The sequence below is a fragment of the Salvelinus namaycush genome, chromosome 25 (assembly GCF_016432855.1).
Source record: "Salvelinus namaycush isolate Seneca chromosome 25, SaNama_1.0, whole genome shotgun sequence".
Classification (NCBI taxonomy): Eukaryota; Metazoa; Chordata; class Actinopteri; order Salmoniformes; family Salmonidae; genus Salvelinus; species Salvelinus namaycush.
In genome coordinates this window covers 833,948-978,126 of record NC_052331.1, presented here as the reverse complement: position 1 = coordinate 978,126, position 144,179 = coordinate 833,948, and the positions used below count along the sequence as shown (strand labels likewise).

The 144,179-nt window shown below is 43.0% G+C and overlaps 3 protein-coding genes across 4 annotated transcripts in view; 1 reads left to right on the top strand and 2 right to left on the bottom strand.

The window, feature by feature from the left end:
- Positions 1-26,663: 26,663 nt before the first annotated feature.
- Positions 26,664-62,348, bottom strand: LOC120020102 (ski-like protein). Of its 2 annotated transcripts, none has more exons than XM_038963548.1 (8): positions 62,165-62,348; positions 58,559-59,908; positions 35,165-35,269; positions 34,598-34,683; positions 33,369-33,514; positions 32,576-32,874; positions 32,107-32,337; positions 26,664-31,697 (listed from the first exon to the last, which is right to left on the bottom strand). In XM_038963548.1, the coding sequence occupies exons 2-8, from the start codon at positions 59,816-59,818 to the stop codon at positions 31,422-31,424; spliced, it is 2,403 nt and encodes an 800-aa protein (XP_038819476.1). In that variant the 5' UTR covers positions 59,819-59,908; positions 62,165-62,348; the 3' UTR covers positions 26,664-31,421. The 2 variants fall into 2 exon arrangements, with proteins under 2 accessions (XP_038819476.1, XP_038819475.1); XM_038963547.1 differs by having other exon boundaries at positions 62,189-62,348.
- Positions 62,349-83,964: 21,616 nt separating this feature from the next.
- Positions 83,965-137,835, bottom strand: LOC120020101 (protein kinase C iota type). Its single transcript, XM_038963546.1, has 17 exons — positions 137,510-137,835; positions 116,844-116,965; positions 109,278-109,367; positions 108,598-108,648; positions 108,390-108,475; positions 97,561-97,698; positions 97,302-97,365; positions 94,816-94,871; positions 94,460-94,636; positions 93,926-94,110; positions 93,549-93,684; positions 92,327-92,414; positions 92,008-92,133; positions 91,188-91,267; positions 90,828-90,917; positions 87,922-88,037; positions 83,965-86,204 (listed from the first exon to the last, which is right to left on the bottom strand). Exons 1-17 carry the CDS (start codon positions 137,590-137,592, stop codon positions 86,117-86,119), a joined length of 1,776 nt encoding a protein of 591 aa, XP_038819474.1. The 5' UTR covers positions 137,593-137,835; the 3' UTR covers positions 83,965-86,116.
- Positions 137,836-143,669: 5,834 nt separating this feature from the next.
- Positions 143,670-144,179, top strand: part of phc3 (polyhomeotic homolog 3 (Drosophila)) — a 19,022-nt gene continuing 18,512 nt past the window's right edge. The window contains 1 exon segment of the mRNA XM_038964207.1: positions 143,670-143,906. Coding sequence (XP_038820135.1) covers positions 143,670-143,906 — 237 coding nt within the window.

Genomic DNA, 144,179 nt, shown 5'->3' with positions numbered 1-144,179 from the left:
CTCTTATCTCTCGAATCCTAATTGCATTGTTGGCCAAAACCATATTTATAATTGCAGTCTCTTGTACATCTGTAAACAAGCGTCCTCGTCCTCCATGATGTCTTTGCCTTTCCACTCTGTACAGAATTCAAACACAGTATGTGTTCAGCATAGGAACTGTAAACAATGTACAACAAAAAAGTAGTACAGCATGATAACCAACCTCATTCATTCAATGCAGTGCAGTAAATGGATGGCTTAGAGTTACAAATGTTTATGCAATACTATGCAGTCATACGTATTTTACAGTACATTACTGTAATGCTAAAATAGTCATTAGATAGTTGCATACCTGTTCTCATTTCTGAAGGTTCGAATTATGGATGCCACTGTAAATCGACTCAAGTTGGGCTGGACTCTCAGTCCAGCCTCTCTCATGGTCAAACCGTGGTTGATCACATGATCAACAAGTGTTGCCCTAATCTCATCAGAGATGGCTCTCCTTCCTTCTCTTCTTTGCCCTCGTCCTCTTCTTCCTCTTCCTCTCCCTTCTACTCATCTTGCTCTCTGTCCATTGTTGGCATCCATTGTTCAAAACAGGTAATCTGACCTTTGACCTATTTATAGGCCTATACTACAGTAAAGCAGTGATTGGTTAGTGATCAGTTAAGCTATTAGTGTTTGCACATGTGAGGAGTGTGTGACCTGGTGAATACAGTAAGTGTAGCATTTTTATTGGTTGTGTTTGGAAAAGGAAAGCAAGTCACTTCCTGTTAGATTTTTGTGTTTTAGGTAGAGAATTGTTTGTAGTGTTTTGAAAAAAGTGTTTTATGCAATTGACAACTGAGTCAAAGGCTGAGAAATAGCTTATGGTTTTGGATATTTGGTGTGTAGTTTTGCACTTTGAGTGAGAGGTTTCAAAAATCGTGTGACATGAAAAGATTTTGTGTGTAAGCAGTTGGAAAAAACTGTAAGAATTCCGTTGGCTTTTGCACATATTTTGGGGCAATCTCAAGAAACTACAAGATGAGAAAGCTTGAGCATTTTTATCCTCCACTCCAATGCGCACACATAATAATATAATTTTACTGCAGTGGGCTAAGCCAGGGACACACCGAGTGATTCTTAGTCTTAACCAAATCTAACTCACACGCATGTTTATGGGCTTAAAAAATAGAGAGTGGAAATGTATTCCATTTTGAGTTTGCATCCCAATATTACACTTTACTTACCTGAAATACAACAAAACTGTTTGACATAGATTTTGTTTAATTATTTTAAAATAAGCTTCATTGTGAAATTATGCAAATATGAATAATGATCCACCCATGGTCATTGACTGCAGGAAAAGGCTACTACACTAGAATAAAGGTTATTTTTAGGCTACTGATAACAGATGTAGAGTATATTCACATTTCAATGGACTTTTGGGTTTGCAGAAGTTTTTGGTGGTCTCTATACATACATTATTATATCCCATTCGTATGGAAGGTGATAAATGCCTCAATTAAAACGAAATGTGAAAAATTCAATGGAAAAAGTTGAAATCGTGGGAAACTGATTTCCCCCAATAATGAGCTTTGAGATTTCATCGTAATATGAATCATCTAATGAGAGAATGACCTTATCAATTTCTGATAAGCAATCTTAACATTCTATTTCATTTCATTTTGGTCTGATTCATACCTCCATAGAAACTCAAGTTTTCAAGTTTCTTCTATTGAAGTAGCTCTGGTCAAAAGTACTGCACTATAAAAGAGATAGGGTGCCATTTAGGGCACAACCTGTGTTGCTATGATTGTGGCCCCTGGCTGTTTGTTATTCCTGAGATGAGTCTTCCATTGGGATAATGGGATATCTTCTTATAATGGGATAGGTCCTTACAGGAAGGCTGCTGCTCACATATGAATAAGCCTGCATCCGAAATGGCACCCTATTGCCTAGTTAGTGCACTTCTTGTAACCAGAGCCCATAGGGTGTCTGTTATGGGTCGTGAATACGGATTAAGGTGGCTGTGTGGCAAATATCTCATAGAAATCCAACAGTACCATTGTCAGGTATAGAGAAAGTGATTTTTTCTCTCCCTGGCTCTCGCTCCCTTTCACTCTTATTTTCCTATTTTCCCTCTCTCCCTTTGATTTCCCGTCTCACAATCACTCTCTCTCTCTCTATTCCCCACTCCCCTCCCCTGCCTCTCTCCCCCTTCCCTTCCTCCCCAGTGTTGGGGCTCTAATAGGTCTGTCCATAGCAGCGGTGGTCCTACTGGCCTTCCTCATCACCGTATTTGTTCTCTGCTACCTCTTCATCGCCACAAAGCCCAGTCGCCTTGACAATAGCCTGCCGCTACGAGCACCAGGTAACATATCTGGCCAGGGGTGGCGACATTTTGTTATCATAGACTAGCTAGCGACATGTCATCATCATAGACTAGCCAGTGACATACCATGATGATGGGCTAGCTAGCGACATGTCATTATAATAATGAACCTTGAGCTTAGCGAAACGGGCCAGTAACTGAAGGGCTGGCGGGTTGAATCTTCTGGGCTGATGAGGAGAAACTGGTGGCATCTACTACCGTTCTGCCCTTGAACAAGGTTTTTCACCCCTAGCCTAATCTAGGGGTGTATATGTGGTGTCCGGGGGGTTGGGAATAAAAAAAGAAGACAGCAAGAAGACAAGTTTCTGTCCCACTATGAACAAGTAAAGCTGCTGTGTGTGTGTGTGTGTGTGTGTGCGTCCGTCCGTCCGTCCGTCCGTCCGTCCGTCCGTCCGTCCGTGCATGCGCCTGCATGTGTGTGCCTCTATTCCAGGGTTGGACCCCAGTGAGGACCCCAGTCACTCCGGCCCGGCCCAGCCCACTGGCCCCCAGGGCTTCAGGATGCACTTCCTCAGCAGGAAGCTGGACTGTGACAACCAGCCGCCCAACCCCGAGAGACTGTTCCAGAGGGGCTTCATGGCCACCGTCAATATGGAGGGCCCTTCATAGTGCACTTTTTAGGGAGCTTAGAAGGGCTTGGAGGTTTCGACTCAGATGTAAAAGGGCATGGAAAATCTTATTCAGACGCATTCCACACCCCCCTTCCCCAATACACATGTAAATATTGGACTGTAATTATACTTATGCAAAAATGTTTATTCGATTCCACTGCCATTCACTTTATGTTCATATTCTTTTCTTGTATTGTTTTTATTGTTGTTGTATTGTTGAGAAGGAGCCTGCAAGTAAGAGTTTAGTTAGATGATGTTTACCATGCGTATCCCATACATATGACTAATAAAACTTGAAACTTGAAATTAGATGTTGTGTGGGAGGTTGCCTAAGGCATTCAGATTCCACTGTGTCGCTCTCTCTCTCTTTTGATCATTCTGCAGCTTCTCTTTAGGAGCTCATTTCACACACTAGTTTTCCTCTAAGGGTGGGTGTTTGGTAAACGGTAAATGTACAAATACACTCCCCTGCGTATTTATTTGGACAGTGAAGCTAAATGTTCAATTTGGCTCTATACTCTGGCATTTTGGATTAGAAATCAAATGTTTCATATGAGGCGACAGTACAGAATGTCACCTTTTATGTGAGGGTATGTTCATCCGGGGTTGGAACCAGTTCAGGGACCAAAACCTAAACGGGAAAATAATGTTTTGATGAACAGAAAAATAACCGGGATCAAACGTGATCTATACTGTTCTGGTTATTTTACATGCCAGGCATTTTTTTCAAGTCCCACATAAAAATAAAAATAAGCACCTATTCAATGCCCTTACTTTGTCACTCAAAAACTTCTTCCAGGGTCTGCCTATCAGCTGAAAATCTTTGCCGGTGTGTGTGCACTGTGCATGTGTAGACTACCTGCCCCTCCCTCTCCAAGGCAAAGGCTACAGTAGGATTGCTGACATTCAGAAGATAAGGAGAGAGATTTTTAATTAGAGAAGAATGGATTCACTTGTTCAATGTTAGCTAGGGATACTATAGTTATCACGTTTCACATTGGATTTATTAACTACAAAAAGTTAAGACGTGTTTTTAATTCTGGTGCCGCTCTGCAAGTGGTGGAAAAAGTATTCAATTTTCAGTCTTGAGTAAAAGTAAAGATACCTTAATAGAAAAAGTAAAAGTGAAAGTCACCCAGTAGAATACTACTTGAGTAAAAGTCTAAAAGTATTTGTTTTAAATATACTTAAGTATCAAATGTAAATGGAATTGCTAAAATAAAATAAAATCCTTATATTAAGCAAACCAGACAGCACAATTGTTATTATTTTTTATTATTGATGGGTAGCCAGTGTTAGCAGTTGATGTTACTCTTCAATAACACAGACCCCAAATCAGGGGGGGGAAAAATAGGTTTATTCAAAGAGGACAAATCATAGATGTTATGCTGAGAGGAAGATGTTCATTCTCCCCTGTCCTCAATGATTCTCTCCACAGAACAAAGAGACAGGATGTAGTTTTATAACCCAACCCTAGCCTATGGTTGACCAATTAGAATTCCTGGCAATAAAACTGGGCCAATGGACAAATAACAAGTATCCTGTTTCAGGCGTAATGCCTAGACAAATTCCTCCCATGACTCTAACCCATTGGGTGTATTTCTATTGATTGTTAATTCCCTCGTGACCCTTAGTACTTTTAGTCCTCTGCGTTGTGTATTACCTTAAAATATTCTTACACTCCCCCCTAGACCATTTTAAAAGGAAACAATAGAAAACATGAAAAAAGACAGTATAAAAAACAGCAGTAAGCATAAAATCATTCACATTAAACACCTTGCATTTCCATAAAACACAAAGTGCATATTATACTTGCTGTTGCAATAAGAAATAGATTTCAAACAAAGTCATAGAAAATAAGTATTAACAGGTGTAATGATGATGTCCCTTACGATTCCTACCACATCCTGTATTAGGAGGAAACACCCAAAAGACAAATTGGCTGCAAGACAATAATAATCAATCATCCTATTGGCAAGGTAATCATTCACCAAGTCCTTTAAACGTGACCAGCTCTTCCACACTGGTATCAGTCCCACATAGATAACTATTAGAAATTATATTCTGACAGTCTGCCGGTAGTGAGGAATTCTTCCGTTCCACTGGTTGATAAGGACTGATAAGGGATATTGATGCAGCCTCAAATGATAGATTCTCATAACCTGTAAGGAAGGAAACAAAAAAGTGAAAGTAACATGCCCTGGTTTCAAGAGAAATTGGTATTTCACATAGATTTCCCAAAGTAAGCATCCCCCGATTTTCAGGGAAAAGTTGGACATTTCACCTAGATATCCCTAATAGGATGACTGCGGTGTACAACATAGAAGCTTATCAGATTCTGATCATTTTACTATGCTTCTTCACCCGAGATTGACCCCTGACTGCTAATCAATCAGTTCTTTATTCTCCAGGCTCCGCTTTGTCGTCAAAATGGACAACCTTGCAATGAGTGACATGTATCCATCGTGATTTTGGCCCTAATGTGTCTGTTACATGTTTTTTATGACCATCGCCCACTGTTCTGGCACTACGTCATGTCCCCCCTCTGGGGTTATTCCCCACGCCTCTTTTACTCGTCTGTCTATGATTTCTCCATGTGTTTTCATTTTCAAAATCGCAACTTGTCCAGGTAACTGGAGCGCAATCAGTAGAGCCATCGCCTCTGGTCCATTCTTCACAGGAGCTCCCAGTGATGTCATGAATCCTCAGTTTTTCCATATTCTTCCAAAAGCATGTGTAACACCAAAAGCATACCTTGAGTCTGTGTAGATATTAGCTGTTTTTCCTTCAGCCTGTTTGCGTGCTTCTATCAAAGCCACCAATTCCGCCACCTGTGCTGATGTTCCTGCAGGTAGCGTGCCTGTCACGATCACATTGTCCATTGTAGTAACTGCCAAGCCTGCCTTCCTCACACCCTCCTCCACAATGCTTGAACCATCTGTGTATAAGTCAAACTCAGGGTTTTCCAACGAATTACTCTTAATAAACCCATCAAGAGAGCTGATCCAAAACCGACTCACAGCAGTCGTGTTCAAGGAATGTGGTATCTGGAGGAAGCATCAGAGTAGCTGGATTCCATGGTGTGCCACGTTGTATGATGATGTTAGGAGCCTCCAACACAGTCAAACATTTGTTCCATGGAGCAGCTGTGACCTGTGCAGCTCAATTCATTGTCAAAAGAGTATGAACAGCATGTGGACACTTGATGGTAAGCTGTTGGTCGAGAACAAGCGATGCCACCATCAACACAGCGACGTAAGTAGCCTGCATAGCTCTGAGACAGGGACCCCATCCCAACGCCATATCATCCAATTTCTTCGAATAGTAGCCTACAGGTTTCTGACAATCACCATGGTCTTTATGATTTAGGCCCCACGGCTGGCCCACCCGTTAGGCACGATTAGGCAACTGCAACTGAACTGTGAGTAGCTAATAGTCACCGGGACAGAACATAATAGCGGCCCACGTCATAGGGAAATTAAACAAACAAAATCACACAGCGTAGGCTATTTAATCAGTTCTATGTCAATTGCATTCAATGTCAACAACACAATGTCAATAACATATCCTAATATTTTCGATCTGACTACACAGACAAAATCACCAATGTCTCTATTCAATTCGTTTTATATTTCTTTGTGCATTGTTTGGGGGGAAAACTGCTTGCAATCAAGAGAATGTCCTCTGAAAAAGTCTCAAAAGAAAGGTGAATAATAAGGCTCCACCGACACAGAACAATTTAAGCTTCAACAGCTGGCTACTCGTTGGTTACTACACCGCCTGCGGCACCCCAGCCACCGGGGGGGATGGTCGGATTCGCGTTTATCGTCGAAGGAATGAGCGTTACACCGAGGCCTGTACTCTGGAGCGGATCGTTTTGGAGGTGGAGGGTCCGTCATGGTCTGGGGCTGTGTGTCACAGCATCATCGGACTGAGCTTGGTGTCATTGCAGGCAATCTCAACGCTGTGCGTTACAGGGAAGACATCCTCCTCCCTCACGTGGTGCCCTTCCTGCAGGCTCATCCTGACATGACCCTCCAGCATGACAATGCCACCAGCCATACTGCTAGTTCTGTGCGTGATTTCCTGCAAGACAGGAATGTCAGTGTTCTGCCATGGCCAGCAAAGACTCCGGATCTCAATCCCATTGAGCACGTCTGGGACCTGTTGGATCGGAGGGTGAGGGCTAGGGCCATTCCCCCCAGAAATGTCCAGGAACCTGCAGGTGCCTTTGTTGGAAGAGTGGGGTAACATCTCACAGCAAGAACTGGCAAATCTGGTGCAGTCCATGAGGAGTCCACTGCAGTATTTAATGCAGCTGGTGGCCACACCAGATACTGACTGTTACTTTTGATTTTGACCCCCCCTTTGTTCAGGGACACATTATTCCATTTCTGTTAGTCACATGTCTGTGGAATTTGTTCAGTTTATGTCTCAGTTGTTGAATCTTGTTATGTTCATACAAATATTTACACATGTTAAGTTTGCTGAAAATAAACACAGTTGACAGTGAGAGGACGTTTCTTTTTTGCTGAGTTTATTTAGATCATCTTTAGAGTTTAAGTCGGGAGAGAGTAACATGGTAAACAACAATTAATGGGTTAATTGTTACATGATTCATTTAAACGTAGTAAGTAATTATTCGATAAATCGCAGTCATCCCATTAACGATAGTCACGTCACGACACCGTTTTATAAACATTTCCCTTTTCAAATACATTATCGGGCTACGTAGACAGGCTCCTGGATCTCCTTTTCAATGCGGTCACCCTTGATCCAGCACCGTATGTGAGGAACCTGTGTGAGATGTCCATCCCAGGATCCCTGTCTGCCCAGTGCGAGAGGCCTGACAAGGAGGCCATAGTTGGATTTGTCTCCCTCTTCAATCTTGTGGATGACTGAAGCCAAGTGGGTGACTGAAGCCTGCTTGAATTGAAGCGGGGAACATGGGTCCACCTCCTTTCCCGCTCCCCTACCCATCAATCTCTGTACCATTTCCTAAAGCCTGTAAGTAATGAACTTTTATGTGACATGATATCATTTTACCAAATAGGGCTATCTTCTGTATCCCCCCCACCTGGTCACAACACAACTGATTGCCTCAAACGCATTAAGAAGGAAAGAAATTCCACAAATGAACTTTTAAGAAGGCACACCTGTTAATTGAAATGCATTCCAGGTGACTACCTCATGAAGCTGGTTGAGAGAATACCATGAGTGTGCAAAGCTGTCATCAAGGCAAATGATGGCTACTTTGAAGAATCCAAAATATAAAATATAGTTAGAATTGTTTAACACTTTTTTGTTTACTACATTTTTCTACAATGTAGAAAATAGTAAAAATAAGAAATATCCTTGAATGAGTAGGTGTTCTAAAACTTTTGACCGGTAGTGTGTGTGTGTATATAGATATATATATATATAACCTGGGATCATGGCCCTAGTTGGTCTTTGTTTCCATGATAATGCTGTGTTACTTTTCTTATTTTAGTTTACTTAGTAAGTCTATTTTCGTAAAACTGCATTGTTGGTTAAGGACTTGTAAATAAGCATTTCACGGTAAGGTCTACACCTATTATATTCGGCGCATATTACAAATACAATTTGATTTGATTTGAACCAGCCGAATAAGGATTCCAAGTGGTGAAAGACATCCCCCTAGTGGATATGACAAGTAGTGTATTGTACTTACTTTACAAGCAACCCTGAGGGTGTATTCATAAGGGCACACCAAAGCAAAACGCTTTGCAACAGAAAAACAGACAAGCATTTCTTATTGGACAAAAAAAGCTAGGTCCGTCCCCTTTTGCTTCGATTGCTTACGTTTGGTTCCTAGGGATTACACCCCTGTATAAACCTGACTATCATTTCCCATTGTCAGCAAATAGAACAGATTGAGACAAAGTAACTGTGATACAAAGCCTTACTTCAGCACAGAATCAACCCTAAATAAGACAAATATGCGAAAAGATCAGAATTCTCGCCACCATCGTATCCTACCTATTTTAAATATTCAGTATATTGACCTCTTCATGTAAGATATAGAATACCACTAAACATACAAAGTTTAAACTAGAGGAGATATATGTGCAATAATAGATATAATTAATGTGGTGATTGAATATATTATCTATATACAGAATAAGTAAGAATAATTTAATAATACTTAATATATAAACACTTTTCTGTGTGGGGAGTGGTGAACTAGAGGAGGGAGAGACTATTGGAACTATCTGTCATGTACAGAGACTTAAAGACATGCTCTGGAACTTTGGCGACAAGTGTGTCTTTTTTAAACCTCCCGATTTGGGCTGGATGTGTCAATGTGTAGTTGCATAATATACAGTTGAAGTCGGAAGTTTACATACACCTTAGCCAAATACATTTCAACTCAGTTTGTCACAATTCCTGACATTTAATCCTAGTAAAATTACCTGTCTTAGGTCAGCTAGGATCACTACTTTATTTTAAGAATGTGAAATGTCAGAATAATAGGAGAGATTGATTTATTTCAGCTTTTATTTCTTTCATCACATTCCCAGTGGGTCAGAAGTTTACATACACTCAATTAGTATTTGGTAGCATTGCCTTTAAATTGTTTAACTTGGGTCAAGCGTTTCGGGAAGCCTTCCACAAGCTTCCCACAATACGTTGGGTGAATTTTGGCCCATTCCTCCTGACAGAGCTGGTGTAACTGAGTCAGGTTGTAGGCCTCCTTGCACGCACACGCTGTTTCAGTTCTGCCCACAAATTTTCGATAGGATTGAGGTCAGGGCTTTGTGATGGCCACTCCAACACCTTGCCTTTGTTATCCTTAACTTCTACTTCATCACAATCCCGGATCCGGGAGCACCCCCATCAGTAAAAAAGCTGACTAGCATAGCCTAGCATAGCGTCACAAGTAAATACTAGCATCTAAATATCATTAAATCACAAGTCCAAGACACCAGATGAAAGATACACATCTTGTGAATCCAGCCATCATTTCTGATTTTTAAAATGTTTTACAGGGAAGACACAATATGTATTTCTATTAGCTAACCACGATAGCAAAAGACACAACTTTTTTCCTGCATAGGTAGCTATCACAATTTCGACCAAATAAAGATATAAATAGTCACTAACCAAGAAACAACTTCATCAGATGACAGTCTGATAACATATTTATTGTATAGCATATGTTTTGTTAGAAAAATGTGCATATTTCAGGTATAAATCATAGTTTTACATTGCAGCCACCATCACAACTCTCACCAAAGCAACTAGAATAACTACAGAGACCAACGTGAATTACCTAAATACTCATCATAAAACATTTATGAAAAATACACAGCGTACAGCAAATGAAAGACAAAGATCTTGTGAATCCAGCCAATATTTCAGATTTTTTAAGTGTTTTACAGCCAAAACACAATATAGCATTATAATAGCTTACTACAATAGCCAACCACACAACAGCATTGATTCGAGCCAACAATAGCGATAACGAATAAACCAGCAAAATATATTAATTTTTTCACTAACCTTCTCAAACTTCTTCAGATCACAGTCCTATAACATCATATTACACAATACATATAGAGTTTGTTCGAAAATGTGCATATTTAGCGGCACAAATCGTGGTTATACAATGAGAATAGTAGCCAAGCTGCAAACAAAATGTCGGGAGAAATCTTGGGAGAGGCACCTAATCTAATCAATAACTAATCATAAACTTGACTAAAAAATACAGGTTGGACAGCAAATGAAAGATACATTAGTTCTTAATGCAACCGCTGTGTTAGATTTTTAAAATTAACGTTACTACGACATACAGCGTGCGTTAAAGCGAGACCGCACCGAAATTAATGGCGGAATATGAGTTTTACATTTTTCAACAGAACAACGAATTAACATCATAAATAGTTCTTACTTTTTGATGAGCTTTCATCAGAATCTTGGGCAAGTTGTCCTTTGTCCAAAAGAATCGTTGCTCGGTTGTAGATTGTCGCCTTCAACTTTGGAATTAGCAGTAAACATTAGCCATGTGGCCCAGATGTGCCCAACTCACTAGAACGCAGCACAAAGAAATATCCGAAAATCGCAATATACTGATATAAACTGATATAACTCGGTTTAAAATAACAACATTATGATGTCTTTAACACCTATATCGAATAAAATCAGAGCCGGATATATCTAAGGCCTATAACGGTAGCTTTCCAGAACGCCATCCTGAGGTCTGTCTTGCGTCATGGCGAATGTTGAAAAGACTGCACCCCACGTTCCAAAACCCTTTATATGGCCTCAGATCTGCCTAGCAACACCATTCCAATTCTCACTATTTGCTGACATCTAGGGGAAGGCGTATGCAGTGCATCTCGACCAATAGAAGACATGCAAATTAATAAACTGACCTCAGAACAGCCTGCCTGATTTCAGATTTCTCACTTCCTCACAGGAAAATTGCTCCAACTTGAGTTCTGTTTTACTCACAGATATAATTCAAACGGTTTTAGAAACTAGAGAGTGTTTTCTATCCAATAGTAATAATAATATGCATATTGTACGAGCAAGAATTGAGTACAAGGCAGTTTAATTTGGGAACGACATTTTTACAAAGTGAAAACAGCACCCCCTATTGAGAAAAGGTTTTAAGCCATTTTGCCACAACTTTGAAAGTATGCTTGGGGTCATTATCCATGTGGAAGACCCATTTGCGACCAAGCTTTAACTTCCTGACTGATGTCTTGAGATGTTGCTTCAATATATCCACATCATTTTACTCCCTCATGACACCATCTATTTTGTGAAGTGCACCAGTCCCTCCTGCAGCAAAGCACCCCCACAACATGATGCTGCCACCCCTGTGCTTCACAGTTGGGATGGTTTTCTTTGGCTTGCAAGCCTCCCCCTTTTTCCTCCAAACATAATGATGGTCATTATGGCCAAACAGTTCTATTTTTGACCAGAGGACAATTCTCAAAAAAGTACGATCTTTGTTCCCATGTGCAGTTGCAAACTGTAGTCTGGCTTTTTTTATGACGGTTTTGGAGCAGTGGCTTCTTTCTTGCTGAGCGGCCTTTCAGGTTATGTCGATAGAGGACTTGTTTTTACTGTGGGTATAGATACTTTTGTACCGGTTTCCTCCAGCATCTTCACAGGGTCCTTTGCTGTTTTTCTGGGATTGATTTGCACTTTTCGCACCAAAGTACGTTAATCTCTAGGAGACAGAACGCGTCTCCTATCTGAGCGGTATGATGGCTGCGTGGTCCCATGGTGTTTATACTTGCGTACTCTTTTTTGTACAGATGAACGTGGTACCTTCAGGCGTTTGGAAATTGCTCCCAAGGATGAACAAGACTTGTGGAGGTCTACATTTTTTTCCTTAGGTCTTGACTGATTTATTTTGATTTTCCCATGATGTCAAGCAAAGAGGCACTGAGTTTTAAGGTAGGCCTTGAAATACATCCACAGGTAGACTTCCAATTGCCTCAAATGTTGTCAATTAGCTTATCAGAAGCTTCTAAAGCCATGACATTATTTTCGGGAATTTTCCAAGCTGTTTAAAGGCTCAGTCAACTTAGTGTATGTGAACTTCTGACCCACTGGAATTGTGATTAAGTGAAATAATCTGTCTGTAAACAATTGTTGGAAAGATTACTTGTGTCATGCACAAAGTAGATGTCCTAACCGACTTGCCAAAACTATAGTTTATTAACAAGACGTGTGGAGTGGTTGAAAAACGAGTTTTAATGACTCCAACCTAAGTGTATGTAAACTACCGACTTCGACTGTATGAGCAGAATTACGGTCTTACCTCAACTAGCCAGGAAATCCCTACTTTGAATGCAACAGTTTTCTGGAAGTTGTGCGTGTCATTTTCCTTTACATTTACCCCCATGTGGGCCATCCCCCTAGATATTAGAGTTTCAGCCAATGAACTTCAGCCCCTCGCCATTTGAGTGGTAGCTAGCAAGATGCACACACAGTAGAGTGACAGAGAGCAATGACATGGCACACATACAGTATCTGCACATTTGTGGCGTAGTACCCATTCTTGGCTCGTAGGCACTACTTTCAAAACTACTGGCTGAAAAGTATACAAAAGTACCGTAGAATATCTTTAACATCAGGAAGTTAGATAAATACTATGCCAGGCTGCAATGTAATGTATAGAAGAATATGTGCACTGAGTGCACAAAAAATTAAGATCACCTTTTTAATATTGAGTTACATCCCCCTCCCCCTTTTGCCCTCAGAAAAAAACACAATTTGTCAGGGCATGGACTCTACAAGGTGGCAAAAGCGTTCCACAGGGATGCTGGCCCATGTTGACTCCAATGCTTCCCACAGTTGTGTCAAGTTGGCTGGATGTCATTTGGGTGGTGGATCATTCTTGATACACACAGGAAACTGTTGAGCGCGAAAAACCCAGCAGCGTTGCAGTTCTTGACACAAACCGGTGCGCTTGGCACCTACTACCATACCCCAAGTGAACTTATTCAATATTTTGTCTTGTTCATTCACCCTCTGAATGGCACACATACGCAAACCATGCCTCAAGGCTTAAAAATCCTTCTTTAACCCGTCTCCTCTCCTTCATCTGCACTGATTGAAGTGGATTTAACAAGTGACATAGCTTTGTGATGGAAAGTGCAGGTGTTCATAATGTTCTGTACACTCAGTGTATTTCTCTTTGCAGCATGGTCATCTAGTGGCCATTGGTGTTCAACCTAGAGTGAGAAACATGTACAGTATCATCCACAGAACTAGAATGGGTTCTATCTCATTCTATTTCTATGGCATCTCCCTCAACTTGTGTGGTCTGTACAGGTCAGTTTAATTAAAATATTTGGAATGTAACTAGATACTACAAAAGAGTGGAGATTATAACTACGCTAATACATATGCTGCATGTGAACTCAATCATCCATGGGCCCCATGAAAACCCCAGTCACTTAGCATCATAACCTGTTCAGCATGTGACTGTTCTGCTATACACTTCCCAGCCAAGACAGTGTCTGTGCTTGCGTGTTTTCAGTTGTTGTGTACATCTCTGTGTATGTCAGTGTGTTTGCATGCCTCTGTGTGTGTGTGTGTGTGTGTGTGTGTGTGTGTGTGTGTGTGTGTGTGTGTGTGTGTGTGTGTGTGTGTGTGTGTGTGTGTGTGTGTGTGTGTGTGTGTGTGTGTGTGTGTGTGTGTGTGTGTTCAGTTCTCTGTATCTGAGGAGTCAGAAACATCGTCGGCCAAACGAGCCTGTTTCTTCCACACATTCGGAAAGTATTCAGACCCATTGCCTTTTTCCACATTTTGTTACGTACAGCCTTATTCTAAAATGGGATGAAATTATTTTTTCCCTCATCAATCTACACACAATACCCCATAATGACAAAGCGAAAAACAGGTTTTTATAAATGTTATCAAATGTATTAAAAATAAATAACAGAAATTCCTTATTTACATAAGTATTCCGACCCTTTGCTATGAGACTCGAAATTGAACTCACGTGCATCTTGTTTCCATTGGTCATCCTTGAGATGTTTCTACAACTTGATTGGAGTCCACCTGTGGTAAATTCAATTGATTGGACATGATTGGGAAAGGCACACAGCTGTCTATATAAGGTCCCACAGTTAACAGTGCATGTCAGAGCAAAAAACAAGCCATGAGGTCGAAGGAATTGTCTGTAGAGCTCCGAGACAGGATTGTGTCGAGGCACAGATCTGGGGAAGGGTACCACATTTATTTTGCAGCATTGAAGGTCCCCAAGAACACAGTGGCCTCCATCATTCTTAAATGGAAGACGTTTGGAACCACCAAGACTCTTCCTAGAGCTGGCTGCCCGGCCAAACTGAGTAATCGGGGGAGAAGGGCCTTGGTCAGGAAGGTGACCAAGAACTCAATGGTCACTCTGACAGAGATCCAGAGATCCTCTGTGGAGATGGGAGAACCTTCCAGAAGTACAACCATCTCTGCAGCACTCCACCAATCAGGCCATTATGGTAGTGGCCAGACGGGAGCCACTCCTCAGTAAAAGGCACATGACTGCCTGCTTGGAGTTTGCCAAAGGGCACCTAAAGGACTCTCAGAACATGAGAAACAAGATTCTCTGGTCTGATGAAACCAAGATTGAACTATTTGGCCAAGCGTAATGTCTGGAGGAAACCTGGCACCATCCCTACGGTGAAGCATGGTGGTGGCAGCATCATGCTGTGGGGATATTTTTCAGCGGCAGGGACTGGGAGACTAGTCAGGATCAAGGGAAAGATGAACAGAGGAAAGTACAGCGAGATCCTTGATGAAAACCTGCTCCAGAGCGATCCTTAGACTGGGGGGCGAAGGTTCACCTTCCAATGGGACAATGACCCTAAGCACACAGCCACAACAATTAATCAATTTTAGAATAAGGCTGTAACGTAACAAAATGTGGAAAAAGTCAAGTGGTCTGAATACTTTCTGAATGCATTGTAAATACATCCAGTCACTACAAAGATAAAGGCGTCCTTCCTAATTCAGTTGCCCGGTAAGGAAGGAAACCACTCTGGGATTTCACCAGAAGGCCAATGGTAACTTTAAAACAGTTAGAGTTTAATGGGTGTGATAGGAGAACTGAGGATGGATCAATAACATTGTAGTTACTCCACAATACTAAACTAATTGACAGAGTGAATAGAAGGAAGCCTGTACAGAGTACAAATATTCCAAAACATGCATCCTGTTTGCAACAAGGCTCTAAAGTAATACGATATAAAGTGTTACGTTTGGGGCAAATCCAAACAAACACATTACAGAGAATCACTCTACATATTTTCAAGCATAGTGGTGGTTGCATCATGTTATGGGTATGCTTGTAATCTTTAAGGACTGGGGAGTTTTTCAGGATTTAAAAAAAAATGTAAAAGAGCAAAAAAATCATGTTTTTCTTAAAGGCACTGTATCCTTGCCATTCATAAATCACACAATGTAGTTATGTCTATTATATCGCATCGGGACAAGTAACCTAAAGATCTCCTTTGTATTTTCCATATGAAGTCCAATAGAAGTGAGTGACTCGTCAGTAGCCTACCAGATCGGTAAGAGAGCTGTTCATTTGGCTTTTTGGTGATTATCAGCAGATAAATGACTAGCAAAAAATGAAATGAAGATGGTGAATCTTCCTCACTGCAGGAAAAACAGGTAGGCTAGTGGAGAGAGAGCCTCACTGTGGTCCAAAATATGATAAAAGAAAACAGATTGAATTGTTTTAAAAGCTAATGATACTTATATATTTTCCAAGATATTGCTATAGGTCTACTGATTTAATCAAAGTGTTGACAATGGTGTAGTCAACTGCTGCTTTCTGTGTAGCATGGCCCACGTTCAACACCTGCTTCATTCTTCAATCATCCCTATATTGCAAATAACTGATCAAATGTATATTAAAAGGAAGCTCAAAGCCTGTGGAAGTCAGCAGAATCTCAATGGATTCTTTAAAGGCCCAGTGCAGTCAAAATGAAGTTTGTCTGTGTTTTATATCATATTGTACAACAGCTGATGAAACTAACACTGTAAAAGTGTGAAACATTTTGATTGGTAATTTTCTTATAGTTCCTGGTAGAAAATATAATCTACACAGGACCTTTTAATCAGATAGCTTGCATGGGCGGGAGTTTTGTTTTTCCATGGTGACATCACCATGCGGTAAATTGGTTAACAGACCAATAACAAAGGCAGTTCCAAACATCTCTGCCAATAACAGCTAGTTTTCTGTTTTTCTCCCATTTTTTAATATTACAGTAAGGTACTTAATTTTTACTGAGAAATTATTTGATATTGATAGAAAAATGGCTGCATTGGACCGTTAAGAAGAAATCTGTGGGTCATATTTTTTTTTATTCACAAAAGAGAGTTGCGACACTTAAATTCAGTCATTTAACTGATGTCGTTCTCTCTGTTCCCTTAACACGTTCTCTCTGTTCCCTTACTTTACCAAAACAGTGGTGGGGCCTATGCTTCGTTATTGTTTGAACTGCAGATTGCCCCTTGAAAAGATCATAAAGCTCATGATGGTTGATCTAGGACTTACTAGATATCCCCACCTTTCTGAAGAGGAGAAAATGCATCTGGAGAACAACGTTAAAGCAAAAGCTCAACTTCAGCTCCGTCTAAATAACTCGTAAATCAGCATTACATCAGTGTGAGAAAAATCACTCACGAGTGGCAGGAGAGGAAATGGTTTTGCAGGGGGGAAAAACACAATATAATGTCTCTCCGCTGTATGACAGACTGAGGCACGTTGTTCAACAGACTAGTGTGTGTGTGTGTCCGACGAAAAGCGTCAGAGCACATCAGGGTCCCCGGTCTGAATCAGTCTGTGTGACGCTGTCGTAACCACGGCAACTGTCTCAACAGGGCCGCTTACATCCGTTTTATTTTGACTGCTGCCATGGAGACTGGTGACGCTCCCAGACAGAATGGTTGGAGGAGGAGAGGAGGGAGAGAAGGGGAAGAGGGAATGCCTGGCAAGAACGTCACGAGGCTTGACACTTTCAGGATGCATCCCAAATGGCACTCTGTCCACTATAGTGAACTCCTTTTGACCAGAGCCCTATGGGCCATGATCAAAAGTAGTGCACTATTAAGGGAATAGTATTTATACCATGTCTGAAGGATGAATCCAGTTAGACTAAAGAAGCTTTCGGAGATTTGTCCACTGATAAAGTTCACCTGAATGTTTCACAGCTGTTGTCTGAAAGCCTATGAGTCTGTTTGGCTCTGGACACTAACCTGAATCCATTTAATACCAGGATATATTTTATAGGTCTGGAGGAGATTGTCTATGTCAATTTAGTACTCTGTTTAATCTAGATCTGATGTGTTGGATAACTTGTTAAATGTACCGCTAAGCTGTTTTATGTAGAAGTGTAGTTCATATTTTACCTGTTACGGGAAAGGAACAACAACTCAAAAGGAGTTTGAGAAAATGGCAATGAAATGTAAATGTTCACCACATTCACCATAACGGCTCTGTTCCATTCTCCCTCTGATGTAGCCAGATCAGAGGAGTAGGTTTACTAACTTGTACACGACCCCGTGAAAAGATCAGGAAGAACTACAGGCTTTATCTGCCCAGTCTAGCCCAGTCCTATTGCTTATACACCTATCCAATCCTCTCAGATCCACAATCATGCCTAGGGGTTAGGGGCTAGGAGAAGGGACTAGGATTAGGAGCTAGGGGCTAGGTGTAAGGACTAGGGGTTAGGGGTCAGAGGCTACAGGGAAGAGGAGTAGGAGCTAGAGGTTAGTGCCTAGTGAGTTAAGGTTAGGAGCTAGGGGTTAGGGATTAAGTCCTGTGCGGTCCGATCCTCCCCTGCATTTGCAGAGTAACTTTGCCGGCCTCGCTGTTGGTGTAACTGTGGGGCAGCATGGCGTTGTGCTCTGTGTCCGGCTGGCCCCCGATGTGGACCCCAGGTTGGCCCAGGCACCCATACTCCTGGCCTCCATAGGCCCTGGTACTGATGCTGGCCTGACTGGCTTGTCCTATGGAGCATGTCCTTCACCATCTTTACCTTCAGACGACTACGCAGCGTGATGGCTGCATTACCTGGTACAGACAGACAGACCGACAGACAGACAGATCACTGATGCACAGCACTATAACTTTTTCTTTGAAAAGAATCCTCAACCTTTAAATACTTTAGCCACCTCTGTTTTGTATGATTCAAACGTGAACGCGGTCAGAGAACCAAAATGGAACGCCATAAGTGGAGGAACACTGCAGAGAGAGAGAGAGAGAACATTGTATAACATACTGGAAATATGAAGGGGAAAAAATCTGGCCTCATTTCAAGAACATTACCTAATAGTATGTCTCATTCCAAGTCTGTGTCCCAAATGGCACCCTATGGGCTCTGGTAGTGAACTATGTAGTGAACTATGTAGGGAATAGGGTGCTTCCATTTTGGATGCAGCCAAGTCTGGCCAAGGACAACACAGCTCAACACCACGTTATGTTCCAAGTACAACAATGACTAACCCAAACACACTGCCTCAGATATTTACATCACCAAACACACACACACCCAGCCTGCCCTGAGCCACTCAAGTACAAGACCCTGGACAGATTAAGCAGGTGTGTTGGCGCAGGGCTGGATCAAAGACCTGCATAGACAGTAGCTCCCTTGGAGGTGTGTTGGCTAGCCTGTTGTACTGTATCTGTGTTAGTGGGTACCTTGAAGAGAAAGAAGGTGTAGAGCAGAGTCCCATCTCCTCCCAAACAGATGATCCGGTCAATACAGTTAGAGATGTCATCTTAACCTGGATAGGAAACAAACACAAACACACACAGGTCAGGGGGGCTGGCATTCAGTATAACTTTATTTATTATGTAACCTTATACACATGTTTACTGGAACTGTTTTGCTGGAAAGGAATGGATCTGACATACAGAGTAGCTTCTGTGTGTGTGTGTGTGTGTGTGTGTGTGTGTGTGTGTGTGTGTGTGTGTGTGTGTGTGTGTGTGTGTGTGTGTGTGTGTGTGTGTGTGTGTGTGTGTGTGTGTGTGTGTGTGTGTGTGTGTGTGTGGATTCTGAGCGGACTGGTTTCTCATCACATGTAGCTCTCTCAGAGTGTGCATGGAGTACAGCAGGCATGGTGGAGCAGACTGGAGGATAAGGAGTCATCTGTCCCTCAGGTCTCAATGTGAAGGCTTATATGAATGTGTGTGAGTGTGCGTGTCCGTTCAGACCCAGTCTAGCAGAAACGCAGACCCTCTGCAACTCTGAATCGTTGTCTCCTGTTCGTGAGGTACCAACCTATAGGACACTACTACCCAATCACAGCCCTGTCCTCAACTCTTATCTTACCTCCTGATACTCAGACAGTTATGTAAGGATTCAATGCCAAATGATGCAACTAAAATATCAACAAAGACAGAGGGGGAAACAGAGTCAGTGTGTACTGTACATGCAATGAACTTCCCACCAAGGACTTACATGACTGAGGTTGGGTTAGGAAGAATGCAGGCGTTTGGCTCCAAAGTGAGTGGCAGGATATGGTCCATGGAGAAAGTCAGCTCTCTTGAAGAAGATGGAAATTAAAATAGTCAGACAGACACAGAAAATCAATCAGTCAGTCAGTCAAACAGACAGTGTCGCTTACTCCTAATCACACCTCTAAAAGGCAGTAAGTACTGTGGCTATGGAATGACTGACTGGTTGCCTGCATCTAAGCAGTACTATGGGCTATATGGCAGCATTATTGTCCCAGTAGTGGTGTGCCAGACAGTAACTAAAATACTTCTGTCCCAGGCTACCTGCATCTCTCAGACCCATAATTATTAGGGGAGATCTCCGCCGTCGAAGACCCAGATGGCTCGGAGTGTTCCTGTTGGCCGGGAAACCTGCCTTGCTCTCAGTCGGGCAGCAGCAAGTGTGTGATGGCGTTGTGACCTCTTTCCCTCCTGCCGTCCCTTGGGTGACTTCCTGTGTTTGGAGGACCTGGATGGTTCTGGAGGGGTGGAGATTATCTCTGGTGTTGCTGAGGAACATGATAACTCCTGGCTTTCCTCCCTGTCCTCCATCCTAAAGGAACACACTTGAAATGACTCCCTGGGATTGAAACTATAGATATCATTGGTTGGTTAACCACATATAGTGCAGTAGAGTGACTTGTGTCACAATGTAGCTAGCTAACAACACCATGTAAATTGAGGCTACAGGGCAAACTAATCATAGTGGGCAAGCAATGAGGTGGGCAGAGCCATGCACAAATAGTGAGATCCTATTGGCGCGTTCTAGAGAACGCCTACCCGCCATCGCAGGATCCTTCTGAGCCTGTGTAGGGACCTGATTAAAACAGAAAGGCAGGCTGATTTAGTTTAATTAACATTTCATTACTGATAGTTTGTATGGATTTTTTTTTAATACTTTTTTTACCCCGCATTTTTTGGGGGGGGATCCTTATTATCCACCTGTACAATAGGTGGCGGAATGCAGATATAATTGTTGCGAACGCCATTATACCAAAGAAGAAGAAGCAGAAGAGACCGCCTATTCTCTGTGAGGTGCGTGTTCAATAACTAAATTCGCCATTGAACTCCTAAACAACAGATTTTTTGGAAACTTTGCCAAATGGTACCGCAGTCCACTCTGTTTGTTACTGATTCTAGTTCTGGAAACAGAAAACTGTATGGAGATCAAATGTTTCATCGATGAGAAAATTTGCAGAATGTCCGTCAAAATCTCCCTCCATCGACTGGGCTTCCTCTCATCACCATATTTGGTAGTGAGTAGAAACGACAACCAGATGATTCACATTTATACATCCGGTGAAATATCTGGCTCATTGTGCCATCTGTGGCTAGACAGCTAACCTAGTTAGGTAATTAGCCAGGTATGCTAGCTAGCTACCTTTAGTTGCTTAGCAGCTCTCCTTACGATAGTGTCAGCTTGATATCCAAGCAAAAAAAAATTACAATGCTAATTGTTTGTCTGTGGTTTTAGCAAGCTACTCGCTAAACATTAGAATATCAGTCATTGGATATCAGTTGACAGAATCAAAACAAAATTACGTGTGCATGCGCAATGGAAGCCAATCAGAAATGGCTGCTTCAGATTGACTGTTCAAGAGCGTCAAATATGCCATACCTCTGCGCAACATTAATCGTCTGGAGAGTAGACCTCAGGCTGCCCTCTCAATTCAATTCAAAGGGCTTTATTGGCATGGGAAACATATGTTAACATTGCCAAAGCAAGTGAAGTAATTAATATACAAAGTGAAATAAACAATAAAATTAACAGTAAACCTTACACTCACAGAAGTTCCAAAATAATAAAGACATTACAAATGTCATATTATGTGTTGTAACGATGTACAAATGGTTAAAGTACAAAAGGGAAAATAAATAAGCATAAATATGGGTTATATTTACAATGGTGTTTCTTCTTCATTGGTTGACCTTTTCTTGTGGCAACAGGTCACAAATCTTGCTGCAGTGATGGCACACTGTGGTATTTCACCCAGTAGATATGGGAGTTTATCAAAATCGGGTTTGTTTTCGAATTCTTTGCGGATCTGTGTAATCTGAGGGAAATATGTGTCTCTAATATGGTCATACATTGGGCAGGAGGTTAGGAAGTGCAGCTCAGTTTCCACCTCATTTTGTGGGCAGTGTGCACATAGGCAGACCTGGCTCTCAAGAGAAGACAGGCTACGGCGGCCTTTCTCAATAGCAAGGCTATGCTCACTGAGTCTGTACATAGTCAAAGCTTTCCTTATGTTTGGGTCAGTCACAGTGGTCAGGTATTCTGCCACTGTGTACTCTCTGTTTAGGGCCAAATAGCATTCTAGTTTGCTCTGTTTTTTTGTTGTTAATTCTTTCCAATGTGTCAAGTAATTATCTTTTTGTTTTCTCATGATTTGGTTGGGTCTAATTGTGTTGCTGTCCTGGGGCTCTGTGGGGTGTGTTTGTGAACAGAGCCCCAGGACCAGCTTGCTTAGGGGACTCTTCTCCAGGTTCATCTCTCTGTATGTGATGGCTTTGTTATGGAAGGTTTGGGAATTGCTTTCTTTTAGGTGGTTGTAGAATTTAACGGCTATTTTTTGGATTTTGATAATTAGCTGGTATCGGCCTAATTCTGCTCTGCATGCATTATTTGGTGTTCTACGTTGTACACGGAGGATATTTTTGCAGTATTCTGCATGCAGAGTCTCAATTTGGTGTTTGTCCCATTTTGTGAATTCTTGGTTGGTGAGCAGACCCCAAACCTCACAACCATAAAGGGCAATGGGTTCTATAACTGATTCAAGTATTTTTAGCCAGATCCTAATTTGTATGTTGAATTTTATGTTCCTTTTGATGGTATATAATACCCTTCTTGCCTTGTCTCTCAGATCGTTCACAGCTTTGTGGAAGTTACCTGTGGCGCTGATGTTTAGGCCAAGGTATGTATAGTTTTTTGTGTGCTCTAGGGCAACGGTGTCTAGATGGAATTTGTATTTGTGGTCCTGGCGACTGGACCTATTTTGGAACACCATTATTTTGGTCTTACTGAGATTTACTGTCAGGGCCCAGGTCTGGCAGAATCTGTGCAGAAGATCTAGGTGCTGCTGTAGGCCCTCCTTGGTTGGTGACAGAAGCACCAGATCATCAGCAAACAGTGGACATTTGACCTCAGATTCTATTAGGGTGAGGCCGGGTGCTGCAGACTGTTCTAGTGCCTTCGCCAATTCGTTGATATATATGTTGAAGAGGGTGGGGCTTAAGCTGCATCCCTGTCTCACCCCACGGCCCTGTGGGAAGAAATGTGTGTGTTCTTTGCCTATTTTAACCGCACACTTGTTGTTTGTGTACATGGATTTTATAATGTCGGATGTTTTTCCCCCAACACCACTTTCCATCAATTTGTATGGCAGAGCTTCATGCCAAATTGAGTCGAAGGCTTTTTTGAAATCAACAAAGCATGAGAAGACTTTGCCTTTGTTTTGATTTGTTTGTTTGTCAATTAGGGTGTGCAGGGTGAATACGTGTTCTGTCGTACGATAATTTGGTAAAAAGACAATTTGACATTTGCTCAATACATTGTTTTCAGTGAGGAAATGTACAAGTCTGCTGTTAATGATAATGCAGAGGATTTTCCCAAGGTTGCTGTGGACGCATATGCCACGGTAGTTATTGGGGTCAAATTTGTCTCCACTTTTGTGGATTGGGGTGATCAGTCCTTGGTTCCAAATATTGGGGAAGATGCCAGACCTAAGGATGTTGTTAAAGAGTATATCCAATTGGAATTTGTTGTCTGTTAATTTGATCATTTCATTGAGGATACCATCAACACCACATGCCTTTTTGGGTTGGAGGGTTTTTATTTTGTCCTGTAGCTCATTCAAGGTAATTGAAGAATCCAGTGGGTTCTGGTAGTCTTTAATAGTTGATTCTAAGATTTGTATTTGATCATGTATATGTTTTTGCTGTTTGTTCTTTGTTATAGAGACAAAAAGATTGGAGAAGTGGTTTACCCATACATTTCCATTTTGGATAGATAATTCGTCTGTTTGTTGTTTGTTTAGTGTTTTCCAATTTTCCCAGAAGTGGTTAGAGTCTATGGATTCTTCCTCTCTCTAACAGTGGTTCACAACCAGCAGTAGGCTACTAGGACCCCCGGGGGTACTTGGGCTATTCACAGGGGAAGACTTATGAGACCATAGGATAACTGGTCAAATGCACATGAGGAGAGGGGGTACTTCAGGGGTACACCGGCCAGAGCAAAATTCAGTCGGGAACCACTGCTCTAACAGAAGCATTCTGTGTAACCTACCATTTAGTACTTTCAACAGACTATTGCCAATTGAGTAGCTTATGTATCTCCCTATTTTTAAGTTTAGACTGAAAACACATGAACATTTGAATCCTGAGTCAGCCATTTAAATGTGGTGGGAAGTGAGCTGCCAACAAGAGGGTGTCTGGCATCAGTACCTACGATGCACTTCATCCATAAATCTGCTCTGCTCCTGGCTTCCAACCCCTCGGACAATATACAATTGACTATTCATGTTTTTCTACCCTTTGACAACGGGACCTGTGATACACACCTGTGACAGCAATATGTGTCTACTGTCTATAGATCTTCCCGCTCTATTGATAAACCTGCTGTGTGAACAAACACCCTATGTACTTATGTTTTCTTTTTGGTACTTACGTATATCACTGTCCAACCTATGGACAAACAGGTCACTTACACTGTAAGATGCTTGATGTCAACCTTGACTACATTGCCTTTTATTCCCAACGCTCGTATGGGAACCACAAGAGACTCACAGCTACACGGTAGGTCTACATTACACATCGGCCAAAGGTGCATTGAGAATATCACTTCTACTAAGTTGAAATGTTTGTTCACCCAACAGGCTACAACAGTGCCATATATTTAGAGAGTTCGGACAACTTTGAGAATTTAAAATGCTGATCGCATAAAAGACATTCAGTTGCTTGATATTCCCCATGTTATGTTAATGGGGAGCTAACATAGCTGCCATATTTCATGTAAATGCATCAGAACACAGAAACCTCAAAGCTGTCCCAACTCTCTAAATATTATGGCTCTGGGATACAGGTGTAGTGTATGATTTACATCCTTTTCTACATTGTCATTCATTGTGGTAATTTAAATATGAATGTTTGATGAACAATGAGGTAGCCAACATATATTTGAATAAATCTATCATAGTATGCTAATTGACATGTTCTGTATTCGACCCACTGAAAAACAGCTTGTGATGAAGCTATTCAAGCAAACTGCCATCACAAAACATGCAATACAACTGGTCCCACGACCGCATCCTCTGGCCTGTGGAGGTTCTGACTGGGCTAGACCACTACTGGACCACCAACAACCTGGGTCATGTTCCCGGTCCGACTGAGACCACTTCGCTCTGGGGTGAAGTTAGAGATTTAGGATCAGCTTCCCGGGCTCCCCCAAATCCTGACCGTAACCATTAGTGGGCAAAATACTAAACTCACCCAGCATCTCCATCTAGGGGCAACTTCACCCTACACCATGAGGACTCCATGCTGGGATTTAAAGATCGTGTTCTTAGCGGCCGTCTCCCTGCTGTGGATTGTGGCCCTGCTCTATGTGTTCCTGGTGTCTGGGGTCATTGTAGTGCTGGGGAACCAGTCTTCTCCCCAGCTGCATCAGTGCTGGGTGTTCACTAGCGCTCGTACCTCAGTTGGCCGAAGTGCTGCTACTGACTGTGGCCTGTGCAGTGCTGTACGTTCATAGCCACACAGGGTCTCCTATGGGTATCCAAGGGGTGGAAGGATGCTCACATGGATTCATCCTCCATTTTGGAGTCACACCGGCAGGCAGTGCAGAGTAGAGGTGTTTCGCCAGGTGTTGTGGATTTTCCTCAGACTGGGCTCTGTTCCTGGTTTTCCTGCCTGTGTCTGGTCTTCCAAGTCGGGATCCCTGGATACCTGGGGCTGAACGTTCCCTGGTTCTGTTCGCTCAACAGCTTCATTCTTGGGGTTGTGTAGTGTGTTCGCTGCCCGGCTAGCATTTCAGCTAGCTCAGGGCTCAGTGACTACTGACAGACCTACTGCACCTAAGCACACATGCTGCGCTGGAGGAGCTACACTTGTCCCCTAATGCTTAAAGCCACACTGAGCTGTAATGCATTAAGGGCCACTCTGTAAGTCCAGTGACAAGACATACACAATGGAGTCCATATACTGTAGGTCCTTTGTTTTTTTGTCATTATCAGGCAAGAGAGCTGTACAAATCTTAACAGGGTATTTATAAGTCACACTCTTAGTCTTGACTTGTAAGACTATGTAGTCTCTCATGAAAGATTAAATATTACACAACGGAAGGTTTGGTTTGGTTCTGGGTACCGAGAATAAAAATAAGACCGGCTGGTCAGTTGTCATTCTCATGTTAACTTTAACATGAACACACAAAAATATCTGCATATTCACATTCACGTAGTTCTGTCTACTTGATGTGTAGGCCATTGTTGTATTTTGGATAATGATGCATACAATGTAACGAGTTAATTTTATGATGTACAGTTATGTTTTTTTGTACTCTAGTTATAGTATTTGTATATACTTTGACTGGCTGATGTACAGCTAATTGCCTATGAGCGATAATAACGATGTCCTATTCTACTTTAAACTATCAGTGATAGTCTACGACATCAGTCTCGACTCCCGAAGAAAAGAAGATTCACGACACCAATTGTGACACTACAGAACTTTACTTGAATGTGATCCAAGTTCATTGTTTACACAGTGTATATTTACAAGATCTGAAATAAGGGCGGGAGAGAAAGAAAAAAAAACACTGAACACGAGATATACAACTGAGGTATTAGCTAAAAGCAAGTACAGGTATGTCGTCATCGTTTACTAGTAAATATCAATGATGATCAAAGGTTAAAAGATGCAGTGTCCTCTGCTTAAAAAACATTTTATATCACAACATGAGGTAGGAGAACAGTGTCTCGTTTCATGCAACAACAAAAAAAAAAACGTCTCAATCACTCAATCGTTGTTGGCAACATGGTATGCAATGGTCATACATAGACACTCACTGCCATACAGGTTTCTGAATAAAAAAAAGCCATAAAAAGATAACAGTTCTTCTTTAAACTATGATTTGTCAGGTGTAGCCTACTAACTTTAAACTGAAAACATGGCGTGTTTATCCCAGGCATACATCATATTAAGAACCATTTTGTGAAATCATTAACCAGGTGGGACCTAGCTAGGACGAGGTGTAATGTCCTGGCCAGGTCCCACGCTTGTAAATAAGAAGGGTGTTTATAAATAAATATTTAGACTACAAGAGCATAAATGGAAACAATTGATCTAGCGTTATTTCACCGATCCAAAATCCAACTTGTTGCCATTGTTAAAGAGCGCCACTTCTACACTTCATCGCCTTCTTCGTTAAAAGGGATAGTTCAGCCATTTTATATATCTAAAAATGTAAAAGCGCTGAACTATCCTTTTATGTCTGGGAACAATCCATTGGGGATGCATGTAAAAAAATATATATATATCATGGAAATGATAGTTACTGTTTAGCTGTGCTTCTGAAGCAAGGCCAGGACCAAGCCTAATGGTAATGGTCTAGTTAGTAGTGAGTTGGGCAAATTGCACCCCTCTAAAAACATATATTTTTTAAACTCTGTACAAAGCACATCTGTCTTAGGCTTGTGTCCTAAATGACACCCTATTCCCTATATAGTGCACTACTTTTGACCATGGCCCGTAGGGCCCCGGAACAAAAAGTTGCTTACGGTGTAGGGAACAGGGAGCCTTTTGGGACACAATATTAGTTCTCATAACAATGCGAATGCAAGAGGGCCCAGCCCGCTGTGTTATATAGTATTTTTTTGGACTTCTTTTAATCCATTGGTATCTATCATATCATTATTATGGCATTTAACTAAAGTCATTATAGAGCGCCCTCTTGTATATAAATTCAATTTACACTCGACAGAAAATAAAATACAGAAATACATTAGATACCCCAGAACGATTGTTAAAAAACAAAATGCAGTAGACTGTAGAGATAGGTAATTATGGTGATAATAACAAACCGAATACTGATTTATCTTGTGATGTAAACACAATGCCGTTAAAGACTCTATACCCCGAAGAGGACAATTGTCTGTGTGTTGGACAAAAATGAGGACAACCACAGTGCTACTTGAGAATAAGCCTCTCCCTTTTTCATAGCTACTGTGCTTCGGTCACTTTCAAATCGATGGCATACAGTCAAGTCAGACACAAATACATGCGCTCGGACACAAACTCGACACACACTTCTCGCTCATCTTTGCAAAATCTAATGAGGCTACATTTGTATGGTGTGATTAGGTAGTTGGACTTTAGTACAATTTAGCCTTCTTCTAAAGCCAGAAGTATATTTCAACGGTCAAACTAGCTCAGATGCCCTCAGTCATTGTGTCTCCTTGCTAGTAGTGAGACAGGTCAACAACGTGTACGTTGGAGACACTGGTTGCATCCCAAATGGCACCATATTCCCTATATAGTGCACTACAAAATCGGGAATAGGGTGCCATTTAGGACAGGACCTTTTTTTATTTTATTTTTTTACAAAAACGTATCAATTGAGTGGCTCAGCGAGAAGTAAGAAATCATTCACCTAACAAAATTAATTAGGGGTATCGATCCACTCGTTATATGCAAACTTTAGTTTAGTTTCTTTTCAAGTTCTTTAAAAAAAAAAAATGTATAAACAAATGTTCAGTGCATTTTCAAATTGTCTGGGATGAGGGTTTAGCGCACAAAAAGGGAAGGTATTAAGGGAGAAAGATTACACTTCAGTCTATCAAGGTAAAATCATCCACAAAAGAAACCAAATGAAAGCAATCAGTTCTGGGGAAGTACTGTAACAATGCTCTTTCTTTCCTATTCAACTCTGACCTCTGTCAGGTGGTCACATCTGAACACCATGCATTTATACTCCCAACAGCAAGTTTACATCCTTTAAAAAGGTGCAATATGATATCGTCGTACACAGCAGGGCGACAAATTCAAATCTGCCACTATTGGTTAGTCCCAATGTAGGCATGGCTCAATTTCTTTTGAAAGAGCCAAGTGTCAATCTTGAATTAGGTTGTTGATAATGTGTGAACAGGAAGTCACTCAGCTGCGTATTGTCATATTGCTGTGTGTCCCTTTAACAGGGTAAACAACAAGTTAAGTGAATCTTTGAAGAATTCAGAGTTAACAAAAACATCAGGGCTGTTTAGAGCTTCAGGCCTGGTCCAGTTAATATTATAATAACCTTTAAAAGATCATCCCATAACACAGTAAATATATTAAATGACTAATGTATGTACAAAGTGAATATAAATCTTTAGTTAATACATTAAATATATTTTTATTTCTTTATTTTGTTTACAATTTCCAAGAAAGGTTTATGTGGAACAATGGTCGGTAGAGAGCATACATTTGCAGTATGGATCGGATATTTCTGCATGCGAGTGAACTTCACGTCACACACCAAGGGTGTTAGTTTCATTGTTGTTGTTTTTTCTCCTCGTGAAAATAACTTTTTGTAGCTTAGTTGAAACTCGATTACAAAATAAGACCTATTATACTTTAGTACTCTGGCAGAGCATTGAGTATGTTGTAGGGAATTCTCTTTAGAGATCTGCATTGAACGGTTGAGCACAGTGGAATGTCTATCAACTTGCATGTACAGCAGATGCATAAAAAAGCAGCTTGGGAGTTAAAGCCAAGGCCAATACCTCTTTTAAACAACTATTTACACGCTGCCTGGCTCTGAGTCGGCCTAGGAGGCTATAAAAGAAAGACTGTCTGGCAACTAGACAAAACCCCTGTTCTGTGTGTGTGTACGTTTGTGGGAGGGAGAGATGGCGATGTGTGTGTATGTGTGTGTGTGTGTGTGTGTGGCAGAGAGAGGGGCTCCTGTACCAGCTCCCCGGGGGCAAGAGAGAGAGAGGCCCCAGACTATAGAAACTGCCCCAATTCTGACAGGACAAAAGAGGCTCCTCTCTCCTCCTCATCACCCGCTCCCGGCCCACCCAGCCCGAGAGAGAGAGGGCATCAGCCCCCTGCACTACCTCAATCCCCTTTCTTCCTTTTTTTCTCCACGCCTGACTGTCTCTCTCCCACTCCTCTCTTCCCCCGCCTCCATTTCTCTCTCCGCTTGACTGTACCTCACTCCCTGCATCCTGGTCTTTCCCGCCTCCCTCTCGGGATCGGTTTGTTCAGTGAGTTGGAATAACGCGGAGGGGAAAGAGGGAGCAGGGGCCTGGATCCAAGGCAGCAGCCAGCCCACACCACACTGTCAATCTGCACTAATTCCTTTCACCTGTGACCCACATTCCACCAAGCAGACAGCTAGGTTCTGCTGCTCTCACGAGAAGGAGAGATGAGAGGATGGCAAACACACCAACTGCTGCCAACAGGGAAATCAAAACTAAAAACAGGACAGATTTCCACAAGGAAATTTGGTGTGTGTGTGTGTGTGTGTATGTGTGTGAGTGACATGTCCTATCAAAACAGACCGAGCCAGACTAGTTCAGGGGTTTGTTGTTGTTCCAGACCACAACAACCTCAGCAGTCCTCATAGTCGCATCACTCATATGTCTTTACATCTTAATATCACATCAGCATTTTCAGTAGGCTTAACAATGACGACCGCAAATGCTCTGTACAATAACGTTTTCATTTGTTTTACACATTTAGAACTTTTGTCTTCTTTCCATGAATAGGTATGAGTACAAAAACAAACAAAGGTGAAATGAAAATGTCTGTCAATGCAGTCTCCTGCTGGGTGTGGCTGGTAGCTGGTCCAGAATGGCTGGGCTGGGTGTATGTACAGAGATTGAGAGCACCCACACGGGCACCATCTTGGCTCCAGTTGGCGTGCAAGGTAGTAGTAGAAAGAGCGACTGAGCGCTAGTGTAACCACAGTTCAGAACAGAGTCGAGGGGTGCAAGGAGAGAACTGTCTTTCTGTCTGACTGACTTCCCGGTCTCTATGGGGGCGACAAAACAGCAAGTCCAAGATCCAAGGAAGGAGGGAGGGATGGAGGAAAGGGTCCTAAAAACATCCAACTCCTATCGGTCTGCCAAGCAGTCATTAGTTTGTTCAGAAAAACTATAAATTAAAACAAACATATACTTCCCAAAATGTAAATACTGTTTAAGGATAGGGGGTGTGAAAAAAAAAAAGACATAACTCATTTGATGTGATATTAAATAAAAACCAACGAGAGTTCCTTTTCCAAAGAAGTAAAAATGAGGGGGGGACGAGGAAGGAAACGCGTGAGACAGAGTGGAGAGAAGCAGCCTTGGGGGACAGAGTACGCTGTCTGTCTGTCTAGGGCTGCTGTCTCTGCCAGCAGGGGGTGAGGGATGAGGGAGTGAGTTGGAGGAACAAAACGGAGGGGGTTTGAGAGACGAACGGAAAAGGGGAGTTTCGTGAGGGGCTACTTCTGAGCGTGGCTGTTCTGCTGCTCGAGGCCTGCGATGTGACCCTCTGTGTGGGGTGTCTGTGTGGAGGGGGTGGGGGGTGAAGAGGGGCTCCCTGTAGCAATTGTGGTGGCTGAGGAAGACGAGGAAGAAGCCGTCTGGTCCATCTGGTGTTTGAGCTGAGAAATTATTCTCTCCAGCTTCTCCCGGGCGTCCCGCTCCCTCTTCAACTCCTCCTGGAGCTCCTCCCTGTCAGCCTCCGCACCGTCCAACCTCCCACGCAGCTCTGCCAGCTAAAGAGGAGGAGGGAGGGAGGAAGAAAGAAAGAAAGAGAGATGAGGTCAGGTTAGTCTGAACTGTCTGAACAGCACACAGACACTCACACACTCGGACACACACACACACAGCCAGACAGTCTGAGCCAGACACCGAGGCTGAAGGAGACAGCAGGACAGGAGGGGTTTGTGTGTGTGTGTGTGTGTGTTACATTCCTCCCGGAGCTGAGCCCAGCAGCACTATCTGAAAATAAAGCTCTGTACTGGAAACCCAAACAAAGACCCAGTGTCCTCTACACACCACACACACCACTACAGTGTCACAAACAGATATGAGTATATTTTCCCAGAATGACTAAGTGTTGTGTTGTCTGAGGTCAAGCAGGATGTGGTGGTGTGTGTGTGTGTGTGTATCTCCAGTGCCTACCTGGTTGGCGTAGTGTGCCTCCTGGTGTGTGTGTATGTTGTTGTCACACACACACCTCTGCTGTCGCAGCTGTTCCAGCCTGTGCTCCAGCTCCCTCTGTTCCTCCCTCACCTGCCCCAGCCTCTGAGTGTGCTCAGTGTGGACCGCCTCCAGTTCACTCTGCAGCTCACGCTGCTCTGCAGACAACTGCTGCAGCCTGGCTGCCTCGCCTCCACGCAGCGCCTCCAACTCCTAGAGACGGAGGACGGGATGGTCAGTTACATAGCTCTAAATTACACTATATTACACACACATCTTGGTTCTTTGGTCTTGAATCAGGAGTGTTAGTGCTGGAACTAAGAAGACCTGAGGAGTCCCTGATGAATAGATTGAGAAATGTTGTTTTATGCCATTGACTCTCTGGCTAAATCTGTTTCAATGGGTGGAGTAGACAACCTCTAGTTGTCTCACTGTGTGTCTCGTGTCTCACCATCTCTAGATGCAGCTGTTTGTGCAGGGTGGAGTGCAGTTTCTCCTGCTGTCTGCTGTAAATCTGAACGATCTCCACTACGATCCTGTCCTTGTCGTCCTCACAGCCTGAGGACAGAACATCTTTACTCCCCAGCGCCGCTACCGATGACGCTACCGCCGCGGCTCCCGCTACAGCAGAATAACTCTTGTTGCCGGGGCTGGTCTCCATGGAAACTGGCTGCTGGCGCTCCCGGTCGGCAGCGGAAACGACGCGCTGCTGAGACTTGGTCTCGTCAACTACAGGAGAGGCGTGGAGATCTGAGGAGGGAGAAGGGGGGAGAAAGAAGGAGAAGAAGAAGAAGAGAGGGAAGTTGAGAGATGGAAGCAGTACATCCACCTACACAGCATAGTCAACCCACACACATGCATGTGCGACACAGATATATGGACAAATACACACATCCTCCCACACAGCTGGAGAAGAACCATTCACCTAACAACCCGACACCACATAGTCACCCACACAAATGGTCCCTCATGCACACGCACTTCCAGGACTGAATCCCCAATGGCACCCCTATTCCCTTTATTGTGCGCTACTTTTGACCCATAGACTTTTGGCCCATAGAGCTCTGGTCAAAAGTAGTGCAATAGGGTGACATTTGGGACGTGACCTGGGACTTTAACGCACTAATGTATTCATATGTGTGTGACAGGAGGGTGCAGCAGCATGGCTGAGTCATCCATGTGTGGGTGTGTGTGTGTGTGTGTGTGTGTGTGTGTGTGTGTGTGTTTCCGTGTGTGGTACTGACCCATAGCAGTGTCGCCGTGGCCGTGGGTCAGTCTCCTGCTGTAGTGGTGTTTGAGCAGCACCCCCAGTACCTCAGGGCTGACCTCCGGCTGACCCCTCAGAGACACGTTAGGAGCCACCATCTTATCATATGTATACAGGAAGTGACTAGGGAGAGAGAGAAAGAGAGGGAGAGAGTAGACGTTATCAAATGTATATACAGGTACAGAGTTACAGAGAGACACATGCTGACCGTTATTCTACGTATACCACTTGTGCATTTTTGGCATCCAAGTTGCACTAAAATGGTAAAATGGATATACATCAGTTATGGAAACACTCTCTTTAAAGCTGCAATATGTCCCTTTCTGAGAAGCCACGCTGCTTCTCAACACGCTGCTTCTTAACCTGGAAGTCATCCAATGTGTCGGAGAAAACACTGTTCGACCGACGACTGAAGTCAGCTTGCAGGCGCCCGGCCCAAGGAGAGGCAAAGAGCGCGATGAGCCCCCCCCGGCCAAACCCTCCCCTAACCCGGACGGCGCTGGACCAAATTGTGCTCCGTCCTATGAGGCTCCCGGTCACGGCCCCAGGACTCAGCACTGCAGTGCCTTAGCCCGCTACGGCACTCGGTAGGCCCAAAACGATTCGAATTTTAGCAACCACGAAATGGCAGATCGACTTCTGCATAGTGCACACCTTTAATATGGGGCAAGTTTTCACAGGCTAGCGAGACGCACTGGTGTTCTAGAAAACACTCGGTTCTAACGTTGCACTTCAGTAGCGACCATTGTAAAAACCACCGAATGCGGGGAACCCAGCTTTGGTCTGGTCTGGTCGGGTCTGAGTCTGAAGTCTAAGGCAGACATGTCCTGTCGAGCGGTCAGTTGTAATCCCATAGTCTAGCCTGTCTGTTTCCTCCCTGCGGTCACATGCTGCCCTGCCATGCCTCCTATAATCCAGCTAGTCTCCACATGAATCTGGAGCCGATTACTGATCAGAAGACCACAGAAAGTCACACTGGCACGGGCCCATGGTCGGGTCAACTGGAGGCAGGGTGAGGGGCAGAGCGGGGTTTCAGCACTGCTCTAGCAACGGTCCCTGAGAGGATGTTGGGAAAGTTACTTGGAATAGATTCTCAAGGGCCAGGTCTTCACAGGAGGAAGACTGTAGCTAGCCAGTCCCCGGGACTCTTGGAAGATTAGCCTCCATTGTGGGCTAAAATATATGAAAATAGGAAAACAAATGTACCTGGGATGGACCATGGCAGGGTGGCCAGGCTCTTCCTTAATGTGGGGGAACAAGCGGTTGAACACCAGAGTAGCCTGGGCTTTAGCCTGTAAACAAACATAATAATACATTAATACACACATTAATACACATGTTCATATACTGTAGATAAAAAAAAAAAAATCACACAAAGATAAAACCAAAAAGAGATCTGTAGATGTTTATTAATTATCATATGAAACCTATATCTGAATGTCAATGTTTGTAGCTATAATTGTGTGTGCGTGTTAGAGAAGATTGTGATAAAAACACATGGATTTTTCAATGGCCATGTGTGTTTAGGGGAGGGTGGCGTGGGGGTTGAGAGAGAAGGAGAGAGAGCATGACGTGCTTTTTCAAATAGGAGTGTTTTAGGGAATGACCCCAGTTTGTGTGGGGTTACGTGGCAAGGGGGGGGTTGGGTTAGGGCCGTAGGGGGTTCGAGGAAGGTTAGGGTGTAGTCAATTCAACCTGTTACATCGTCAGCAGTACACCGCTTCCTGTGTGTGTGTGTGTGTCGTACCTTGTGGCAAGTGTGTGTGTGTGTACCTTGGTTGCTGCATCGCTGTCGGACAGTTTACTATTAGGAGAAACCAGAGGCTCAGGAGGACGCGATCTCCTCACCTGGCTGTCCCTGTCCTCATCTTCCACCTTCTGAAACACACACACAGATAGAGACAGAGAGAGAGAGAGACAGAGACAGAGACAGAGACAGAGACAGAGACAGAGACAGAGAGACAGAGAGAGAGAGAGAGAGAGAGAGAGAGAGAGAGAGAGAGAGAGAGAGAGAGAGAGAGAGAGAGAGAGAGAGAGAGAGAGAGAGAGAGAGAGAGAGAGAGAGAGAGAGAGAGAAGGAGGGTTAGACACTGGAGAGAGAGCGAGCCGGGCCTCTGTGTTATGACGCCGGTTAGCCAGAGGCTTCCACTCTTTTTCAAGACATTATTTTCCAGGACTTTTCAATTATTGGGGGGAGGGGGGGGGGGACAGCATTAACTGCACACACAGGCATCAGTTGTTTTATGTCTACAACAAAAATGTCTGCCCCCTCCCAGCCACGCAGTCCAATCTCGCTCTGCTGGAGCTGCTGCCCGGTTGTGTGCGTGTGTGTTTTAATCCAGGTCACTCTCAGCAAGAGGCCATGAGCTAATGTGTTAATGCTCATCGCGGACAGACAGGGCTGACACACACACACAGTACTAATGCAACAGGACGGTTCAAAGCTCAATAACAATTCTAACACGCAGCCAAGGGAAGGAGGGATGAAGAGCACGAGAGAAGCGTGAGAAAAGCCCGTAGTAGGTAAGAGAGAGAGGTGTATGTGTGTTTTTGCATTAGGCTTGGCCATGTGTGTGTTTACATACATGTGTGGTGTGTAATGTACTAATGCAAAAAAATATATAAAAAAATAAATACACCTCACCTGAGCCAGTGTGAATATTCCTGAGTGTGTGTATGGGGTGCGCTGTCTGTGTCTGAAATTGTTTGCTGTATTTCTGAGAGGCAGTGCATACTGCAGCAGAGGTGGGGGGGGGGGGGAGAGCGAGAGCGAGAGCGAGCGAGAGAGAGAGAGAGGGGAGGGGTAAGTAACAACAAATCAGCCACTGCAGTGGTGAGGCAGTCTGTCCCTCTCTCTTTCCATTCCTCTCTCCCCCTTTTTCTCTCCCTCGCTCTATCCATCACCTTCTCATATTAAACCAGACAAACACCATCACCAGGTCAGTTAGAGGCCTCTCCGTGAGGACAATACAACTCATTACAAACTCATTACTGTGTGTGTGTGTGGGGGGGGGGGGGGTTCAGTCAATCAGGAGTCCCAGGGAGAAACAAGGAACCATTAGAATCCGGTGCTGATGTGACACACATCCCCGAGGGCACTCAGTGTTCTTACAGGAGCACCAGAGAGCATACTGTCGGGCTGCTTCACGGCCTGGTAAGGCAACTCCACCGCCGCTGACTGCAAGGCTCTACAGAGGGTGGTACGCTCAGCCCAACGCACCATTGGGTGCTCACTGCCTGTACTCCAGGACACAGCTGTAACCCTGTGCATGTGACTTATAAACTAAACTAAACATATACATACACACAAACGGACTATTGCGTGACTCTGTAGTGTGTGAGCATGTGTGCTTATATACCTATATATACACACACACAATTAGCTATGTGTGAGAACCCCAAGCTGTATGACAATCCCAAGCTGTATGACAATGTGGATTAGTATTCTAGGCACAGGAACAGGTCTCCCCTACTGTTATAATCTACCAGCCACAAACACACACACTGCCAGGGTTCATGTCTCTACTCCACATCTCATACACTGCTGAGGAGGGTCAGACCAATGATATACATGTATTCACTAGATGAATGACAGGGGGCGCTGTTCTGAAGTCACCGTCCGCCAATAATGATACTCCCAAGGAACAGCCTCCATAGGAATTGACGGTATTTCAATGTAATTTTTCAAGGACAAAAATACATGCATTTAACTATTTCTTTGTTGTAGTGGGGACTCTAAAATGTTTTTATGTTTTCAATTTTTATTGAGAAATGATTGGCTTCTTTCAGTTCATACAATACTATGTATTTGTCTCTGTAATGAAATAAAATATGTATTTATCTTCTTAAAAAAACACAATGTCGATTACTATAATGTACGCTGGAGAAGTTAATGCATCATCCCATAATAATGTTGTCAACCCCGCTGACCAAATTAAAGATCAACCTGATGTAAAACACTCCCCAACGAAGCCAGTAAAAAGAAACTGCATTAGAGTCAAGAAGACCAATAGTTAACTCTCAGTACAATGAACCAAGGAACTCGTTCACTCATAGACTGTAAAAAACAAAACACCAGGTTCACCGGTGACCTTTTTGTATTCATCGTGTCATGTAAAGGTACTAGGCTGGCTGCTAACGTTACCTACATTCATTGTCAACGCACAACAGTTGGAAAAGGACAATTAGACAAACCCGAAGAACAGGAGTTCAATTGTACACACGCGTCGCCACTTCATCCATGTTTAATAACGTCAACAATGGGTTATCATTTCGTCTCGACCTCATATTATAAGATCAGCAATGCAGACATGGATGTAGGCTACGCGGAAATGTTCCAAAAATACAATTGGTGGGAAAACATTGTTCTCAAAAGCGCACCGCACATGTGAGCGGTTTCATGTGTCAAGAGATTAAAATATCCATTAGAAATGAAAAGAGGGGAGATCTAAAGATGCATCAACTAGCAGGGGTTACTTATATGACTAGGATTATCATCAACTAGTATGGGTTACTTATATGATTAGGGTTATCATCAACTAGCATGGGTTACTTATATGATTCGGATTATGCCTTTGCTGCTGGACAATAAAAAAAAGTTGAAAACCAAAAGAACATGAGAAAAATGCTCGTTTCAATGGTGTTTATCAAATAATTCCTCAATATTTCTAAGGTCCAATTTTGGCTAGGCTACTTTGAAACAAAGTAAGACCCGCTTCATAAAATTACACAAAATGTCCAGGTTTTAAACAATTCAGTTTCTGGTTAGATCGTTTCAAAATTCTGACTGATTTTTGTGCGGTGCCATGCGCAACAGGCATCCCCACAGCATGATGCTGCCACCACCATGCTTCACCCTTGGGATGGTGCCAGGTTTCCTCCCGACGTGGCACTTGGCATTCAGGCCAAAGAGTTCAAGTTTGGTTTCAACAGACCAGAGAACTTTGTTTCTCATGGTCTGAGAGTACTTCAGGTGCCTTTTGGCAAACTCCAGGCGGGCTATCATGTGCCTTTTACTGAGGAGCAGTTTCCGTCTGGCCACTCTACCATAAAGGCCTGATTGGTGGAGTGCTCCAGAGATGGGAGTGCTCCAGAGATGGGAGAACCTTCCAGAAGGACAACCATCTCCACAAAAGGAACGCTGGAGCTCTGTCAGAGTGACATAGGGTTGTTGATCACCTCCCTGAACAAAGCCTTTCTCTCCCGATTGCTCAGTTTGACAGGGGGGCCAGGTCTAGAACGAGTCTTGGTGGTTCCAAACTTCTTCCATTTAAGAATGACGGAGGCCACTGTGTTCTTGGGGACCTTCAATGCTGCAGACATTTTTTGGTAGCTTTCCCCAGGTCTGTGCCTCGACACAATCCTGTCTTGGAGCTCTATGGACAATTTCATTGAGCTCAGGTCTTGGTTTTTGCTCTGACATGCACTGTCAGCTGTGGGACCTGTATATAGACAGGTGTGCACCTTTCCAAATCATGTCCAATCAATTGAATTTACCACAGGTGAACTCCAATCAAGTTGTGGAAACATCAAGGACAATCAATGGATGCACCTGCGCTCAATTTCTAGTCTCATTGAAAAGGGTATGTAAAATAGATGGGGGGTGTTTTTCAAATAAATGATCAAAAGTTTCTACAATCCTGTTTTCGCTTTGTCATTATGGGGTATTGTGTGTAGATTGATGAGGGGGAAAAATAATTTAAGCCATTTTAGGATAAGGCTGTAACATAACAAAAATGTGGAAAAAGTCAAAGGGTCTGAATACTTTCCAAAGATAGTTTCGTTCCTAAAATAAAGGGATACATACATGTATATATAAAAAAAAATATTAAAAATAGTTTCCTGATCTTTCTTATATCTCTCAGATATATGACAGACGCTTAAGAAAAAACATTTTTTTTTGGGGGGGGGGGGGGGGGGGGATATCTGTTGTTCCATGTAGTGAATATGTTATTCAATGCATTTGTATTGGCTAATAGCAGTAATGCCAAATTCATTGTTTCACCCAATAATTATTCCGATTTTTTTGATACTTAAAACCTCTAACGAGCCTCAACCCCGGATCCGGGATCACCCCCCCCCCCCCCCACACTGATTAGCATCGCTAGCATAGCGTCACAATTAAATAGTAGCATCTAAATATCATTAAATCACAAGTCCAAGCCACCTAATGAAAGATACAGATCTTGTGAATAAAGCCACCATTTCAGATTTTTAAAATGTTTTACAGGGAAGACACAATATGTAAATCTATTAGCTAACCACGTTAGCAAAGGACACGATTTTTTTACTCCCAACAGCTTTTTCCTGCGTCAGTAGCTATCACTAATTCGACTAGATAAAAATATATATAGCCACTAACCAAGAAACAACTTCATAATATGACAGTCTGATAACATATTTATGGTATAGCATAGTTTTTTTGGGGAAAAATGTGCATTTTTCAGGTATAAATCACAGTTCTACATTGCAGCTGCAATCTGAAATAGTGCTGACCCAGCCAGAACAATTACAGAGACCAACGTCATATAACGAATTACTCATCTTAAAACATTTCAGAAAAATACACAGCGTACAGATATTGAAAGCCCAACATCTGGTGAATCCAAACAATATTTCAGATTTATTAAATGTTTTATAACGAAAACAAAATGTAGCGCTAAATTAGCATAGCTATACAAGGCAGATTCGGCTAGGCGCCCACGGTCAGTTCACATGCACAACAGATATGATATAACATCGTAAATTGGGTCTTACTATGGCTGATCTTTCATCAGAATGTTGATCAAAGTGTCCTTTGTCAAGATGAGTCGTTGGTTCCGTTCAGAAATCTTCCTTTCCCACTCCATTTAGCACAGGTACCGGTCGAGTGGCACAGATCTCTCAAATGTAAATAAATTGTGACAACGGAACACCGCAAAACTCCCAAAAAAATTCAAATAATCTGATTAAACTATATTGAAAAAACATACATTACGATGATATGGTCACATGTATCAAACAAAATTCGACACGGAGATAGTTTTCATCCATAACGCCAGCAAAACAGTACACAATCGCAGCTCCAACTCGTGCGAATCAGCAAACCGGAAGTTGTCGGTCACGCCAAAGAAATAGGTCTTATTTCACGTCAGTACCAGATAAACAAAGAATTTCTCCTCTGACGTCTTCTTGACACCCAGAGGAAGGCGAATGAGGTGTGTTTCGGGTCATAGGGGGCACGACCATATATAGGCAGAGCTTTGAAGCCAGCATAACACATCTTGATTTTATGTTCTTGGTCATGGAAAGTGCTGTGAAATGACTTCTGTATCACTCAGAGACAAAATTGAAACGGTTTTAGAAACTAGAGATTGTTTTCTTTCCAATGGTATTATTTATATGCATGTAGTAAGAGCAATAATTGAATAAGAGGCAGTTTAATCTGTTGAGCAAATTATGCTAATGGGAAAATAGCACCCCCTGTATTCTCAAGAAGTTTTAAGGGGTCTTAAAATTCTAAATCAAATAGCTAACTGATCATTGGCATGACCATCTTAAAACAATTCCATATGTTACCCTAGAACAACCCTCCCCCGGCTTAGACAGGGCTTAGACTCTAGACGGTTAAGAAGAAGGGGCCAGGAAAAGACAGGAGCTGGTCTCTACAAGGAAGTAAAACTCTGTTTGGGTTAGCATTCTCCGTCTCCACGAACGGGAAACAAGGGAGAAAAAGACACACACACACACACAGCAGTCAGTGGGTCCGCCCTGTCTGTAGTCTACCACATCCTGTTCCAGAGCTCACTGTTGTTAGAGCAGTATCAGAGTTCACTGTGTGTGTGTGTGTGTGTGTGTGTGTGTGTGTGTGTGTGTGTGTGTGTGTGTGTGTGCGTGTCTGCGTGTCTGTGTGTCTGCGTGTCTGTGTGTCTGTGTGTCTGTGTGTGTGTCTGTGTGTGTGTGTCTGTGTGTCTCACACTTCATTCTCTCTGTGCCCTAAGAAGAACATGCTGAAAGAACCCTTGTGACTGTCTGGTTAAAGACACACACCTGTTCCTCTGTCTCTTTCCTTCAGACACAAACACAGGAAGGAAAAACAAAAGCAGACAGACATACAGATAAATATCAGTCACGACACACACACACACACACACACACACACACACACACACACACACACAGGTTTGTTCCTGACCAGAGTTGGCTGCTGGCCTGAGGCACATTTTTCAGGCCACATGGGCACTGTCTAGACGCCTGTCATCAGTGGCAGCGTCACACACACACTCCGTCTGCCCCTCCCAGCCACTCAGTCCAATCTCTCCCTTCTCAGCCATCTCCAGGCTGAAGACTAGTTTCCTCTAGTCTGCAGACTAGTTTCGTCGAGATAATGAATTACCCAGTTGTCACTGCTTACCTCTGAGTCATCTAAAAAAAAAAAAACACGCACACAGAGAGTGGGAGGACAGGATAATGACGCACCTTACAGTGCGCACACCACAGTGTACACACATAAACGTAAACAAACAGTAAAGGGACAGAGGGATATTGCTTTGGGAGTACAGTACAGTTGTATTTCTCTCATGGATGTACAAACGGAGGAATTGATTCCTGTCAGTCAGAATCCCATCTGATGATCAATCTGTGTCGTGTTGTTGTGATGAGAGGAGAGAAGCAGAGGGCATGCAACACGCAAGTGATGCAGCTAACACACACACACACACACACACACACACACACACACACACACACAGCCATCCATGAGTCATCAGGCTACAGAGCTACAGGAAGCAGAGCAGTGACGGGGAGGAAGTGACCCAAGTGAGGCTGGGAGCTGTGTCTGTGTGTGGACATATGGCCCTGACCCCTCTGCCCATGGGTACCATAGCCTGTGTGTCATAGGAACCCTGATGATGCCACTACACAGAGTGTGTCACTCCCTCGAGCATGCTGATAATGGCCCCACGTCATACCTTCACAGTCCAGTAGCAACAAAGTAACGTACATTAGGGATGTGACAGATGGAGAGAGAAAAAATCTGAATGTTTAAACAAAACACCAAAAAATACTGGTTTTTCCACTTCGTTCATGTCGCTTGCCTTTCTCTGCCATTTCTCCAACTTAACGACAATGACGTAGTGGTGGACTCCTTTGCACATCGACTCCTATTTCTGAGTTTCAAGATTAGTCGCCGTACTTCCGAGAACACAAATACCTGCATCTTTCATAGCGAGCTAGAGAGGATCGACCACCAGGCTGAGTCAGTGCACTAGGCCTATCTATCGGCAATCAAAAGTTGCATCTCGCAATGGAATGCTGTATCTCGCAATTTCGTGGCTTGCGACGTGTCCCAGCTTCAGTAAAGCAGGGCCTATCGTCAATGAATAAGCTAGGATATTGAGATGAGCGAGATGCAACACGATGCTCTCACACAGCATCTCCGCACAGGTTCGCTTCACGCTGTTCACAGCATGGTAGCCAGGGCACCAAAACAGTGGAGAAGTCGAGCCTCTAACTTCAACACTCTAAATTGTGGCGGAAATTGAACCACTATACTGTTTACTTTCTGCATCGACGTCAAAATATTTATTTTATTTTTTCCCTTCTTAGCGTGAAGGATCCGTTTAAACGTTCAAACCCCCAACGTGCCCAAACTATACAGGATTGTACCCTCATGTCCTTGGGTGACACACATGCTGTGTGTGTGTAGTGTCTCAGTGATGTGCAATAGGCAGTGTGTACTATCCATTTATGACAACAGAAACAACAGTATTTGACTTCTCCTAAAGGCGGTGTTTTCCTCAGCTACCTCGCGACTAGAGGCCTGACTGTCAGCACCCAGTTGGGTAAGGAGGGAAAACAGCTCTATTCTGGGAGCACAAAAGGTTGGTGGAGGAGATTCTCCTGAGGTTCCTAATGACAAGAGAGGACACGGTGTAAGTGCAGCTAGCGCGCAAGAAGATCCTCGGCCTCTATCGCCTCTGCTTCCAGGCTTCCTCGTGTTTTTTTCCCAATAAGCCATAGTGATGAACGAGACTTTGTAGTAAGGTCATGCGAGACTGAAGCTTGCTAGTTACAGTAGCAACAAACACATTGGCAGCCATGTTGACATGGGAGCTACCAACCAAAATGAGGACAAACTTGCTTTCATTAAAACAAAAGGACATGACAGCAACCAGCACACATACCATTAACACACACCATTACACACAGAGTGTGAATACATAAATCACACAACACCACCACCATGGGTGTGTCCCACATAGCACCCTATTCAGAGCCTAAAACAAACTTTTTGGTCCACCAGCCACTGTGGCAGGTAGACAACAAAAAAAGAAAACCAGCCACTCAAATTTTTTACCAGCCAAAATATTTTGTCATAATTACACTTTTTTGTTTTACATACAAGGGATGAGCATGCTTTGTAATGTTTGTTAAACAACACATGTATTACTAGTAAGAAGTGATGTGGTATAGTGATGCATTTTATTTCCCTTTTTTTTGTAACCTGAGTATCACTGACCAGACAAAAAAAACTCAGCTGCCACTTTAAGGGCGGGAGGTTACCGTGGCAACGAGGGCAGGACACTCAAGCTCTCAAGTCTTTCAGTGACAGTGTGCCTTTTAGGTAGAGAATCTGACCAGTAGCCGATCTTTGCTAGCAGTTGAAGCAAACTCAAACATTGGAAAACAACCTTTCTTGTAAACAAAACAAATGTAAATAGCCATGACACACAAGGATAAAGTTTCACTTTAATTACACTAACTTTCATGCCTGGGCACAGCGCTTCTAAAAATGAATCTTAAGCCGAATCACAGTGCGCACAGCTCCCCAGCCAGGCAGTGTGGCTGTGCGGGATATATACATTTGAAGTCGGAAGTTTTTATACACATTAGTCAAATGCATTTAAACTCCGTTTATCACAATTCCTGATATTTAATCCTAGTAAAAATTCCCTGTTTTAGGTCAGTTAGGATCACCACTTTATTTTAAGAATGTGAAATGTCAGAATAATAGTATAGAGAATCATTTATTCCAGCTTTTATTTCTTTCATCACATTCCCAGTGGGTCAGAAGTTTACATACACTCAATTAGTATTTGGTATTATTGCCTTTAAATTGTTTAACTTGGGTTAAACGTTTTGGGTAGCCTTCCACAAGCTTCCCACAATAAGTTGGGTGAATTCTGGACCTTTCCTCCTGACAGAGCTGGTGTAACTGAGTCAGGTTTGTAGGCCTCCTTGCTCGCACACGCTTTTTCAGTTCTGCCCACAAATTTTCTATGGGATTGAGGTCAGGGCGTTGTGATGGCCACTCCAATACCTTGACTTTGTTGTCCTTAAGCCATTTTGCCACAACTTTGGAAGTATGCTTGGGGTCATTGTCCATTTGGAAGACCCATTTGCGACCAAGCTTTAACTTCCTGACTGATGTCTTGAGATTTTGCTTCAATATATCCACATCATTTTCCTCCCTCATGACGCCATCTATTTTGTGAAGTGCACCAGTCCCTCCTGCAGCAAAGCACCCCCACAACATGATGATGCCACCCCCGTGCTTCACGGTTGGGATGGTGTTCTTTGGCTTGCAAGCATCCCCCTTTTCCCTCCAAACACAACAATGGTCATTATGGCCAAACAGTTCTATTTTTGTTTCATCAGACCAGAGGACATTTCTCCAAAAAGTACAATCTTTGTCCCCATGTGCAGTTGCAAACTGTAGCCTGGCTTTTTTATGGCGGTTTTTGAGCAGTGGCTTCATCCTTGCTGAGCAGCCTTTCAGGTTATGTCTATATAGGACTCGTTTTACTGTGGATATAAATAATTTTGTACCCGTTTCCTCCAGCATCTTCACAAGGTCCTTTGCTGTTGTTCTGGGATTGATTTGCACTTTTCGCACCAAAGTACATTAATCTCTAGGAGACAGAACGCATCTCCTTCTGAGCGGGATGACGGCTGCGTGGTCCCATGGTGTTTATACTTGCGTACGATTGTTTGTACAGATGAATGTGGTACCTTCAGGCGTTTGGAAATTGCTCCCAAGGATGAACCAAACTTGGGGAGGTCTACAATTTTGTGGGCTGATTTCTTTTGATTTTCCCCATGATGTCAAGCAAAGAGGCACGGAGTTTTAAGGTAGGCCTTGAAATACATCCACAGGTACACCTCCAATTGACTCCAATTATGTCAATTAGCCTATCAGAAGCTTCTAAAGCCATGACATAATTTTCGGGAATTTTCCAAGCTGTTTAAAGGCACAGTCAACTTAGTGTATGTTAACTTCTGACCCACTGGAACTGTGATAAGTGAAATAATCTGTCTGTAAACAATTGTTGGGAAAATTACTTGTGTCATACACAAAGTAGATGTCCTAACCGACTTGCCAAAACTATAGTTTATTAACAAGACATTTGTGGAGTGGTTGAAAAACGAGTTTTAATGACTCCAACCTAAGTGTATGTAAACTTCCCACTTCAACTGTATTATAGGATTAATAGTTCTGTGTGATTAGCTACCAGCGACGAAACAAAACGACAGAAACACTTTGAAAACAGCTACTGCTTCATTCATTTCACTAGAAATGTGCTCATACTTGACTGCGAGTGAAATGCGTGCACCGTGGAGCCCTGACCACCCACCGACGTGGCTGGAGAAATATACATATTACCTGCCAATTCCTAAATCTACCGACATTTGGCAGGTGGCGGGTGTTCATTTTAGACCCTGACCCTATTCCCTTCATAGTGCACTACTTTTGACCAGACCCTAATGGGCACTGGTCAAAAGTAGTGCACTATAAAAAGCATCATTTATTTAGGATGCACATCATCGCTTCCCCGTGGAAATGACAGCCATTACAGAACCTGCTGCAAACATAGGAGTAGTAAAGTGGAGCGAAGAGGATTCCTTTAATGGAATATGGTCTTTTCCCTCTTCCCATGTTTGCATCATGTATAATGGAGAGATAGATGGTGGAAGGAGAGAAGGATGGAGAAAAGAGATGTACAGAGACTAGAGTATGTGCAGTTTCAATATGTTCCTGTGTGTGTGTGTGTGTGTCCCTCTGGATGCTCTGGGAGACTAGACACTGGGCAGTTAATCTTCTCATTGGTCAATTAATTTATGTACTACTAGCACGAGCTACACATTATTATTCTGGTCTGCATTCTAAAATGGCACCCTATTCTCTATATAGTGCACTACTTTTTGATTGGGGCTCATACAAGGCTGTATATAGAAAATAGGGTGCCATTTGGGACACAACCCTGGTTCCATGCTAACAACCTCATCTCCATGTTCTCCTCTCCATCCTCCCGCCTTCCTTTATGTTGTTGGAGCCAGCTCTGTCTATCTGTCGACTTTAGGTAGTGAGACAAGGGAACAGGCGTGTTTGTGTGTGTTTAGTCTGCTGCCTGACTGCCTGGCTGGCTGGTTGGCTCTGGGCTGGAGTGCGTATGAAGCAAGCTGCAGTTAGAGAACCCCTTCCCCCTCCCCCTGACAGGGCCCCTCACTGCCAGAAACAACAGGGCAGCAGCATAGCTCTATGGAGAGAAGTGAAGTTTCCCTAGTAATTCTACGGCGCATTTCCATACAGGATTTACCTCCGTGTATTACCCAAGAGCTATCGAAACACAATTTCCCTAGTATAACACAAGGGTGTATACTAGGGGTGTAACGGTACACGTACCGTACCATTCAGACCGTGAACCTGAAAGAATACAATAAAAAAAAATATTTACAATATAAAAAAAACACTAGGTAACAGGCTATGCCTCTGCTGCGTTGTAGGCCTAAATGCCTCGAGTAAATCTGAGCTGAAAAAACATTTCAGGTTATTCCGTTAAAACTAGAGCCTATGCGCACGTCGTATTCAAAAGTATAATCTTAATTGGCACATTTCAAACTGTCCTTTTGTGAGGCGCAGCCGGGAACTAGTTCTGTACGATGGTGAGTGGTGGGGTTGATAAACCAGGAGGATTCTCAAATCAGCATTTAAAAATCAACAGTTTGGAAAAATGTTGGCTTCCCAGTAGATTAAAACGGTGACGGACAGAGTTGTGGATAAAATGTTAACAACATGTCGCCACGCTCAATGAGAATAGCCTATGCAGCTGCCAACACCTCCAATATGTTGACATATTTACGCTGACCCCCCCCCCCCCCCCCCCCCCCCCCCCCAGTATACCAGAGAAAGACATAAACGCAAAAAAACAACGGTCTCCCTTCTGCATTCAAGCAGCTGATTCTGACCGGGTCAAAGAAATTAAAAAAGGGTGATACGTAGGCGCATTATAGTTTTACAGTCTTTGGTTTATAGCGGCGGATATGCGCCCATTCTCAGTGGTTGAGAGGGTTTCAGCACCTCATGAAAGTGCTCGACCCACATTACGAACTTCCCTCTTGCACCCATTTCTGCAAACAGATAGTACCCGCTCTATATAAGCAAGCCAAAGTTTTTATTGAATTGGCCAATGCACCATGTGTTGTGTTAGCCCATCACATTACCCCAGAGTCACAAGAGAGAGTCACAAGTACACATCTGGCATGGTCAGTGCAATCCTGGATCGTCCCTACCCTGAACCCTAACCATAACCCTTCCCTAACCATTTTAAAATGTCAACTTCAAGGACCCATCTGGCACTGAAGAAAGCAGTGTCATGGTGCGTTCGTAGCCAAGTGGAAAGTGGGAATTTACCACATACAACTGGGAAAAATCAATTTTAACGGCCCTCAAACTGGTAATTACTAGTGGGAAACTTGTCTATCATCCTGAGCACCCACTTCTCCCACATGGTGACCTCTGTCACCTACTAAGGAAAAAGCATTTTCTGCAGTTAAATGCAACAAAACATTATTTATAAAAAGCAATCTATTAATGTGTTTTTTTAACTCTATAATTCGTCTACAAGCATGATAGCTGTACTTTTAGTTTATGGTTGACACAGTTTGCTGTCCATTAGCCAATCGGCATTTCTCAATGAGTTCAAAATCACATGAACGCATCCAACTGGTACATACAACTTCACATCTGGTAAATTCCCACCTGCCCACATGGCTACAAACACAGCATCAGAGTGGAAACTTGAGGCACATTATAACAATCCGGTCTCAACAGACAATGCAAGAAACATTGTGACTGCGGAAAATTGTCAATGGCGTTTCATTTTCCAGCTGTACCGAAACGTGACCCAAAAACCGCAACACGTACTGAACCATGGGTTTGGTGAACCGTTACACACCTAGTGTAAACACTAGTGTAACCACTGGTGTTACAGTCAAAAAACATCATTAGTATTTCCTTAGCTGGGGCTGTTTAGAAATAACGTAGTGACTCTCATCTACAACCACAACTGTGAACAGGTTGTTATTACAGCAGAGGGAAAATAAATAAAAAACGTTTTAAAAACTATCCATAGACTAACACATCCACACGGGGGAGGGGGGAGAGAGAGAGAGGCTGGGAGCGAGAGGGAGACATGGGGAGGAGGCCGGCCCTAGCGTGTGATTGGCTTAACATGAGGGTTGTAAACAGGCGGAGCATTTCGTTCAGACGAGGTCTTGTGAGGTTAGTCTCCCCCTGAACGAGGAGAAGAAGAGAGCAGAGGAGCAAAGAGGGGGAGGAAAGAAGAGGGAGAGGAGAGCAGGGTTCATACACATGTTGACAGATGGAAGTTCATGACTTTTCCAGGACTTTTAACCAAATTTCCATGATCAACAATTGGCAGTGCCTCTATGTATTTACAAAAAAAGTAAGCGTATTGTGGTAACAACACTGGGACGCATCTCCTGTCGTTGTTGTTAGTCAACTGTATAACACACACACACACGTGGTCAACCCTAAGGCTGGAGAGCTACTGGGTGTGCAGGCTTTTGATCAAGCCCTGCTCAAACACAAACACATCAGAGACAGTTTGCGAAGGTCCGGTTGAGCAGCTCATTTCTAAAATGTGGTTTGTTAGAGGGGAACTGTAATAAAAGCCTGCACGCCCACTAGCTCTCCTGGAGGACGGTTGACCAACCTTGATATACAGTACCAGTCAACGTTTGGACACACCTACTCATTAAAGTGTTTCTTTATTTTTACTATTGTCTACATTGTAGAATAATAGTGAAGACAGCAAAACTATGAAATAACACATATGGAATCATGTGGTAACCAACAACAACAAAAAAGTGTTAAACAATTCAAAATATGTTTTAGATTCTTTGAAGTAGCCACCCTTTGCCTTGATGACAGCTTTGCACACTCTTGACCGACTGTCTCGCTCTCCTTGAGGAACAGCCCACACATCTCACAAACACATGCCGGTGATGCGCACAACCAGACGGGCTAAAGTGTCATTCAGATCCTGACTGATATGTTGATTTTTATTTGATTGATAAAATATTTTTAAACTTTGCCTAAATAACTGATATTAACAGAAATTAAATTAATTTAAATGACTTTTCGGATTTGATAATTTTACAAAACTCTTCCAGGCCTGGAAGACACCATTTTAAAATTCCATCACTTTTCCATGCGTTTCATGACCGTACAAACCCTGGGAGAATAGTGGGAGATGAGAGCTGGGAGAATAGTGGGAGATAAGAGGGGGGGGGGAGGAGTAGAAGCTTCATAACATGCTGCTGCATGAGGGTTTTGCATGTCTGAGCCGTGCGTAGAGAGAAAGAGAGACAGAAACAAGAGAGTGGTCTCTGCTGAGTTATGTAAGCATCGACTTATCGTCTCGTTTCAATGCTTATTTTGCTACGGTCTTCTAATTGGCCCTTAAGGGACGTTGACTGTTTAAAAATAATAATAATAATAATAAAAATAATAATATGTGGTGGGGCAGGGCTCCGGACACGAAGTGGGAAAGATCTGTTCGAGAACTCTGCAGAGAGTAGAATGCTCTAGTCTAGAACGATTTGGAAGAGACAGACAAGTGACCCCCACTCCTATAATTACAAAGCCCTCAAAAGCCATGCGGTGCCATAGAGAAGAGTCCCCTCGGCCAGCTGGCCCTGAAGATAAGTTCACTAACCACTACCAACCCAATAAAGCCTCAGGACAGCACTCAGAAAATCAGGCCCAACCAAATTATCACAAAGCAAAATATATCACCTATTGGAAAATGTATCGAAGTAAACTTCCATGCTATTTGGTACACGCTAGAAAATTGAGAAAAACATCGACTATGTACAGATTCAATGAGCACAGACTGGCAATAGAAACCGGCCATCACAGGCAGATCTGGCTACCCAGAGAGGACAGGTTGTGCCCACTCTGCCCTCAGAGGTCGAGCGAGAGAGAGCTGCGAGAACTACACAGACTTAGTGGCAATCTTTTTTTCTTCCTCACAAAATTGAAAACAAAAACCAAGATTTTTAAACAAAATCTGAAAAAAATAACTTTTTGCCATATTAGTTGCAAATCATGTAGCTTCCTGTATCCTGACACACCCGTAGGGACAACCAGCAGAATGACAAACCACAGTAATAACATTGCTACCTGTGTCTTTCTCACTATTTCATTATTGTCCTCATTCATTTCTTATTGCATTGTCCTGTTAATTGCTATTGAGTATTCTCATTTTTCCTATTATCAATCTGCGGATTTATCATTGACATGTGTCTGTTTGCTTTGGCAATGTATGTGGTAACACTTTCCATGCCAATAAAGCCTATTGATTAGAGAGCAAGCGCGAGAGAGAGAACTTGAGAGAGCACGCGAGACAGAACGCAGGTCTGGTCTGTGGTAATGAAGTCACTGGTGTGTAAATAGCCAAGAGGAAGCATAGAGAAGCAGCTGTCTGCTGTCTGTACGGCAGTCGTCTAGGACCTGCCGACACAGACACGCACAGGAGTGTTGTCTGTCTACCACAGCTGACATGGTGCCAGGGCTAAAACTACAGGGGTGGATTGGTATAGGGCAACATGGCTGGCTCTTCTGGACAACTCCCAGGCACACAGACAGACATGTAAACGTTCCCAGCCTCACACACTATCCTAACAAGTACGTCACAAAGTGTTTTTCCTAATCTGAATGTGTGTGTATCAGGACACTGTGTCCCTCCAGACAGACTAGCAGGTATTTCACAACCAGGCCAACTAGGCCAAGGAGGAGTCACACACTGGGAATTTCTGCTTTCCTCTAATCAGAGAACAGAGACAACATAGATGACGCCACCCTATCAATCTGTGTGCGTGCGTGTCTGTCCGAGAGGGAAGTACAAGCGTCTGGTGTTCAACCTTCCCAAGTTCTCTCACGTCACCCCGCTCCTCCGCTCTCTCCACTGGCTTCCAATTGAAGCTCGCATCCGCTACAAGACCATGGTGCTTGCCTACGGAGCTGTGAGGGGAACGGCACCTCAGTACCTTCAGGCTCTGATCAGGCCCTACACCCAAACAAGGGCACTGCGTTCATCCACCTCTGGCCTGCTCGCCTCCCTACCACTGAGGAAGTACAGTTCCCGCTCAGCCCAGTCAAAACTGTTCGCCGCTCTGGCACCCCAATGGTGGAACAAACTCCCTCACGACGCCAGGACAGCGGAGTCAATCACCACCTTCCGGAGACACCTGAAACCCCACCTCTTTAAGGAATACCTAGGATAGGATAAAGTAATCCTTCTGACCCCCCCCCCCTTAAAAGATTTAGATGCACTATTGTAAAGTGGCTGTTCCACTGGATGTCATAAGGTGAATGCACCAATTTGTAAGTCGCTCTGGATAAGAGCGTCTGCTAAATGACTTAAATGTAAATGTAAATGTAAGCTGCTTGTCATCCCCGCAGGCTCATTACATCATTGTTTCAGACGCCAAACACACAAACACTGTAAAGAGCCGCCAGTTATAGTCATCTGTTGTAGTGTCTGTCTGTTGTCTCACCAACATCTCCTTTGACACTATCATTACTAGAGAACGACTGATAATTGGTAATCCTAACCCAAATGGTAACCATAACCCAAAGGTGTTCCTAATGTTTTGTACGCTTAGTGTATGTGTATTAAAGAAGGAAACAGTTTTGTATTTGGTCCCGTATTCCGAGCACACAATGACTACATCTAGCTTGTGACTCTACAAATGTGTTGGGTGCATTTGCTGTTTGTTTTGGTTGTGTTTCAGATGATTTTGTGCCCAATAGAAATGAATGGTAAATAATGCAGTGTGTCATTTTGGAGTCACTGTTACTGTAAATAAGAATATGTTTCTAAACACGTTTACATTAATATGGATGTTACCATGAATACGGTAAGTCCTGAATGAATCGTGAATAATGATGAGTGAGAAAGTCACAGACGCACAAATACCATACCAAGACATGCTAACCTCTCACCACTACAATAACAGGGGAGGTTAGCATTTTTTGGGGGGGTATGATATTTATGCCTCAAACATTATTTATGATCCATTCAAGAAGTTAAATCTGCTTTGTATTTTGTTTCCTTGCCACGAGTCTCGCGATACTGGTATCGTCCAGGCCCTAGCGAACAGCCACAAAAAAAACACAGCCAAACACCTAAACTAACCAAAACATCACAAAATCTCATAATATATGCACGAACCGCTGACTGGATAGCATGTGACAGGCTTACCTAACCAGTCACCGTACAGCTTCAGCGGTAGGCTACATGATATACCATAAGGTAGATGTGTGTGTGTGTGTGTGTGTATGTGTGTGATTAGTCTGCTCTGCGGTGGAGACGTGTCTGCGTGACTGAGTGGCCCCAGGTCGATCTGTCTGACTCTCTCAGACGAAAGTGAGACAAGCCAAGGAGCGAGGGAGGAGAGGGAGAGAGAAAAAGGGGAGGGGGGTAGGAATGTGGTTTGGGCACTAGACTAGACACCAGACAGTATTTCCGGCAGAATCACGCACACACTTCAAAACACACAGGGAGGGAGAGGCTGGGGATTCTCTCTAACCTCACTCTCTTTCTGCCAGACACAAACACAGCGGACAGGGAGTGCCAAATGACTGTACAGCAGGTAGTGTTCTCACACCTGTCTGCACACACACTCACACAGAAACTAAAGCCTGTCTGCTCCGAGTCCATAGTCTCTTATTTAACCCATAATGTGCCAGGCGGCTACAGTGAAGACAAATTACTTGGCCTAGAAAACACCAATTAAAGTCAGTGTTTATCTCAACAATACAAAACCGAGCCTGCGTCCCAAATGGCACCCTATTCCATAGATAGCGCACTACTTTTCACCAGACTTATGGGCCCTGGTCAAAAGTAGTGCACTGTATAGAGAATAGAGTGCTATTTGGGACGCACTTAATAGTCCGGTTTGGTCAAGAAGAAAACATGAGACATGGATGTGAACCAGTCAATGGAAGGGAACCAATCTATAGCTTTTCATGTTTTCAGCTATAAAAACAAAAGAGAGTCGCACACTCCTTATATATGTATAAACTCCCAGTAATTTATTGGGTAAAACACCAACGTTTCAGCATCCCTGTGCCTTCTTCAGGGTGTCTGACATTTCTATAGGTCCCGGCCTGTGCACTGCTCTCTCTCCCACTGTCACTTTCTTTTTTTGTAAGAATGACTGAAAGAAAAAAAACATCAAAACCCCCTCTGCTCTGTAGAAGCCTCCCTTGGGTTTTGGTCTTTAGTGGAAAGCACTGGTGGTGGGGGTGGTGATGCAACATGGGCATTCCCCCATGCAAGGGCTTGGGTTGCCTGTTTCGGTACACTTCCCGCTCGGTGGTACAAAAAAAGATCAAAAGGATGGTTTCCCGGAAACATCTTAAGCCTAGTCCCCGTTGCGAAGACATTAAAACATAATTCAACAATAGAACATTTTTTATTGAAATATATGAAATAAACTTAAATGCAATGAACTTATAAAAAATATTTTCTTTTTTTTTTATATTTAACCTTGATTTAACTAGACATGTCAGTGAAGATCAAATTCTTATTTACAATGACGGCCTAGGAACAGTGGGTTAACTGCCTTGTTCAGGGTCAGAACAACAGATGTTTACCGTGTCAGCTCGGGGATTCGATCTAGCAACGTTTCGGGTTACTGGCCCAACGCTCTAACCACTAGGCTACTTGCCACCCCAAGATAATTTGCCCAAGATAAACATAAGATATGAACAAAATGAACCAGTGATTCGTATTTTCCTGCAACTTTCTGAAATGGAACAGGAATGCCCACTTTGTGTAGCTGCTAGCGGTGATGCTAATGATAACCTTCTGGTAGAGATGGAACAGCTTTGGAAAACCTCCTAAATGAAATGTTAACTACAAAGTAGCCTATGCCTACACGGCAGAATGATATGATTATTTGCATACATCCAGTGGCCATTTGTTTTGCAAACTCTGCAATCACATGAGCGCTACAGAAAAATTGCTAACCAAACAACGGTCTCCTGCATGGTAAATGGTAACTACACCCAAGAATCCACATTAATTTTTTTCCAGACCTCAAAAGTCTCCTTATGTGTTTTAAGTATTGTTGTGGACTAGAAACATAAAATTTTGTTGTTTTACATTCAAAATTGGTGGTTTTGAGAGCAAAAAACGGGAAAAACTGTAATCAGTCAAAAAAAAAAAAAAACATTTTATAGGGCCCTAAACTAGGGTTGGGCGGTATATCGTATTATTTCTATATATACACACACACACCGGTATGCCGCTTTGATCCTTGCTATCTGGGATCCTTGGGACGTCCCTACCCCATTGAAGTTTACATTTAAAAGGGTTAAGGTTTAAGGTTAGGGTAGAGACCAAGGATCCTGGATATAGCATGCCGGTTCCCACACCAAGCCCTGCCCCGTCACTCAAGGAGAGCATGTTGTTGCTCGACCATGAAGTCACAAACACGTCACTTGCCGTTCACTCTGCAGTCTGTATGGTCAAGATGTTGGTGACATGGATGCTGCTTTCAAGCGTTATATAATGACACTATTAGTTTGTTTGTCTGCAAATAGCTAGTTTGTCTTTTCATAGCACATGACTAAAATAAATTGTGTTAGCCGCTAACGCTAATCACTAGCTAAATGTATTCAGTCAGAGCAAACGTAGCTCAAATCAAATCAAATTTTATTTGTCACACACACATGGTTAGCAGATGTTAATGCGAGTGTAGCGAAATACTTGTGCTTCTAGTTCCGACAACGCAGTAATAAGCTAACTAATAGAGCCGGATACCAGTGCTGGTGTACGCCTAGATCGGCATGTGGTTTGTACAACGGTATCTTCTAAATCAGAAAGGAATAGGCTTAGCATGAATATGTTAGCCAGAGAGCTAGATAGTTACATGGGAAAACATAATGTAACATCATATAGGATCCCCTGGGAAACACTGACCAACACTACCCTGTCACAATAATTCCTTCCTGGCTTATTCATTTGTCGTGTCATGTCATGTCAAACAACAATGTATTCAAAGTGCTGTCCACTATATTCCAACTAGAGGTCGACCGATTAATCGGAATGGCCGATTAATTAGGGCCGATTTCAAGTTTTCGTAACAATCTTATTAAAAAACGTATCTTATAAAAAACAATCAATCAATCAATCATAATCACTAGTTATAACTACACATGGTTGATGATATTACTAGTTTATCTAGCGTGTCCTGCGTTGCATATAATCGATGGCCTAAATTTCATATCATGATATTTTTCAAATTTATGAGAGTTCACCGATATATCGGTGAACATATGGGAATCGGCCGATATTAGCTAAAAATGCCAATGCCATGTCTAGTTTAACGCCGATGTCAAAGCTACCGTGCAATGACACCACGCTAAATTTTGCACTACACGTGCAACACAGCATTCCTAACCTAGCCCACAATGTCTGCTGTGTGGATCGAGCAGTCAACAAATCGAGCAGTCATTTGAAAGAGTAAGAACATTTCAGCGAGACAACTCAAAGGCGAAATCCATTAAAGCCGAGATAATGGAATTCATCCCCTTGACAATCAACTGTTCTCTGTCGCGGGTGATGTTTGCTTTCGCCGACTGGACGAGCACCGGTACACACTACTAAGTGCGCTATTTTTCAGATGTTGCCCTACCGGAGTTACAAAGTAATTGCGTCGCTGCTATTATCTTCATGACATATATACTATGGAACGCTGTTTGGGTCTTTGCGTATCAAAAAAGATACAGTAGCACTGTCAAAGCTGTACAAAAAAGTCTGCAAACAAGCAAACACCGGCGAAGAACAATGAGTTTACAATACCGCGTTGGTAATAAAGCATAATTTGTTCAACCGCAACTTCTGGGGTAGATAGCTTTAGCTTGGTACCTAGCTAGCACCAATACAACCAGCCTGAAAACAATGACCATTAGAAACTGCAGTCATTTTCATTATTCTTAGCAATGATTTAGGAATCCTTGTGCGTAAGTATTAGCTAGGTTGCCACTTGTTGTTCGCCTATTGAAATTGAACTTCAGTTCATGAAAATAAATAGCTAGCCAGCTACTTAACTCGGTTTCCCAAAGTTAACGTTATAAGCAGCCAGCTAGCTTCATCTGGCTAGTGAGGCTCGACCTGACCGGGTTATCTGTTATGAAGCTAGCCACAATAAGGATTAGGCACAATAGTGGAATTTGTAGGTTGCGTTCAAAATAAATGTCATTGACAGTGATGCAAATGAATACAAATATAATTATGCCATACTTTTATTTTGAAGGCTAACCGCAAAGTCCACTATTGCGGCTAATCCTTATTGGGTCTGACCACCATTAATCAAATAACTGTTTTATAAATTAGGGTTATTTTAGCTGATGACACTTAGCTAAATAGTTAGCTAGCTAACTATAGCTACTGAAACAGATTATGTTGTTTTGCTATGTTTTTGGGGAAGAACATTGTTTGCATCCATGAGCTAGCTAGCTTTTTTTATGACCAGCACTGTAGGTGCGAGACAACTTTAGCAGCATCATAGCATATGTATCGATGAATCCCTGTAACATATGAAATACGAGTGATAGTTATTACACATTGATTAAACTATGTAAAACATGTATGAATGCATTAAATTATTATGTGACGTGCAGTCATATTCAGGTCCTGATTGGTCAACAAGCTTATTTGACACGTCAAATAGTGTTATTTGTACCTTTTTTGACATGCAAAGACCCAAACGGCGTTCCATAGAAATCCTGCTTGAGAATGAAACATCTGAACAATGAAACAACACAGCAAGTAAGTGAAAGAAATAGGGTTTGATTATGTTTTACTGGTAATGGGGACATACGTAAATGCTAACAAAATAACTTTTTGGTCAGTGTGGTGTGTGTGTAACCTTTATTTAACTAGGCAAGAAGGTTAAGAACAAATTCTTATTTACAATGACGGCCCGGACGATGCTGGGCCAATTGTGCGCTGCCCTATGGGACTCCCAATCACAGCCGGATGTGATACAGCCTGGATTCGAACCAGGGACTGTAGTGACGCCTCTTGCACTGAGATGCAGTGCCTTAGACCGCTGCGTTCATGTGTGTGTGTTAACTATTTAACTGTACTAGCTGCCTTTTAGCAGCTTAAAAAGGCAGCTAAAAAAATTTATACTGGGTATCGGTATCGTTTTTTGGCAAGGAAAATATCAGATATCGGTCAAATATATATATATATATATTTTTATATATATATTTTAAACCATCCCTAAAAGTATCAACTAACTAAATTACTTCAAAATACTTTAAAAGTAATTTAAATATGGAAGGGTGTAGCGGGGTGGATGCAATGGATGTAAATTGTCAGCCCATCCATTCAAGCCCAGAGGTCTGTGAAAGAGTCCACTAGTTCAGTTAGTGTTGTGGCCTATTGTCTAGTGATGGTTCTAGTGACCTCCAGCTGACCTGGAAGACAAATGATGCCCTTCCCCGTGACACACACACACACACACTGGGACCAACCGAGAGAGCGAGAAACCAGCTGGTCAGTGGTCATCCTGTCCGCCCCTCCTCAAAATCAGTTTATTGATCACGTACACGAATTTACATATGTTATCGCAGGTGCAGCAAAATGCTCGGATCTACTACACTACAGCCAGCAGGAGGGGTGACACCAGTCCCCTGTCTTATACTCACACCTAATGAAACCCATAGTTGGGGCTGGCTTCTAGAGACTCAATAGATATCATTTATTGGTAGTTGTATCGACAGTGCAACCAAACGAACTGACAAAATAAAAAGTCTGACACACACACACACACACACACAATAAGAAAATCAGTGCTTACTTTGTCAGTGGTCCTGTTGTAGTGGAACTTGTCCTTCATGTCCTCTAGCAGCAGTTTCAGCTGCGGCTCCTCAGGCGTTCCCAGATACTTCCTCCCCAGCTGCAGGTAGCACGGCCACTTGGCCGAGTCAAAGCCCCAGTGGCAGGTCCTCTTGTCCGGGGACTTGTGTGAGTGCATCACAAACTTCTGCGGTGAGAAAATCAGCTGGCACTCCACGCACTGAACACAGGGCGCCTCGGGCTGTGTGTAGAACTGGGGTACAAACAGACCCTGGCATTTCCCTAGACACTGGTGCTCCACCTGGAAGCTAGACTCTGTCTCCTTTAGGAGCCCCTGGCCGGGCCGCTTGGTGCTGGGGTCAGAGGGCAGGGCAGCCCCCGGGCGGAGCAAGGCGTTGCAGAGGCGCTGGGCGTCGGTAAGGGTGATGAGGCCGCAAGACGGGGCGTTGAAGGGTAAAATACCCAGCACCTTGAGGATGTGGAGCTGCTCACCGTCACAGCGCGAGCAGTACACGTAGAGCTCGTCGCACACTGCGTTGATCTGCTGCAAGGAGAAGTCGCGGAGCACCGAGTTGAGCACCTGGGGGAGGCAGAGGCGTTTCTCCCCACCGACAGCAAAGCAGGAGATGGATTCACCCTCTAGAAGGGAGTGGCTTAACTCTGTGGAGCTGTCGCTGGGCACCAAGAGGGGTCCACCTCCTAGGACTGGTGGGGAGGGGAGAGGGGCCATGCTGGAGCAGGAATCAGGGCTGACCTCGGGGGAGGCTTCGTGGCCGGAGCGGGCGGAGAAGGCTGCTGGGCCCCCCAGAGAGCTTTGGCTGCTGAGGGTGAAGGCAGCCAGTGTGTGTTTCAGCCCAGGACTGAGATCCAGAGCCTTGGCTCCACATACCTGGAGCTCCCCTCTACTGTCCATCTCTATGGATCTATCCATGCCTCTATCTGCCTCCCGGGGCTGGGTGTGCTCCTCCCCAGACTCCCTCTTCACCTTGGGGGTCTGGGGCAGGGTGTCTAGGCTGCGTCGCTTCAGGTTCATCTCAGCCATCAGCCTCTTCTTGATGGGCGCGTCCTCTAGCCTCTCTCGGTACAGCCGCTTCATGTTGCCCTTGAACGAGGTCAGATCTTTGAATGAGGTTTTCAGACTCGTCTGAGTACTGGCCATGTCGGCGTTGATAGAGGTCCGTTTCGTTCCACTACCAGCTTCACTTGGATTTATAGAACCCTTTGAGTTAATGTGGGTTTTGTTAGTTTGTTTTATTCTCATGTCAAATGTTCCAGATCTTCTGGTGTTCAGAAAGGTACATGGTGGAGACTGCTGTGTTTCTGTTCAGATTGTTGTCTGTATGTCTGCTTCCTGTAGGGGACGAGAGGTGGGGCAGTGGGGGAGTGGAATGGTTCAGGAGTTAACACAAACCGAAGGGTGAACATTTACATTTTTTCCCTCCCTAGTAAAACTCAAACTATGTTTAGCCTGCATGTAGCCTTTTTCATGTCATCTGAAATTATTTGTCTAAGTAGAAGACCATCCCATCAGATGCGTTTTTCTCTGAGCATAAAATAACGTTTAAGGTGTTTACATGTTTTATGGAGGCTATCCTGGTTGGGGGTTGAGTGGCTCAATAGACCCATTGGGGGCCAAATGGCTATTAACATATCTCACCACCCAAACATCTGCCCATTCAGCCCTTGTCATTGAACCCCATGGGGCAATGACAAGTTTTCACCCACCACACCATTTCATTGCCAACAGAAAGTGCTAGTTTTGTCAAGTAAAACCAACCAGGTGGCCAGACAACCAACAACTAGAATCTAGCAATTCTCTCTGGCCTTCTTTCGGTCACTAGATACTGTGACAAAAAAGTTCACACTTGGTGTAGCCTAGGTAATCAAATTAACAATTTGCCCAAATGGCTCTAAATTGACCAAATAGCCAGCCTCCCCAACCCCACCAGTTGTCCTGCTTGCTGTCCTCAAGCCAACGTCTGCTCTGCTGGTAACCCCACGCTGACCCCATCAACTATGTGAAAACAATTGATAAAGGAGTATAAAGGCTCTCATTCAACCGGTTCAATTGTTATCGAAATGCACAGCGTGACATGGAATGGATGTTGAACGAGGCATTTTCCCTATGCCCCGGAATCTAGCTGCATTTACACTGCATCAATTCAAATAATAAAACTGTTCATACCTAGCTACATCTATAAACGACGGATTTATTAACAGGAAATTGTATTGTAATCCAATTTTAGGAAAATTTACATATATATGTGGCTACAACATTTCACTGGAAACCCTCAACATTGGGCGGTGTAAACAACCACCCTCCAATAAAGCTACAATCGTATTATGCTTGTGGGTGACCAATGTATTTTATACTGTAATATCATCCATTTAAAATCGGCTGCCAAATACAAAATGGGGTTAAATGTGTGTATATATATATATATATATATATATATATATATATATATATAACAACTGAAGAGACTGTACATGCGTTTAGGCAGTTCAAATGTAGCTGTGTGCGGACTACAGCGACAACACTAACGCGTTAGCTAGATTATACCAGAACCAGTAAGTACACCGCCGCCAGATCTTTCCACCAAAGCTAGCACTATCGGGGTACAAAAAGTCGGACCACAGAGCAGGCTTTGGTCGCAGTATGGTAATAATTACATTACTACCAATGCAAGGAGGTATGCGGCGATGCAAGCTTCACCACCCGTGATTCCTGCGTGGATTTACAACCAAAACTGACATTTTTCCCACGCAACGAAATAATATAGTTTCGGCTAAGAAAGGTTTTTAGACAATATTAATATTCGAACAAAACTAACTATTTCTCAAAAAAATATCGTTGATTGCTGTTTTTTTTTCTCCATCTCGCGGAGTGTCACCCCCTTCTTCGTAGCTAGCAAGGACACCGCGCACAGCTTGCGCTCGGTTCCATTCCTCCCGCCCCCTTCCCTCTGGCTCGCCACGATGGCACTGGTATGCAGACAGCACTGATAATGACGTTCACTGGCTAAACTACCGTCTGCGACTAGACTGTCTATCGACCTAGTTAGCTACCTACAATTGCCAGCTAACATTAGCTGAACGTAGAACCAAATACCCGGCTTGTAGCAGCAAGTTGAGCCGACATGAGAATTAGCTGGCAAAGGCGGCTGTGTGGTGTATTTTACACCTCGAACATCGATAAATACTTGTCTTTAAGGAAATAAAACATAAAAAAGCGAATATATTGAGTATCAAATGTAAGGAAACCAATAACGTTACAATTATTATGGCAACACATCTGAGGACCGCGTAACAGAAAACAGAGAAAGACAATTCGATAGCTCGAATTAGCATTGCTTTAGCTACAAAAATGTACGTTATATCCGAGCTGGGCAAACGGATTAGCCAGGTTAGGTTAGCATAGCCACTACTGTTACACACCCAGCGCTGTGTGAAGCCATAGCAAACTAGCCTAGGCTAGTTAACAATTAGCGAACGCTTGTTAAACCCTCAAAGCATGCCTCCATTTCGGTAAACCGTCAAATAATTCAACACCCGATACATAACATTACCCATTTCATCATGTACATAGAAGCAAATAAGCACGTACCGAAACCCGATTAAAAAGACTTGCCTGAATGAGGTCGTTTCGGCTCCTCTTCTCTCGGTTCTCCTCTGTAATACCGACCGTCAACAAGATGCAGCTAGAAACCACTACATCTAGCGCCCCGCGACGTCACATCACTAACGGAGATACGTCACCCAGACTCGAATTGGGCATGTCATGGAAACAGTGCAGGGGTGTCTGTCTGTCTGTCTCGCAGTCTGGTTGGTTTGTGTAGCCTACATCTGCAGTGGACAGAGAGAGAATGTTGCGCTCTCTCACCGCCCATAACGATTTGTTTTGATTCCCATTCGTTCTGTCATTGATGTCCAGACCTGTAATATATTTAAATAGGTTACATATTAGTCAAGGTGTGTGTTCTTTTCAAATGCCCAGCTATTAATAATATTTTTTATTTAATTAAAACAATTCCCTATGTGTCTTTAATAATCAACATATTCTAGTGATGTTCGCTAAATGAGCCACGTTTCACTGAAGGTCCCCCAAAAAATGTCAAACAAGGCTTTTTTAACCTCAAACACACTACAAGTTTTACATTCCCTGAATTGCAGGAAAGTTATCCTGCAACAGTGCGATCAAAGGAGAAAATGGATCACTGCTGCTACCTCGCTTTCCAACCAAGGTGCATGAATTGAGGAGAAAACTGAGGTAGAGAGAGGTCAAATTAAGATCCTATACCTGTATATAGGGAATATGGTACCATTTAGGATGCACATAATAATGATTTACGCCTCTGACTGGGTTGCTGCTGCTGTGGCTTCCTCAGAGTCATACCTGTATCATGAATGAGCCATTCATGTTTTTACATGTTACGTGTTTTGACATGTTTTTACAAGTGGGAAGGGAAGGGGCAATGAAGGTCTGAGTTCAGCTCTATCTATTATCCAGATACTGTTTAAAGCCCTACATCCTGAACCAGAAGGGCTAGGGGAGTTTTATACTATATAAGTGTACTTAAAGGGACTGTGTAATGTTTCATATTGGACTCACTTTCTATACACTAGGCAATCCCTTTCAGATTATTGGCAGTAAAATGTGTTAATATAAAGAGGAAAGAAAATATCAAATGTTCACTCTTCTGTCCGGCAGATAGAGATCATTACAACAGATTTGAGGTCACATTTCTTTGATTGTTTAAAGTAGCCATAGCTGACTAAACTCCACTCCATGGTGAAGGAAGTTTCTGATAAACTCCACCAACAGAGTGGAGCAGAGACCCCTCACTGGGCACAAACTGGTCAAATCAACGTTGTTTAAATGTAATGTGTCAACGTATTGTTCTCCTTTGGAGAATTTTTCTATCTACGGCTACCATTTGGTCTCCCATCCACAGCTATTGTTTCAATTCAACACAGAATTTAACAAAAAAATACACATTACAATAGGCCTAGGGTTTCAAGCTCTGGTTGATTTAAAATTGAATGATATTTAGTGATATTGAATAGTGTTTGGTTGTCAATGCAACCAAATATCAACATTTGAAGGCATGGGCATCATGCACTCCCCCTATGGGCATGTCACCTCTGTTTGAAAGAGATGTATCTTCTGCTTGGATAGTTCCATCTGTGCCACTGACTTACTCTGGCTTTGATTTTAGTTTATCTACAAATGTATAATTGATGTCTCCATCTCAATCAAAAATCTCAGTTAAAGAATGGACTAAATTAAATCAAGTGTATTTAAAGTTTAATTTGATTTAGTCTATCCAAGCAGAAGATACATCTCCTTCAAATGTTGATATTTGGTTGCGTTGACAACCAAAGACATTTCAATATCACTTTGGAAATACAATAAATAGCCTATTAACTTGTTATCAAATCAAATGTTGGATTCATGTCTCCAAATCAAAGATAAACGTTAAAGAATGGGATTAAGCCAGTGTAACAGTATAGCTTTAGTCCATCCCCTCGCCCCGACCCAGGCGTGAACCAGGGACCTCTGCACACATCAACAACAGTCACTTACGAAGCATCGTTACCCATCGCTCCACAAAATCCCCTTGCAGAGCAAGGGGAACCACTACTTCAAGGTCTCAAAGCGAGTGATGTCACCGATTGAAACGCTATTAGCGCGCACCACCGCTAACTAGCTAGCCATTTCACATTGGTTACACCAGCGGCTCAGATGGCACTATCGAAGCAGTAGATATATTTCCTTTAAATATTGATATTTTGTTCCGTTGTCAACCAAACACAATTCAAAATTACTTGTAATACAGTAAATAGTTTAAAGTTTCTTCTTATGAAATCATTTAAAGCGTGCATGTTCAAGATAGCATACACACAGTGCATTCGGAAAGTATTCAGACCCCTTCACTTTTTCCACATTTTGTACAGCCTTGTTCTAAAATAGATATTTTTTTTAAATCCTCATCAATCTACACACAATACCACATAATGTCAAAGTGAAAACCTTTTTTGCATTTGCTCCTCAATATCCTCAGCTGGTTCGGGTTTCTTTTTCGTGGGAAAGAAGGATGGAGGTCTGCGTCCCTGCATCGACTACCGAGGGCTGAACAGGATCACGGTTAAGAACCGTTACCCCCTACCCATGATGTCTGGCACCTTGGAGCTGACCTAGAGGGAACAATTCTTCACCAAACTGGACTTCCGCAACGCTTATAATCTGGTGAGAATCAGGGAGGGACATGAATGGAAGACTGCCTTTAACACCCAGAGTGGCCACTATGAGTATTTAGTCATGCCATACGGATTATTGAACTCACCGGCAGTCTTCCAAGCATTGGTCAATGACACTCTTAGGGATATGTTCCGGAACACATCCTGCACATCCGCCAAGTCCTGATATGGCTCCTGCAGAGTCAACTATATGTCAAGATTGAGAAGTGTGAGTTCCATGTATCCCCAGTGTCTTTCCTGGGTCACAATATCTCTACCGCCGACATCCAAATGGACCCTGTTAAAGTTAGGGTGGTCACTGACTGGCCCCGTCCCGCCTCACTCAAACAAGTCCAGCGGTTCCTCGGGTTTGCCAATTTTTACAGGTGTTTTATACAGAACTTTGGTGCGGTGGCATCGCCTCTGCCCTAACCCGCAAGTCCCAGACCCGTTTTGGCTGGACCCCCGAGTCTTTCCAAGCGGTTCTCGCCAGCAGGAACGCAACTACAATGTAGGCAAATTGGAGCTCTTGGCAGTCAAGTGGGCCCTTGAGGGGTGGAGACACTAGTTGGAGGGGGCACTTCATCCTTTCGTGATCTGGACGGACCATTAGAACGTGGTCTCCATTCAAGAAGCCAGGAGGTTGAACGCTCGCCAGGCGGGCTCTGTTTTTTAGCAGGTTCAACTTCACTTTAGCCTATCGCCAGGGATACAAGAATCAGAAAGCAGATGCTCTGTCCCGCCAACACGTGAGAGGGACTCTGAACCCATCATCCCCAGCTCCAGGATTGTGGCTCCTGTGTCATGGAGTATAGAGACCACAGTACGACAAGCCCAGACCCGAGAACCTGAGCCCGGCGGGGGTCCCACTAACAGATTTATGTTCTGCGATCAGCCCGTTCTTGAGTACTATAATTGGGACATTCCTCTAAATTAACTGGGCATCCAGGGGTTAATCGGACACTGGAGTTCCTGAGATGGAAATTCTGGTGGCCCAACATGATTGACGATGTGAGATCCTTTGTTGCAGCCTGTTCCACCTGTGCCCAAGTAAGTCCTCACGACAGCGACCGGCTGGGTTGCTCCAACCTTTGCCCATCCCCAGCCAGCCCTGGTCCCACCTGTTCGTAGACTATTTATCACAGGGTTACCTCAATCCCAAGGGCTTACCACTATCCTGGTGGTCGTTGATCGGTTCTCCAAGGCAGCCCATTTCATTGCCTTACACAAGTTGCCCTCAGCGAAGGAGACCGCTGATCTCATGATTACCCATGTCTTTCGACTACACAGACTTCCCCAGGACATTGTCTCGGATCGTGGGCCCCAGTTCGTCGCACGGTATTGGAAAGCCTTGTGCTCCCTGTTTGGGGCGTTGTTGAGTCTCTACTTGGGGTTCCACCCACAGTCGAATGGGCAAACGGAGGCACCCTGCAGTACCTGGTGGACTGGGAGGGCTATGGCCCCGAGGAGCGGGCGTGGATGCCTGCCCGGGACATCCTGGATCCGGGACTCGTTCGGGACTTCAACCAACTACTTGGTGTCACCCTGGCTCCGCGGCTGGAGCCGCTCCTAGAAGGGGGGATACTGTCATGGTTCCACCTGTCACCAGAGGGTGGTGGAGACCGTCCAAGAGACATTAACGACATTCAGGTGTGTCCTATTTACTCATTATGATTCCCCTGTTAAAATAGGTGTGTTTTCTGTTGTCCTTTGCTGAAGCTTGAATTGTGTGCATTTGTCTCCTCAGTGAGTTTGAGACTTAGTGTTTGTTGTTTTCCCAGTGTTACTGTGATCTTTTCATTACCATTTCTCAGGAAAGTATTATGTTTATCCTTAACCGCTGTTTCCTCGTCTGGTCTCTTCTCTGCACCTCACCACGTCACAGTTTGAAAGCATAGTGACAACACATTGGAAATTCAACTAACTTTTGGCTATCCCTTTGAGTGGATGGATATAGCTTGTAATCTCATTGATCAACGTCTCAACCAAATATTACCCAATTATCCATGTTTTAATGATGTAGTGTGCCCAGTGGGAAGACTTTGTGGAATTCAGCTCTGACTACATCAATTCGCCCCAAGGTCAATACTTCCAAAAATGTAAATGAGGAAACGCTTAACTTGTGCCTATGTTTGTCCTTCGTATTTGCGTGCCTATCTTTGTTTGCTGAAATCCATACTTTTGAAATAAATGTTAATCAAATTCAACCACCGACTGTTTCCTTGTTGAGATTCAATTGGCACATGTGCATTTCCGCTGAGTTGCCATCTTAGAGCAACAGCAATGAGCGAACAGTCGGTGGTTGTATTTGATTAAAGTTTATTGAAAAAGTAGGAAAGTATCGACCTTGGGCGAATTTATGTAGTCAGAGCTGAATTCAACAAAGCCTGGTCTCTGCTCCACTCTGTTGTTGGAGTTCATTAGTAATACCTTTACCATGGAGGGGAGTTTAGTCAGCTAAAGTAGCCATTAACCTCAAATTGTTTAATGGTCAGTTATGACTAAATATCAATTTTCATCATGTATTTTTGTCGAAGCAATTGAAGATCGTCCGGACATGTTATAACAGCTTTTCTCCAAAATGAAACCCAACCCATTTCTCCTCCTGCTGCCCCCAGCCGAGAGATAGGCTCTGTCCCAAATGTCACCCTATTCCCTACATAGTGCACTATTTTGGGGCCCTGGTCAAAGAAAGGTAGTTAACTGTTTAGGGAATAGGGTGCTATTTGAGACTTGTCATGAGAAGGTTATCAGGCGCTGGCTGGGAGAGAGAGGATACGACACGCTCACTCTCTGTCTGTCTGACCCACACTGGTGTCACTATCTGGTGTGTGTGTGCATGTGTCTACATTTGTGTGCGCGTGTGTGTGAGCAGCATGATAAAGGTTTGATAAACAACCCCAGCCACCACCATTTGGCTGCATGTGGCTTCCTGGCTGGCTCTCTTACGACAGACAGCAAGGTCAGCAGTTGTATTGTGAGAGGAGCAGAGCAGCAGCGTTTAGCCAAAGTTGCTTAGCATACGCCATGTGTCCCTATGGGCCTTGGTCAAAAGTAGTGCACTATATAGGGAATGGGGTCATTTGAGAGACACACTCTCTCCTCCGGTCCATCTGCAAATCACAAGCAGGGAGACATTGATTTCCTTGTAGTAACATCACTGTGTGCTGCTGCTTGGACTAAATGAATCTCATACATGCAATAACATGACCTGCTCATTGTTCATTAGGAGTTGAACAACACAGAGCTGTTGGCTGAGGTGGTAGTGTATAGGGTTTTCAATGTGTGGGTCTTAAATGGCACTCTTTTTCCTATATAGTGCACAAATTTGGACCAGGTCCCATAGGGAAACCCATTGGGCTCTGGTCAAATATAGTGTACTTCACTACTGGTAAAAAAAAAAAAAATTAGAACACCTACTCATTCAAGGACTTTTCTTTATTTTTACTCTTTTCTACATTGTAGAATAATAGTGAAGACATAAAAACTATGAAATAACACATATGGAATCATGTAGTAACCAACAAAAGTGTTAAATAAATCAAAATATATTTTATATTTGAGATTCTTCCAATAGCCACCCTTCACCTTGATGACAGCTTTGCACACTCTTGGCATTCTCTTCATGAGGTAGTCACCTGGAATGCATTTCAATTAACAGGTGTGCCTTCTTAAAAGTTCATTTGTGGAATTACGTCCTTTCTTAATCTGTTTGAGCCAATCCGCTGTGTTGTGACAAGGTAGGTCAGTCAAAACAGACATTTTCAAGAACTTTGAAAGTTTCTTCAAGTGCAGTTGCAAAAACTATCAAGCACTATGATGAAACTGGCTCTCATGAGGACCGCCACAGGAATGGAAGACCCAGAGTTACCTCTGCTGCAGATAAGTTCATTAGAGTTACCAGCCTCAGAAATTGCAGACCAAATAAATGTTTACATAGTTCAAGTAACAGACACATCTCAAAATCAAATGTTCAGAGGAGACTGTTTCAATCAGGGCTTCATGGTCGAATTGCTGCAAAGAAACCTCTACTAAAGGACACCAATAAGAAGAAGAGACTTGCTTGGGCCAAGAAACACGAGCAATGGACATTAGACCAGTGGACATTTGTCCTTTGGTCTGGAGTCCAAATTGGAGATTTTTGGTTCCAACCGCCGTGTCTTTGTGAAATGTGGTGTGGGTGAACGGATGATCTCTGCATGTGTATTTCCCACTGTAAAGCATGGAAGAGGAGGTGTTATGGTGTGAGGGTGCTTGATGGTGAAACTGTCTGTGATTTATTTAGAATTCAAGGCACAATTAACCAGCATGGCACCACAGAATTCTGCAGCGATACGCCATCCCATCTTATTTGGGCTTAGTGGGACTATCATTTGTTTTTCAACAGGACAATGATCCCACACACCTCCAGGCTGTGTAAGGGCTATTTTACCAAGAAGGAGAGTGATGGAGTGCTGCATCAGATGACCTGGCCTCCACAATCCCCCTACCTCAACCAAATTGAGATGGAGTCAGACTGCAGAGTGAAGGAAAAGCAGCCAACAAGTGCTCAGAAGTTGCCTAGGCCCACTTCTCTACTCTCTTTACTAATGATTTACCTTCAGTAATGAACAAAGCAAGAGTAATGTATGCTGATGACTCTACAATGTATAGCTCAGCATCAGAATGTAATGAGCTAACAGATGTACTGAGCAGTGAACTAAGAATGGTGTCTGAGTGGGTTGATATGAACAAATTGGTGTTGAACATTTCTAAAACTAAATGTATTGTATTTGCTTCAAGATGTATTCTTGCTGATGATCCCCAATTGAATGTGTCGATGAATAGAACGCATGTAGAGCAAGTGAAAAAACGAAACTACTCGGCGTCATGTTGAAGCAAGCTTTATCATGGTCAGAACACATAAATAATATTGTTGTTAAGATGGGTAAGTGAATTGCTGTTACAATAAAATGTTCAGAGTATGTAACGTCTAGCACTCTGAATTAGGTGATTCAATCCCTGATCCTATCACACTTAGAGCACTGTCAGGTTATAAGGTCATCTGCAGCAAAGAAAGATATTTTAAAAAAGCTCCAAATGGCTCAAAACAGGGCTGCCAGTTTAGCTCATTGCGCTAACCATATGAATTACCCAAATGCATCAGAATCTCTCATGGCTTCATGTTAAAAACAATTTACTATCCAGTCTTCTGATTTTCTTTAGGAATGTTATATTTTTAACACACACAGCATTTTTCAGGCCAGTTAGTATATACTAGCAACACGCATAACCACCAAAACAGACAGGCAAATTCAGGGCATGTAACGGCTGTCGTAGTCGTTCTCCTCCTCAGACGAGGAGGAGCATGGATCGGACCAAGATGCGGATTGGTAAGTATTCATGTTTTAATGGGAAAACAACAAACACTACAAAATACAACAACCAACAACCGTGACTAACCTGAAACAGTCCTGTGTGGCCCAAACACTGACACAGGAACAAACACCCACAAAACACAAGTGAAACCCTGGCTGCCTTAGTATGATTCTCAATCAGGGACAACGATTCACAGCTGTCTCTGATTGAGAATCATACCAGGCCGAACACAAACTCCCAACATAGAAAATCAAACCTAGACCAACCCACCCAACTCACTCCCTGACCAACTAAATCAAATACATGACAAAGGAAAACAGGTCAGGAACGTGACAGAACCCCCCCCTTAAGGTGCGAACTCCGGGCGCACCAGCACAAAGTCTAGGGGAGGGTCTGGGTGGGCGTCTGTCCACGGTGGCGGCTCTGGCGCTGGTCGTGGTCCCCACCCCACCATAGTCAACCCCCGCTTCCGTGGCCTCCTCCCAATATTCACCCTCCATGTCAATCCCACTATTCCAAAGGGCAGTAACAGACTGAGGGGTAGCACCTGACTGAGGGGTAGCACCTGACCGAGGGGTAGCACCTGACCGAGGGGTAGCACCTGACCGAGGGGTAGCACCTGACCGAGGGGTAGCACCGGACTAAGGGGCAGCACCGGACTAAGGGGCAGCACCTGACTAAGGGGCAGCACCTGACTAAGGGGCAGCACCTGACTAAGGGGCAGCACCTGACTAAGGGGCAGCACCTGACTAAGGGGCAGCACCAGGATAAGGGGCAGCACCAGGATAAGGGGCAGCACCAGGATAAGGGGCAGCTCCGGACTGGGTGGCAGCTCCCGACTGGGTGGCAGCTCATGACTGGAGGGCAGCTCATGACTGGAGGGCAGCTCATGACTGGAGGGCAGCTCATGACTGGAGGGCAGCTCATGACTGTAGGGCAGCTCATGACTGTAGGGCAGCTCATGACTGTAGGGCAGCTCATGACTGTAGGGCAGCTCTGGCAGCTCCTGACTGGCTGGCGGCTCTGGCAGCTCCTGACTGGCTGGCGGCTCTGGCAGCTCCTGACTGGCTGGCGTCTCTGGCAGCTCCTGACTGGCTGGCGTCTCTGGCAGCTCCTGACTGGCTGGCGTCTCTGGCAGCTCCTGACTGGCTGGCGTCTCTGGCAGCTCCTGACTGGCTGGCGTCTCTGGCAGCTCCTGACTGGCTGGCGTCTCTGGCAGCTCCTGACTGGCTGGCGTCTCTGGCAGCTCCTGACTGGCTGGCGTCTCTGGCGGCTCCTGACTGGCTGGCGGCTCTGGCGGCTCCTGACTGGCTGGCGGCTCTGGCGGCTCCTGACTGACGGACGGCTCTAGCGGCTCCTGACTGACGGACGGCTCTAATGGCTCGGGACAGACGGGCGGCTCTAATGGCTCGTGGCAGACGGATGGCTCAGATGGCGCTGGGCAGACGGATGGCTCAGACGGCGCTGGGCAGACGGATGGCTCAGACGGCGCTGGGCAGACGGATGGCTCAGACGGCGCTGGGCAGACGAGCAGTGCAGGCGGCGTTGAGCAGACGAGCAGCGCAGGCAGTTCAGACGGCGCTGGGCAGGCAGGCAGCTCAGACGGCGCTGGACAGACGAGCAGTGCAGGCGGCGTTGAGCAGACGAGCAGTGCAGGCAGTTCAGACGGCACTGGGCAGGCAGGCAGCTCAGACGGCGCTGGACAGACGAGCAGTGCAGGCGGCGTTGGGCAGACGGACGACTCTGACCCGCTGAGGCGCACAGTAGGCCTGGTGCGTGGCGCCGGAACTGGTGGTACCGGACTGGAGACACGCACCTCAAGGCTAGTGCGGGGAGCAGGAACAGGGCACACTGGACTCTCGATGCGCACTATAGGCCTGGTGCGTGGTACCGGCACTGGTGGTACCGGGCTGAGGGCACGCACCTCAGGGCGAGTGCGGGGAGAAGGAACAGTGCGTACAGGGCTCTCAGGACGCACAGGAGGCTTGGTGCGTGGTGCCGGAACTGGAGGCACTGGGCTGGAGACACGCACCACAGGGAGAGTGCGTGGAGGAGGAACAGGGCTCTGGAAACGCACTGGAAGCCTGGTGCGTGGAGTAGGCACTGGTGGTACTGGGCTGGGGCGGGGAGGTGGCGCCGGAAATACCGGACCGTGCAGGCGTACTGGCTCCCTTGAGCATTGAGCCTGCCCAACCTTACCTGGCTGAATGCTCCCCGTCGCCCGACCAGTGCGGGGAGGTGGAATAACCCGCACCGGGCTATGTAGGCGAACCGGGGACACCATGCGTAAAACTGGTGCCATGTAAGCCGGCCCAAGGAGACGTACTGGAGGCCATATATGAAGAGCCGGCTTCATGGCACTTGGCTCAATGCCCAATCTAGCCCTACCAGTGCGGGGAGGTGGAATAACCCGCACCGGGCTATGTAGGCGAACCGGGGACACCATGCGTAAAACTGGTGCCATGTAAGCCGGCCCAAGGAGACGTACTGGAGGCCATATATGAAGAGCCGGCTTCATGGCACTTGGCTCAATGCCCAATCTAGCCCTACCAGTGCGGGGAGGTGGAATAACCCGCACCGGGCTATGAACACGTACAGGAGACACCGTGCGCTCTACTGCGTAACACGGTGTCTGCCCGTACTCCCGCTCTCCACGGTTAGCCTGGGAAGTGGGCGCAGGTCTCCTACCTGCCCTCGGCCCACTACCTCTTAACCCCCCCCCAAGAAATTTTTGGGTGAGCCTCTCGGGCTTCCAGCCGCTCTGCCTTGCTTTCGCCTCATAATACCTCCTCTCCGCTTTCGCTGCCTCCAGCTCCGCTTTGGGGCGGCGACACTCCTTTACCGTCTAGGATTTCCTCCCAAGTCCATTCCTCTTTTCCCCATTGCTGTTGTTCTTGCCTTCCTTCTCCAATCCGCTTGGTCCTGTTATGGTGGGTGTTTCTGTAACGGCTGTCGTAGTCGTTCTCCTCCTCAGACGAGGAGGAGCATGGATCGGACCAAGATGCGGATTGGTAAGTATTCATGTTTTAATGGGAAAACAACAAACACTACAAAATACAACAACCAACAACCGTGACTAACCTGAAACAGTCCTGTGTGGCCCAAACACTAACACAGGAACAAACACCCACAAAACACAAGTGAAACCCTGGCTGCCTTAGTATGATTCTCAATCAGGGACAACGATTCACAGCTGTCTCTGATTGAGAATCATACCAGGCCGAACACAAACTCCCAACATAGAAAATCAAACCTAGACCAACGCACCCAACTCACGCCCTGACCAACTAAAACAAATACATGACAAAGGAAAACAGGTCAGGAACGTGACAGGGCAAGCCGAGGACAAATCACCTTAAATCTACAGTTTTATATAGAGCCATAGCTGAATGGAACTCTTTACCAATCCAAATTTCTCAGGGAAAAAGTAATTCATCCTGCAAGAAAAAAAGAACATCTAATGCGATAGACCATATAACTGGACAGCAAATAGAAAGCATCAACTGAATGTTAAATGTGTTTCCTGTCAGGTATTTTAATTATCTGTATTGTCTACTTGTTGAATGTTTGTGAAGTCTTGATTGTGGTTGTTTGTAATGTCTTGTTAATTGGTGTTGGACCCCAGGAAGATTAGCTAGCGTTACAGCGTTAGCTAATGGGGATCCTAATAAAAATGACAAAATATGTGGGAACTCCTTAAAGACGGTTGGAAAAGCATTCCAGGTGAAGCTGGATGAGAGAATGCCAAGCGTGTGCAAAACTGTCATCATGGCAAAGGGTGGCTATTTGAAGAATCTCAAGTATATAAAATATATTTTGATTTGTTTAACACTTTTTTGGTTACTACATGACTCCATATGTGTTATTTCATTGAATGAGTAAGCGTTCTAAAACGTTTGACCGGTAGTGTATATAGGAAATAGTGTGCCACTTGAGATGCACACAACTAGAGGTGTCATAAAAAATGCAAACACCTCAACGTAAAACATTTTTTCACACAACCCTCCCCTTGTACTGTAAAAAAATGGCACAACCTCCCCCCTCATAATTAACACAAAATAATCTTTACAACCACAAATAACAATAACTGTAGTGTCCCTGTGTTTATAAACGTGCATATCAACTTTGCCACTTCAGCATGCTTTTGTGGCACAGTCAATGACACCCAGGGCTATGGGCCAGAAGGTTGAGGGTTCGCCGACCACCATGGATGAGCTAACAGGGATACATAACATGATGCAGCCACCACGAAAAGTCAAACAATTCCATTACAGTTCGTAGAAACATGTCAAACGATGTATAGAATCAATCTTTAGGATGTTTTTAACATAAATCTTCAATAATGTTTCAACCGGAGAATTCCTTTGTCTTCAGAAATGTAATGGAAAGCAGGTCGCTCTCACGTGAGCGCGCATGTTCAGCTCATGCCAGACACCTGAATCAAAGAGCTCTTCTTCCCTCATTCTTCACAGTAGAAGCATCAAACAAGGTTCTAAAGACTGTTGACATCTAGTGGAAGCCTTAGGAAGTGCAATATGACCAATATCCCACTGTATATTGGATAGGCAAACCTACAAACCTCAGATTTCCCACTTCCTGGTTGGATTTTTTTCTCAGGTTTTTGCCTGCCATATGAATTCTGTTATACTCACAGACATCATTCAAACAGTTTTAGAAACTTCAGAGTGTTTTCTATCCAAATATACTAATAATATGCATATCTTAACCTCTGAGCCTGAGTAGCAGGCAGTTTACCCTGGGCACCTTTTCATCCAAGCTACTCAATACTGCCACCCAGCCATAAGAAGTTAAGCCATTTTGCCACAACTTTGGAAGTATGCTTGGTGTCATTGTCCATTTGGAAGACCCATTTGCTACCAAGCTTTAACTTCCTGACTGATGTCTTGAGATGTTGCCTCAATATATCCACATAATTTTCCTCCCTCATGACGCCATCTATTTTGTGAAGTGCACCAGTCCCGCTTGCAGCAAAGCACCCCCACAACATGATGCTGCCACCCCCGTGCTTCACGGTTGGGATAGTGTTTTTTGGCTTGCTAGCCTCCCCCTATTTCCTCCAAACACAACGATGGTCATTATGGCCAAACAGTTCTATTTTTGTTTCATCAGACCAGAGGACATTTCTCCAAAAAGTACGATCTTTGTCCCCATGTGCATTTGCAAACCGTAGTCTGGCTTTTTAATGGTGGTTTTGGAGCAGTGGCTTTTTCCTTGCTGAGCGGCCTTTCAGGTCATGTCTATATAGGACTCGTTTTACTGTGGATATAGATACTTTTGTACCTGTTTCCTCCAGCATCTTCACAAGGTCCTTTGCTGTTGTTCTGGGATTGATTTGCACTTTTTGTACCAAAGTACGTTCATCTCTAGAAGACAGATGTCACGTTCTGACCATAGTTTGTTTTGTATGTTTCTATGTTTTATGTCTAGGTTGTCTATTTCTATGTGTTTGGTCAGGGCGTGAGCTGGGGTGGGCATTCTATGTTGTTTTTTCTATGTTCGTATTTCTGTGTGTGGCCTGGTATGGTTCTCAATCAGAGGCAGCTGTCGATCGTTGTCTCTGATTGAGAATCATACTTAGGTAGCCGGTTTTCTCACTATGGGTTGTGGGTAGTTAATTTCTGTGTCTGTGTTTCACCATACAGAACTGTTTCGGTTGTTTGTTCGTGTTTTTGTTATTTTGTTCTGTGTTCATTTGATTTATTAAAAATCTAATTATGGACACTTACCACGCTGCACATTGGTCCGATATTTCCTACTCCTCCTCAGACGAAGAGGAGAACCGTTACAACAGAACGCATCTCCTTCCTGAGCGGTATGGCGGCTGTGTGGTCCCATGGTGTTTATACTTGCATACTATTGTTTGTACAGATGAACGTGGTACCTTCAGGCGTTTGGAAATTGCTCCCAAGGATGAACCAGACTTGTGGAGGTCTAAAAAAAACATTTCTGAGGTCTTGGCTGATTTCTTTTGATTTTCCCATGATGTCAAACAAAGAGGCACTGAGTTTGAAAGTAGGTCTTGAAATACATCCACAGGTACACCTCCAATTGACTCAAATTATGTCAATTAGCCTATCAGAAGCTTCTAGAGCATTTTCTGGAATTGTCCAAGCTGTTTAAAGGCACAGTCAACTCAGTGTATGTAAACTTCTGACCCACTGGTATTGTGATACAGTGAAATAATCTGTCTGTAAACAATTGTTGGAAAATTACTTGTGTCATGCACAAAGTAGATGTCCTAACCGACTTGCCAAAACTATAGTTTGTTAATAAGAAATTTGTGGAGTGGTAGAAAAACACATTTTAATGACTCCAACCGAAGTGTATGTAAACTTCCGACTTCAACTGTACATTGTGCCACTGGGTCTGAGTGGATGGAAATTCAATATGTAGCTAGATGTAGAAGGCTAATGTTAACTAGCTAACATTGCCCATGAAAGGATGTTAGGCTAGCGAGGAAGCATTTTTTTAATCCAGGTAGCCTAGGACAACAAAAAAATAAGTGTGCATTGTATGACAGTCATAAACTGTTTCGTCAACATGAAAGAGAGGATGGCATTGGCTTTTCTCTGCAAGTAGGGTGAGTCAACATGTATTTTCTAATAGCACGAACGTACACACACACACAGAGAAATCAGAAACATGGACAGCCACATCATATTTAGCTTACGTTGATTGGACTAAATAGTTTCTGGTATATTTTTGCTGCTATAAGACTAAGCAGAGATGATTTGATGATGTTGAAATGTTGAAGTTGAAATGGTGCTGGAATCGTGGATGCAGCTTTTGTTTTCTTTGCAACTTACAAGAACTGTGGTTCTTCATCAATAGTTGTTTATTAGTCTGAAAATATTAACTTGCTTGACCATGCTGTAGGTCATGTTACTGTTTGTTACATGCAATGTGCTTTGTGGACTTCAGCAGACAGAGGTTGCTCTCCGGTTTTGTGATGAAACAAAGGTGTGATTGGATTTATTCTGCCGCTGTGTCTTCTTATTGCCTCGGCCTTAGGCCTATACTGTATAACAGTGACAAGGCATATGAAAGAAAAGGTTAGAGAGCAAACAACGCAATTATCACGACAATGACTTTCTTTCAGGCTTGGCTTCCCAAGTGATTTTACCCACGCATCGCTACTGCTACGACTGTTGACTAAAATCCTATAGTCAACAGTAAGGATTATATATAAGGAATAGGGTGCCATATGAGACAAAAATTCTGATTATGATAATAGTCACACACATACTAGATTATTCTAATTGGTATGATTATTGGATGCTTTATTGGGGGGGGGGGGTACTAAGCTAACATATGGATAATTTAGCTATTTGATATTGAATTGTAGGACCCTTTAGGTATCAAAATGTTTTATTTAAAAATGATTTGATAAAATATTGAATTTGGCCTTTACTACGATAGCCCATAGAAACGCAAGGAATAACACATTCATAAAAAGGCAAAAAAGACAGTCAAAAATGTAATAAGAAATAAGGTTTTGAAGTGTCTATCCTATATCTAGGTGATATAAGAAAGCTCTGGAAATGTAAACATTTTTGGGACACATATTTAACAACTTATTTTTGTTGGCACAAAACTACCTCTATACTTCCATTTGTTTGCATGGGAGGAGAACACCATCTTGGTCCTGAGAGTCTCCCTTTTCCATAGTGGAGTCGGAAGCTACAAACAGAAGTTGCCACATCAGCGTTACCGACTTCAGACTATCAGGTATGAAGGTAAGACCCAGATGCAGACCACGTCAAATAAACAATAGTTTATTGATCCAGTAGGGGCAGGCAATAGACTTGTCAAGGCAGGCAGGGGTCATCAAACCCAGAGGTGAGGCGACGGTACCGGACTGCAGTCAGGGTAAGCAGAGGTGAAAATCCAGCGGGAGGCAGGTACAAGTCGGTAGGCAGGCTCAGGGGCAGGCAGGCGTGTTCAGTGTAAGGACAGGCAAGAGTCAAAACCAGGAGGGTGAGAAACGAGAGACTGGGAAACCGCATGAGCTGAGAAACAAACTGCTGGTTGACTTGACAAACAAGATTAACTGGCAACAGACAGACAGAGAACACAGGTATAAATACACAGGGGATAATGGGGAAGATGGGTGACACCTGGAGGGGGGTGGAGACAATCACAAGGACAGGTGAAACAGATCAGGGTGTGACACAGATGAGTCCTGTGACACTTGTCGAGGTTGTAGAGCAAAACGGAGAACACCATTGTGTTTGTGAGAGTCTCCCCTTTTTAGAGTGGTCATGATCGTTTGTAGTGAAAATTACATTCGTTTTAGCAGGAGCGGACTGGGACAAGAATTGGGTTATGGCATTATATCCACACCAGCCCACATCACTACGCGCCGCCAACTCACCCCCAGCCATACACACACCCCACCCTCACACATACGACCATGACCCTCCACACCATAATTAGACACAGGCAGTAGTGCTGACTCATAACATTGACAGTACATTGTTTCTCAACCATTTCCGTACCAGTGACTTGACTGGCCAGACATGTTCCTCCTCTTTTTTAACCGGCTCATGTTTAAAAAAACACTACAATATGTAAAAACACCACTGGAGATACAACTCACCACTATAACTGGGCATCTGCTCTAGCCATTTTGTTTGCCTTTGTTGTGCTGTCTATGTGTCTCAGCATCTTCTCTGCTGTCACTGTGCTTCTTCTTGTTCTCTGTCTGCCTGTCTCCCGAAGTGTTAATTATGATTACAGGGCCTCCAGACCAACATTTTCCCCAGGTGTGACTGGTGCCACTAGCATTGACAGTTAAAAAGTCACTTTTACATCTGATAAAGTCATTCATAGTGTTTTATTAAGAAGTATACTAAATATACTACCAAGGAATTCAAGAAATATGTTGTTTCGTCAAACACGTCCAAGCAGGAATGCACGATTCAATATATTTTGATGTGCAACCTAATCCAGTTATTGTCATGAATCTGGTTGACCATTAGACTATAGTTTAATGTCAAAATAGGACATTAATTAAAACTCCATAATTTCACTTTTTCCCTCAGAACAGCCTCAATTTGTTGGAGCATGGACTCTACAGGGATGCTGGCCCATGTTGACTCCAATGCTTCCCACAGTTGTGTCAAGTTGGCTGGATATCCTTTGGGTGGTGGACCATTCTTGATACACACGGAAAACTGTTGAGCGTGAAAAACCCAGCAGCGTTTCTGTTCTTGACACAAACCGGTGCACCTGGCACCTACTACCATACCCCGTTCAAAGGCACAAATCTTTTGTCTTGCCCGTTCACCCTCTGAATGGCACACATAAACAATCCATGTCTCAATTGTCTCAAGGCTTAGAAATCCTTCTTTAACATGTCTCCCCCTTCATCTACCCTGATTGAAGTGGATTTAACAAGTGACACCAATAAGGTATCATAACTTTCACCTGGATTCACCTGGTCAGTCTATGTCATGGAAAAAGCAGGTGTTCTTAATGTTTTATACACTCAGCGTATATCTTAATGTTCACTAACTAGTGTCATAGGCTAATTAATTTGGGGTTTTAACACCTGAGGAAGCAGAAACTCTAAACACATTAACTAGATCGATAACTCTAAATATAATACCCGCTGCTAGTAGCCATGTATTCATCCAACAGTAAATGTAATGTCCTAAAACAAACAGACACACAGGCCTCGCAGTGGTTGGTGAGCATTTAGGGCGCACACTGCTCCATATCAAATATCTTGGTTGAAAAAGTAGTTGCTATTGAGCTGAATATTGAGAGTTGAGATTGTACAAACATTTTCAATGTTTTATCTTAACAGGCCCATGGACATCACCTTTTTCAGTGTTTTATTTTTACCTCAAATTTTTTGGGGGTGTGTGTGTCCCTTTCGACCAGCACACCCAACTAAAAAATGGTCCATCCTATTTGGCATTTGCCCGAATTTCCAGATGGCCAATTGCGTTTTAGCTTACCTTTGACTTAAATATGTCAACTAGCTTTTTGGCCCCTTTCTCTCCTCTTGCATCTGGCTGTCATGGGAAATTCGGGAAGGTTGTGGCTGTTTTTACTTTATGACAACCCGATTATTGTGGTCACAAGGAACATCTTCGCGAAACAAACAGACAAGCAAATAGGTTCAGTAGTGGAGATTCAGCACCATGGATTGCGGCGCGGTTGATCAAATCCCCGCGAATCTGACTAGTCAAGCCTGCACTTGCTTTTGTTATAGTAACACCGTGGAACAATGTTGCAAATGTCTATTTTCTCGATCGTGTTTTGTCGACAGGGTGTACCAGCCATTTTGTGAACAGTGAGTAGCTGCCAGTACCACAAAGCCAGTTTGGAGATTTGTTAATGTGAGACAGAGATTGCCTTCAGTATCTGAGTGGAGAGGTCACTTGTAGCCTAGTGTACACATGATAGTCAGCAATGCAGTTTATAGAAGTCATTTATGTTTTCTATTGGGGACTTTACGTTGTGTAGGCTAAATATGGTAGGCTGCTATAGCGTTGTGATGACTGGTCTAGTGTATGAATGAAGCCAGAGAGTTTATAGCTATGTCCGTTTCATGCAGATATTCACCGGTATTAAACCCTAAATAGCATATGTGAAATGTATTTATTAGACCGTTAGAATGCATTGGCTCAGAACTGGATCGCTAGATGACCAGCTTTTCTAGTGTTAATACTCAGAAGTAGAGAATCACACGATTCTGTACGACTCTGGGTCAAAATTCTACGAAGATCCAGCTAAAAAAAAGGACCATATGCATTTCAGATAAAATATCAACTGAATGTTCATTTTATCTTCCAGGACAAATTAGCTAGCAATGTGCCTTATCAATTTACCAGAGTTTGCTAACCGTTACTATGGGCAAAATCAAGATGTCAATATTCTTGTAATGCTTCTTGTATAATGAAATTACAACCCGAATATGTGGTTAATCACAGCAAATCCTGCAATTAACACCGTTTTTTTTTTGTATCATTCCATACAATTGTACAGGATATATTCTATATAGGATATTGATAAACCTTTATCTATGGGGAAGACATCAATGGATAACAATACACTATGACCTATTATACTGCAATTTGCTGCCCAGCTGTCATACCCATGTGCTTTATGAACCAAGGAAATCCAATCAAAAGACTACATACTCCATAGTCAATCATACATTAATTCAACCCATGTCTTCACCTTTAACCCCCACTCCCTGTGGACATCACCTTGTCTTGGTGCTGTTTAATATCAACTGATTTGGTTATTCATCCTTGTGTTTTGAGAGGAAGAGAAATATGTATCTGGAAAAGAGCTGCACTGTGTTTGCTTGGCTGGAAGAATGGTGTTTAAACAAAAGTGGCAATATTAATAACCATTTCAGAGGCCGTGTCAGTAAATTGAATGACACTCACAATACTCCACTGGAGATGAGATGCTGTTACAATATCATTACGATTACTGCAGTGGCACACTATTACTGAATCCAAGCTGTGCATCTCACAGGACTATGTGGGTGTGGGGAATGTGACGATAATTACTCATTGTTGATACATTGACAAAGAAGGTTAATCGCATACACAGATTTAACTGAGTTATAGAATTAAGAGTGCTATTGCTTATAACAGTGTTGCCTAGACTGTGTTTAGCATGTAGTATGCGGCACCTTGAAGTACATACAATGTGCATCCCAAATGGCCCCCTATTCCCTATATAGTTCAATACTTTTGACCAGAGCCCTATGGTGCACTATATAGGGAACAGAATGTAAGTTTTACTAAATGGGTTGTAGTAGAACAGTATGAGGTTGATTCCTTTATTGCTGAAATAAATCCCTCTAGGAACAGGGGAGAATAGAAGACAAGCAATTAAAGCAGGATGTTTTTCAGATCCTCCAAAGCGAAGCAGCTTGGGGGGGGGGGGGACCAGCCCGCCCCCCCTTCTGTGAGGAAGAGGGCACAGGACCAATGTCAAACATGGAGTCTTGGGAAAACAGGATTGTGGGAATAGGCATGTATCCCTCCCTGTATGTCCTTCATGGAGGAAATATAATTTACAGTGCAGTACCCCCTGCACAGTTTGAGAAATACACTATATATACAAAAGTATGTGGACATCACTTCAAATTAGTGGATTCGGGCCATTTCAGCCACACCCGTTGCTGACAGGTGTATAGAATTGAGCACACCGCCATGCAATCTCCATAGACAAACATTGGCAGTAATGGGTAGCCTTACTGAAGACCTCAGTGACTTTCAACGTGGCACCGTCATAGGATGCCACCTTTCCAACAAGTCAGTTTGTAAAATTTCTGCCCTGCTAGAGCTGCCCCGGGCAACTGTAAGTGCTGTTATTGTCTAGTGGAAATGTCTAGGAGCAACAACGGCTCAGCCACAAAGTGGTAAGCCACACAAGCTCACAGAACGGGACTGCCGAGTGCTGAAGCGTGTAACGTGTAAAAATCATCTGTCCTGGGTTGCAACACACACACTACTGAGTTCCAAACTGCCTCTGGAAGCAAAGTAAGAACTGTTTGTCAGGAGCTTCATGAAATGGGTTTCCATGACAGAGCAGCCACACACAAGCCTAAGGTCACACCAAGTGCAATGCCAAGCGTTGGCTGGAGTGGCGTAAAGCTCGCCGGCTTTGGACTCCGGAGCAGTGGAAATGCGTTCTCTGGAGTACTGACAGTACGACGGATGAATCTGGGTTTGGCGGATGCCAAAAGAACGCTACCTGGTCGAATGCATAGGGCCAACTGTAAAGTTTGGTGGAGGAGGAATAATGGTCTGGGGCTGGTTTTCATGGTTTGGGCTAGGCCCCTTAGTTCCAGTGAAGGGAAATCTTAATGCTACAACATACAATGACATTCCAGACAATTATGTGCTTCCATCTTTGTGGCAACAGTTTGGGGAAGGCCCTTTCCTGTTTCAGCATGACAATGCCCCCATGCACAAAGCAAGGTCCAAACAGAAATGGTTAGTCGAGATCGTTGTGGAAGAACTTGACTGGCCTGCCAGAGGCCTGCCCTCAAACACCTTCGGGATGAATTGGAACGCCGACTGCGAGCCAGGCCTAATCGCCCAACATCAGTGCCCGACCTCACTAATGCTCGTGGCTGAATGGAAGCAAGTCCCCGTAGCAATGTCCCAACATCTATTGGAAAGCCTTCCCAGAAGAGTGGAGGCTGCTGTTGCAGCAAAGTGGGGACCAACTCCATATTAATGCACGATTTTGGAGTGAGATGGTAGACAAGCAGGTGTCCACTTACTTTTGGTCATGTAGTGTATTTTTCAACCAGACTTTTTAGATTGGTAGACAAGGGGTGTTGATGAAACCGTTGATACTGTATAATAACAAATTGTTAGAGGGAGAGAGGATGGAAAGAGAGGGCAAAGGAGGAGAGAGGGTAGATGAGAGTTGAGAGGACAGTCGAGGGGAGTGAAGAGGGAAAAGGAGATGGAGCAGAGGAGAGCGAGGGTAGGGAAAGGAAGAGCTCCCATGGCAGTGAGAGTATTTCAATTGGTTTTGCTCGACTTCTCAAATCAAAGTTTGAGTTGCGATTTCTTATCCGGGGCTGTAGGAGCCAAACGGGTGGCAACATCACATGACCACGGAAGACAAGCTGCAGCAAGTACTGAACAAAACAGAATCCTGAGCAACATCCTAATGTTTACCAACATTAGCTAGCCAACTTATTGCTACATATTTGTTATACACCCCTCCGGTTCATTGCAAGATAAACAGACAAAAGAACACAGGCGGACGGAACAGACAGACGGGAAGATAGCCAGACGAAGGGAAATAAAATGTTTATTTTTGTTACAGTTCAGTAGGCTCCTCTGGATGAAATCACGCATATTCATCATCCAAGGGTTTTCATACAGGATTCACCCAATAACAATATTACCAATCAATGTAGTGCTCAATCATTAGTTACAGCAAATTCTATTTGAAAAAAGTAACAAAGCAAAAAAGACTCTACAATATAAAGTAGCATGGTAAACATTGTGTTCATTCCTCCAATCAATCACAACATGGCCCCACTAAAAACACTCCGGATGTCATTCGAATGGCACCCTACTATTCCATGTAGTGCACTACTTTTGACCGGGATCTATAGATGCCATTTGGGCCACATACTTTATACTCTTAACCTTAGTTAAATTCTTCAGCGACATCTCAACAGAAGAATTGGTCCTGCGTTACAAATGGCACCCGATTCCCTACATAGTGCAGTCAAAAGTACATAGGGAATGTAGGGAATAGAATGCCATTTAGGACACCATTTCTTTTTAAATAAACTATTTGGGGAATATAATATTTTGCTTTTATATGCTTTGTATTGATAGTGGTTGTAATCTCTCAGATTTGAAGAAAATCTCATTCCAGAAATCTATCGTTACGTTGTCAGAAATGGTTCAAGAATCAGTGACGGTCCATTCTTTGTATACTGTAGCAATCAGATTAAGACTGACGTGTAATAGAGAAAACAGTAGAAAGAAAAGTGAAAACAGAAACAGGACTCTCAGAAAGGCATTGTATAGTACACATGAACAAAGAAAAAAAATGTCATGCGTAGTTTCTAAGACCAATATTAGAAAAGCACGTCTTCCTACTGTATATATACTGTACCTTTTTCAACGTACCACCAAGACATCATTAACATCTTCTCTAGAAAATATTTGTTGGTCCTGTGTGAACAATACATTGCATGGATGATATACCTGCATAGACTAATAGGGCCTGTCCCAAATGGCACCCTATTCCTTATATAGCGCGCTACTTTTGACCAGGGCCCATAGGAGTCCCCAGACTTAACTAGTGCTCCAGCCCTACCCGTCCTCTCTCCACATAGTCAATTGTTCCATTCACAGTTTGGTCGCATCCAAAATGGCACCCTGTTCCCTTAATAGTGCACTTTTTGTAGTGTAGAATACATTTGTAATGCTCTTGAGACATTGGGTGCCATTTGAGATTTGCCCTTTGTCAGTACCTATGTTAGTGTTGGTTGGCTGCTGAGGTTCCAGTCAGTCACTACATCCTGTAACCATCTCTGTACTGGGGGTTGCCATGACAACTACTGTAAACAAACAATAGCGGGCCATCCTACGTGGTTCTGACAGGACACCAGGCTTGAAGACAACGTAACACTTTAGGACAATGGCCATCATACATAGAGAACAGCTATTTCATTAAATAAAATGAGAAAAATATATAGATATAGTGTTTTGTTTTTGAAAAAGGCTAGTGTTGTCTTGTTCTTCGTTCCTCTACAAACATGGTGCTGCAACAAAGCTAATAATACATGTAGTGGATGTCAATCATTAAATTGTTTTCAACCATGTCCCCCTGATAATCTGGCTGAAAGCTAAAAGGTCTGGTTGGGAACCACTGGTCTAAACATATATCCATCCTCAATGATTTTTAATATGTACAAATACAATATCCATCAAACACCACCAAGTAGAGAATAAGAGGAGGGTTAGTTCGTTCTCTGTGGACTGTCTGTGTTCCTCTTTCCCCCCGCCCCTTTGTGTCACTAGGTACCCAACCACCTACAAGCCTCATTGGTTACTCAGAGCAGGCTCCCTGATGATCAACGAGGAAATCAGTGAGGATTTGATACATGATCCAAAAATAATTCAAAGCGAGAAGGTAGATTTTAAGGACTAGTGGTTATAAATGGCAGAGTGGCTTCCGTCCAAAATGGCCTCCTATTCTCTAATGCACTACGTATTGTATAGGGTGCCAAATGGGACACGTCCACACTATGGGAGATTGGTTTGGCAAGTTAGCATCTCATGTCTGAGAGTCCCGATGGCTCTCTCCAACAGCAGGGTGCTCGATGGTGACGCCGTCGCTGGGTTGTCTGGTAACCATGCAGAGTTAGTTAGCAACGCCGTTGTCAAGAAGACGCGGTGTGCAGCGTCCGATCGCACACTCCTCACACACACTCCTCAGCTGACATCAGGAGAGGGTTGATGTACTCAAACCCTTCAAACTCCGACTGGTCGATCTTCTTCACTGCATCACTGCAAAACAGACAGGAAACAAACAGTTATAGGAGAGACATATGACGACATTGATCAGTAAGTAAATCGCTTCTCATACCACCACAAACTAATCTAGTAAACTGAACAGCCATCATAAAGCATTGATTTAAATGATCCATGAAGAATGACGGACGGGCGGACAGACAGAACGACAGACTGTATGGGCCCTGGTTAAAATTACACTGAACCAAAATATAAACGCAACAATTTCAAAGATTTAACTGAGTTACAAGTTCACATAAGGAAATCTGTCAATTGACAAACTCATTAGTCCCTAATCTACGAATTTCACATGACTGGGAATACACACATATCAAAAAAAAAAAAAAAAAAGTTAGGGGTGTGGATCAGAAAACCAGTCAGTATGTGGTGTGACCACCATTTGCCTCATGCAGGCTGTTGATTGTGGCCTGTGGAATGTTGTCCCACTCCTCTTTACTGGCTGTGCGAAGTTGCTGAACATCGGCGGGAACTGGAACAGTGTCGTACAGGTCGATCCAGAGCATCCCATACATAGCCAATGGGTGACATGTATGGTGAGTATGCAGGCCATGTGTTCATTGTCTGTCGCTTTTAGATTAAGTCAAGGGTCTGAATACTTTCCGAATGTCCCAGAAGAACTGGGACATTTTCAGCTTTCAGGAATTGTGTACAGATCCTTGCGACATGGGGCCGTGTGATATGAGGTGATGGCGGCGGATGAATGGCATGATAATGGGCCTCAGGATCTCGTCACAGTATCTCTGTGCATTCAAATTGCCATCTCTAAAATGCAATTGTGTTCATTGTCTGTCACTTATATCTGCCCATAACATAACCCCACCGCCACCATGGGGCACTACATTCACAACGTTGACATCAGCAAACCGCTCGCCCTCATGACAACATACACGATGTCTGCCATCTGCCTAGGACAGTTGAAACCGGGATTCATATATGAAGAGCACACTTCTCCTGCATGCCAGTGGCCATCGAAGGTGAATATTTGCCCACTGAAGTCGGCTACAATGCCAAACTGCAGTCAGGTCAAGACCCTGGTAGAACATGCAGATGAGCTTCCCTGAGACGGTTTCTGACAGTTAGTGCAGAAAGTCTTCGGTTGTGCAAACCCACAGTTTCATCAGCTGTCCGGGTGGCTGGTCTCAGACGACCATGCAGGTGTTGAAGCTGGATGTGGAGTTCCTGGGCTGGCGTGGTTCCACGTGGTCTGTGGTTGTGAGGCCGGTTGGACGTCCTGCCAAATTCTCTAAAACGGCATTGAGGCGGCTTATGGTAGAGAAATGAACATTCAATTATCTGGCAACAGCTCTGGTTGCCAATTGCAAGCTCCCTGTGGCATTGTGTTGTGTGACAAAACCACACATTTTAGAGTGGCCTTTTATTGTCCCCAGCACAAGGTGCACCTGTGTAATGAGCATGCTGTTTAATCGGCTTCTTGATATGCCACACCTGTCAGGTGGATGGATTATCTTAGCAAAGGAAAAATGTTAACCAACAGTGAAGTAAACAAATTTGTCCACAAAACTCTAAAAATGTCTAGAATCTTATTTCAGCTCATGAAACCAACACTTTACATGCTTGTTTCCATTTGATGTTCAGTACAGTTCACTATATATGGTACCATTTGTTCTTAACTGACTTGCCTAGTTAAATAAAGGTACATTTGGGACGCATCCAGAGACAGACAGATACTCACTCATCATCAGGCGTGAGCTGGATAGGCTCGTTGGTGAATTGGGCGTCGAAGTTGTCTAGTCCAAACTCTCCTGAGATGTTGGGTTTGAATGGAGGAACCACCTGCTTCTGCTCCATCTGAAACAACAATGCAACGAGGTCAGAGGACACACACACACACAGCATTGAGGTCAAAGAGACATCCACACACAGTATATTCGGAAAGTATTCAGACTCCTTGACTTTTTCCACATTTTGTTACATTACAGCCTTATTCTAAACGGATTAAATAATCTACACACAATACCCCATAATGACAAAGCGAAAACAGGTTTTTAGAGATTTTTGCAAAGGTATTAAAAATAAATACATTAAAAAAAGTATTCAGACCATTTGCTATGAGACTCGAAATTGAGCTCAGGTGCATCCTGTTTCCAATGATCATCCTTGATGTTTCTACAACTTGATTGGAGTCCACATACGGTAAATTCAATTGATTGGACATGATTTGCAAAAAGGTACACACCTGTCTATATAAAGGTCCCACATTTGACAGTGCATGTCAGAGCAAAAACCAAGCCATGAGGTCGAAGGAATTGTCCGTAGAGCTCCGAGACCGGATTGTGTCGAGGCACAATCCGGTGTAGGCCATCATTGTAAATAAGAATTTGTTCTTAACTGACTTGCATAGTTAAATAAAGGTTAAATAAAAAATACAAATAAAGATCTGGGGAAGGCTACAAAATAAATGGCTGCAGCATTGAAAGTCCCGAAAGAACACAGTGGCCTCCATTTTTAAATAGAAGATTGGAACCACCAAGACTCTTCCTAGAGCTGGCCACCTGGCCAAACTGAGCAATTGGGGGAGAAGGGCCTTGGTCAGGGAGGTGACCAAGAACCCGATGGTCATTCTGACAGAGCTCCAGAGTTCCTGTGTAGATGGGAGAACCTTCCAGAAGGACAATCATCTCAGCAACACTACCAATCAGGCCTTTATAGTAAAAGGCGCATGACAGCCCACTTGGAGTTTGCCAAAAGGCACCTAAAGACACTCAGACCATGAGAAACAAGATTCTCTGTTCTGATGAAACCAAGATTGAACTATTTGGCCTGAATGACAAGCGTCACATCTGGAGGAAACCTGGCACCATCCCTACAGTGAAGCATGGTAGAGGCAGCATCATGCTAAAGGGGATGTTTTTCAGTGGCAGGAACTGGGAGACTCGTCAGGATAGAGGGAAAGATGAACGGAGCAAAATACAGAGAAATCCTTGATGAAAACCTGCTCTAGAGCACACAGGACCTCAGCCTGGGGCGAAGGTTCACCTTCCAACAGGACAACGACCCTGAGCACACAGCCAAGACAACGCTTCGAGACAAATGTCTGAATGTTCTTGAGTGGCCCGGACGTGAACCCCGATCTAATATCTCTGGAGAGACCTGAAAATAGCTGTGTAGCAACACTCCCCATCCAACCTGACAGAGCTTGAGAGGATCTGCAGAGAAGAATGGGAGAAATTCCCCAAATACAGGTGTGCCAAGCTTGTAGCGTCATACCCAAGAAGACTCTAGGCTGTAATCGCTGTCAAATGTGCTTCAACAAAGTACTGAGTAAAGGGTCTGGATTCTTATTTAAATGTTATAATTTCAGTTTTTTATACTTTGCAAACATTTCTAAAAACCCGTTTTTGCTTTGTCAATGTGGGGTATTGTGTGTAGACCAATGAGAAACAAGAAACCTATTTCATTCATTTTAGATTAAGTTAAGGGTCTGAATACTTTCCGAATGCACTACACAGCTGGATAATCTTGTTTAAAATAATGGATATGAAGCGACTTACAGTCAACATAGTCCAGCAAGCACCATGTTACAACCAAATGAGCCTTATTTACAAAGTAACGTACAAATTCCCCTGAAAATAGTTTAGAACCATTTTAAACCACAGGAAAAAATTATTGCACCAAAAGCCAATCTCTCTCCTCTGAAGCTGTGAGGCAGCCTGTGGATCAGCGGAAACTCCATTGTTAAGTCAGAACCCAAACAGACAGGCAGCCTGCAGGGTGTTAACCCAGCACTACCACCCCCTGGAGGTAGAAGAGTGCAGGGCAAGGCTACAGGTTACGTGTGAGGTGAGACTGAGCGGAGGGGGAGCCAGCTCAGACAGCCAGTCAGCAGACAGGGTAGACCCTACTGGGAAAAGAGGTCAAGCTGCTCCTGACCTGGCCTGGATGCCTGTCTGGAGGCCAGCCTGTCTGTCTGCTGGATGCCTGTCTGGAGGCTAGCCTGTCTGTCTGTGTCAGGTTGGAGTCAATTCCTTTGAAATTTGCCCAGCATTAGGACAATAACACGTTTCTGAATTTGAACATTGAGGTTAGCCAAATGCTCTTAATTCTCTGGTGGTGACCCTCTAATTACAACAGAATCACTGTGACACTGGCCACTTAGTGCTGACTTTTATAGTCCAGGAATAAACTTAATCTGGGTCTGGAAAACCTGCCCTTAGAGAACCGATACAGCCATGGTTAAATCAGATTGGCCCTTCTGTCTGCCTGGTGGGGAAAAAATACTTTCTGGGCTTGTCTAAGGTGATGACCCTCAACTATGACATACTGTCTGGAGGAGAGAATCACCGTGACCCGCTGTGATTGACTTTCACTTGTTGACTAGCTTTTTGCTGTTTTCTTTTAAACTATGTGGAAAGACAATATGAGAGTTGATTTCTCACGGTCCGTCATTCGCGTTTAAGTACATTTTCATTGGTGAGAATTCTGCTTCTGCTGCTTTGTTTGAAAACAATGATCTCTATATATCGGTCATGATGCTCCATCTCACCTAAACACTAGATACAGTAGGACAGATGGAGACAGAGTTGCATTAAAGAGAGAGATAGAAGAGAGGGCAGCGAGAGATAGAAGACAATGACTCACAAGGTCCCAGTCTACGTTTCGGAAGAAGGGATGACCCATGATGTCAGCAAAGCCCGTCTGGGGATGACAGCCTAGCCTCTCCTTAGGTTCCTGGGAAAAGAGAGAGAGAGAGAGACAGGGAAGGAGGGGAGGGAGAAAGAGAGGGATAGATAAACAAGGAGTTCAAGAGCATAGATATGAGACAGACGAGGAGAGGGGAGGAGGATGGAGAGAGGAAGGAAAAGGAGAATAAAGGTTCATTACATCATGGTCAGAGGGCAACGTGACATGACCTTGTTAGGATTGAACTGTGTGTGTGTGTGTGTGTGTGTGTGTGTGTGTGTGTGTGTGTGTGTGTGTGTGTGTGTGTGTGGGAGTTACCTTGTTGAGGAAGCCCTTGAGAACGCTGGCAGCTTTGACTGACAACGACCGAGGAATCCTGATCTGTTTTTCCAATATTACTACAGAGAGGAGACAGAGGATATTAGACTGTTATTTATTGAAACAGTTACTTAGTTAGGACCTAACTAACAAGGAAACAAAGTCATATTTAGACACACATTATCCTAGCGCACTCCCAGGAAGTGAACAAGTGCAAGCTCGTTGGAGAGAAGGGTACTAGAGAATAGGACCCAGCCATCCAGTCGGTCAGCTGTTATATAGAGATGTGTGTGAGTGTTACTTTGATCGGTCTCATGCCCCTCTCCCCACCGGTGTTATTACTACCTCTGAGGGTTTAGAGCTTGAGGTAGTCACCTCATACAAGTACTTGGGAGTACAGCTAGACGGTGCACTGTCCTTCTCTCAGCACATATCAAAGCTACAGGCTAAGGTTAAATCTAGACTAGGTGTTGTCTGTGCCCAATAATGTTTGTACCATTTTTTTGTGCTGCTGCCATGTTGTGGTCATGTTGTGTTGCTACCATGCTGTGTTGTCATGTGTTGCTGCCTTGTTATGTTGTCGTCTTAGGTCTCTCTTTATGTAGTGTTGTCTCTTGTCGTGATGTGTGTTTTGTCCTATATTTTTTATTTAATTTAATTTTAATCCCAGCCCCCATCCCCGCAGGAGGCCTTTTGCCTTTTGCCAGGCCGTCATTGTAAGTAAGAATTTGTTCTTAACTTAACCTAGTTAAATAAAGGTTAAATAAAAATCAAAAATACTTTGGAAGAGGTAGTTTGAAGTATTGTGTGTGTGTGTTACCTTGGAAGAGGTAGTCTTCAGTGTTCTGGTCTGGGTTGTCGGAGCTCCCTACGATGTCGAAGGGCGACCGTCCAGCCATCATCTCAAACATCAGCACCCCCAGCGCCCACCAGTCCACACTGAAACCTGAACCCACACAATTGATAGAAAGTCATTCAAATGCCTTAGCCTTACATTTCAATATAAACACACATAAGAGAACATTGTCGTAGTGTGCAAACGAGGATGAGCGTGGATATCTAGAATGACGTGCGAATAATATAGTCTTCTGCTTCTGAATCTGAAGCAAATGTGCATTATTTGGAGCAGACAGTCTTACCATAGTCCTCTCCTCTTAGTATCTCGGGGGCGATGTAGTTGGGGGTTCCACAGAATGTACTGGTGGTGTCTCCTGGCCTCAAGCCCTCCTACAGAGCAAAGGGAGCACAGCAGTCAGCACACACATCTCATAGCATAGAGGCATTAACACACAAACACCTCAGAGCTTTACATGGCATTAACACGCGCGCGCGCACTGTGGTGCCATTTTTCTGCTTTACCAAATGAGGAGAATTACAAACTTCACACACCAGTCAGAGTTATACTTATACTACATCTTTTTTTTAATAAGAGCTTTGCAATAGCCTTTTTGACTTTCAATGATGCGCCATCTCTAATGAACCATTGAAAAAGTACCAACAGAAAAGTACAAAGATCTTTTATAGCCAAGATACACCCCTCTCAACTTACACTGACGAACCACAGATCTTAGGAACAGTTCACAAAGAAAGACTTTTTCTTAAGAAAGGAGTATCCCGCAGCCAGATAACATTCGCTATTAATTATCGTTGAGTTTGGTCCCTCAGACGAGGTTCTAATCTCGTTCCTGGTACTTCATAGTACAAAAACACCAACTCCTCCAATGGCATATATCAATTATCAACTCTAGATACTCCCATCTCAAGTAAACCCCCTCTTGACCCCACTCCTGGACAAGCTCACTGAGGGGAGTGAGCCTCTAGGTCATACACTATCCCAGCATAAGTGCAACATCAGAGAGGACATACAATGTTTCCAGACACTGACATACACCTCCCCCCAATGGGAAAAGGAGGGAGTGACTGGCACACAGACATTGTGGAGACAAGTAATTAGTTCCCCATTAATCACACCATCCCTTCACATGGTTTAAGAATAGGTAAAGACACATTCACATATGAAGACAATGTTCCATTCTGTCCTCTTCCCTTTCTGATATTCTGCATAGCACCAGACACATGTGAAAGACGAGCCTGACCTCTCCCCTCTCTGGGCCCCAAGTGACTGACCCCTAGCTGAGGGAAAAGTGACACTGCCAACACTATAGTCCAAAAGGATACATTCTAATGACAAGTATCTCACATAAGCATATTATGTCAATGAAACATCTTAATTATCTATGTTACCCAACTAATTCTGATTCATCCGCCACAAAACACAAAAAAAGATAGACAGAAACACACAGGCATAAGCACTCGCACGGACAGACCCCCCCCCCCCCCCCCCCCCCCCCCAACACCCACCTTGCACATGCCATAGTCAGTGAGTTTGATGTGTCCCTCGGACTCCAGCAGCACGTTGTCCAGTTTGAGGTCTCTGTAGATGATGCCTCTCTCATGGAGGTAGTTCAACGCCAAGCTGATCTCTGCTGAGTAAAACCTGACAAAGAGAGAGATGGAAAAGAACCGGTCAGACTCATACACACAGATACATCACTGCCTAAGAGCTACACAACTAATCACCAAGCTCTTCATCAGTCGAATTTACGGGTGTTAAAGACCACAAACAGAAGAAAATGTGCTAAAACAAGAAGGGACTACCAGGATTTTCAATTGCAAAAAGTTCTGTTGCGTACCCTAGTGAACATAACCCAAGTGTAGAAAGACATCATTGTTCAAACCTGGCGTGTTCCTCAGGTAGCTTCCTCTGTCTCTGCATGTGGAACATCAGGTCTCCTCCGTTTACATACTCTATGACAAAGAACAGTCTGCTCTCAGTCTGGAAACAGGAGTGTAGCCCAACTAGGAATGGGTGGTTGGATGCCTGCTCAAACACGTGCTTCTCTGTCTGGACCCAGTCAATGTCCTACAACACCCGGGAATAACACACACAGGATGCATTTGGAAATCCAGTGGACTTAAAATCATATCAAACACTTAGAAAAGCTAAATAAGCAGACATAACCAGGCAGCTATCTGAAGAGAACAGACAGACAGAGTGAAAGAGTGGATGTGACAAGAGTGAGCGAGTGGTGTTGACAGATCTCGATTGACAGACAGGTAACAATAGGTCAGGACAGAGCAGCCTCTCAGACAGAGAGGACGGATGGCACAGCTGATTGATCAGGTAGCGCCTGTCAACGTGTCGGACCGAGTGTGTGTGTTTCTTCAGAGTGTGTGTGCGCGCATGTGTCACTCCGTCTGTGTGTGTTTACCTCATCGTCGTTGACCAGCTCCTTCTTGACCACCTTCATGGCGTAGATCCTCTCAGTCTTCTTGAGTCGGACCAGCAGGACCTTCGCGTAGCTGCCCCGCCCGATCACCCTCAGCAGGTCAAAGTCCACCAGACCCAGACTTGACGCTGACTTCCCCGTGTCTCTGCTGCTGCGCGCCTACAGGACGGAGGGATGGACAGAAATAGGCATGAGATCAAACGGACAGGCAGACAAAGAGGGAGAGACAGAAACTGACGTGAGACAAAAAGACAGGTGGCCATCACTCTCCCTTACAACAACGTTGGCAACAAACACACTTCTCTCACTCACACACAATCGCAGTCCATCTTCCTCACCTCTTTCTCTTCTCCGTTGTAGTTTAGACTCTCACTAGAATCTCTGTTCTGAGGACCTGAGAGAGCGAGAGTGACAGAGAAAATGACAAAGAGAGAGTGACAGATGGGGGGAGAAAGAAAGCAGGAGCAGTCACATATCCTCCCAGACACTAGAGGGCAGACCTGCCAACATTGAATAATTTTTATGAGTACCACTTCAGCGGCACCCCCAGCGCCGCGGACCCCTCAACGGTGCGTGTGACACCCAAACCGCACCTTTTAAACCCTAATGATGTTGGCAGAAGACTGCCTCAGTAAGAATGGTAGGCTATAGACTTAAGGGTACTTGGTAATTGGCTACCATTCATTCAACATGCCTTGTTAATTGGTGAACTGACTTATCACATCATTAGCAGCCTACTGTTGACACAGCTCTATCAATAACATACGCCTGCTAATCTTTAACAGTCCAACATAGCTTTCTGTGAAGGACGGTATTCGCGGAACAGCTTTCTCTGCCATGTCTGTATCCATCCACGCAGCAGCACGCACTGAACTACTGCAACACCGCACGTTTCCTTGTTGGTCAATGTGCTCGTGCTTACTACCGAGATCAAAGTATGTGTGGGCAAGAAAGTGTAATTGCTTCGTGGACTAAACGCTGTAGCTACAGTAGCTTCTGAAAGTATTCACGTCCCTTGACTTTTTACACATTTTGTTGATTTACAGCCTGAGATTTAAATAGATTCAATTGATATGTGTCATCACTGGCCTACACACACACACACAACACCCCATAATGTCAGTGGAATTATGTTTTTAGATTTAAAAAAAGAAAATGTATGAATAAAAAATGTAAAGCTGAAATGTCTCGAGTCAATATGTATTCAACCCCTTTGTTAAGGAAAGCCTAAATAAGTTCAGGAGTAAAAATGTGCTTATAAGTTGCATGGGCTCACTCTGTATGTGTTTAACATGAAAGGAAAAGTGCAAAGTGTGCGAATACTGCGACACAGATGTGCTTTTGATACAAGAGGTAGGTCTAACATACAAGGCAGAAAGACTACTGTTTCCAAATAACCTTGACCGCAATGATCTCTGTTGGGACCTGCAGGTCTCATGCAGCCCCTCCAACTAGAAGCCTATTTTTCCGTATTTCGTACTTCGACCTCAAATTGCGTGCATGGTACGCAAAATGCGTGCAGGTTGGCAGGTCTGAGAGGGGGATACAGAATGGTTAATAGTGTGAATGTTAAAGGAGAAGTTTACCCAAATTCCAGAAACTCCCAAGTGATTCCATACATTGACACTAGTCCAGGGGAGGTTGCCCTCCCCCCCTCTGTAGTGCTGTACTGCAACAGATGCAAAAATGGTTCACGTGACTCGTGACGGTGCAGGCCTTTTCTGCTCTGTTGCCAGTGAATTCATGATTCACAAATACGCAAAATGTGGACACATTTGTTGTTTTATTGACAGCGTACGGCCAAATGAGCTATTTCTGTCAAAAGTACTATCGGTTTTGAGTCAAGAAATGTGTACTTTTACACCAAAAACATTTGGATTATTAAATGTAGCCAACTGCCACAGCAACAGAGATGGGTAACAACTGTGCATGTGCTCTCTCGGAGGAATCCCTGCTACGCAGAAACTGCACGTTATTCCCTTATTCACAGATTCGGGTTTTTTTTCAGCAGAGAAGTTAAGACAGCGTAACAGATTAATTATACAAAGTAAATAACTAAATATCAACAACTACAAATATCCTCGTGAATAGCATCCCCCCGACATGAATTTTGTTTACTATACAATGCATGGGCATCTATGCCCTCACAACTAAAGTCCATTTAGAGAGCATACGCTGAGGAGTTTAACCTTTTGTCAATAGGGGGGCGCCATTTCGACTTTGTAAAAATTCGTTCCCAAATTAAACTGCCTCGTACTCAATTCTTGCTCGTACAATATGCATATTATTATTACTATTGGATAGAAAACACTCTCTAGTTTCTAAAACCGTTTGAATTATATCTGAGTAAAACAGAACTCAAGTTGCAGCAAACTTCCTGTCAGGAAGTGAGAAATCTGAAATCGGGCGCTCTGTAGTATTTACAGTGAAAACAGTGACATTTCTAGCAACGTAACGAGTCACGTGATCTGTTTTTGCAGCCGTTTTAGTACAGGGAGAGAGAGGGGGAGATGGCAAACTCCACTGAACTAGTTTCAATGTATGGTATCAATTGGGAGTTTCTGCGTTTTTGGGTAAACTTCTCCTTTAAACGTTCTAATTCAGTCAGCCACCAGTAGAGCACCTGACAGGACTTAAGGCTGTCTTAGTCCTACTGGATCTAGCTTAGTGACTCAGGTCTAGGGACACGGTCTAAAGAAATAATTAATTGTGTCAAAATGTCTGATTGTTTATGAGGATCTATCTTAACCCACCAGGGCTAGTTTTCCTTAAAAAGGAAGTGTGTTTGTGTGTGTGTGTGTGTGTGTGTGTGTGTGTGTGTTACCTGTCTGTTCTGATTGGTCTAATGGAGTGATGGAGGCCCCTCTATCAGGCCCCATGATAGGCTCCTAGAAAGAGAGCGAGATGGAGAGCGAGAGAGTGTAAGAGGACACGTTGAGAAATAGTGTGTCTCAGTCCTTTCTTAATGAAAATACAATATGTGTAGGGCCCAGAGTTTTCCGGGACAAGTCACGTGAAAAGACCAAGGTAAAACTCTGGGCACTAAGTATAAGAGACGGCACTGACCGCTCGCTGTTCCTCACCTGTATCATCTGTCGGCCACACTCCACGGTGACCAGTTTGTGACACTTCTTGTGGACCAGCAGTTTGCAGTTGATGCATTTGTAACCCTGTCTCCCCAGACCCCAGATACGGTCTGTGCAGATGGCGCAGTGAGCTCTCTGGAAGACAAAGAAAACAAACCTTTAGAGAGAAAGAGAGACAGAGAGATAGAGGGAAACAGAGACGAAGAGCGAGAAAGAAGTGAAGGAAGAGAGGTATATACAGTATATACAGTGGTTCCTCAAAAGTTTAGAGCCTATGACCATTTGTGGCAGATTGTGGTAAATTGCGTCATTGCACCACACTATCACAAGGGGGAGTTAGAATGCTGATCTATCGGTATCTAAACTGTGGCACAAATTGACGATCTTTTCGTAAATTAATGGAGGTTTGAATGTTTAAGTCAGAGAGTCTCTCTTCTCTGGCACTAGAGTCCTGTATCAGGCAATAACAAAAAATGACCTGGCGGGTGGTCCCGGAGTTGAGAGAGAACATAGGTAAATACAATTGCGCAATTACACTTGACATGTAGACTGACAATTTTCTAAAAATAGGCAGAGTGGTATTTTGATTTCTCCCCCTCTAAAACAGAAATAATAATAAACAACAAACTGGCTTTATTTACCACAGTGTGAAAGAGGGATAGCCCCTCTATGCCGAAATTGGACATGATAAAAGTCTGGATTCACACTGCTGACCCAGATGTCTTAGTACTGTCCGAGACCTGGCTTAATAAATCTATTCTAAAATCAGTCTATAGGCTTGGATAGTTATGTTTATCAATGTGACCAACAAAGTAAGGGGGAGGTATAGCCATTTATATTAAAGACATATGTGGTTACTGAACTAAGGTCTTTACCTAAACCAAAACAGTTTGAGTTTTTAGCATTGAAGCTGCAGTTATCAAAAGCTGTGAACTTAGATTTGATAGGATATTATAGACCTCCATCTGCAAAAGTAGAATCCCTGGATTCTCTGGCTGTACTGATGCGTGGTTGGGGGGGGGAAATTAAATGGTCCTCATGGGCGATTTAGACTGGGATTGATTATCTCCAAACTCGGAGGCCATAAGAGGACTGTGCAATACATTACATTTCACTCAAATTATAAATGCGGTTACAAGACTCAATCCAAAAGACATCTAAATCAACACTTATTGATGTTATTCTAACAAACAATCCGCATAAATACTCGGCCTTTGGGATTTTCGCTAATGATTTAAGTGATCATTGTGCAGTTGCTTGCATTAGAGACCCCAAAGTGCCCTCTCGCTTCATAGTCAAACAAAATTTTACGCAGTTCTGTGAACTGGGATAGGATTGCGCCTATTCCAGATATCGAAGAGGCATTCTCATTGTGTTTTATACTATCTGTGATAAACACGCCCCTCTCAAAAAAGTACCGGGTAAGAGGTAGAGACAATCCCTGGTTTACAGGGGAATTATCGGATTTGATCCAGAAATACACAAATGGGCCTAAGCCAGAAAGGGTAATTCCCAGACAGAATGGCAGTTATTCAGGGCACTGAGAAATAAGTGTGTCTTGTTAATACGGAAATGCAAATCTAGCTTCTATTACGAATCTACCAAGGCAAACCTCAATAACCCCGAAGAATTGATGGAAAAACCATTAAATCCATGAATGCTAACACAAACTCCTCTGGCCTTCCGCTGAAATTGACCTCAAATTCAATGGATGTGACTGACAATAATAAACTGCTTGACATGTTTAATGAGCATTTTACTCAAGCTGGGCATGTATTTGATGAACTCCTTCCAAACATCTCAAATGAGGCTGTGAATGAAACTGCCACATGCCTTTCTATGGGTCATTTATTTCATTTTACCGAGATTGGCCCGGATGAATTAAACCCATATTTAAAAAAAAAAATTGCTGCAGAGATCATTGCTGCCCCTCTCACTCGTATATTAAAATCTTTCATTGGCGAGTAATACCAATCCAAAAGTCTGGAAAGTAGCCTATACAAAAAGGTGGAGATCGTTCCCTGTTGCATAACTATCGTCCCATATCTAAACTGTCGGCACTGGCATAGGTTTTGGAAAACCTGGTGAACTCACAGTTGAAAGACTTTTTACAATAAATCAGTTCTCAATTCCAGTCGGGTTTTAGAGCCAAGCATAGTACAATTACTGCTGGGAAGTAAGGTTGTAGGTGACATTCTAGATGCTCAGGACAAGAAAAATAACTGTGTTTCACTTTTTATTGACTTATCGAAGGCCTTGGACACTGTTGACCATGCCCTGCTGTTGTATCGACTAAAAAAGGTTGGTTTAAGTGTTGATGCATTGGATTGGTTCCAAAACTACATTTCTGACAGAACACAGTGTGTAGCACAGGAGGATATGAACTCTGAGTTACGAAGGCTTACAAAAGGAGTCCCCGGGGCTCAATTTTAGGTCAGATCCTTTTTACACTGTATATAAATTATTAGGGTAGACGGTTGACTCTGCAAATCTCCATTTGTATGCTGATGACACAATTATTTATTCTAGCACCTCTAATATTGAGGCTTTTCAGGACTTACAGTTGGCCTTTGATGTTATTCAAAGGCAGCTTTTCCAATTGAAACTTGTACTTAAATGAAAGGAAAACAAAGTTTATGGTTCTCTCTTCCCTGAAAGTTAACAGATGGAGTCACTTGAAGATTTTAACTATAACAGGCCAGCATATTGATAGGGTCACCTCCTATAAGTATCTTAGGATTTGGTTAGATGAAAAATTGAATTTTAAACAGCACATTGATACCTTGACCAAGAAACTGAAGTTGAAATTGGATTTATATTACAGGAACAAATCTTGCTTTTCAATGTTAGTCAGAAAATATATTGTTCAAAGCACTTCTTTTTATTTTTAATCAGTGCTGGATTATAGTGATATTATCTATATGCAGGCCTCAGCAAGTACCTTAAACTCAGGACACAGTGTATCATGGTGCTTTAAGATTTATTACAAATGCTAGATCACTGACCCATCACTGTGATTTGTATGCTATGGTGCAATGGACCTGTCTCTCCACCAGGAGGCTAAAGCACTGGTACACTTTTGTGTACAAAGCATTGATGGGACAACTCCCTTTGTCTCTGTTCTTTACTGATCAAATCCGTCACTCAAAATAGTCTTCGTTCAGTCCCTTGTCTGTTCCTAAGACAAGAACTGAGATGGGGAAACAATATTTTTCCCATAATGCCCCTTCATCCTGGAACATGCTTCAGAAGATTTTAAAGTGAGGGGAGTTAGTGTCTTTGCCTGTTTTTAAAACTCTGATAGACAATACTGTTTGTGAAAACTGCATTTTTCCCTAATTTTCAATTGTATCTAACTTGTGACACTTTGTCTTTTGTGTGTATTCTGTATTTTTCTGTAATGTTTTATGGACACGCTGCTATTTCCCTGTTTTGCCTTCTTGCCAGGTCACCCTCGCAAAATAGGTTTTTAACCTCAATGGGTTTTACCTGCTTAAATAAAAAAAATAAAAAAAATCTGGGTCTTCCTTTCCTGTGGCGGTCCTCAGAGCCAATTTCATCATAGCGCTTGGTTTTTGCGACTGCAGTTGAAGAAACATTCAAAGTTCTTGACATTTTCCGGATGTACTGACCTTCATGTCTTAAAGTAGTCTGTCGTTTCTCTTTGCTTATTTGAGCTGTTCTTGTCATAATATGGACTTGTCTTTTACCAAATAGGGCTATATTTTGTATACCAACCTACCTTATCACAAGACAACTGATTGGCTCAAACACATTGAGGAAAGAAATTCCACAAATGAACTTTTAACAAGGAAAACCGGTAAATTGAAATGCATTCCAGGTGACAACCTCATGAAGCTGGTTGAGAGAATGCCAAGAGTGTGCAAAGCTGTCATCAAGACAAAGTGTGGCTATTTGAAGAATCTCAAATTTAAAATGTTTATTGATTTGTTTAACACTTTGTTGGTGTGTCACTCCCTATGTGTTATTTCATAGTTTTGATGTCTTCACTATTATTCTACAATGTAGGAAATAGTAAAAATAAAAACCTTGGAATGAGTAGGAGTGTCCAAACTTTTGACTGGTACTGTATGTGTTGACTACGCAAGTGATGTCTGCTAAATTAAAGGCCATAAAGCCTTTGTCACCCACATTTTTTTTAAAATAAAGTTTCACATATATTCAAGACCTGAGCTATTTCATATAGGTTTTGTTTACTACATTGACGTGTGGAATGTTACCGAATAGATAATAGAAAGAAAAATGTGTCCATTGCCAAGCGGCGAATGGAGTGAAAGTGCACTGTACTGTGAGGACGCAACAAAGCTGTGGGCCAGGTGTAAATGGTTTAGCAGCCTTTCCAATAAATTAGAGTACAAAAGAATCCATCCACCATTGATGGGCTATCAGCAGGACAATAGACTCTTGCTGAGTTTAGGGACTTTAACGGACCTTTGCAAGGCATGTCACTTCACCAATCTCTCTGCATAGCCCACCACATGCACTGTTTTCTAACCACATCTGGATGGATCCGTAACAAATTACTATGGGAATAAATATCACTGAATACAATACATATTGGAATATAGTGGGCAAATCAACTGCAGCCATAAAATTGTTGCTTACTGAAACACCCACAGTCATAATAGGATTTGAAGCAAGCATGGGGACTGGTCTTCATAAATCTGATTTTTCTTGTCAATGAATCTCTGTTTGGGTATTGGTTAGCCTACAATTAGGGTGTGGAAATGTTTGGATTATTTTGCTCTTCACTCGCAGTCGCTTAGTAACCTAGGCCTACTCCTGACCGATCACGTTGTACAACGCCATATTTTCATAATAGGCTACTGTAAAATGCATTTTTTCTTGGAATAGAAACACCATAATATTGGTCAATTTAATGAAGCTACATTTCTGACAGTATAAACAGCACAACAACTACAATAATAATTAACAAAAAAATATAATCAATCTCATACAATGAATTCGGGAAAATATTCAGACCCCTTAACTTTTTCCACAATGTGTCACGTTACAGCCTGAATAATAACACCCGGCTGTGATTGGGCGTCCCATAGGGCGGCGCACAATTGGCCCAGCGTCATCTGGGTTTGGCCGGGCTAGGCCGTCATTGTAAATAAGAAATTGTTCAACCGACTTGCCTAGTTAAATTTATTAATTTAAAGTAAAAAATTGATACAATTATTTCTTAATCTACACACAACACCCCATAATGACAAAGCGAATACAGGTTTAGAAATTTCTGCAAATGTATAAAAAAAAAAAAAACTGAAATACCTTATTTACGTAAGTAATCAGACCCTGGGGTAAATTCAATTAATTCGTGATGATTTTGGAAGGCAAACACCTGTCTATATGAGGTCCCACAGTTGACAGTGCATGTCAGAGCAAAAACCAAGCCATGAGGTCGAAGGAATAGTACGTAGAGCTCCGAGACATGTATTGGGGCGCGGCACTGTTGCGACCTGCAGTGTGTGTGACGTTTGGTGTGGCGTTATCTTATGTTTTTAATTTGTACACTTAGTGGCGTTATTTTATGTTTTTAATTTGTACACTTAGTTTACAAACATTCTGCCAACCATGGATTTCCAGTGGTGGGGTGTTGGACTGATCTTGTTGATCGTGTACATACCCGCTACGAACGGACTAAATAATGAAAACGCTGCTGGCAGCGGAATCCAATACAGCAGGGAGTTTTTACTACAATGCAACTCAAATACGAACGCGATGGATATCCCAATGGCCCATCTAATACCTGATTGTCTGCGAGTGGATTACAGTGGAAAACGCGGGGGAATCAGACAACGACTTAAAAAAATTAAGAACAAACTTCCCTTACCCACCACCTTGCTGATTAATGCCCAGTCACTGAGGGGGAAAGCGGATGAGTTGTCAGCGAATCTGCGCTTCCAATACGAATATCGGGAGGCCTGTTTGCTGGCATTTACTGAGACTTGGCTGGATGACAGAGTCCCGGACAGAGAAGTGGAGCCGGCCGGCTTCACCCTGGTCAGAGCGGACCGCGATCTGACAGTCACAGGGAAACTTCACGGCGGGGGCGTCTGCCTGCTTGTCAGGGACCAGTGGTGTAAATCGATCCTGGTAAGAGAGCGACTCTGTACCCCCGACATTGAACTGCTTTCTGTGTCACTGCGACCTTACTATCTGCCCTGTGAGTTCCCCCAATTGTTTGTTACCGTTGTGTACATTCAACCAAAAGCTAATATAACAAAGGCATCAGAGATTATTTATAATCTGTCACAGAAACTGGAATCCATCTCCCCCGACGCACCCAAATTTATTTTAGGGGATTTTAACAACTGTACCTTGCGCAAAGTCTTGCGCACATACCATCAGTATGTGAAATGTCACACTAGGAAAAATAGGACTCTTGATTTGTGCTATGGGACAATACCAAAGGCATTCTCTGCCACCACCAGACCTCCTCTGGGGACATCAGACCACAATGTGGTCTACCTCAGGCCAACTTACTGTCGCCTCCTGGAGAGGGAGAAACCCACAGTTAAAACTGTCCAGATCTGGAATGACAACAGTATCACTTGTCTCCAGGGGTGTTTTGACTGTACAATGTGGGAGGTATTTGAGGACAGCAGCTCTGATCTGGATGAACTCACAGAGGTTATTTCAGACTATGTAAACTTCTGTGTTGAGTCAGTTGTGCCTACTAAGACCTGTAAAATCTTCTCTAACAACAAGCCTTGGGTATCAAAACATCTAAAATCACTACTTGATAGGAAGAAGGCAGTTTATGCTGGGGGTGATAGACAGGCTTTAAGAGATGTACAACGTGAGATAAAAAGACAGATACTGGTGGACAAGGAGGCATACAAGCAAAGGGTGGAGAGGACCCTCTCCTCAGGAAACGCAAGGGTGGCCTGGCAAGGGATTAAATCCATGGCTAGCGCCCCCCATATATGCAGGGGAAAAACCAGTGCTGACCTTTGGGGATATGAGGGCCAGAACATGGCTAATGAACTGAATGTTTTCTTCTCAAGATTTGAATCAGACAACTTCGTGTCGGAGGTAAAACAAATGGAAGCATCATTACAAATGTTTGAGAGAGTTGTTGTTCAACAGTCTGATGTTCTAAAGTTGTTCAGGGGATGTAACACATACAAAAGCCCAGGCCCAGACAAAATAAGTGGGCATGTGTTAAAGCACTGTGCTGAACAACTGGCTGGTGTTTTTACAGACATTTTCCAATCCTCACTCAACCAGCAACACGTTCCAGTATTGTGGAAAAAATCAATAATTATACCAATTCCTAAAGTATCGACTCCCTCTGTGCTGAATGACTATCGCCCTGTCGCTTTGACATCCTTAGTTATGAAATGCCTTGAGAAAATTGTGAAAAGTCATATTCTCAGTGTCACCCAGAAGCTCCTCGACCCATTTCAGTTTGCCTGTCAGACCAGCAGAGGAGTTGATGATGCCATTCTTACCCTCCTTAACATGGTCTATAGACATCTAGAAGGTGCCAAATCCCATGTCAGGGTTCTGTTTGTTGACTTTTCTTCTGCCTTCAACACAATCCAGCCCTACATTCTGGCACAGAGACTCATTCGGGACTTTTCCTTAGATGGGGGGCTGGTTTTGTGGCTGTTGGACTTCCTGAGCCAACGCTCACAGCGAGTCAAAATAGGTCCCCATGTGTCGGATATACGCAATACCAACACAGGCTCTCCTCAGGGATGTGTTTTGTCCCCACTTCTGTACATCTTGTACACTAATAGTTGTACTAGTTCCCATACTGACAGACACCTCGTTAAGTTCGCTGATGACACTGCCTTGATCAGCCTGTTGCATGATGACGAGGAACATCATGGCCCGGTCCTAGATGACTTTGTAGAGTGGTGTGAGGAATCACACTTGGTCCTCAATACTAACAAGACCAAAGAGATGTGCATAGACTTCAGGAAGCGTACAACACCTACCTCTGCAACATCTATCAGAGGCCAGAATATAGAAATTGTAGGGGAATATAAATATCTGGGTGTCTTTTTGGACAGTAAGCTTCAGTGGAGTAAATGTACAGACCAGATCTACAAAAAGAGCCAACAGCGACTGTACTTTCTAAAAAAGTTGGGTTCTTTTAATATAGACTGTACTATATTGACTCTGTTTTACAAATCCTTTATTGAGAGTATTTTAACTTTTTGTATTGTTTGTTGGTTTGGCAATGCCACTGTCAGTCAGAGAAACATGCTGAGAAGGATTATTACCACAGCAAGTAAGGTACTTGGAGTCAAACAGACAGGCCTGGATGAGATCTTTAAGGTCAGGGCCCTCCGTAAGGCTCACAAAATCATTTTAGACCCAAGTCACCCCCTGTACCTGGACTTTGAATTACTCCCCTCTGGGCGCAGGTATAGGGCACCCCTCAGCAGGAAAAATAGAACGAGACAATCATTTGTGCCAGGTGTGATATCCCTCTTAAATAGCTCGGGCAAATGTTCCCATTGACCCCGTAAGGCCAGCAGGCTAGTCTTTGTTTTAAATGTTTTATTTCTTATTTCTTACTATTATTTTTTTTTTTTATTGGTGCGTGACTGTTATTGAAAGTTGTATTGTCAATCTTGTTTTGTATTTAACGCCACTTTAAGTGTGTACATGACACTACAACAACATTTCCCCATGGGGACAATAAACTAAGTAAGTAAGTAAGTAAGTAAGTAAGTAAGTAAGAGACAGGATTGTGTTGGGCACAAATCTGGGGAAGGGTACCAAAAAAATGTCTGCAGCATTGAAGGTCCCCAAGAACCCAGTGGCCTCCCTCATTCTTAAATGGAAGAAGTATGAGCAAACTGAGCAATCTGGGAAGAAGGGCCTTGGTCAGGGAGGTGACCAAAAACCCGATGGTCATTCTGACAGAGCTCCAGAGTTCTTGTGTAGATGGCAGAACCTTCCAGAACGACAACCATCTCTGCAGCACTCCACCAAATCAGGCCTTCCTGGTAGTGGCCAGACAGAAGCCACTCCTCAGAAGAAAAAGACGTTCCTTTTGGCAAACTCCAACCGGGCTCTAAAGACTCTCAGACCATGAGAAACAAGATTCTCTGTTCTGATGTAATCAAGATTGAACTATTGAGATCGAACTCTCCTAACCTAGGTACAATACTGAAACGATTCAGCTTTTTCGCGAATGTGCTATTGTTAAATCATCACTCTTTTGGCAAAGTTGAAGTAGGCTGTGATTCGATGACAGGCACCGCATTGATTATATGCAAAGCAGAACAAGCTAGTTAACCTAGTAATATCATCAACCATGTGTAGTTAACTAGTGATTATGTGAGGATTGATTGTTTTTGATAAGATAAGTTTAATGCTAGCTAGCAACTTACCTTGGCTCCTTGCAGCCACAAGGTCCTTTTCATGCTGCACTCGCGTAACAGGTGGTCAGCCTGCCACGCAGTCTTCTCGTGGACTGCCATGTAAATCGGCATCCAGAAAGGCAGATTACCGATTGTTATGAAATCGGCCAAGCTTCCTGCTGTCCAGGTCCTCTATACCAGGCAGTGTCAAAGGAAGGCCCTAAAAATGTGTCAAAGACTCCAGCCACCCTAGTCATAGAGTGTTCTCTCTGCTACCGCATGGCAAGCGGTCCAAGAGGTCTGGGTCCAAGAGGCTTCTAAACAGCTTCTACCCCCAAGCCATAAGACTCCTGAACAGCTAATCAAATGGCTACCCAGAACGTCCCCCACGCTGCTCGTTATTATCTATGCATAACCACTTTAAAACTCAACCTACAAGTACATAATTACCTCGACACCGGTGCCCCCCGCACATTGACACATTGTACCGGTACCCCCGTATATATCCCCGCGATTGTTATTTACTGCTGCTCTTTAATTATCTGTTATTCTTCTCTCTTACTTTCTTAGGGATTTTCTTAAAACCGCATTGTTGGTTAAGAGCTTGTAAGTAAGCATTTAACTGTTGTATTCAGCGCATGTGACAAATACATTTGATTTGACTTGAGGTTGTAATCGCTGCCAAAGGGGCTTCAACAACATACTGAGTAAAGGGTCTGAATACTTACGTGTCATATTTCCATATATATATTTTTTTAATTAAACCTGTTTTTGCTTTGTCATTCTGGGAGTTGTGTGTAGATTGATGAGGGGAAACAGTTTAATCAATTTTAGAATAAGGCTATAATGTAACAAAATGTTTAAAAAATCAAGGGGTCTGAATATCTTCCGAATGCACTGTATAGTATGTTCCTACAAAAAAAGGTATTAAAGTCTCTAGTACAGTCAATATTAAAAACAGTCAAATGCATTCATGAATTAAATTGCTTTAGCCGACATGTTGCGGTTTATTCATTGTTTAATTATTCAAGGCTATCTTTGTTATTTTGTTTTATAACTAAAATGCTTGACTTTTTAAAGACACAGGTGACTTTCATCCTGTGTAATGACCACACAAATGAATAAATGATTGATTGATATACAGTATAATGATGTAGGCCTTGATGCCAATAAGTTAAGCTAAACCAGCTACAGTAAACAGGACTCTTAGGCCTACAGCTCCATGTCATTTCAATAACGTAGCTTCTCAAAGATGCCCTCTGGTGGTCAAACTAGCAACAATGGCTGACAGTAAAATACTATGACGTCATGCACTCCATGCCATACATACCATTCCGCAAGTTGTGGAGTAGCGGTATGACGGAACTTTTAAAGGAAGAACCACAATGTATATATAGAGAGAGGGGGAGATAGAGACAAAGAGGAACAAAGAGTGGAATATAGAGAAAGAGACGGATAGAAAAGGTAGCTCACCCTGTTGAAGCGTTTTGCCTGGAAGGCATGGCCACTGGCGTAGTAGAGCTTCCTCCAGCGTCTCGCCCCACGACGATATATAGACTCTGGAGGAGCAAGAAACAGGGGTTACAGGATAATGTGTGTGTGTGTCAGAGAGAAACTCCCCATCTTCAGAAAACAATAATACGGATATAAGAGAAAAAGGGACAAGTAGTTGTAGACTTACTGTCCTCTCCTGGACAGGGCATGCCAGGCTTCTCTGGGACACAAGGAAACACTGAGAGGAAAGGGAAATAACAGCATTAGGCCTACAACATCGCAGTCCCTACATCACACAAGTGCGTGTGCCAGAGGTGAGTGGTGGATGCGCCATCATTAACTAGCAGACTTAGCACCCCCCTGTGCCCTTCCCCCAACTCCCTCACTTCCTCTACTGTGACCTTCACCTTGCTCTTAACCTGTCACCCTCCCCTCTATCCGGTGTTGATTAAGGACATCCAAATTGCACTCGTGAACAGGCTACTCGGTAAACCCATGACTAGTTCCTGGTTATTGCGAGGCTACCTGATGTTTGCCTCGCTAGCAGATGGATAGGATCAGTGTAGCAGACAGAGTGATTCATGTTTGTTATGTATACATTATGTTGTCTGCAATGTCAGCCCAGCAGCCAACATTCTTATTTATTCAATTAATACCATGAATTGAATGTAATGGAAGGTGAACGTTCTCAAGTTGTCTGTTGTTTAATGTGTGTCTGCACTGAGGATAAACTTAAACTTATTGAATTGAATGCAAGGCCAATGTATGTATTATGTTGTCTGCATTATCACTGCACTGTCAGTCAAGGAATGATTTCCCCTTGGGTATAAATAAATGTTTATTGAATAGAACTGAAGGTCATGTTACCATGGATGATGAGTTCAGAGTCTTTATTGAGTTCATAGAGCCTCAGGGCTTCCTCCATCTCCAGCTGAGACGATACTGTACACGGGTCACCTGGGAGGACAGTGGACACAGCAACACAACCGGTCAGCACAGCAACTGCATCTCACATTTGACACCCTATTCCCCATATAGTGGAGTTCAGTAATCCTTCAGCCCCACCACGTTCCTCAAGATCTCTTAGCTGATACATTTAGCTGTTCCCAGTTTAGAGAAGGAGTGTATGTGGGTGTGAGTTCTGTTAAGGCAGCGGCTCAGTCTTGGCTGAGTTCATTATGAACAGTTATAGTGTGTGTTTTTCAGAGCCTGTGACGAGGCTATTGAAGAATGGCTGGCTGGTGAGTGGTGATACATTAATTAGTTAAGGCAGCCTGACCTTTCACTGAGTCCAACAACCTGACATCGTCAACTGTGCTGTGACACACACAAGCGTTTACGACCAGCCCGATAACGAGGCAGGACCAGCTAGCTAGATACAGTAGCTATGCATGACTATCTGGACAGGTACTGAGAGGGTACAAAGCCAAGCACAGTTAGCACTGCTTTCTCTCATATCATAATGCATAGCTATTTTCAAGTCTCTCCAGAGATGTTCGATCAGGTTCAAGTCCGGGCTCTGGCTGGGCCACTCAGGGACATTCAGACAATTGTCCCGAAGCCACTCCTGCGCTGTCTTGGTTGTGTGCTTAGGGTTGTTGTCCTGTTGGAAGATGTCCATTCGCCCCGGTCTGAAGTACTGAGTGCTCTGAAGCAGGTTTTCATCAAGGATCACTCTGTACTTTGCTCCGTTTATCTTTCCCTCAACCCTGACCAATCTCAGAGTCCCTGATGCTGTAAATCATCCACGCAGCATGATGCTGCCACCACCATGCTTCACCGTAGGGATGGTGCCAGGTTTCCTCCAGACGTGACGCTTGGCATTCAGGTCAAAAAGTTACATCTTGGGCCTCCCGGGTGGCGCAGTGGTCTAGGGCACTGCATCGCAGTGCTAGCTGCGCCACCAGAGTCTCTGGGTTCGCGCCCAGGCTCTGTCGCAGCCGGCCGCGACCGGGAGGTCCGTGGGGCGACGCACAATTGGCATAGCGTCGTCCGGGTTAGGGGGGGTTTGGCCGGTAGGGATATCCTTGTCTCATCGCGCTCCAGCGACTCCTGTGGCGGGCCGGGCGCAGTGCGCGCTAACCAAGGGGGCCAGGTACACGGTGTTTCCTCCGACACATGCGGCTGGCTTCCGGGTTGGAGGCGCGCTGTGTTAAGAAGCAGTGCGGCTTGGTTGGGTTGTGCTTCGGAGGACGCATGGCTTTCGACCCTCGTCTCTTCCGAGCCCGTACGGGAGTTGTAGCGATGAGACAAGACAGTAATTACTAGCGATTGGATACCACGAAAAATTGGGGAGAAAATGGGATAAAAATATTTTAAAAAATAAATATATAAAAAGTTACATCTTGGTTTCTTAAGACCAGAGAATCATGGTTTGAGTCTTTAGGTGCCTTTTGGCAAACTTCAAGTGGGCTGTCATGTGCATTTTACTAAGGAGTGGCTTCCGTCTGGCTACTCTACCATAAAGGCCTGATTGGTGGAGTGCTGCAGAGATGGTTGCCCATCAGAAAGGTTCTCCAATCTCCACAGAGGAACTCTGTCAGAATGACCATCGGGTTCTTGGTCACCTCCCTGACCAAGGCCCTACTCCCCCGATTACTCAGTTTGGCCAGGCAGCCAGCTCTAGGAAGAGTCTTGGTGGTTCCAAACTTCTTCCATTTAATAATAATGGAGGCCACTGTTCTTGGGGACCTTCAATGCTGAAAGAAATGTTTTGGTACCCTTTCCCAGATCTGTGCCTCGACACAATCCTGTCTCGGAGCTCTATGGACAATTCCTTCGACCGATGGCTTGGTTTTTGCTCTGACATGTCTGTCAACTGTGGGACCTTATATAGACAGGTGTGTACCTTTCCAAATCATATCCAATCAATTGAATTTACCACAGGGGGACTTCAAATCAAGTTGTAGAAACATCTCAAGGTTGATCAATGGAAACAGCATGCATGTGAGCTCAATTTCGAGTCTCATAGCAAAGGTTCGGAACACTTTGGTTAACAGGCAAACATTTCTAAAAACCTGTTTTCGCTTTGTCATTATTTAATCCAATTTAGAATAAGGCTGTAACGTAACAAAATATGAAAAGGTCAAGAGGTCTGAATTTTGGGCTCCCGAGTGGCGCAGCGGTCTAAGGGACATCATCTTAGTGCTAGAGGCATCACTACAGATCCTGGTTCGATTCCAATCATGGCTGTATCATAACCGGCCGTGATTGTGAGAACCATAAGGCAGCGCACAATTGGCCCATCATTGTAAATAAGAATTTGATCTTAACTGACTTGCCTAGTTAAATAAAAAGATACAGTACATACACATATACCGCGTACCAGTCAAAAGTTGACACCTACTCATTCCAGGGTTTATGTTTTTACTATTTTCTACATTGTAGATTAATAGTGAATACACCAAAACTATGAAATAACACATATAGAATCATGTAGTAAACTAAAAAAGCATGAAATCAAAATATATTTCATATTTTAGATTCTTCAAGTAGCCACCCTTTTCCTTGATGACAGCTTTTCAGTCTTGGCATTATCTCAACCAGCTTCATGAGGTAGTCATGAATGCATTTCAATTAACAGGTGTACCTTGTTAAATTAATTTGTGGAATACATTTTCTTCTTAATGCGTTTGAGCCAATCAGTTGTGTTGTGACAAGGTAGGGGTGGTATACAGATGATAGCCCTATTTCTTAAAGACCAAATCCATATTATGGTAAGAACAGCTCGAAAAAAGCTAAGCGAAACAAAAGTCCATCACAAATTTAAGACATGGTCAGTCAATACGTAAAATGTCAAGAACTTTGAATGTTTCTTCAAGTGCAATCGCAAAAACCATCAAGCGCTATGATGAAGCTGGCTCTCATGAGGACCGCAACAGGAATGGAAGCCCCAGAGTTACCTCTGCTGCAGAGGACAAGTTCATTGGAGTTACCTGCCTCAAATTGCAGCCCAAATAAATGCTAGACACAGTTCAAGTAACAGAGACATCTCAACATCAACTATTCAGAGGAGACTGCGTGAAATTAGTCCTTCATGGTCGAATTGCTGCAAAGAAACCACTACTAAAGGACACCAATAAGAAGAGACTTTCTTGGGCCAAGAAAAATGAGCAATGGACATTAGACCAGTGGAAATCTGTCCTTTGGTCTGATGTACAAAGCAGAAAATAGTTTAAAAAATTACACAAACTCTTGAAAAGTAGGTGTCCAAACTTCTGACTGGTACTGTATGTGTAAATGTATGTACAGTTGAAGTCGGAAGTTTACATACACTTAGGTTGGAGTCATTAAAACTCGTTTTTCAACCATTCCACAAATGTCTTGTTAACAAACTATAGTTTTGGCAAGTCCGTTAGGACATCTAGTTTGTGCATGACAAGTAATTTTTCCAACAATTGTTTACAGACAGATTATTTCACTGTATCACAATTCCAGTGGGTCAGATGTTAACACACACTAAGTTGACTGTGCCTTTAAACAGCTTAGAAAATTCCAGAAATGTCATGGCTTTAGAAGCTTCTGATAAATGATGTTAATTAGCCTGAGTCAATTGGAGGTGTACCTGTGGATGTATTTCAAGGCCTACCTTCAAACCCAGTGCCTCTGTTTGACATCATGGGAAAATCAAGAGAAATCAGCCAAGACATCAGAAAAAGAATTGTAGACCTCCACATCCTTGGGAGCAACTTTCAAACGCCTGAAGGCACCACGTTCATCTATACAAACAATAGTACGAAAGTATGAACACCATGGGACCACGCAGCCGTCATACCGCTCAGGAAAGAGACGCGTTCTGTCTCCTAGAGATGAACGTACTTTGGTGCGAAAAGTGCAAATCAATCCCAGAACAACAGCAAAGGACCTTGTGAAGATGCTGGAGGAAACAGGTACAAAAGTAGCTATATCCACAGTAAAACAAGTCCTATATTAACATAATCTGAAAGGCTGCTCAGCAAGGAAGAAGCCCGCTGCTCCAAAACTGCCATAAAAAAACAGACTATGGTTTGCAAATGCACATGGGGACAAAGATCGTACTTTTAGAGAAATGTCCTCTGGTCTGATGAAACAAAAATAGAACTGTTCGGTCATAATGTCCATCGTTATGTTTGGAGGAAGGGGGATGCTTGCAAGCCGAAGAACACCATCCCAACCGTGAAGCACGGGGGTGGCAGCATCATGTTGTCGGGGTGCTTTGCTGCATGAGGGACTGGTGCACTTCACAAAAGAGGGCACCGCGAGGAAGGAAAATTATGTGGATATATTGAAGCAACATCTCAAGACATCAGTCAGGAAGTTAAAGCTTGGTCACAAATGGGTCTTTCAAATGGACAATGACCCCAAGCATACTTCCAAAGTTGTGGCAAAACGGCTTAAAAACTTCTTATGGCTGCAGGGGCAGTATTGAGTAGCTTGGATGAAAGGTGCCCAGAGGTGCCCATAGTAAACTGCCTGCTCCTCAGTCCCAGTTGCTAATATATGCATATTATTAGAAAACACTCTGAAGTTTCTAAAACGGTTTGAATGATGTCTGTGGGTATAACAGAACTCATATGGCAGGCAAAAACCTCTGAAGAAATCCAAACAGGAAGTGAGAAATCTGAGGTTGGTCGATTTTCAACCCAGCCCCTATTGAATACACAGTGGGATATGGATCTGTTTGCACTTCCTACGGCTTCCACTAGATGTCAACAGTCTGTAGAACCTTGTCTGATGCCTCTACTGTGAAGTGGGGCCGAAGGAGACAGGAATGAGTCAGGTCCTACCATGACCTGACCATGCACGTTCACATGAGAGGGAGCTCTGTTTCATCGCACATCTTGAAGTCAATGGAATTCTCCGGTTGGAACGTTATTGAAGATTTGTTAAAAACATTCTAAAGATTGATTCAATACATCGTTTGACATGTTTCTACTGACTGTTACGGAGCTTTTTGACATTGTCTGCTTTTAGTGAACGCGCTTCCTGACTTTGGATTTGTTTACCAAACACGCTAACAAAAATAGCTATTTGGACATAAACGATGGACATTACCGAAAAAAACGAACATTTCTTTTGGAAGTGGGAGTCCTGGGAGTGCATTCCAATGAAGATCAGCAACGGCAAGTGAAGATTTATAATACTATTTATGAGTTTTGTTGACTGCACAATTTGGCGGGTAACTGTATGGCTTCCTTCTGCAGCTGAACGCTGTTCTCAGATTATTGAATATTGTGCTTTTGCTGTAAAGGTTTTTGAAATCTGACACAGCGGTTGCATTCAGAACAAGTGTATCTTTAATTCTATGTAAAACATGTATCTTTCATCAAAGTTTATGAGTATTTACGTTATTTGACGTGGCTCTCTGCAATTTCTCCGGATATTTTGGAGGCATTTCTGAACATGGCGCCAATGTAAACTGAGGTTTTTGGATATAAATATGAACTTTATCGAACAAAACATATATGTATTGTGTAACATGAAGTCCTATGAGTGTCATCTGATGTAGATCATCAAAGGTTAGTGATTAATTTTATCTCTATTTCTGCTTTTTATGACTCCTGTCTTTGGCTGGGAAAATGGCTGTGTTTTTCTGTGATTTTAAGGTGACCTAACAATCGTTTATGGTGCTTTCGCTGTAAAGCCTATTTGAAAATCGGACACTGTGGTGGGATTAACAACAAGATTACCATTAAAATGGTATAAAATACATGTATGTTTGAGGAATTTTAATTATGAGATTTCTGTTTGAATTTGGCGCCCTGCAGTTTCACTGGCTGTTGTCATATCATCCCGTTAACGGGATTGCAGCCATAAGAAGTTAGTAGCAGTCATATACAAACAGATCGTTGTATATTTCATCCCTTCTCGCATCTATGCGCTCTCCTCCCACCTTTTTTCTTAACTTGTGCACTTCAGTGTTCAACACATCAGCTGTCTGTGACCAGACGAAAAACATTTCCAAGCCCAACCTTTATATCATGACCACTAACCGCTACACACAGCCTACACCATTGTCACATCATATTTCTAGTAGCTATGGTGATTGACTAACGCGCTAGTAAACCTGCTAAAATCATGCAGTACAATGTACAGTCAGCAGCAAGCAATTTAGCAGATACTCCGGTGGGCCCCGGTGGCAATAAATGAAAACCAAAAGCTTACCTGGACTTAGAAGAGTTAGTGTTGGATAGCCATAGCCAGCTAGCTAACATAGCATCCCTCGCCGTTTGAGCCGGGTGTTTGAGTAGGCTAAACTAGCTGGCTGCATTCAATGCTAGCTGAGTAAGAGAAAAAATATATACTTCGAATAGCTCTCTCTCGCTTCTCCTTAAATTTTGGAAGAAATTACTTCGTTCAAAACTGTTAAACTCTTTTTCTGAGTCAACTACTCCCCATATTCTATGCACTGCAGTGTTAGCTAGCTGTAGCGTATTCTTTCAGTACTAGATTCATTCTTTGATTGGGTGGACAACATGTCAGTTCATGCTGCAAGAACAGGAGCTCTGATAGGTTTAAGGACATCCTCTGGAAGTTGGAAGGGGGTGAGAACAATGAGTCTCCTAGGTTTTGTATTGAAGTCAATGTACTCAGAGGACAGAAGGAAGCTGTCCTCTGGCTACACCATGATGTTACAGAACATAGTGCTACAGACGCTACTGTAGACCTTTATTGCAAAACTTCTTTGGTGACGTGAATATATTTAGTATAGTTTTATCTAAAAAGGATAACTTTAATGTTCCACTTTAAAAAATAAAAATAAAAAATAAAAAATGAAATTCACTGAGAAGGATGGTCCTCTCCCTTCTCTGATGAGTGTCCACTGTTTGGGATGCTCTGGATGCTCCAGTTCCCGCCAATATCCAGCAACGTCGCACAGCCATTGAAGAGGAGTGGGAAAACATTCCACAGGCCACAATCAACAGCCTGATCAACAAGGCGAAGGAGATTTGTCACGCTAAATCTTTTTGTTCAGTGTACGTTTTTTCCTCTTTGGACCTGTGTTTACATTGCATCCACAATGCATCAAATTTCAGTTTGTGTGGTTGTTGGGTTTAGCTTTCTGTAACTGTATAGCAAGTACGGTCTGCATGTGTAGGCACATATTACGGCATGATTGCAAGGTGTTCCAATATCTTTTCCAACTGTCCGGTTATCTGGTTTTAACGTCCATTCTAGAATGCCTTCTAGCAAATCAGAAACAAGAATTCAACAATGCTGTGGTATAATTTTTTATAATATAATCTTTGAGAACTAACAATCACCAAAATAAAAGCTAGACCGTCAGGGAGAATTGAAAATAACAAAAACAATGAATTTAGCAGTATTTGTTATGTTTGAACAAATTAACAGATTTAGCCATAGCAAAATGCATATAATCGCAGGAAATTAGCTTAGATGGATAGATGGGTGAGAGATGGCTAGATGGATGGAGGATAAGAAAAAAAATAAAACCTTCTTCGTCGATCCACTTCATGGTGAAGAGCTGGTCGTTGTCCATGGAGCACATGTCTTTGACCTCCCCGTGCAGACCCTCGTAGGAAATGGATGGCTCAAAGTGTGTGATCATAATGTCCCTGGGAGAAGACCAGAGGAGAGAGGGAGAGGGGGGGGACAGTCAGGGACAATACACTAAGTACACGTACATACACTTATTTACATCATTTTTATTCTGTCAGACTTGAACCCTGACTGTGACTTTCAGTAAGACAAAAATAAAGGTGTTCCAACAAAGGTCCAGTTGCTGGGACAACAAATACTATCTAGACACCGTTCTCCTAGAGAACACAAATAACTATACCTACCTCAGCCTAAACATCAACACCACAGGTCACTTCCACAAGGCTGTGAACGATCTAAGACACAAGGCAAGAAGGGCCTTCTATGCCGTCAAAAGGACCATTAAACTCTACATCTGAATTAGGATCTGGCTAAAAACTCATTGCCCTCTATGGTTGTGAGGTCTGGGGTCCACTCACCAACAAAGAATTTACACCAAAAAAAAATGGGACAAACACACAATTGAGACTATATTTTTGAAGAATTCTGCATGCACTTTGTGTACAACGCAAAACCACAAACAATGCACACAGAGCAGAAATAGGACTATTCCCGCTAGTTGTGAAAATCCAGAAAAGAGCTGTTAAATTCAACAATGACTTAAAGAGGGTGATGCACACACATTCCACCAGAAAGCCCAAACCTACAGAGATTAACCTAGAGAACAGTACCCTCAGCCAGCTGGTTCTGTTCAAAAACACAGACCCCACAGAGCCCCAGGAGACCAACACAATTAAACCAAACCAAACAATGACACGGCAAAAAGATAACCATTTGACACGCTGGAAAGAATCAACCCCCAAAAAATGAGAAAATTGGAATGTTATCTGGCCCTAAACAGAATAACATTTTAGTCATTTAGCAGAAGCTCTTATCCACAGCGACTTAGCTAGGTGGGACAACCACATTTCACAGTAAGTACATTTTTGCTCAAAGTAGCCCTCAAAGTAGCCATCCTCAAGGTCAGAGCTAGTAAGAAAAAAAAAAAAGAAGGTGCAAGTTCTAACTTTTTCCCCCCTTACAACTGACTGACCAAAAATTAAGAAAGTCCTTATGTACATACTCAGTGAGCATAGCCTTGCAGCACTGCTGCACCAGTGCTGCATCTTGACTGGCTGCATCACAGCTTGGTATGGCAACTGCTTGGCATCAGACGCCAAGGCCCTACAGAGGGTAGTGCGTACACAGCCCAGTACATCACTGGGGCCAACTCCCTGCCATCCAGGACCTCTATAGCATGCGGTGTAAGAGGAAGGCCGTAAAAATTGTCAGACTCCAGCCACCAAAGTCAGACTGCTCTCTCTGCTACCGCACGGCAAGCGGTACGGATGCACCAAGTCTGGAACCAACAGGACCCTGAAAAACATATACCCACAAGCCATAAGACTTCTAAATAATTAGTTAAATAGTTAACCGGACTATATGCATTGACCCTTTTGCAACAACTCGACTCATCACATACGCTGCTGCTACTGTTTATTGTCCGTCAGTTGCCAAGTCGCTTTATTCTAAATTTGACTAAATAAAAACACCTCAATCTACACACAATACCCCATAATGACAAAGCAAAAAACAGGTTGAAATTTTTGCAAATGTGGTTAAAATAAAACTTAAGTATCACATTTAGATAAGTACTCAGACCCTTTACTCAGTACTTTGTTGAAGCACCTTTGGCAGCGATTATAGACTCAAGTCTTCTAGGGTGACACTAGAGCTTGGTACGTGTGCTTAGGGTCGTTGTTCTGTTGGAAGGTGATCCTTCACCCCAGTCTGAAAACCTGAGCACTCTGGAGCAGGTTTTCATCAAGTATCTCTGAACTTTGCTTCATTCGTCTTTCCCTCGATCCTGACTAGTCTCTCAGACCCAGGACAAATTCTTATTTACAATGACGACCTACCCCAGCCAAACCCGGACGATGCTGGGCCAATTGTGCGCCGCCCTATGGGACTACTAATCACAGACGGATGCGATACAGCCTGGATTTGAACCAGGGACTGTTGCACTGAGACGCAGTGCCTTAGACCGCTGCGCCACCCGGGAGCCCGATTGCTCAGTTTGGCCCTGCGACCAGCTCTAGGAAGAGTCTAGGTGGTTCCAAACTACTTCCATTTAAGAATGATGGAGGTCACTGTGTTCTTGGAGCGCTTCAATGCTGCAGAAATGTTTTGGTACCCTTCCTCAGATCTGTGCCTCGACACAAACCTGTCCCAGAGCTCTACGGACAATTCCTTTGACCTCATGGCTTGTTTTTTGCTCTGACATGCACTGTCAACTGTGGGACATTATATAGACAGGTGTGTGCCTTTCCAAATCATGCCAGATCAATTGAATTTACCACAGGTGGACTCCAATCAAGTTGTAGAAACATCAAGGATGATCAATGGAAACAGGATACACCTGAGCTCAATTTCGAATGTCATAGCAAAGGGTCTGAATACTTAAATTCTTATTTTTAATACCTTTGCAAAAATGTCTAAAAACCTGTTTTCCCTGTCATTATGGGGTATTGTGTTGAGATGTTATTTATTTAATCAATTTTATAACAAGGCTGTAACGTAACAAAATGTGGATAAAGTCAAGGGGTCTGAAAACTTTCCGAATGCACTGTAGGTGCCAAGAGGCATACAAAATCCAAGTCCAGGTATTCGTGTGGGTTTGAAAGTTAAAAGGTATTGGCTTACACCATCAGGGTGTCCTTTTGCTTTCAATATATTACTGTGTGTTTTATTAAATTCTGTTGGCGGGTGAGCCCATAGTACTTTTAAATAGAGCTGGGACGATAAAGCGAAAATTACAGACACTGCCCTCTTACCCAAACAATTTTGCTTACATCGGTCATTTCGGTGATTAGGCGACAAGGTTCCCGCAGATTGTTTTGGTTCTAAAACCAATAGTTGGTCAACAATAGTGTGCATAAACATGCTTCCTGCCATGAAGGTATCTGCCCTGTCTCGCTGCTGGCTCTCACTCCCCTTTGCACATGGAGAAAGGGAGAGAAATTCTGATTAGTGGAAGCATATGGACAGTTGAGCAACATTTCAAAAGTATAATTGCGAGGAAGACCGTTTTTTAAAACTACCATTAGTTAAAAAAGAAAGAGGAGTCTGAGTTATGTGAACATAATGTTTTTTTCCCCTCAATTGTCAACAGATGAAATACCACCACTTTACAAACGGAGTATGTAATTGAGATGCGGAATGTGCCATTTGCGGTGAATAGGCCTACCTCTAGTAGCCTGTGTGTGTCTACAAATGGAAAGTTTGTCAAATTGCATGGCCATCTCGCAACAATATCACATTTAGAGTTCGCAATCTGGCTTAAGGTGTTTTGAGTTCCCACTTCCTCAGGTGGTAAATCTAGCATATAGCCTAGGCCAGGGTTGTCCAACTGGTGAGCTCATATTTTACTTTATTTCATGATTTATTATTTTATGTTTATTTTACACAACATTTTCACCAAACAGAAAACATCTTACAAGGTAAGCTTCCATTTGGTCTGTGTTTGAGCTATAGCTACATGGGGGTATGAAATAAAACCTTAGGTTGGTAGGAACAAATCTAGCCTATTGCCAATGGTATCTGATGACGTATGACAATGGCAACATCGAATGTCCAACGAGTGACGATATCTATGCGCATAAGAATATGATGAAAACACTTGGATATATGTCCCCCAACACCACCACAATGTTTGAGAAAGGTTGTGGTGTGGTAGAAATTTTTATAGGGAACAATAACTTGGGCACATCCAGTGTGCAAAACAGTGCAATTACAACATTCGGACACTTTGGAGAAGTTAGAAGGACACTTGAATGTACCCTGGGATATCCCATAACACCACCACAATGTTTGAGTGAGGTTGATATGGTAGAATTGTGTTTTTATACTGAACTAATAGCATTTAGGGATTGCAAATATGTAATAGCACTGGCATTATCTAATTTACAGACATATGCCACTTTGGAGAGGTTTAGGGATACTTGGAAACATCGTGACCACACCTGACACCACTTACTAAAATATCTGCCCATTTCTTGTTGTAAGGTCTATCAAGCCCATTTTTTCCTGATATTGTTCACGTTGTGGAAGCCATCTGATGGGTTTCCAGCTCTGGGCATCAATAATACACTTACAGCTTGCCACTTGGGCTCCCGAGTGCCGCAGCAGTCTAAAGCACTGCATCTCAGTGCAAGAAGCGTCACTACAGTCCCTGGTTCGAATCCAGGCTGTATCACATCCGGCCGTCATTGGGAGTCCCATAGGGCGGCGCACAATTGGCCCAGTGTTGACCAGGTTTGGCCGGGGTAGGCCGTCATTATAAATAAGAATTTGTCCTTAACTGACTTGCCTTGTTAAATTAAAAAAAGGTAAAAAAATAAAAGATTACTTTCAAAATAAAAATAGGTTCTTTTGTGTGTGCTTGATGTTGTGTATTCTCAAATCAAATTTTATTTGTCACATGCGCAGAATACAACAGTGAAATGGTTACTTACAAGCCCTTAACCAATAATGCACATAAAAATAAATAAAACTAATAATTGAAGAGGAGCAGTAAAATAACAATAGCAAGGCAATATACAGGGGGTACAGGTACAGAGTCAATGTACGTGGGCACCGGTTAGTCGAGGTAATATGTACATGTAGGTAGAGTTAAAGTGACTATCCATAGATAATAAACAGAGAATAGCAGCGGTGTAAAAGAGGGGGCGGGGCAACGCAAATAGTCTGGGTAGCCATTTGATTAGCTTGGTAAGGAGTCTTATGGCTTGGAGGTAGAAGCTGTTGAGAAGCCTTTTGGACCTAGACTTGTCGTTCCGGTACCGCTTGCCGTGCGGTAGCAGAGAGGACAGCCCCATCGATGAGAATGGGGGCGTGCTCAGTCCTCCTTTTCCTGTAGTTCACAATCATCTATGTAACTCCCATCTATCTTCAGATCATTTCCCATTAATCTCCCAGACGTCTTCTTTCCAAAAAAAAAAAAAAGTTTTGGCATGTCAGAATCATGTAATTACACATTAACCTGTTTGGGCTGCAGGGGCAGTATTGAGTAGCCGGATAAAAGGTGCCCATTTCAAACGGCCTCGTACTCAATTCTTGCTCGTACAATATGCATATTATTATTACTATTGGATAGAAAACACTCTCTAGTTTCTAAAACCGTTTGAATTATATCTGTGAGTAAAACAGAACTAATTTTGCAGCGAACTTCCTGACAGGAAGTGGAAAATCTGAAATCGATGCTCTGTTCTAGGCCCTGCCTATAAAGGTCCTTGATATTTATTAGAATACATGCACTTCATACGTCTTCCACTAGATGTCGACAGGCAGTGAGAGAAGAAATGAAGTGTATAACTTGATCTGGGGTCGAATAAAAGCTCTTTGCATGACGTGTCACCAGTTTCCTGTTTTCTGGAGAGCGCGCGAAGGGACCTGGATTTGCCTTCTGATAAGCTGTCGTTATAGACGACTAATATCTCCGGATTTGATTTTATTTGATACATGTGACAATATCATCGTAAAGTATGTTTTTTCAATATAGTTTTATTAGATTATTGAAATTTTTTCGGGACGTTAGGCGTGTTGCTTTGTCTGCGTATGTTCAGGAAGGAGAGCTTCGCGCCACTTTGCTAGCTTTCCGTGCTAATTGACTGGAGAAGAGGACATTCTAAATCCAAACAACGATTGTTCTGGACAAAGGACCCCTTGTACAACATTCTGATGGAAGATCAGCAAAAGTAGGACCCATTTTATGATGTTATTTCATATATCTGTCGTACATGTGAACTAGTAGTTTGCGGCCAGGTTTTGGGCACGCTCTCGCCATAACGTAAACTGCATATCGTAATGAAGTTATTTTTAGAATTCTAACACGGCGATTGCATTAAGAACTAGTGTATCTATCATTTCCTATACAACATGTATTTTTTAGTTATGCTTATGAATAGTTATTTGGTCAGAATATGTGTGTCAGAAAAAGTGTCAGAAAAATATCCGGACGTTGTGGGAAAAAGTAGCTACGTTAGCACAATGTATAACCACTGATTTCAGCTCTAAATATGCACATTTTCTAACAAAACATAAGTGTATGTCTAACCTGATGTTATAGGACTGTCATCTGATGAAGCGTATCAAGGTTAGTCAAAAATTATATATCTTTTGCTGGTTTGTTACGATCGCTAACTTTTGCTACTGGGGAATGGCTTGTGTTTCTGGCTATTGTGGTAAGCTAATATAACGCTATATTGTGTTTTCGCTGTAAAACACTTAAGAAATCGGAAATATTGGCTGGAATCACAAGATGCCTGTCTTTCATTTGCTGTACACCATGTATTTTTCAGAAATGTTTTATGATGAGTATTTAGGTATTTGACGTTGGTGTCTGTAATTACTCTGGCTGCTTCGGTCCTATTTGTGACGGTAGCTGTGATGGTAGCTGCAATGTAAAACTGATTTATACCTCAAATATGCAAATTTTTCGAACAAAACAGATTTATTGTATAACATGTTATAAGACTGTCATCTGATGAAGTTGTTTCTTGGTTAGTTTCGTTGGTTCTTGGTTAGTTAGGTTGGCTTTGTGCATGCTACCTGTGCTGTGAAAAATGTCTGTCCTTTTTTGTATTTGGTGGTGAGTTAACATAAATATATGTGGTGTTTTCGCTGTAAAACATTTTAAAAATCGGACATGTTGGCTGGATTCACAAGATGTTTATCTTTCATATGCTGTATTGGACTTGTTAATGTGTGAAAGTTAAATATTTCTAAAAAATATATTTTGAATTTCGCGCCCTGCACTTGAAGTGGCTGTTGTCATATTGTGCCCGGCTTCGGGCTTGCAGCCCAAAGAAGTTAATAGCAGTTCCTTTTGGTTATGTCTATTTATGCGGAAATCTAAATGCAACGTACCCAATGCATATGGGTCCAGTAAGTTCCGAAAATGTCCAGTAAATTAAAATGCTGCCGGTCAAATGTCCCGCACCACATTTTCCTAACGGAAACTATTGCTGTCAATTTTCAGTCACAATTTATTTATAATTATGTTCCGGCCCCCCGACCATCTACGCAGCTGAATATAGTTGATGATCCCTGGCCTAGGTCAATACACACACAAAAATCATGCCGGCAATTTCATCTCTAAAGAACCAAATTGAGATAGGATTATTCTGGATCCTATTTTGTCATGTTGCACATAAAAATATCCATCACGCATTCCCTGGACATGTTAGATGAAATAGCTAACGTTTCATGTCTTACTTGGCACTGGAAAACTCAAGACTAGAGTCATCCTGCTAATGGAAAGTAAATGTGCATAATTGTAATTTTTTTGTTATTATTATTGTTCCATTTATCATGAGAGCAAAATGGGTCAATTTATTGCGATAAGACTTTTTGTCCACAGCGCCCAGCTCTACTTTCACATCACGTCAGTCAGGTAACGCTGGAGCTGAAGGTAGTAGAAGTAGGCCTACGTGAACACTGCATGCTTTTTTTATACATTTTTATTTCACCTTTATTTAACCAGTTAGGCCAGTTGAGAACAAGTTCTTATTTACAACTGAGACATGGCTACTGCCATGTGTGACAAAGAATACGGCAGTGTACAACAGCGTGTGCAGATATATTTTTGTAAAGAATATAAATTTGCCAGCACTGCACCTGCAATTGTTATATATGCGAGGTTCAGAACAGGCAGAAAATTGGCTGGTGTATGCCGTCTCGTATTCCCCACCCCTGCCTCTCTCTCGCTTCCTCCTTCATATTCCCACCTTCTGCCTCTTGATTCCTCTTAGTCACATTTTCACTCCTCTCGCTTCCTCCCCCTCACCCTCTCCCTTGCTTGTGTTAATTAGTGACAGTACAGGAGGAGTGTTAACCCTCATTTTGGGAGCTCTGCTCCCAACTTTACAGGCCCACACGTCCTTCTAAGCACCATGGCTGATAGGAGCAGGAACAGACAGACACGTGTTTTCTCTCAAATGGCACCCCATTCATTCAGCCACACAGTACTGTTACTACACTAGCAGAGCCAGTATCAATTAGAGGTCGACCGATTATGATTTTTCAACGCCGATACTGATACCGATTATTGGAGGACCAAAAAAGCCGATACCGATTAAATCGGCAGATTTAAAAATAAAAATGTATTTGTAATAATGACAATTACAACAATACTGAATGAACACTTATTTTAACTTAATATAATACATCAATAAAATCAATTTAGCCTCAAATAAATAATGAAACATGTTCAATTTGGTTTAAATAATGCAAAAACAAAGTGTTGGAGAAGAAAGTAAAAGTGCAATATGTGCCATGTAAAAAAGCTAACGTTTAAGTTCCTTGCTCAGAACACGAGAACATATGAAAGCTGGTGGTTCCTTTTAACATGAGTCTTTAATATTCCCAGGTAAGAAGTTTTAGGATGTAGTTATTATAGGAATTATAGGACTATTTCTCTCTATACGATTTGTATTTCATATACCTTTGACTATTGGATGTTCTTATAGGCACTTTAGTATTGCCAGTGTAACAGTATAGCTTCCGTCCCTCTCCTCGCTCCTACCTGGGCTCGAACCAGGAACACATCGACAACAGCCACCCTCGAAGCAGCGTTACCCATGCAGAGCAAGGGTAACAACTACTCCAAGTCTCAGAGCGAGTGAAGTTTGAAACGCTATTAGCGCGCACCCCGCTAACTAGCTAGCCATTTCACATCGGTTACACCAGCCTAATCTCAGGAGTTGATAGGCTTAGTTGATAGTTGATAGTCATAAACAGCGCAATAGCTGCTGGCAAACGCATGAAAGTGCTGTTTGAATGAATGCTTACGAGCCTGCTGCTGCCTACCGTCGCTCAGTCAGACTGCTCTATCATAGACTTAATTATAACATATTGACACACAGAAATACGAGCCTTAGGTCATTAATATGGTCAAATCCGGAAACTCTCATCCTCCAAAACAAAACGTTTATTCTTTCAGTGAAATACGGAACCGTTCCGTATTTTATCTAACGGATGGCATCTCTAAGTCTAAATATTTACAAAATAAAAAAAATGTATATATTTTTTTTTATTAAAATTGGCAAATCAGTGTCCAAAAATACCGATTACCGATTGTTAAGAAAACTTGAAATCGGCCCTAATTAAAATCGGCCATTCCGATTAATCGGATCGACCTCTAGTATCAATGCCAGTACACTGCTCCATTACGTACCATCCAGCTAGGTAACTGGGCCTGTGCAGTTGCTGTTCATTAAAGTGGAACTGACAGCGTTTTAGCAACATGAAATCTTATTCCAATCCGCAGGAAGAATATTACACTTTTTTTTTTAAAAATTCTGACAAGCAAGCACTTAGATATGGTCATTTTCATGTTTTCATAAGTTAATAGAATGTTTGGGAATAATGTATAGTAAGGCATTTGTGAAAATTCTACAGCGGCCGTGCGTTTGGACAATTAATACAGAAGTAAATAAACCTAATAAAAACGTTGGTCATTACTAGGACCGGAATCTACGCAGACCGGTGCGCCATAGCCAATCAGAGCTACAGTAGGCCTATATGCAAATAAGCTCTATGCCACACGGGCCTGCCATCATTCACTTTGAACTGGACTTAGTGTTTTCAGTTAAGTACCAACAGCGCCAATTTAGATTAGAATGCATTCGCCAAAAGCCACAAAATACGCCTGAATGGATTTTTGCAAATATGTCACTCAACCCCTGCTCCAATGACATGACATCCTCCAGTAGCTAGCTAATAGTTATATAAATAGATACGCTAGCCCACGGGTGTCAAATTTAAAATCAGCTCACGGCCATATAAAAACAAAAAAAGCGCAGCCCAGACATAGCCCATTTGTTTTTACAAAAAAACATTCAATTGTGACCCAAAATGGCCATTGTTGTATTAGAAAAAAGTATGGTCCTTTATAGAAAATGTCCACTTATGTACAAAGGATGCTGTATAGCATTTTAAGATACTAAAACAAAATATAAATAATTTCTCCAGCCTTTGCTGCTATGCTTGCAGATGTGCATAATATGCTGAGACCCTAATCAAAAAGTATTTTAGAACTCCAAATAACAAAAACTTAGCTATAGGTTTGTTGTAACACTTAAACTTAAAACATGTTTTTTTTATTTTTTGCACTGCATGGATCCCCGCTGCGGTTGAATGCAGCATTGCTGTATGGTGCACCAGTCTAGGCTACTGTTCAAATGTTGCTGTAACAGGCCTACAAGTTTACATGGTTTTTTGTTGCAGGTTGTGTTTCGGTTATTCATTGTCAAGTTTTAAAACCGAAGCTATACTGCAACATTTTAGAAGCCTAGCTTGGACTAAACAGGACACACGAAAGCAACGCAATTGAAGTTTAATCCTCCAATGAGAGGATCAGGCTGAATATTCATAATGTAGATGACTCAACGGTTTATACTTGCTTGTGTCCTATTTCGGCCCACGGACCTTGTGTTGGACACGTGCGCTAGCCTATTAGCCACATTATGACGGGCTTGTAATTATTGCCCTTGCTAGTTTGATTGTATTGGCATTCCCAGCCTCAGTTACAGTTCTCCGTTTTTGTTCAAAATATTGAGTCATTGAAACTGAAGTGCATACCGAATGGGTGGAGGCAGCAAACAATGTACCAGGCCAGCTATCAAGAAATATATCGGTGAATTATATTAATCATGCACTAGACTGCATCCATCTAGTCTGCCAACAATGACTGGAATTTGTCAAATAGAACCCATTTCTAAAGCCTTTTATAAAGTTGGTTTTTAAGCATAAACTGGACATGTTATATTTGACTGTTCTATATCTGCAACGCTGTCAGTTCCACTTTAAACACCTAGCTACTACACTGTGGTTAAAAAGTTTACCCAGCCAGCAGCAGCACTAACAAAGAAACTGCTGTTACTCCCCTACACAGAGCAGGTCTGCAGGCAGTAGCGCTAAAGCCTCACAGAAAACAAATGGATATTGACATGGATGAACAGTAAAAATAAAAATAAAACTCTAAACCTAAATGAAACTGTTAACCTACCTTGGGGCTGTGACTGTGCTGTGGGGATAGCTACATGACAGTGAGAAATACAGATGAATTGTGTAATAGTTGCTCATCATTGGTGAGTAAGAGAAGAAATGCCATTCTATGATTCCACTCCATTCTTCTGCAAAGGAAGTTGGTATAGGCCTACTACTACTGTCGCCTTGTAACAGTCAGTACAACTGAGCTGTATGAACAAAATAAGACTATACTAGGCTGGACAATAGAACGAGTCAAAATTCACCTAAGGCTGAAAAATGGCAAAAGAACATTGGATGAGCTGGAACACTAGCTGGCCATAGCAAACTAATTGAATCAAATGTTCGCAGAGCCTCTTCTGACTGGAGTGATGCTTAGAATTCCATTTCACCGAAATGGCACAATTTTAAAAAAAATCCCTTTTTATTTCACCACTACAATCTGTTCTTAGGACAAAACTGAAAAATAACTTGTGTATAAAGTAAACAGCCACACCTCGATGGTGCCAAGTGTGCTTATGTCAGCATAACGAGGAAGTAGGAAAGAAAATGGCAACTTCAGACTATTTCTGGTCTAGCGATCCATGACAGCAGAATACACTGCCCAACCTTACGTAATTAGAGATTATACTGATTATTAAAATGGTGTCCGACTTGAAAAAAAATCTAAATATACACATTGCGAGATATTTGGCGAAATATACGAGCATGCCTCTCCATAAGAAAACAATGGGGGGAGCTCAGCGTTTCAAAGGCAAAAGGTATTTCAGGGCTAGCGTTTGATGACAACGGAGTACGCTGCCCAGCCTTACATAATAAGATAATAAGATTCTCATGGTTGCGAGATATTTGGGGAAATAAGACAGACATACCTATATTTCCCAAGTAGGAAACAATGGGACGACCTCAGAGTTCCATGGGTCATTTTTTGTTGTTGACGTTTTAACTACCAGCAATTGGTTAAGCATGGGCAGGTCTCACTGCCAACAATAGCAAAGCAGGCATTGTGACCTAGAACAATAAGCTGGGAACAGAACATTCGGAAAGTGAGTTGGTACCACGGTGCTCAATAGAACTAATAGGAGCTGGCAGGGTGAAAAATGCCCTAAAATAAGGCCTGTTTTTTCATGATTACTTCAAAACTACAGCAAGCAGCTGGGACATACGGTAATATTATCAAACTGGGCTCCACAGCGGATGTAATAAACTCGTTTTTATCTATTGTTAAAAATGTTGTGTTCAGCCTACACTGAGTGTAGAAAACATTAGGAACACCCTCCTAATATTGAGTTTCACCACCTCCTTTTGCCTTCAATTCGTCGGGGCATGGACTCTACAAGGTGTCGAAAGCATTCCACAGGGATGCTGCCCCATGTTGACTCCAATGCTTCTTACCGTTGTGTCAAGTTGACTGGATGTCCTTTGGGTGGTAGACCATTCTTGATACACATGGGAAAAACCCAGCAGCGTTGCTGTTCTTGAAACAAAACGGTGCACCTTGCACCTACTACCTTACTCCGTTCAAAAGGCACTTAAATATTTTGTCTTGCCCATTCAACCTCAATGAATACACAATCCAAGTCTCAATTGTCTCATGGATTAAATCATTCTTTAACCTGACCCCCCCCCTTCATCTACACTGAAGCGGCTTTAAAAAAAAAGTGACATCAGTAAGGGATCATAGCTTTCACCTGGTCAGTCGGCCATGGCTCCCGAGTGGCGCAGCGGTCTAAGGCACTGCATCTCAGTGCAAGAGGCGTCACTGCAGTCCCTGGTTCGAATCCAGGCTGCATCACATCCGGCAGTGAGCCCCATATGGAGGCGGACAATTGGCCCAGTGTTGTCCGGGTTTGGCCGGGGTAGGCCGTCATTGTAAATAAGAATTTGTTCCTAACTGCCTTGCCTAGTTAAATAATGGTTACACATGGAAAGAGTAAGTGTTCCTAATGTTTTGTACACTCAGTGTACATGTGAGAGGTATAATATTCAGACACTCTTGGAGAAGGACATTGAGAGAATGTCTTTTCCTTTGTAGTTTCTGAGCAGTGTTTCTGCATTAGCCTTCATAGGGGTACTTCATTAGTTACGTATGAGAAAAGTCATTACCCATGTTACAGAAAATGAACAGAGGTAACTAGGGAGAATGGAATTCTGCCCCTTCCCCTTGTCGCCACTACCCTCTAAAACCCCAGCGGCAGCCCCATCTGCTGCTAAGCAGGTAGGTCATTGGTCACTGGTGAGCACCCAAGCAGGGAGAGTGTTGATCAGTGTGCCCCTCTCCCCAGGCAGCACACCTAGGAACATCCATCTCTCTGTCACCACTGGAGGCATGTACCCTCAATCTCCATTGCAGCTATAAACACTCAACTACTGTAAATCTCAATTTCCCTACGCAGGAGCCGAGTGTTTCATTAACTCTGTCAGTGATTTCAATTTTAGAACCATGTTTTGGCGTGATTATATGTCTGATTTCAAGTAACTAGCAGCAGGCTTAATGAAACATTCAATCATATAGCCTACTTCGGGTAGAAACCCAAATAAAAGTATGTAGATAGAAAGATGCGTGGGTGTCATGTATCCTAGAATGGAGTTTAATAAAAACTACAGCTGCATATGCATATTAGTCGAGACAGCATTGCACACACATTACATACGCTAACGTTAAAAAGTTTGGGGTCACTAAGAAATTCCCTTGTTTTTTGTCCAATAAAATAACATCAAATTGATCAGAAATACAGTGTGGACATTGTTAATGTTAGAAATGACTATTGTAGATGGAAACCGATTTTTTTATGGAATATCTACATAGGTGTACAGAGGCCCATTATCAGAAACCATCACTCCGGTGTACCAATGGCACGTTGTGTTAGCTAATCCAAGTTTATTATTTTAAAAGGCTAATTGATCATTATAAAACCCTTTTGCAATTATGTTGGCACAGCTGAAAACTGTTGATCTGATTAAAGAAGCAATAAAACTGTCCTTCTTTAGACTAGTTGAGTATCTGGAGCATCAGCAATTGTGGGTTCGATTACAGGTTCAAAATGGACAACTTAACAGTTGGTACCTGGATAGTACACAAGTTGATTGGTTTGCTGTTTTGACACGACAAACATGTGTTCAGATTAAATATACACAGAGTGTAAAAAACATGAAAACAATGGCTCTTTCCATGACAGACTGACCAGGTGAACACAGGTGAAAGCTATGATCCCTCTTTGATGTCACTTAAACCCACTTCAATCAGTGTAGATGAAGGGGAGGAGACAGGTTAAATAATTATTTTAAGCCTTGAAACATGGATTGTGTGTGCCAACTTAATACAAGGAAGGTGTTCCTAATGTTTGGTATACTCCGTCTACATGAATGGCATTCTCTTTATGGTGATGTATCCTAAATAGATACACAAAAGGTAGAAATATGCGATATCCTCCTTTGCATATTGGAATGTTTTCTACACACGGGCTTAACAAATTAAAACATTTTATATTTGAGACTCTTTAAAGTAGCCACCCTTTTCCTTGATGATAGCTTGTTGACAGCTTTCTTGGCATTCTCTCAACCAGCTTCATGATGTAGTCACCTGGAATGCAATTCAATTAACAGGTGTGCCTTCTTAAAAGTTCAGTTATGTAATTTCTTTCCTTCTTATTGCGTTTGAGCCAATCAGTTGTGTTGTGACAAGGTAGAGGTGGTATAGAGAAAATGGCCCTATTTGGTAAAAGACCCAAATCCATATTATGGCAAGAACAGCTCAAATAAGAAAAGAGAAACGACAGTCCATCATTATTTTAAGAAATTAAGTTCAGTCAATCCAGAAAATGTCAATAACTTTTTGGGGAATGAGATGCTCTCCCTCTACTGTGTGTGCATCTTGCTAGCCATCACTTAAATGGCGAGGGGCTGAAACTCATTGGCTGGAACTCGAATTGCAAGGGAGCTAGCCCACATGGGGGAAAATGCAGGATAAAATGTCACATTCAAACAAGGGATTTTGTGGCTAATTGCTTATGCATATATGAACTCCACATAGACACATCCAGCCCTAGGCATGAGGTTTAAAGAAAAAACATCCTAGTCGCCAAAGTTCAGGAACGTGTTTTTAACCCTTTACACTCGTGGGAATTGGCCTATATGGATAGAGCTAAATTGAAATGTTTACTACATTAGAAATATGAAAATAATGGTAGTAATAGAAAGCGAACAGTTTGGAGATTATGGGGAAATTATTAGCACAAAGTTGAGGACACAACAGCTCAAGACTGAATCCAAACATTACACTTGATTTTATGTGCATTTTACATTTATGGTACTTCGTGCCGCATTTGTTGATAACAAAATCTGAAAATAATCGGAATACATTCAGTGACATAAGAATATTACTGGAAAACGCTTGGTAGGTGCACCATAAAACAAAATTATCAAGGGTTTGTGTGAGAGGACTAACTGGTGTCTCAAAGTGGCCACACGCCTCTCCAAAGTATGCTCAGTTCCTAAGTAATTTCCATGCACTTCAATAATGCTGACCAAAACTATAAATTCAACATATAAAGTGTTGGTCCCATGTTTCATGAGATATAATAGAAGAGCCCAGACATGTTCCATACGCACAAAAAGCTTATTTCTCTCAAATGCTGTGCACAAATTTCTTTACATCCCTGTTAGTGAGCATTTCTCAATTGCCAAGATAATCCATCCACCTGACAGGTATGGCATATCAAGAATCTGATTAAACGGCACGCTCATTACACAGGTGCACCTTGTGCTGGGGACAATAAAAGGCCACTAAAATGTGCAGTTGTCACACACCAATGTCAGAGATGTTTCAAGTTGAGGGAGCGTGCAGTTGGCATGCTTGCCTGCAAGAATGTCCACCAAAGCTGTTGCCAGAGAATTGAACATTCATTTCTCTATCACAAGCCACCTCCAATGTTGTTTTAAAGAATTTGTCAGTACGTCCAACCGGCCTCACAACCACAGACCATGTGTAACCACACCACCCCAGGACCTCCACATCCGGCTTCTTCACCTGCGGGATTGTCTGAGACCAGCCACCGGACAGCTGTAAAACATTTTGGTTGGTTGAAAGAAAACTCTCGTGCGCTCAGGTGCGTGTTCCGCTGCAAATGTTCTTCACAATAGACAAACATAGGCTCATTCCGTTAAAACAACCCAGGGTATGATGCCATGTCCAACGGTGCATCAAACATAGTGATTAAACTATGACACGGTATATGGCATGAGTTTTGTGATATGGAAATGTGAAGTGCACATTTGGACGGGTGTTTGGCTTGCTTGTATGATATCAAAGCTGTATTATTTAAAATCCTCAATGTCTCATCCTCCAGAATACATAGAGTCCTCTTAAATTTACAGCATTTCCCTCACTCAGACAACAACAAAAAATTGAAGGGAGGGATGGGGGTAACTTCTTGTCGAGTAAGGTGCTCAAGTTCAGAACGGCTGTTAGTCAAAACCAATACAACACTATGAATCGCAGAGCCTGAGCTGTGACGTCATTTATGGCATGTTACTGTACAGTCACTGCGTTCCAATTTAGGCACTTATTAGTGTCCAAATCTGCCATTTTCAACCCTTATACAGGTAAAAGTTTTATAGGGTAAAATATAATAATAATCTACTTCACTAGTTAAAAGATCATATTTGGCCAACCCCATGCTTTAGTTATTTATTTATAGCCACTGTGCTGCATTAGTTGGGGTACAGGTGATAATGCTTATTGGTAATAGCATACCTTTTCGTAGAACAGTTTTGATAAATTTATAAATGTCTTCGTATCTCAATCATTGTCATGTGGTTAATCAATCACGATTCTATCCAAATCGAAATGCAAATAATACAAACCTAAAAAGTAACTTTTTTGCCCAAGGGATAAGAGTTCATCGGGTAGACCTATTTTATGATGTTTCCACTGGATCAGAGCATTACATTTTTTTCCCTTTCACGCCGCATGGTTATCGAAAGAGAGAGAGCAGGAAAGATTTTTCAAATAGGCTATTCTGAGGAACTATTGTTATTCTCAATGGACGTAAAAACACTTCATTTACTGGCCATTAGCAGTGGCGAGTTAAGACAATCAGATCCCTAAATGGGCACAATTATAGGCCTACATTTGTACACAGGTCAGGTATCCTTGGCCTACTTCAATGCGTAATCAGGTGTGAGTCCTTACGCAACATTGACAGGAGCGCTCCAAACAAAAGGCAATAAATAAATGGACAAAACTCGTAAATGGAATGAAATAAACCAAAACATGTTTCTCACAATTGTAGAATAGCTTGTGCGCGCTGCAAACAACGAGACCACTCCAACAATGAGAATGGTAAAATACAAAAAATATAGTGAATACATTAACAGAAATTACCGAGAATTAACAGTAAATGTACTACTGGTGTGCCATCCCCACGGCCTTCGGAATGCATTAGTCCTCTGATCAGACGGGTGTCTCGTGTGCCATAAAAAATATATTTTTAGACTGCTCGACTAAAAAACATCTTGGTCGACCAACAGCCTATTGACAAAACAATCGACTAAATTGTGGCCGCCAAAAATACATTAAAAAAATAAATAATTGTATACATTTTTACCCCCTTTTTTTAACCCCGTATCCAATTGGTAGTTACAGTCTTGTCAGCGTGCACTGCGCCAGGCCTGCCATAGGAGTCACTAGTGCGCGATGGGATAAGGACATCCCTGCCGGCCAAACACTCCCCTAACCCGGACGACGCTGGGCCAATTGTGCGCTGCCCCATAGGTCTCCCGGTTTGCGGCCGGCTGCGACTGGGACTTGAACCCAGAATCTCTAGTGGCACTCGGAAGGCCCACTTTTTTTTATGTATTTTTTAAAATTATAAACCTTCGGAATGGTAAAACATTTTCAGTGTAAACTTAAAAATGACTAAATTCATATATAAAGTATATAGAAAAGATAATGGAACAATATATTTTTAAATAAGATCTTTGAGAAAAAAACAAAAAATAGACGGTCAAGGATAATCAAGAAATCCAAAAAAAACATGACATGGGGGCCCCCATTGATTTAGTTATAATGTTTGAGTCACTCAGACAGCATAAGAACACAGCATACGCCATGGCAAAATGTGTAGACTTGCAGGAAACCAGCTTTAAACTATAAAATGTACTCATCACCATGGCAAAATGTGTAGAATTGTGTAAAATCCCCCCCTCCCCCAACTTTGCCACCGCTGCTGAAAGAAATCCTAGGGGAAACACTGCAGTGCTATGTTGTTCATTGCTCATGCGTCATAATGTTTACTTTACAAAGAGGAAGTTGATAGCAGCTGATGTTTGGTGGTGACATTGAAACTCCTGAGACAAATGAATGTTGCGTTAAAACTAAGACAGCAGACAGGCTTACAAATGGGCCTAGAGATATAAAAATATTTACGAGTGTACGCCTTAAAACCAGAAACTTGATGAGTTCCTGGAACATTCTATGAACATTCCACTGTCAGTCAGGTGACTTAAAATAATTGGAAACAGGTTGCTGTATCATTACTCAAATGTGCTATATATATGAATAGTTACTAAGCTTATTGTATCATCATTGCATCCAGTATCTGTTACCAGCTGCCATGCCTCTATTCTAACCACTACTCCCTCTATTCTAACCACTACTCCCTCTATTCTAACCACTACTCCCTCTATTCTAACCACTACTCCCTCTATTCTAACCACTACTCCCTCTATTCTAACCACTACTCCCTCTATTCTAACCACTACTCCCTCTATTCTAACCACTACTACCTCTATTCTAACCACTACTCCCTCTATGTGTCAATAAAGAGTAATGACAGTGACAAGCAGAGACTGCCACAGCCTGACACCACATGTCACCAGACCCTGCCTACTGCTAGCCTTGACTGGAAAGCTGGCTGACAGCAGTGTGGGTCTGTGTGAATGAGACTATGAAAGTGAACGGAGCTAGAGGGCAGTTCTCGTTACCGCCATCTCTCTTCTGTCAAACTGGCCATTATTATAGGACAGTATGAATGCATACTGCAGCGTTTCCCAAACTCTGTCTTCAGTTTAGTTTTTTTGCCCTAACACTACACAGCATATTCAAATTATAAAAGATTGATGATTTGAGTAGTTCAGTCAGCTGTGTAGGGCTAGGTCAAAAAACTAAATGTGCACCCCTTGACGTCCCGAGTACGGGAAACCCTGGCACACTGTGCAGTCAAAGCAGAGCCATGTATACATTATATGACTCTGATAGAAAGTGCAGCAGACATAAAGGAGCAGGCTTGATGGTTAGAATCATAAATGAGATTCGGACGAGAGCCAATTACTGTATGATGTAGGCCTAGCCTGGATCCAATTGAATTGTTCTGTTTCAATCTGATTGGATGTAGGCTAACAGAGATGAGCTATTCCACAAAAATTCCCTTCACCCCCATCCTTCGCAAATGTACATGTACAACCGCCAATGCTGATTTAAGGCCTGCCTAGCTGGCTTGATGATGTGTGACCCAACACTGTACTTGACCAACCAATGAAATGTTTCATCCCAGATTCCCCACATACTTGACCTTCCAAGGCATTGATCTCAGAAATATTTTGGATGCTTTTGTCTCCATAAAAAAAACATGTAAGTATCCAGGGACAATAGAGTGCTGGCAGGGCGGTAATTAGAGTGAGTGGGAAATACAACAGGTCTGGCTGGTAATACACGTTTGGCCAGTCTCTCTTTTGGGAAAAACAACAATCACAGACTCCATCACACAGCAAGAAGTGTCATGGCAACACCTGTGTGTGACAAATGATTTCCATCTCTGAATACAATTACTAGGTCCACTATTCACTGACTATAAATAACTAGCTACACCCCAAATAGTCGCATAATCATGTCATGAACATTAAGTATCTCTAATTGTTGTAAACTCTCACCTATCTATGTCAAAGATAAGAAAACGAATCCGAGATTACATCCAATGTGAGCCTCATAATAATAATGTCACAGGATGTTGTCAAAGTTTGCTTTACATCAATTATTGTAATAGTGTAATTTGAGCTGTGACAACAATAACTAACCAGGTTCAGTACAGTACGGCTATATGAGGACACGTGATGAGTATCAAACATCCAGCTAGCATCATCAAAAACATCAGCATACTGGTTAAAGTTACCATTTAGCTAGCTAGTGAACTAGTAAATTCAATGTAGCTTCGTCATGTCTCAGAACCTGTAGCTAGCTACTAAGCCATAAACAATGGAAGAAACTTCACTTACTAAAAGTAGATTCATATTGGGAACGTGCATGCTAACTAATACTGGCCAACATTAAGTAGCTAGGTAAGTTAGCAACAGCAAACGAACTACATTTCTGGACAGTTTCACTTGTCTGTCAAGTTTATAACGTTAACTAGCGAGCTAACTTAGCTAAAAAGCTAACTGTCTGGCTAATAAAGCCTAGCCCAAGTTCCTAACGAGTCAAATAACGAAGTGCTTTATTACGATACAACTCACACAAACCCTAACCGTCTACTTACCCTTTGTAATAAGCTTTTACCCGGACTTGGTGAGGGTTTTCGCAGGGGTGAGACATGGTGCTGTCCCGCAACGTCGGCATCATAAGCCCTCGGAATCGGAACTCGCCGAAGATGATTTCCTTCTGGCTGCGACAAACTTAGCTGTGTACCACGCCCAAAACAATAACCTCTGTAACTTGCCTCGATAGATAAAACAATTAGATAGCTGACTAGCTATGGAAACGAACAATTTGAGTCTTCTTAATTTTACGAAATCCAGACAAAGTAGTGTACAACTTCAGGAGTCCGCCAAACAACACTCCCTACTGCAAAAAGGCCTCACGACGGACGAATCCATTGGCGGAATGTAGGAGGGGCCAAAGAATATTTGAATCAACAAACTAAACAAGAAGATACTGTCTGATCGTAGATCATATTCGGAAAATGGAACATATTTAAGGCGAATCATATGAATATCAAATATTGTAATGATAGACAAGGAGTAAATGTTACTTTTAACACAGTTCTGTAAATGTGAATGTGTTCATGATTCCTATTGTACCAAATGAAATGCAAGGGCGTTTGTGTTGTCCATGGGAACATTTGTATATGGCCATTTATACATATAATATATTTTCTATGAAAATATAATGTGGTAGTTGGAAATTTAGTTATTGAACTGAAATTCATATTTTTTACAAATGGATCGCTTAGGCTGCCTTTCTCATACAAAACTACTTTACAGTCATAGAGTGACCACCGACAAGTAGCACTCATGTCTGTAGCCATGAAGTGCTTCGAAGGCTGGTCATGGCTCACATCAACACCATTATCCCAGAAACCCTAGACCCACTCCAATTGTCATATCGCCCCAACAGATCAGGGGTGCGTGCTCAGTCCCCTCATGTACTCCCTGTTCACTCATGACTGCACGGCCAGGCACGACCCCAACACCATCATTATGTTTGCCGATGACACAACAGTGGTAGGTCTGATCACCGACAATGACGAGACAGTCTATAGGGAGGAGGTCAGAGACATGGCCGTGTGGTGCCAGGACAACAACGTGATCAAGACAAAGGAGATGATTATGGACTACAGGAAAAAGAGGACCGAGCACGCCCCCGTTCTCATCGACGGGGCTGCAGTGGAGCAGGTTGATAGCTTCAAGTTCCCTGGTGTCCACATCACCAACAAACTAACGTGGTCCAAGCACACCAAGACAGTCGTGAAGAGGGCACGACAAAACCTATTCCCCCTCAGGAGACTGAAAAGATTTGGCATGGGTCCTCAGATCCTCAAAATGTTCTACAGCTGCATCATCGAGAGCATCCTGAGTGGTTGCATCACTGCCTGGTATGGCAACTGCTCGGCCTCCGACCGCAAGACACCACAAAGGGTAGTACGAACGGCCCAGTACATCACTGGGGACAAGCTTTCTGCCATCCAGGATGTCTATATCAGGCGGTGTCAGAGGAAGGTTCTAAAAATGTTCAAAGACTCCAGCCACCCTAGTCATCGACTGTTCTCTCTGCTACCGCACGGCAAGCAGTATTGGAGCGCTAAGTTTAGGTCCAAGAGGCTTCTAAACAGCTTCTACCCCCAAGCCATAAGACTCCTGAACACCTAATCAAATGGCTACCCAGGCTATCTGCGTTGCCCCCCCCTCTTGCACACCACTGCTACTCTGTTGTTATCATCTATGCATAGTCACTTTAATAACTCTACCTACATGTACATATTACCTCAACTAACCAGTGCCCCCGCACATTGACTCTGTGCCGGTACCACCCTGTATATAGTCCCGCTATTGTTATTTTACTGCTGCTCTTTAATTACTTGTTACTTTAATTTCTTATTCTTATCCGTATTTTTTTTAACTGCATTGTTGGTTAGGGGCTCGTAAGTAAGCATTTCACTGTAAGGGCTACAGCTGTTGTATTCGGTGCATGTAACTAATAACCTCTGATTTGACTTGATTTGAGAAACAACACATGAGCATGACACATACCAGCATTTCTCTGTCTGATCAACATAGCCTAATCATGATTTATGTATGGTAATTATATATGTAAAAACAACACATTTGCCCCGTTCTGCACCTATCCAGTGTCTGTGACAATAAAACACACACACACACATATATATATATATATACATATATATAAAAATATATATATATATATATATATACACTGCTCAAAAAAATAAAGGGAACACTTAAACAACACATTGTAACTCCAAGTCAATCACACTTCTGTGAAATCAAACTGTCCACTTAGGAAGCAACACTGATTGACAATAAATTTCACATGCTGTTGTGCAAATGGAATAGACAAAAGGTGGAAATTATAGGCAATTAGCAAGACACCCCCAAAAAAGGAGTGATTCTGCAGGTGGTGACCACAGACCACTTCTCAGTTCCTATGCTTCCTGGCTGATGTTTTGGTCACTTTTGAATGCTGGCGGTGCTCTCACTCTAGTGGTAGCATGAGACGGAGTCTACAACCCACACAAGTGGCTCAGGTAGTGCAGTTCATCCAGGATGGCACATCAATGCGAGCTGTGGCAAGAAGGTTTGCTGTGTCTGTCAGCGTAGTGTCCAGAGCATGGAGGCGCTACCAGGAGACATGCCAGTACATCAGGAGACGTGGAGGAGGCCGTAGGAGGGCAACAACTCAGCAGCAGGACCGCTACCTCCGCCTTTGTGCAAGGAGGTGCACTGCCAGCGTCCTGCAAAATGACCTCCAGCAGGCCACAAATGTGCATGTGTCTGCTCAAACGGTCAGAAACAGACTCCATGAGGGTGGTATGAGGGCCCGACGTCCACAGGTGGGGGTTGTGCTTACAGCCCAACACCGTGCAGGACGTTTGGCATTTGCCAGAGAACACCAAGATTGGCAAATTTGCCACTGGCGCCCTGTGCTCTTCACAGATGAAAGCAGGTTCACACTGAGCACATGAGCACATGTGACAGACATGACAGAGTCTGGAGACGCCGTGGAGAACGTTCTGCTGCCTGCAACATCCTCCAGCATGACCGGTTTGGCGATGGGTCAGTCATGGTGTGGGGTGGCATTTCTTTGTGGGGCCGCACAGCCCTCCATGTGCTTGCCAGAGGTAGCCTGACTGCCATTAGGTACCGAGATGAGATCCTCAGACCCCTTGTGAGACCATATGCTGACACATGCACATTTGTGGCCTGCTGGAGGTCATTTTGCAGGACGCTGGCAGTGCACCTCCTTGCACAAAGGCGGAGGTAGCGGTCCTGCTGCTGGGTTGTTGCCCTCCTACGGCCTCCTCCACGTCTCCTGATGTACTGGCCTGTCTCCTGGTAGCGCCTCCATGCTCTGGACACTACGCTGACAGACACAGCAAACCTTCTTGCCACAGCTCGCATTGATGTGCCATCCTGGATGAACTGCACTACCTGAGCCACTTGTGTGGGTTGTAGACTCCGTCTCATGCTACCACTAGAGTGAGAGCACCGCCAGCATTCAAAAGTGACCAAAACATCAGCCAGGAAGCATAGGAACTGAGAAGTGGTCTGTGGTCACCACCTGCAGAATCACTCCTTTTTTGGGGGTGTCTTGCTAATTGCCTATAATTTCCACCTTTTGTCTATTCCATTTGCACAACAGCATGTGAAATTTATTGTCAATCAGTGTTGCTTCCTAAGTAGACAGTTTGATTTCACAGAAGTGTGATTGACTTGGAGTTACATTGTGTTGTTTAAGTGTTCCCTTTATTTTTTTGAGCAGTGTATATATATATATATGCTGAGGACTGAGGAAAAGCTGGGGTTTCTTTTCCCGAGTCGTGCGCCCCCTAGTGGTGATAGTGTTACAGTAGATACTGCCAGTAAAATAATTACTATGTAGATATGGGACCCCAGACTCCACAATGGTACCTTTATAATGCGTTTCGTGACACAGCCTGAACTTGACTTGATATTTGTTGTTTGTTGCATGCTGAGTAAAACCTTGACTGAGTCTCCAAAATGAGAAAAGAGCTTTATAAAAATCAATTTTCACACTAACCCCTCTTGCTCTACTGTATAAGGTCCTCCCGCGCTGCAAGTGGTGCTGTGTCTGGGTTTTCATTCCGTCCGGCCCGTTTGTTTTTCTCTCCATTTTAGCATTACAGGCTTGACGCATTAGAACATGACTGGGATTGTGACAGTCTGAACCGGTGGGTTTTCGTTCGGTCACTTCGCCATGGGTCAGGTCTAATAACAAATCCAGCCAGGTAACGCTAATGATAGGTGAACGATTGTGCATGGTGCATATATAAGGCTCTTATCGGTGGCCATAGAATTGGCCGAGGAAATAGAGGATGATGCCCAAACATAATATAATTATTATACGATTTTGTTTTAGTATAATGAATAAATAAATGATCGTATAGCTAGGTTACTGCAGCCTATAGTTGCCAGCACTGCACATCCATCGAGAAAAGGCCAAAAGGGGTGACTGTAGCCCAATGCATGAATTGCCCAATTAGATGCATTCCGCACACGATAACGACAATTGTTCATAGATTTTAAATTGCATAACGGATTTGATGCATTGCTATTGCTGAATGAAAATGTGTGTACATTTAACCAGTCTGCTTTTTGTCAGTGCATGGTTGTGGCTATAGGGTTTGGAATATTTTCTCGGTTGAGCATTATGGGGGTGTCGCACTAAAACTACATACATATTACATACGTGAAATAGTTTAGCACCAGGAATTGGAACATAATCAATATCAGCAATCTATTATGTCTCAAATTGTCCCTTTTTACCAAAATGTTATGAGCAAATTAAAGTAGGCTCTACTTTATTTACACAAATTAGGCTACATGTAAAAAATGTGGACAAAATAGCCTATTTCAAACTAGGCCATTATTTTTGGTAGGTTTGTGTAATTTTCTTTCAATTTCATTCAACAATTCAAATACTGGATAAATGTAGTTTGATATGGCCTGTTTTTCAGATTCTTCCAGTATTTTTATGTGTAGGGCATATAAACCTGACGAGTAGGCTATACTAATCAACATGACATCCATGCGCAGAGGCTTTATCAAAATACATTTCTGATCTATTTATTTTAGGCTATAGGCTATTGAATTTCGATAATTTCATACATGGAGAAACTTGGAAAATGTCATGGTCATATGGGGAGAAATTCAAAAACAGAAATGCCCTTCCATTATGACAAAGAAATTAACAAAACTGAATTGATTTCGTTGAAAACGCAGAAAATCAAATGAAAAAAACTAACGAACAACTGCTTGATTAGAACTTTAATATGAATAGGCCGACATAAGTTCGACCTAATTTTAGTACAATTCCTTGTTTAGGCGTACAAGCCCCGGTTTCTGATTTGCTATTTCCTACTGACCATTACCGTTCAATAAATGTAATAGGTCAGTTGAAATGTTAAGTAGTCCTAAACACATGCAATTAATACAGCTCGAGACTTATTAAACACATTTCATTCAAATATATTACACTTTTGCTAAGAATGCTTTATGACTAAGACAAATAGCCTACTCTAGTGACCAGGATCCAGGGACATAGCTTGGGGGGCCTTCATATCTATAGATCTTTAATTAAATGATTTTTTTTTTGTGACGCCGTTGGCCCAAATGTCCCGTTTGTGATTTTAAGGCCTATAAATGTAAATATAATATTTTTCTTCGATTTAAGGTTGTAAGAAATAAGGAGAATGTGCACACAGAGCATGGAAAGTTCACTTCAATCAACCTCTAGATTTATAGCCGCGCGAGAAGCGCTCTCTTGGTCCGGTCAAGCAATACCCATCACATCCGTTCGAGCCAGTGCTATAGGCCCCGTTTCTCAAGTGTGTTCAAACGCACCCAGCACTAAATTGTCATTGACATTGTTATAGATAGGCATATGCATCTATAATTAGATGTATTTTATGACGGGACAATTTATCAGCAACATTTTGTCCCAACAAATATTCTCTTAGGGATGTAGGTGGGATTTATTTTTTACTGAACAATTTAGGGCACCAGATATAAATGTTATTTTCCAAAAAATACATCCAGCATCCCATATGTCAAATCAAATATGTACAAATATGTTTAGGCTACAGACTGAGAGAGGTGTTTTCTGTGTGTCCTTTCCAGTTGGCCCAGTGATACAGACAGTAGCTTAGTTTAACCAGCAGCATGATGGACAGGCAGAGCCCTGAAAAGACAGAGGGAGGAGGAGAGAGTGAGACCAATGGGACTGCTGCTACTGTCACTGTCACCTCTAACACCAAAGCAGTTACAACAGTTGCCAACAACAACGTCGCCGCTTCAGTGGTCATCGCCATGACGACAACAGACAGCACCACGCCCACAAGCAGTCAGGCCCCACCCACTTCTCTTGGCACCGCCCCTACAGAGAGCCAGGCGGTTCAGGTGAGAGAGGGGACAGGGAGGGCGCCAGAGGGGACAGTGTCAATGTGTGTGTTGAACTTCAAATAATGACGTTTTTCAGTTTTAGCTAACATTTCATTACTTGCCACTCCTGTCATTTGTCAAAGAGATATGCAGCTGGATTTACTACAGTTGCTGATCGGTAGTTGAAAACAACACAAATATTTTCCATTACAACATTTATGTGCTTGCAAATTTGGTGCAATAAGAACGACAAACAACAACACCCTTCTGACCTGCTGCGATCATTCTCTC

Coding starts and splice junctions, on each gene's coding strand:
- LOC120020102 (XM_038963548.1), bottom strand. CDS start 59,818: ATGAGAATAAAACAAACTAACAAAACCCACATTAACTCAAAGGGTTCT. Junction 34,684..35,164: donor ACAGCGATGCAGCAACCAAG/GTACACACACAC, acceptor GTTTGTTTACAG/GCTAAAGCCCAGGCTACTCT. Junction 32,875..33,368: donor CCACGGCGACACTGCTATGG/GTCAGTACCACA, acceptor CTCCCTCCTCAG/ATCTCCACGCCTCTCCTGTA.
- LOC120020101 (XM_038963546.1), bottom strand. CDS start 137,592: ATGATGCCGACGTTGCGGGACAGCACCATGTCTCACCCCTGCGAAAAC. Junction 109,368..116,843: donor GAAGTGGATCGACGAAGAAG/GTTTTATTTTTT, acceptor CTGTCCTCCCAG/GTGACCCGTGTACAGTATCG. Junction 93,685..93,925: donor CTACCTGAGGAACACGCCAG/GTTTGAACAATG, acceptor TCTCTTTGTCAG/GTTTTACTCAGCAGAGATCA.